The sequence below is a fragment of the Euleptes europaea genome, chromosome 14 (genome assembly GCF_029931775.1).
Source record: "Euleptes europaea isolate rEulEur1 chromosome 14, rEulEur1.hap1, whole genome shotgun sequence".
In the NCBI taxonomy this organism is placed as follows: Eukaryota; Metazoa; Chordata; class Lepidosauria; order Squamata; family Sphaerodactylidae; genus Euleptes; species Euleptes europaea.
This window is the reverse complement of record NC_079325.1, coordinates 58675634-58818896: the sequence shown is the minus strand read 5'-3', so window position 1 is coordinate 58818896 and position 143263 is coordinate 58675634. Positions and strand designations below refer to the sequence as shown.

Below are 143263 nucleotides of genomic sequence, written 5' to 3'. Positions count from 1 at the left end.
CCCAAATTGGCCAGTTCAGTTGGGAGTGTGCAGATTTCCTTGAAAAATAAGCACAGGGGTGAAGAAGACCGTCTGGTCCCCTTTGCAAAAGAGCCCCCCCCCATAGCCACGTCAGACGCATCCACTTGTACTATAAACATATGGTCAGGATCAGGATGCTTCAGCACAGGTTCTGAAGTGAATAGCTGCTTGAGATTTGTAAAGGTAGTCTGACACTGATTTGTTCAATGAATCTTAGCGGTGGGCAATGCGGCAGAGACCTACTTACCCTTGGTCTTTAGGAGGTCGGTGAGTGGCAGTGCCTCTTGAGCAAAGTTGGGAATGAAACCACGGTAAAAATTGGCAAACCCGAGAAACCGTTGCACTTGTTTGCGGGTGGAAGGAGGAGCCCAATCAACTACGGATTGTATCTTAGCAGGATCCATGATGAGCCCATGGTGTGAAATGATGCAGCCTAGGAAGGTCAATTGCTCCCGGTGGAATTCACATTTAGAGACTTTAGCATACAGTTGATTGTCTTTGAGACGCTGCAACACTTCTTTCGCAAGAGCAACATGCTCGTCCATAGAATTGGAGTAAATAAGGATGTCATCAAGATAAACCACCACGCCCCGATATAACAAATCATGGAGGACCTCATTTATAAGTTGCATGAAGACCCCCGGGGCCCCCTTTAATCCAAAAGGCATCACCAGAAACTCATACATTCTGAAGCAGCTAGAAAAGGCTGTGAGGGGTTCGTCCCCTTCACGGATCCGGACTCGGTAATAGGCTTCAACCAAGTCTAGTTTGGTAAAAATGCGCCCCTCCTTCAATTGTCCCAGGATGTCTGAGATCAAAGGGATGGGGTAGGCGCTGGTTTGAGTAACAGCGTTGAGTTTCCGAAAGTCAATGCACAAGCATAAGTCACCCGTCTTCTTATGGACAAAGAAAGCGGGGGCTGAGTTGGGCGCAGTGGATGGCCGAATAAACCCCCGAGCGAGATTTTTATACAAAAACTCCCGCAGTACGTTCCAAAACGCTCATTGGGTAGATCTTACTTTTAGACAGTTTGCAGTCTCCTACCACCTCCATAGCACAGTCTGTTCCGTGATGGGGGGGGTAATGCATTGCACTCCTTTACATCGAAAACATCAGCGAAATCCCGGTAGTCATTGGGTAACTGGGCTGGAGGGAGGGTACCGGAGGCTAAGGCTGAGACTGGTGGAAGGACCACCGCGAGGTCGTGGCGATGCTGTTCACAGACAGGGTCAGTGAAAGTAATAGTATCAGCCTTCCAGTCTATGGAGGGACTGTGCCCCTTGAGCCAGTTGATTCCCAGTATGATTTCATATCAGATGGGAGCTATGGTAAAGTCTATCTGCTCCCAATGTGAGCCAATACCCATCGCCACCCCCCGGGTGCGGCGGTCCACTGGTCCCCCTTTGAAATGGCTGCCATCCATCTGGGCAAATTGGATGGGAGCCGGTAGAAACTCAGATTTAACTTGGAGAGCTGCAAAAGTGGCTTCATTGATTAAAGAGCGCCCGCAGCCAGAATCAATGAGTGCTTTAACATGAAACTGGGGGCCCTTTCTATAATGTTGCAGCACCACGTCCACATACACAATATTTTCGACTTCACTCACCATGACTGGAGCCTTGGGTTTTGCAGGAGAAGCTGCAGGGGTCTGCGGGGACGCTCCGCTCACCGCAGACCGTGTCTGTTTTTTTTAAAAAAAAATATATTGCTTTTTATAATAAAACATACAGAAGAAAAAAAACGTAATAATAATAAAATCAAAATACAACAACAACAACAAAAACATAAAATACACAAAACCATATACAGAGCACTAATACACCACTAATACATTGTTCTTTTCTCTTTATAAAAAATCTATAGTGCCCTAAACCCAAAACCCCACCACCCTCCACCCACCACTGTGCCCTTCACCACCGTTTTTTGACAGGTCGAGAGGAGACTCCAGGTTCAGGGCTGGGGAATCCCAATGACGATCCTCGTCTGAGGAAGGAGAGCTGTCCTTCACTGGGGCATTTGTAATCCGAGACCCTGAGGGGTCCATAGGCGTAGGAAGGCTGAAGGGTTCTCCGATGTGGAGTGCAGAGGGTGTGGGTCGTCCCAGCGCTACGCTGCGGGCGGCCGCGGTGCCTCTGCGTTGAGGTCGTCCCCGAGCCCGAGGCTGCGCATCCGGTCAGGGCCACGTTGGTCTCCGCGGGGAGGAAATCGAAGGTTTGGGGGGAGGTTTCTGGCTGCTCTTCTTTGATCCAATGCCGGACCAGGGAAATGAATCTTCGGCGGCTCTCCACCTCCTCCGCCAGCAAAATCCAACCTTCCAGGGTGTCGGGGTCACCCCACATGTATGACCAATTCACAATGTCCAGATGCAAAGCCTCTCGAAAATAGTGGATAAAGGTAGCTTCAGGCCAGTCCACTATCTTACTAGCAAGTCGTTGGAATTTGTCCACGGAATTGTCTCCCGGACCAGAGAGGAGCCTTGCCTGAGTTGCAAAAGTTCAGCTTTGGCTCGTTCCCCCATAAAGGGATCCTCAAAATGCCTTCATAAGGCAAACATAAAGTTGTCGAGGGAGCGAATGGAGCGGGCCCGCGTATCGAACTGGATAATCATCCAGTCGGCCGCTTTTTCCGTTAGTAGGGAGGCAACGAAACGGACGCGGCTGTCCTCGGTAGGGAAGAATTGTCTCTGCTCCCTCATATAACTGTCCACATGGTGTAGAAACCGGGGCAGAGTCTCAACCGAACCGTCGTAAGAGATTTTCAGCTTGGGTTGCCGCCATGGAACTGGGGGCGCAGGTGGATGTCTAGGGCGCGGAGCCCCTGGTAATCCTGGTACGCCCGGAAGCAACGGCAGGGCAGGGACTCCTGGCACACCGGGCCCCCCGCCAGGAGGACCAACTGGCGCCGCTGGCTGCTGTGGCGGATGTTGTGGCTGCAGTTGCGGTGGTTGCTATGGCTGCGGCTGTGGTGGCTGTTGTGGCGGCTGCTGTGGCGTAGCTGGAGCCGGGGCAACGGGCGCAGTTTGGGCCCATTGTAACAGATCGTTATCGCGGAGTAATTGGGTCATCTGGTCTTGTAAGCGAGCCACCTGGTCCATAAGGTCCCGATTCTGGCTCCGTAACAGAAACACATCGTCGCCAGTACCGCCAGTGTGGTGGGACTGACTGACCCATAAGTTAGTAGCCCAGAGAGATTCCCCACCGTATAGGTCCTTCTCGTCGGAATCATCTGGTACATCGGATAAAGCTCCCACGAATCTACGGGCGCGTTGGACGCTACGAGACGGGACAAAAGTTGGGGAAAACGAGGGAAATCCATGGCTCCCGGTGTTTCGAGGGAGTATGCCAAATCACGCCCATTCGGCGGCCAAACGTTCCCTCTCCTCCTGTTCGGCCTGAGCCTTGGCTGCGGCACCCGCCGCTGCCTGCGCCTGATCCTCGGCCCTCTTCCGTTCAGCCAAGGCCTGATGGGCCTCAAGTTTAGCGGCGAGAGCTGTGGTAACTAGTGGGAGAGCTTCTAGTTCCAATGTCAGGAGTTCGGAGGGGTCGGTAAGATCCAGCATCGGCTGGATCTGCACCACCAAGGCCGCCGCATCAGCACCGAAGTCAGGGGTCAGATGCTTTGTGATTTCAGCCACATAAATCATGGCCAAGCTCTTGCCCTGAAAGAGCGCAGCCACCCGTGTTGCCACCGCTTTTGCCTCCGTTTGGGGATCCGGCGCGGCTGGAGCCCCATGTCAGGTGGAGCAGCAGGATGGATCGGGACCTCCGCCTGGTCCAACTGCGTGTCACTGGCGGTTGGTCCCGCCAACAAGCTAGTTAACAACTGTAAATCCTCCGCCAATCGAGCGTCCTCCACCAACCAGTCCAAGGTGTGGAGGTCTTGGCGCGCACTGGAATCCGTGACTTCGGACGTCCAAGGAACCGTCGCGGCCAGAGAACGCCACTGAGCTCAAACAAGTCCGGTCAGGCGGTTGACTTCCATGTCAGTATGATGTATCTCGGCTAAAACGTCCCATGCTAGGTCGGGGTCGTCGTCCGCCGTCCCCAACGGAAGGAACCAAGGATGGGAGCCTTCCAGGGCTCCAGGCAGGAACCCACCACCCGGGGAGCGATCCTGCTCCCACCCGGGTCCTGGGTGAACCGCACGGGGCTCCAGACACGGGCAGGTAACTTGAAGAGCACCGTCCCAGCTCCAATCCGAGCGCCAGGCGAACCCTCTGGGGCTCTAGTCTGGCAGGTGAAGAGACAAGGGTTCCTGCCTTAATGTAAGCACTTGTTTCCACTGAAAGCCCAATAGCCACATCAAGAGACAGATAGTCCAAAAGAGTTGGTTTATTGGCAACGGTTATGCAGAGCTACGGACAGTACAGTCATATCATGATAACATAGTTCAGACTACCAGGCTCCCACAAGGCTCCCACAGCCTGAGAAGTTATGCCAGCTGGAGGCTGTTCCTGATAAGCAACCTTGAAGCTGGAGGCAAACGGAGAATCCAAAAGTCAGCCTGACACTTCCTTTAATTGTCCCAAGAGATCCGAGATCAAACGAATGGGATAGGCATTGGACTGGGTGACTGCATTGAGTTTTCGAAAGTCAATGCATAAGCGCAAGTCACTCGTTTTCTTTCGCACAAAGAAAGCAGGGGCCGAAGAAGGGGCGGTAGACGGCCGGATGAAACCTCGAGCTAAATTCTTGTCCAAGAATTCACATAGCATGGTACGTTCTGAAGCACTCATGGGATAAATCTTACTTTTAGGCAGTTTTCCATTTCCCACTACTTCAATAGCACAGTCTGTTTGGTGGTGGTGGGGCAGTACATCACATTCCTGCACATCAAAAATGTCTGCAAAGTCCTGATATTCAACAGGTAGTGGAGAGGATGAGGCTGAGACTAAAGCCGAGGTTGACGGAGGTACAACAGCCACCTCGAGACGGTGTTGGTCACAATTAGGATCAGAGAACTTTATAGTCCCAGCCCCCCAGTCACTATAAGGGCTGTGCCCCTTGAGCCACTTAATCCCCAACACCACTTCGTATCTGATAGGGGCTATTGTGAAGTCAATTTGCTCCCAATGGTGTCCAATGCCCATCGCCACTCCGCGAGTGTGACGATCCACTGGCCCACCCTTGAAGTCACTGCCATCCATTTGGGCGAACTGGATGGGAGTTGGCAGGGTCTCTGACTTGACTTTGAGCACTTTGAAAGTGGCTTCGTTGATCAGGGAGCGGGCACACCCAGTCTATGAGTGCTTTAACTTGTAACTGAGGGCCCCCTTCATGGCGCTATAACACTATGTCCACATACACAGTATCTTCGATCTCACTCACCTTGACTGGAGCTTTGGGTTTTGCAGGAACAGCTGCGAGGGTCCGCGGTGTCGCTCCACTCACCGCAGACCCTGCCCGTTTTTTGACAGATCCAAAGGAGATTCAAGGTTCAAAACAGGGGGGTCCCAGCCCCTGTCTTCATCCGGAGACGGTGAGCTGTCCCCAAGTGGGGCACTTGTAATCTGGAACCCCGATGGGCTCGCTGGTGCAGGTTCGCGAGGCGCATCTCCATCGTGGGGAGCCGATGGTGTGGTCCGTCCTGGAGCAGAGCTACGGTAGGCCGTGGTGCCTCTGCGCTGAGGTCACCCCCGCTTCCGGGGCGGTCCATCCAGTTGAGAAGGAACCAACCGGTCGGGTCGAAGTGGGCAGGCTGCTGCAAAGTGGCCTATGGTTCCGCAAACGAGACAGGCTCCCCTTTGAAACTGAGACACGCGGTCTTGCGAGGGTAGAGCAGGTCTCTGCAGTGTAGGAGCTGCAGCCTTAGTCGGGGGTTTTTGGTTGCCCCCCTCCCTGGCTCGACGTCGGGCCAGCGAAATGAATTGGCGGCGGCTCTCCACCTCCTCAGCTAGTAGAATCCATTCCTCAAGAGTGTCTGGGTCTCGTTGCATGTAAGCCCAGTTCAATATCTCAGGATGTAAGGCTTCCCGGAAATAATGTATTTGGGTAGCCTCGGTCCAGTCCACTATTTTAATGGCGAGCCTTTGGAATTCGTCCACGAATTCCCGCACTGGTGTAGAGTCTTGTGGAAGATGCAGGAGGGCTGCCTTGGCCTTCTCTCCCAGATAAGGATCCTCAAAACGTCTCCGTAACGCTCGCATGAACTCATTGAGTGAGCGTATGGATCGGGCCTGAGTATCAAACTGGAGGACCATCCAGTCGGCGGCTTTTCCAGTCAATAGGGAGGCAGCGAACCGCACTCGGCTGTCTTCGGTTGGGAAGTGCTGCCCCTGTTCCCTCATATAACTGTCCACTTGGTGTAGGAAACAGGGCAGAGCCTCAACTGAGCCGTCGTAGGTCACCCTTAATCGTGGTTGTTTCCACTGTATGAGAGGGGGTGTTGGGGGTAGCACAGCCAGTTGCCCTGGGGGCAAAACTGGCTGCCCTGGGGTTGGCAGAACCGGTGCTCCTGGAACCAGCTGAGCCGGATGTCTTGGAGGCGGCTGGGCTGGTTGTCCCGGAGGGGGGAGAAGTGGTGCCCTCAGTGGCGGAAATTGTGGTCGTGGAGCCGGCAGAGTTGGCTGAGTTGGCACCGGTTGGACTGGGGGAGCTTGAGCTCGTTGTAAACGTTCATTTTCTCGAAGTAGTTGCTCCATTTGGTCCTGCAGATGGGCCAAACGATCAGTCAAGTCCCGGTTCTGGCCCAGCAAGAGACGCATTTTGTCCCCAGTTCCCCCCATGCGTCGGGACTGGCTGACCTAGAGATCAGTAGCCCAGTGGGGTTCCTCATCATACAGGTCCTCCTCATCCAAGTAGTCCGGCTCGATCAAGCGACCTGCAAGCCGACATGCGCGTTGCGTGTTGCGAGATGGGCAAAAAGTCGGGGGAAATGAGGGGATAAACCCAAATCCTGTGCTGTCTTTGGGACGCATGTCTGTGACCGTGCGGGCTCGAGCGGCAACCAAACGTTGCTCCTCTTCTTTCTCGTCCTGTGCCCAAGCTGCCGCCGCATCCGCTACCCGTAACTGTTCCTCGGCTCGCTTTCGGGCAGCAAGCACTTGGTCGTCCTCGAGCTTGGCGGCAAGTGCCATGGTGACGATCGGGAGAGCTTCTTGCTCCAGAAGCAGGAGGAGTTCAGAGGAATCTTTTAGGTCCAATAACGGTTGAACCCGAACTGCCAGAGCAGCAGCATCTGCTCCAAACTCAGGGGTTAAACGCTTCGTGAGTTCAGCCACCGTGGCTATGGCCGAGGTCAGTCCTATAAACAGTAAGGCCGTCCGGGCCGCTACATCCCATGCTTCTCTCCAGCACAAGTTGGGATCAGGAGAAGTTGGGATCGGGGCCTCTTCCGCCCATGTTCCCACCATGGATCGGGGCGGAGCGGATTGGGGCCGCTACCGGCTCTTGTTGCTCCTCACGTACAGTTAACCCCACTAACAAACGGGTCAAGGCTGCTAAATCCTCCTGTGCCAGTCGAACTTCTTCCACCAGACTGTCCAGTATTCGGAGGTTGTGCTGGGCACTTTGATCTGCGTCAGGGTTCGTCCAGGGGGTCGTGTCAGCCAGGCGACGCCACTGAACTCGAATGAGTACAATCAGGCGATTGATCTCCGCATCCGTCTGCAGCGCCTCAGCAAGAATGTCATTCAGCAAAGAAGGGTCGTCGGGGTACTTGTCCGACGGTTCCAACGGAGGGCACCAAGGTTCAGGACCCTCCAGGATTTCAGCCAGAAACCCTCTACCCAGGGAGCACTGTCTCTACTCCCACCCGGGACCTAGGCGAACTGTCAGGTTCTCCAGCCAACCTGGGCAATTCCCAAAAAGCCACTCGCTCAGACAGCCAAGTCAGAAGCAGGTAAACTTTATTGAAGAAGCATCAGGTACAGCTAAACTAACTTGCAGAATTCAAAGCTGCTAATGAGCGAACCAGACTACAGAGCATAGCTTAAACGTGGTAGCAAGATTACATCACAGGTGCACTTTCTAACAAGACTGGGAAAGGGATTGATAACAATGTCTGGGGGGAAAGAGGGAGCATGAAGGGAGAGCGGGGAGACATAGCTTGTTAGCCACTCAAGGCTACAGCAACGGGTGGAGGGAAACCGAGGGTGAGAACAGTACAGCAAATATGCAAACATCCGCAACCAGGCCTGTGCTCATGTCAAGAGCCTAACCGCTTGTACGGGCTGGCCCCAGCATGGCAGAACAGAGCAACGCAAGGCACTAGCTAAGGAACGACTGACACCTCTGACATTCTGCCCCCCTTAAGGCCCCCCTCCCACACCAGTGGCAGGACATGGCTTCTGAGGGTAAGCACTGTGAAATTCACACACTAGGTGAGGGGCCGCAACATGGGGGGCAGCCACCCACTCATCTTGGGCAGGTCCCAAATGTTTCCAACGAACCAGATAAAATAACTTTCCCCTCCTCAGCTTAGAATCCAGAATCTTAGCGACCTCCAAATGCTCCTCCCCCCCCCCCCATGGTAGGCACTTCAGGACTGGGCACCGGGTGGAAGTGGGGAGCCGCTGTGTAAGGTTTGAGAAGGCAGACATGAAACACTGGATGAACCCCCCTAAGAGCCTTGGGGAGTTCAAGCTCGACTGCCACTTCATTGATCACCCTGGTGACTGGGTATGGGCCGATATACTTCTCACTGAGTTTTTTACTGGGATGTAAGGACAGCAAATTCTTTGTGGACAAATACACCAGGTTCCCTACTTTAAACGCACAACCAGGAGAATGATGTTTATCTGCTTGTTCCTTATACTTGGATTTGGCTCATTCCAAATTCTTCTGGAGCCAGGGCCAGGTGGCCACATGCACCCAGTCCAGGATTTCTACAGCCCCCTCCCCCTCTGGGAGTAAGAAGTGTTCCCAAACTCCCTGCCATACACCACCCGAAAGGGACTGAACCCTGTGGACGAATGAGGAGCATTATTATAGGCATACTCAGCAAAAGGCAACAAATCGACACAATCATCCTGATGGTTATTCACATAACAGAGCAAATAGCATTCACTCACAGCATTGACCTGTTCGGTCTGACCGTTTGAGGATGGTAAGCCGAGGACAAACCTTGCTCCATCCCCATCAATTTCAGGAAGGCCCTCCAAAACTGCGCCACGAACTGGGACCCCCTGTCGGAGACCACCTTGCGTGGGATCCCGTGCAATTTCATCACATGTGTAACAAACATGCGTGCCAACTTTTGAGCAGAAGGCAACCCCGAACAGGGAACAAAATGCACTTGCTTGGAAAACAAGTCTGTCACCACCCACAAAACAGTTTCCCCCCGGCTGGGAGGCAGGTCCATAATGAAGTCCATGGCAACCACCTCCCAGGGGGCAGATGGAATCTCCAGAGGTTTGAGAAGTCCAGGGGGCTTCCCCATGAGTCTTTTAGAGGTTGCGCAGGTTGGGCAACTGCGCACAAAAAGATCCACATCAGCCTTCATTCCCGGCCACCAAAATTGACGACGCAACAAGTGCAAAGATTTGACAAACCCAAAATGTCCGGCCGTTTTTGCCCCATGTACCATCTCCAAAACGTCCTTCCGAACAGCTTCGGGCACATAAAGCTGTTCCCCATGCTACCATAAACCCCCTTGACGAGTGAGGGCTTGGGGGAGGATCTGCTTGGTTTCCTCCTGACACAAGGCTTTGCTTAGTTTTAACCGAAAAGTGTCCGGAAGCCCACTAAATGTGGTCGAACCCTTAGTCCCGCTTTGAGCTCGGGTAGTCACAGCCAACCCCGACATCTCCCCCCACTGGTCCAGGGTGAACAGAGAATCAACAGGACAGTCACTTTGTCCCGGGTACTGAGGGAGGCGAGACAACGCATCAGCTAAGGCATTGTCCTTTCCTGCAACATGTTTTAAAATGAAACGAAACAGCGAAGAATTGGGCCCAACGTACTTGCTTCGCGGACAGCTTTCTTGACCCTTTCAGGGCCTCTAGGTTCTTGTGGTCAGTCCAGACCTCAAAGGGCACCTCAACCCCTTCCAGAAAATGTCTCCAAATCGTCAAAGCATGTTTTAAGGCAGCCACTTCCTTTTCCCAAATAGCCCAGTTGAGCTCAGATTGTGAAAACTTTTTGGAAAAATAGGCACACTGCCTCAAATGTCCATTATTGTCTTTTTGCATCAGCCCCCCCCCCCATAGCAACATCAGAGGCGTCCACCTGCACAACAAAAGGCTTTTCGCAGTCCGGATGTTGCAGCACTGGTTCAGACGTGAACAACTGTTTGAGTGCATCGAATGCTTGTTGACACTCAGGGGTCCACTGAAGCCGAGCATATGGCAACGCAGCTTCAGGACCTTTCCCTTTAGTTTGCAACGAGGAGGTGAGGGGCAAAGCGACTTGAGCAAAATGAGGAATGAAATTCCGATAGAAATTAGCAAAACCGAGGAACTGTTGCAACTGCTTACGAGTAGTGGGAGGCTCCCACTCCACAACTGCCCGAATTTTCTCGGGATCCATTTCAAACCCTTGATGCGACACAATGTAACCCAGGAAAGTCAGAGACGACTGATGGAAGTCACACTTGGACACTTTGGCATACAACTTGTGAGCACGTAGTCGTGCTAAGACTTCCTTGACCAGAGTTACATGCTCCTCCATCGTTTTGGTGTAAATTAAAATGTCATCTAAATAAACAATGACCCCTCTGAACAACAAGTCATATAGGACTTCATTAATCATTTGCATGAACACACTAGGAGCCCCCGTCAATCCGAAAGGCATGACCAAATATTCAAACATTCCAAAGCAACAAGAGAAAGCAGTTTTACATTCATCCCCTTCCCTAATCCTGATGCGATGGTAAGCTTCCACTAAGTCCAGTTTAGTGAAAATCCAGCCTTCCTTTAACTGGGCGAGCAGGTCTGGAATGAGAGGAAGGGGGTAGGCATTAGACTGCGTGACTGCATTCAACCTGCGGAAGTCTATACAGAGTCTTAAATCACCAGTTTTCTTCTTCACAAAGAAGGCGAGTGCCGAATACGGGGCTTTGGACGGCCGTATGAAACCCCGTGCCAAATTGGTATCTAGATAGTCTCTTAACACCGCCTTTTCCTTGGGGTTCATAGGATAAATCTTTCCTTTTGAGAGTTTTCCGTCCCCCACCACTTCTATAGCGCAATCGGTATCCCGATGGGGGGGGGGGGCAACTCATTGCATTCATGAACATCAAACACATCAGCAAACTGTGCATACTCTTTAGGAAGTTGGGGCGGCCTCCCGGGCGGTTGCTCCACTGCCGCAGCCGCCGACGCCTTGGGGAGAACCCAGTCCCGCTTATGCCAGTCACATCGAGCTTGTGAGAACATTAATGTGCATTCTTTCCAGTCAATAATGGGACTGTGACCTAGCAGCCAGTTCATGCCCAACACAATGGGGGCTTGTATGGGAGGTATGGTGAAATGGATTTGTTCCCAATGTTCTCCCACTCCCAAGGCAACCCTCGTAGTCCTATGAGTGACAGGACCCCCCTTGAAATCGCTTCCATCCATCTGGGAGAATTTAACAGGCTCAGGAAGCTCGACCCATTTCACTTTTAATGCCTGGGCAGTCTCTTCGTTTATTAAAGTCCGAGCACAGCCCAAATCCACCAGCGCAGTCACCCGCAGAGCTGGTCCCCCTTTGAGCAACATGAGGGTCACCTCAACATACACATTGTCCTCTTGATCGCTTACCATCGTTGGAGCCCCCTGCTCATGGTCTGGTACTGTCTGCCAAGGAGCTCCCTTTACAGCAGACCAACGGCATTTTTTGCCGGCAGTCCTCCCTCCTCCCCATCGCTCGAGGAGAAGGAATCTGAATTTGTAATCCGTGACTCCGCTGAGTCAGAAGGCAGGTTTGTAATCCGCGGCCCCGATGGGCCGGTTGCTTTCGGCTGGTCCCGGTCGAGATGAGCTTGCATGGCCGAGGGTGTACCCCGCCTTCCCGGTAGGCCGCTACGGCAACGGGACGGGGCTTCGGCGCGTGCTCTCTCGGAGTCTCCTACCGCCGGCTGGGAAGGTCCCGGTCTCTCGGCTCGGGACGGACAATGGGCGGCGAAATGCCCCAAACCTCCGCAAACGAGACAAGCCCCAGACTCGAAGGATTTGCGGCATTCAGCCACAGACTGCTCCCCTCCCTGGCCGGGACGAAAGTCCTTAGCAGAACCTGGCTTGTCTCCATGGGGTTTGGTGTCCCGCGCTGTACGTTGTTTGGAGATCTGCAGAAGCTGTCTGCAGTTCTCAATGTCGGCTGCGTGCCGCACCCACCCCTCCACATCCGGAGGGTTTCCTTGCATGAAGGCCCAGTGCTGTAAGGGATTCGGGCCAAAATGTGAGCACTTGTCCCCGTGGTAATCCCATAAACAACTTTCACAGACGAGGAGTCCAAAAGAGAGTTGATTTATTAGAAAACCTACAGGTATACAGAGCTAACAGGTAAATTGGCACGAATGGGAACTGGTAGCACAGTACAGGGCCTATATGGGAAAGCATTAGTCATAACGAAAGCATTAGTCTTCACCCGCACAGTCACGCCGCTGGAATGAAGGGCAGGGATGTGAGGTCTAGGGTTGCCAGGTCCCTCTTCGCCACCGGCGGGAGGTTTTTGGGGCAGAGCCTGAGGGGGGCGGGGTTTGGGAAGGGGAGGGACTTCAATTCCATAGAATCCAATTGCCAAAGCGGCCCTTTCCTCCAGGTGAACGGATCTCTATTGGCTGAAGATCAGTTGTAATAGCAGGAGATCTCCAGCTAGTACCTGGAGGTTGGCCTCCTAACCCCCCTCCTAACAAGGAGCCGTTCCCACGGGAGATAGCGCTGGAACAGGAATTCAACAGTTAGCAGGCTCGGCCTTGAAACGCATCTGGTGGAACCGAAACCAAACATTACTCAGTCTGACAGGCTGCTGAGAGCAGTGGAAAGCAGGCCTGACACCACCATCGTCGGCGGTCTCGCTTGTGGAGTCCCCGCCGACGTCATCACACAACATCGCGGTACCCTGATGTCAATAAAGACACCAGTCGACCAAGGCAAGCACTGTCTCCTTCTGTAACAAGGGACATTGATCCTTCTGAATACGATGAATCCTACTCCTGATGAGGACGACGAGTCCCGTGCGTCAGCCCTCTCGCCTGAGGACACTGTAGGAGACTCTAAAGCAGTTTTCCCCACGGGGGACACTTGCTTATATGCGGAGCAACTAATCCGCATGGCGAAAGCCCTTAAAATTGAATGTAGACCTGAGGACTCGGGTCCCTTTGATGATATAATAGACATTCTCCACAATCCGGACCTGGGTCCCGTAGCCTTCCCCATTGTTGGAAGTATATTGGAAGTGCTTCATGCTAACTGGGCCAAGCCTGCCTCAGTTTCCTCCTCCTCCAAAAAGGTGGAGAACATGTATAAGATACGTAAGGAAGGAGGGGAATTCCTTTTTCAACACCCTCCTCCGAATTCAGTCATTGTAGAGGCCCTGCTGGGGAAATATAGGTCGGGTATACACTCCTCCCCTCAAGATAAGGAAGGGCACAAATTAGACATCCTGGCCAGGAAGATATATTCCACCAGTGCAGTCAATGTCTGCGTATCTAACTTCCTCGCCATCATGGCGAGATACCAATACTGTCTTTGGGGCCCTATGTCCCTCTCAATCCTCATGATACCCGAGGATCAACGTCCCTCGGCATTGGCCATACATACTGAGGGCATGTCCTTAGCAAAGCAGCAGTGACGGCAGCACGCCATGTAGCTGATGCTACCAGTAAAGTAATTGCTTCCTCTATAGTTCTTCGTAGACATGCGTGGCTGTGTCAGTCTGCACTCCCTCATGATACCAAGGTGCGCATTGAAGACCTTTCATTTGAAGGGACTTCTCTCTTTAGCGACCAGACAGACATGTTTCTGGATCGTCTAAAAAAGAATAAGACCAATGCTAAGTCCCTGGGAATAGCCCCTCAGGCACCCAACTTCAAAAGACGGTATTTTGGCCGACAATCGGGCCAAACCCCCCGCCCATACCGCTTTCAAGGGTCAGTTTCACAACCTTCTTTCCATCCTTTATTTTCCCGTCCTTAGAATGAGAGGAAATTTCAGGGCAGACCCAGGGTCCGGAAAGGCCCTAGGGGGTCCGCGGGCCAATTCTCAAAAAACAGGCATGACTAGACGTGCATGTTGATTTCCGTGATCGGTTGTTACTCTTTTTCCATGCTTGGTTTTCAATTACCTCTGATGCCTGGGTATTAAAAATAATAAACATTGGCTACTTTATAGAGTTTCTCAACTTACCTGCTTATAGACCTTTGGGTTACTCTCGATCACCGGCTCCTACCCCCCTCCTACAGGAAGTTGATAGCCTCCTCTCCAAAGGGGCTATTTCAGAGGTTCCACTTGCCAACCATAAGAGAGGGTTTTATTCCAGGTTTTTTCTTGTGGATAAGAAGGGAGGTGGCAAACGCCCCATCTTAGACCTTCAGGACCTTAATAAATACATTAAGACCAGGAAGTTTCGAATGTTGTCGCTCCCAGAGGTGCTTCCCCTCTTGAATAGGCACACTTGGTTCGCGGTGCTAGATCTCCATGACGCATATTTCCACATTGCCATCCATGAAGAGTGTCACCAGTACTTGAGGTTTGAATGCGAGGGTAGATACTACCAGTACAATGTGTTGCCCTTCGGGTTGTCCACGGCCCCCAGAACCTTCACAAAGTGCCTTGCCGATATCAGAAGAGCCCTCCTCTTTTACATCAAGAGGTCTCAAGTTTTTCGCAAGGATGACAACTTGTTCGTTTGCTATGGAGGTCGTAGGGTAGGTCGTCGTGCCTCCCCTCAAACTCTCTCAAGGTGGATCACGTCTACCATCAGACTGTCCTATGAGCTTGCTCATCAAGAGTGTAGTCCTATGATTAAAGCACACTCTACTAGGGCGTATGCAGCATCCGCAGCCTTCTCCTCAAAAAAAGATCTCCGGGACATCTGCAGAGCTGCCACCTGGTCCACTCCCTCGACGTTCATGAAACACTACGCTGTGGATGTGGATTCAGCGAGAGATGAAGCTGTGGGTCGTGCCATGCTGCAGCCCTTATTCCGGTGACTGTCCCACACCCACCGTCCTGGTAAGCGAGCTCACTACTCTCCCAATGTGGGACTGCATAGAAGCCATTCAGATGAAAAACAGAGTTTCACTTACCTGTAACTGTTGTTCATCTGATGGAACTTCTATGCAGTAACACATTCCCTCCCTCCTTCCCCGCTGTGGGACCATTCCGCTAGTCTAGGTGGTTGGTTCCGTGGCGGCAGGATGGAGAACTGGAGGGAAGACTGCTCCCTCCCCCTTGGGGCATGTGACCGAGGGGCGGGGGAGCACTCTCTTTAGAATTTGCTAGAAGCTAACAAATCTTATCTGTGGCTGGCCTGCGCAGTCCCAATGTATTACTGCATAGAAGTTCCATCAGATGAACAACAGTTACAGGTAAGTGAAACTCTGTTTTTATGCTGCATGTAAAAAAAAACACAATTTGTATTTCAGAACTTTTTCTTGCTGCTAGGGTTATTGAGAATGGTGCACTTCCAACTGACAGATTCGCAGCTGTCAGAGGCCCCAGTTGTAAAGAACGGGAAACTGGTTAATGCCACAATCGCTTGGATCAATACAAACTGCCATGATTATGCTACAGTTAGGAAATAGCAGAGCCCAGGAAGGCAACTTGCCTTCTCTGCTGGATGTCTAGATACAGAAAACAAATTCAGAATGAGAGGAACTTCCTGCAGCTAAAATTATAAAACTGAGTGTTGGGCAGTCCCCAGTAAAATTCAAAGGTGCAGATCACCTGAGATGCTTCTCAAATCTGCAAGATTTCTCAGGTATTGCTAAGCATCCTGCAGCTGCTCTCAGATGGTGCACTGCACGTCCTAAATGCACTTCACAAGCATTACTTCTACTTTATTTAGAAAATGTATATTCCGTCTCACCAGAGACCTGCTTGAAGAGGCTTACAAAGTAAGAACAAATGCAGTAAAGCACAAAAATAACCTGAGATAACATCATCCATATGAAGGTCCTCATCAAGGGCCCAGCATAGGAACCACCAGGCAAACACTATTGTGTATGAGCTGCTTGTGGAAAGGTGACTCGGAGGGCAACTGCCACTCCTGGCTGGTGGACCACAGGACCAATTGAGACAGAATAACATTGTCATCCAGCCGATGTAACTTTATCTTGAGCAGATCTGGCATTGTACTACATCAAGGGCAGCCCCACTATGGTCCAGGCCGAGGGCTGGCTGATGGGCTAACCTGACCCGAAGAAGCTGGCACGTTAGAGGGCAAACTGTTGGCAGCAGATCTGTGGCCATGGCTGGGTTCTGGCCTGCTGAACAGTGGCCAGCTGACTGGCACCTTCCAGCCCCTGCAGCAGCAAAGTGGCGCACCATCGTGTGAGCAAGACTGCAAGAGGCAGCATAAGAACATAAGAAAGGCCCTGCTGGCTCAGACCCAGGCCCATACAGTCCAGCTGTCTGTTCACACAGTGGCCAGCCAGGTGCGTCTAGGAAGCCCACAAGCGAGACGGCTGCAGCAGCATTATCCTGCCTGCAGGAGTGCAGAGGCTGCCTTGGGGGCATGGCGACAGGCCCGAAGGCAGGCCCTGAGAGGGCCACGGGGGAGGGGCTGGGCTGCAGAGAGGAGGCCAGGAATAAAAGGGGAGGGCAGGGGAGCACAGAAAGGTCCAGCAGCCACCAGCAAGAGGTCCGGGACAGAGGTGAAGGCTGAGGCCCATGGAGGAGGGGGAAGCAAGAGGGGGAGAGGTACAGAAAAGGGAGAGGGGAAATCACCACCCTGGTATACTCTATACTTCCGTAGAGTAGGGGATTGCTTGCTGAGGGGCTGAAGCAACCCACAAGTCAATGTGCTGTTCCTACCACCGGGCTGGGGACTGCATTGTACAGTGATGGAAGAGTGTTAGATGGGCCCCCCCTCGGGGACATGGCAACAGGGTTTAAGGGAGTCCTCCCACCACATTCCTGAGGCTGGGCAGGAGATTAGTGGGTGGTAGTGGAAAGTGTCATCAAGTCACAGCTGATTTAAGGCGACCCCGTAGGCAACAGGCGTTCTGAGTTGGTTTGCCACTGCCTGCCTCTGCATGAGCTGAGAGAGTTTGGAGAGAACTGTGATTAAGTGACCAAGGTCATCCAACAGGCTGCATATGGAGGAATGGGGGAATCAAACCCGGTTCTCTAGATCAGAGTCTGCCGCTCTTAGCCACTACACCATGCTGGCTCCCAGATTAAGAGAACAGCAAACATAATCATATTTTTAAAAGGTGGAATCCCCTCAGTTAAAAATATGGGTGAAAAGAAACTTTTGACCTGGTGCCTAAAGGAGAGCCAGGCACACTTCAAGGTGGAGATAAAGGCAAGGCACGACCACTGAAAGAGCTCCATCTCTGGTGGCCACATCCCCCTCAACTTTGAAACAAGGCACTGAGAGTGGGGTTTGTGAAGAGCACTATTAACTGGTAGGTTGGACAATATGAGAGGAGGAGGTCTTTCATGTACTCTGGCCAAACACAGATAGGATGTTATTGGCAAGAACTAGAACTTTTAATTGAGCCCCAAAACAGATGGGCAGCCAGCGCACATCTATTTTTCAACATAGGGGTGATAGATCCCTTTATCCAGCTTTCAACAATAATTTAACCACCAAATTTTGGACCAATCAAAGTGACAGCCCGTTCCTGAGGCTGTAGGCAGGCTGCAGAGGCAAGGGCGAGGCGCAGCAATGGAGCAGCTGGGAGGCCTCCTAAGGGGCTTCCCGGCGGCGCGCGGAGCCAAGAAAAAGGGAAAAGTTTAAAAAGAAGCGAGAGGCCGAGGAGTGTCGGAAGCACGCCCTTCACGGATACTCGCCACCCTCCAAGTTGCACCCAAGCAGCACTCTCTACCTTGATATGAGCTCCAGGGTGGGCCGGGGGCAGGCAGCCACACCCCCTCTGAATGCAAGGAGGGTTTGGGAGCCTAATGGCAGCCGTGCCATCTGGGGGCTCGGCCCCGTCAGCGGCTGCAGGAGGAGGGGGGGGACCTGTAGGAAGGGGGCCACCACAACTTGGCCACGTGCTCTGTCTTTACACCATGTAAAAGGTTGTCCCCCTGAAGAGGGGGGGGAAGGGGAAAGGGTCGTTGGGGGGGGGGAAACACAGCTATTCAGCTGGACTAGCTTAATCCAGTCACTGGGGCGAGACACGGGAATGGCGCAAATTCACAGACAGCAGTTCCTTTGCCTTTTAAGCCGGCGCAAGGCCCCTCAGGCCTCTTAAGCACTTTCACCACCCAAGCTCAGGAATGGGCTGTTAGTGTTCAAAGGCAGTCCTATATAAAACACATTACAGTAATCTAACCTAGATGTGATCAGATCACACCTTTCAAGGCATGGCCATTGATGGCTTATTACTCAAAGATGACACTATCTGCCATGGAGAAGTCCTGACATGAGCCTTCAGCAATTGGCCAGGACCCATAATCTACAACCCTGTTTTTCAGAGGGAAAACAAACCCCACCAAGACCGACTGACACCCCAACAAAGCTTTGTTTGACCAACAGCACCCCAGTCTTAAAATAATAGAATAACAGAAACATAGATTTGTCAGGGCCATCTAGTCCAACCCCCTGCACAATGCAGGAAATTCACAACTACCACCACCACCCTTCTCACACACACCCAGTGACCCCAACTCCATGCCCAGAAGATGGCAAAAACCCTCCAGGATCCCTGGCCAATCTGCCTGGAGGAAAATTGCTTCCTGACCCCAAAGTGGCAATCGGCATTACCTTGGGCATGTAAGAGAGAACCATGAGAGCCAAGCACTGACACAACCCTTCCTGCCCTCCTCCTCATGATCTGCCTAAATTCACAGAATCAGTATTGCTGACAGATGGCCATCTAGCCTCTGCTTAAAATCCTCCAAAGAAGGAGAGCCCACCACTTCCCGAGGAAGCCTGTTCCACTGAGGAACCGCTCTGTCAGGAAGTTTTCCCTAATGTTTAACCGAAGATCCTTGATTTAATTTCAACCCGTTGGTTCTGGTCCGACTTTCTGGTGCAACAGAAAACAACTCTGCACCATCTGCTCTATGACAGCCCTTCAGGTACTTGGAGATGGTTATCATATCACCTCTCAGTCAGCACCTCTCAGTCTCCAGGCTAAACATACCATGCTTCTTCAACCTTTCCTCATAGGACTTGGTCTCCAAACCCCTCACCATTTTTGTCTTCTGTGGCTTCAGTTCATTGGCCCTCATCCATCATATTACCTTCTCTAAGTACTCTCACATATCCACCTGACTCTCCTGTTGTTGTTGTTGCGGTCAAGTTGCAGCCAACCTCTGGCTATCCCATCGGGTTTTCAAGTCAAGAGATGAACAGGGGTAGTTTTGCCATTGCCTGCCTCTGTGTTGCAACTCTGAATATCCTTGGTGGTCTCCCATCTGTAGTGCCAATTTGAAAGAACCCCCAAGGAGGATTAGAGAATGGTGTTGTCAGGTGACCTTAGTCTAGCTTCGAACATATTGGCAATAGGGTCCATAACCAAAGTTGCTGCAGGATTACTTCCTCCTACTCATTCAGCCTTGCTCAAGAGAGTTCCAGGTGTGTACATTAACCCCAAGTTGGCAAGACTGACAGGTGTTGTTGGTACTGGGTGGCTGCAACTAATAGACTGAAAAGTATAAAACAGGAAGAAATAGTGAGTGGGCTTCACTGAAGATGTGGAGCTGCTAGGAACAGCTGTTGCTATAGGAAGCCCGCAGTGATCAAGGGGAATCTGTCCTTGTGTGTGTGTGTTAAGTGCTGTCAAGTCGTTTCCGACTCATGGCGACCCTATGAATCAATGTCCCCCAAAATGTCCTATCTTTGACAGCCTTGCTCAGATCTTTCAAATTGAGGGTTGTGACTTCCTTTATTGAGTCAATCCATCTCTTGTAGGGTCTTCCTCTTTTCCTGCTGCCCTCAACTTTTCCTAGAATGACTGTCTTCTCCAGTGACTCTTGCCTTCTCATAATGTGACCAAAATACGATAGCCTCAGTTTAGTCATTTTAGCTTCTAGGGTCAGTTCAGGCTTGATTTGATCTAAAACCCACTTTGCTTTTTTGGCAGTCCATGGTATCTGTAACATTCTCCTCCAACATCACATTTCAAAGGAAACTACTTTCTTCCTGTCAGCTTTCCTCATTGTCCAGCTTTCACACCCATACATAGTAATAGGGAATACCATGGCATGAATTAACCTAATCTTGGTGGCCAGTGACACATCCTTACACTTCAGAATCTTTTCTAGCTCCTTCATGGCTGCCCTTCCCAGTCTCAATTTCCTTCTGATTTCTTGGCTGCAGTCTCCCTTTTGGTTGATGATGGAGCCAAGAAATAGGAAGTCTTCAACAATTTCAATTTCCTCATTGTCAACCTTAAAGTTGTGTAATTCTCCTGTAGTCATTACTTTTGTCTTCTTGATGTTCAGCTGTAGTCCTGCTTTGGCACTTTCTCTGTCCTTATGTGTGTGTGTGTGTGTGTGTGTGTGTGTGTGTGTGTGTGTGTGTGTGTGTGTATATATATATATATATATATATATATATATATATATATATATATATATTAAATATTTTTTATTTTTCAAACATTAACCAACAGAAACGTAAGCCCTACAAGCACAATACAGACTAATATATATACCAGTAATCATAATACACTCTCTGATTTCTAATCATAACTCAAATTAAAATTCTTAACACCTATGAAAACAATATATTTGCATTAATTAGTTAAATTGAAATTCTTAACATATATTCATAATCTACTGAACGTGTATTTATATAAAAAAATTAAATTTTAACATGTCCTGTAACATTTCATTGCCATTATTATATTGTCAACTATAAATAAAATTATTTTTTTCTATGCTTTGTATATTATATATTTTAACTTATTTTACTTGATCAGAAACTTTCTTAAACAATGTATTTGCAATGATGAATCGGGTTCTCAATGCAAATATTAATAATTAACAATTTTGACATGTTCTATAATTTTTTTTAATCTAAATAGACATTTAAGCATTGATAAGTCAAACTGAAATTTTGGGCCCCTATGGTTGTAATGTGATTTCTGCTTTTTTCTGACACTATTCCATAATCTAAATACAAGTATAAAAGTATAAGCAATACATCAATCAATCAATCATCATTTATTGCGGTCAAAAGACCAATTCAGAAAGCAATACATCAAGTTAAAATTCTTAACACCTATATGTAATCATAATACAATCACTGCTTCACACACACACACACACACACACATTATTAATACACACAATGTATTATATATTTCTTAACTCACTTTGCATGTTCAATAACATTTCTAAAACAATAAATTTGCATTAATAAATCATATTAAAATACTTAACATATATTGTCATAATTTGCAATTTTAACATGTCTCTCTTCCATTACTCTTAGTAAATCAAAATAAGATTCATAATTCATCAACAGGATTTATACACTTAACAATCCCTGTGTGAGAGATCCCCCTCTCTGAGTTTGCTTCTCCAAATCAGTTGCTCAGACGTTGATACAGAAACAATAGATTTATTGAAGCCTTCAGGAGATGAGACAGGCACAGGTAGAAAGTTGCAAGTGAGGGGCTATACGGGTTTACAGAATATATTGACTCCAGGGCACTGGGGCACTGGGGTTCACACTTATTGTTATGGAAGTTACAAGCTTGGCATAATACAAAACATCAGACGGATCCCAGGAAGTCTGGTGCGGCTATCACACTTCCAAGGCCGCACCGGCCTGAGGGAGTACTGGCAGGAAGAACAGCGGGGGGGGGAAGATACATGGGCCATCAGGCCTGGCGCCTGAGACCAGAAGGTGTGAACTGCTTTTACGAGTTCACTGATAACACCGCAGGTGATGGAAAGCAGAGACACAAAGACAGAGACCCTCACATTCTGCCCCCCTTAAGGCCCCCCTCCGAGAGGACGAGGCTTATCGGGATAAGCGAGGTGGAATTCTCGGACCAAGCGAGGAGCTGCCATGTGGGGTGCGGCCACCCATTCGTCATGAGCGGAGCCAAGGTTTTTCCAGCGAACAAAGTAAAACAGTTTCCCTTTCTTCCATTTGGAATCTAAAACCTTGGATATTTCCAAATGGGTATCCCCTCCTACTACGGTAGGAATCTCATGAGCGGGAGGGGGGTGGAACTGGGGAGCTGCTACATAAGGTTTGAGGAGGCTTATATGGAAGACTGGATGAACTCCCTTGAGAGTCTTAGGGAGACTCAGTTCCACGGTAACCTCGTTGATTACTCTGGTAATGGGGAAAGGTCCTACATAACGGTCGCTCAGTTTTTTGCAGGGGCGAAGAGAGCGGAGGTTTTTGGTGGACAGATAGACTTGCTCCCCCACCTTGAGTTCCCATCCCGGAGACCGGTGTTTGTCTGCTTGTTCCTTGTACTTGCTTTTTGCCCTTTCCAGATTTTTGAGCAACCATGGCCAGGTGGATTTAACCACCTGAATCCACTCCTGAAGATCAGGGGTAGACTGGAGCTCTGGCGAGACGGGGGCAGAACCGAAAGGGCCAAAATCCGTCCCGTATATAACTTGGAAGGGACTAAAGCCGGTAGAGGAATGAGGCGCATTGTTGTACGCATATTCGGCAAATGGCAGCAGGTCGACCCAGTCGTCCTGGTGGAAATTTACATAGCAACGCAAATAACATTCTACCACCGCATTTACTCGTTCCGTTTGACCATCCGTTTGGGGGTGATAGGCGGAAGAAAGGCCCTGTTCCTCCACTCCCATTAACTTTAGGAAAGCCCGCCAGAATTTGGCAACAAACTGGACCCCCCGGTCGGAGAGGACCTTCCTCGGGATCGAGTGTAGTCTGAGGACGTGCGTGACGAACAGTTTAGCTAAGCCCTGGGCTGAAGGAAGACCTGCACATGGAACGAAATGAACCTGTTTGGAAAAGAGGTCTGTGATAACCCAGAGAACCGTTTTCCCCCGACTCGGAGGTAGGTCGGTGATAAAATCCATGGCGACGACTTCCCAGGGACGGGCGGGGTTCTCAAGCGGTTTGAGAAGCCCCGGGGGTTTTCCCATCCGTTTCTTGGCTGTGGCGCAGGTGGGGCAGCTGCGCACATACAACTCTACATCAGATCTCATACCGGGCCACCAGAATTGCCTTCGAACCAGGTGAAGCGTTTTTACGAAACCAAAATGACCCGCTAGCCTGGCCCCATGTACAAGTCCCAATACTTCTTTGCGAAGGGAAGATGGGACATATAGTTTCCCCCCTTGCACCCACCAAGTGTTGGTTCGTTCCAAGCCAGTGGGGAGGAGATGGTGCTCCTCCTCCTGTAAGGAGGCGTCCCGGAGTCGCTGTTGGAATGCTTCCGGGATACCTTTGAGCGTAGGGGGGGTCTCCGGTTGGCGGGCTTGGGATCGGGTGGTGACGGCCAAGCCAGGGACTTCCCCTCGCTGTTCGGGAGTGAACAGGGAGTCGACGGGGCGATCGAAATCGTTGCGATACTGGGGAAGTCGTGACAAAGCATCAGCTAGGGCATTTTCTTTGCCAGGGACATGTTTGAGGGTGAACCGGAACTTTGCAAAAAATTGGGCCCACCGAATTTGTTTGGCATTGAGTTTTCTAGCTCCCTTGAGAGCCTCAAGATTCTTGTGATCTGTGCACACTTCGAACGGCAGCTCGGCCCCCTCCAAGAAGTGTCTCCATATGGTAAGGGCATGTTTGACCGCTGCTGCCTCCTTCTCCCAAATGGCCCAGTTGATTTCGGACTGGGAAAACTTCTTGGAGAAGTAGGCGCATGGCCTCAACCGTCCCCCCTCATCCCTCTGCAATAGGGCCCCGCCCATGGCTACATCCGAGGCATCCACCTGCACCACGAAGGGCTTGGTGCAATCCGGGTGAGCCAAAACGGGTTCGGATGAAAAAAGTAGCTTTAAACGTTCAAAAGCTTGCTGGCACTGGGGAGACCATTGCAGACGGGCTGAGGGGAGTGCGGCGCTAGCCCCCCTGTCCTTGGTACGCAATAGGGCAGTGAGGGGAAGCGCAACTTGGGCAAAGTTGGGAATGAAATTCCGGTAAAAGTTGGCAAACCCCAAAAACTGTTGAAGTTGGCGGCGGGTAGTGGGGGTTTCCCAGTCCCGCACCGCCTGGACCTTGGCGGGGTCCATTTCCAACCCTTGGTGGGAAATCACATACCCCAGAAATGTAATAGAAGGTTGGTGGAATTCACACTTGGACACCTTAGCATACAGTTTGTGCTCCCGCAGCCGCTGGAGCACCTCTCGCACTAGGCGCACATGTTCTTCCATGGTCTCAGAGTAAATAAGAATGTCATCGAGAAATACCACCACCCCCCGAAACAGTAAATCATGCAAAACTTCATTAATTAATTGCATAAAGACACTCGGAGCCCCCGAAAGTCCGAACGGCATGACCAGGTACTCAAACATCCCAAAACAACTGGAAAAGGCCGTTTTGGGTTCGTCTCCTTCTTTGATGCGAATGCGGTGGTAGGCTTCTACCAAGTCCAGTTTGGTGAAGATTCGGCCCTCCTTTAATTGTGCTAGAAGGTCAGGAATAAGAGGGAGGGGGTAAGCATTAGACTGGGTGACTGCGTTCAGTCTGCGAAAGTCAATACACAGTCTTAAATCTCCCGTCTTTTTCTTTACAAAGAAAGCTGGGGCTGAATAAGGAGCCTTGGAGGGGCGTATGAAACCCCTCGCCAGATTGATATCCAGATAGTCTCGCAATACAGTCTTTTCACTAGGGCTCATGGGGTAAACCTTTCCCTTAGACAGTTTGCCTTCCCCTACAATCTCGATGGCACAGTCCGTTTCTCTGTGGGGAGGCAGTTCGTCGCACTCTCTAACATCGAAAACATCAGTAAACTGCGAGTACTCAGAGGGTAATTGAGGAGAGACTGGGGCGGGGGACCCTACCAGTGCGGCGGCTGGAGTTCTGAGTACCCGTTCCTTGTCATGCAACCCACAGGGGTTTTCGGGGAAGGAAAGCACCCGTTTAACCCAATCAATGGAGGGATTGTGTCCCCTTAACCAGTTCATCCCTAACACCACAGGGGTTACAATAGGGGCGATGGTGAAATACAACCGTTCCCAATGTTCCCCCACGGACATAATCACGGCTGCAGTTCTGTGGGTCACAGGGCCCCGTTTAAAGTCACTCCCGTCCATTTGGGAAAAACGGAGGGGTCCCGGAAGCCGCTTGCGCCGGACACCCAACTTCTTGGCAGTTTCCTCATTTATCATGGTGCGGGCACACCCCGAGTCGACCAACGCGGGGACCTCTAACGGGGGACCCCCTTTGGGTAGGGACAGATGAACACGCACAAATACATTGTCCTCTTGGGCGCTTACCATCGGTGGAGCTCCTTGCACAACGATAGGGACGGTCTGCTGCGGAGCCCCCTCTACAGCAGACCGACGGCGTTTTTTGCCGGCTGTTCCCACTCTTCCTCCTCGCTGGAAGAGGGGGACGGAGTGGTGGCTTCCGGGGAGCCGTCCGAATCAAAGACGGTATTTGTAATCCGGGACCCCGATGGGACCGTAGAGTCGGATGCCCCATCCTGGGGGCGCGCGTGGAGAGCGGAGGGTGCGCCGGAGCGCCGGCTCAGTGGTCCACTTCTGCGGCGAGGCTGGCTGTCGGCGGCCGGTTTCGTCGGCTCGGCCTGGGTTTGGCGGGGGGGGGGTCGGACGGCCTGAGCGAGAGGGGCATTGCGATGCAAAGTGACCCTTTCCCCCGCAGATCAGGCAGACGCCGGCCTCGAACCGCTTGCGGCGTTCCGCGGCCGAGAGACCCCCACCACCCCCTTGCCGGAGTTCCCGGCCACGGTCACCTCGGGGCCTGGGGTCTCGCCCAAGCCGTTGCTTGGACAAGTTCAGGAGTTGTTTGCGATTCTCGATGTCAGCAGCATGGCGAACCCAACCTTCCACATCCGGGGGGTTCCCTTGCATGAAGGCCCAATGTTGGAGGTCTGGGTTGAGACCCTCCCTGAAACATTGTACCAAGGTAGCTTCACTCCAGTCCAGAATTCGGCTAGCCAGTGACTGGAACTCACTTGCATACTGCGCCACCGACTTAGTCCCTTGGCGCAGTTGCATCAGGGAGGCTTTAGCGCGCTCACCCAGAGTCGGGTCCTCAAAACGGTTTCGGAGTGCTACCATGAACTCGTCCAGGGTTCGCAGCACCGGCGAGCGGAGTTCATACTGCAACACCATCCAGGCAGCCGCCTCCCCTTGCAGTAAGGAAGCCACGTACTGCACCCGGGACTCCTCAGAAACGAAGGTTCGGCCTTGTTCCCGCATAAAAATGTCTACTTGGACCATAAAAAAGGTCAACTGGTCTCCCGACCCGTCATACGTGACTTTCAGGTCCCGACGGGCCGGGGGGGCAGGGGTTGCGGGCGGAACTACCGGCGCCCCGTCTGGGGGAGCACCGGCTGGAGGTTGCAACTTCAGCGCATCTAGGGCCGTGGCCATCTCACCCATTACGCGTTGCATGGTCTCCATCTGCTCCTGCATAGCCCGGCGGTCTTCCTGCCACTGCTTTCGTTCTTCCTCCATGAGGGCCTCTTTGCGGGCCGGGTCCCCTTCGAGTCCCGTGCTGGGGAAGGCCAACCGGCGATCCTTCGCCGCAGTCCGCGAGAGCGACCAGCCCTTGGGAGAGTCCAGCCAATAAGTAAGCCCCCGGGGACGTTCGTCCCGATCTTGGTCGGGGGCGCGACCCTTCGGTTTCTTTGGCTTGGCTCCCTCCTCCTTCGGGTCCGGCTTCTCCGGCTCGTCCGGTTCCTTGGGGGCATCGGGGTTAGGAGTGGTGTCCTCGTCGGCTGACATTCTGTCCAAAGCGGTACAGCTGCAGTCCGAGAGGCAAGGACTTGCAACTTAATGTGAGAGATCCCCCTCTCTGAGTTTGCTTCTCCAAATCAGTTGCTCAGACGTTGATACAGAAACAATAGATTTATTGAAGCCTTCAGGAGATGAGACAGGCACAGGTAGAAAGTTGCAAGTGAGGGGCTATACGGGTTTACAGAATATATTGACTCCAGGGCACTGGGGCACTGGGGTTCACACTTATTGTTATGGGAAGTTACAAGCTTGGCATAATACAAAACATCAGACGGATCCCAGGAAGTCTGGTGCGGCTATCACACTTCCAAGGCCGCACCGGCCTGAGGGAGTACTGGCAGGAAGAACAGCGGGGGGGGGAAGATACATGGGCCATCAGGCCTGGCGCCTGAGACCAGAAGGTGTGAACTGCTTTTACGAGTTCACTGATAACACCGCAGGTGATGGAAAGCAGAGACACAAAGACAGAGACCCTCACACCCTGGATGTATCCTTTAATAAATTCTTCTTATTCCTATCATCCTTCCTTTTCCCCCCTCGATCTCTTTTCTTTTGTCAACAAATCTGCTGTAGAGGGAATCCAATATCAATGTCTCATTTCTCTCTTCCAGAGAATCTGACGAAGAATTGAAGCTTTGTGTTTGTTTGCCTTTATAGAGCAGTGGTCTTTTACTTTTCACATCTTGTATTGGTTTTCTGAAGCTTCCCTCCAGGTTGTTTTTCTCATAATCTTCCTCAGGACAGCAAAATCTCCAGACCAAATCCCTGTTCTGTATTCCCACTCTCTCCATTCTCTGTTGTGCAGGTTCTTTCCAGCTAATCATGCTTTTGAACTTGTTTCAGCGCCACGTATGGTTCAGCCTTTTTATCATCTGTATCTTCAGCAATTAGAAAGTTCGTATCTGGTATCATTTCTCTGATCTCTGGTTTGAAAGCCTTAAATTCAGATCACATCATTTCTTTCAGCCCCATCACCTGGCCTGCTATAACTTGAATCTGAAGTGCCAGTGAGGCTCCTGCTGTATTTGCCATGGTTCTTCTCAACTGAATTGGCACAAGGGAAAAAATAGCAAAATATTGTCCTGCCTGCTGTCAAGAGCCAGATAATTATAGGGGTAATCTGTTTATAACCCTTTTAACATAGCATGGATCTTTGAAGCTTCAAAAGTCCTGGGAGAGAACAATAAACTGCACCCACCAAGTTAGTAGCTGGGCTTCCCCCACAAACTGCACACTGAGCACTGGATGTTTTCTGAGGCCAGGTCCGTCTTAGCAACATTCGGGAACCATGGAGTTCATCCATAATGTGGAAGATATAGAAACACTGAAAATCACTAGCTATTCATGTGGTTTATGTAATGTTCTACTGCCTTATTGAATTAATATTCAATCACAATAAAACAGTTGGAAGCTGAAGAATCAAAGCAGGTTATTTTATTGGCCAATATAACAAAATGCTGGTGAAAATTGCCTAAAGCGCAGAGCAATTTCCACACACATCAAAGGATTGCAAGCATGGATATAGACTTTGATAATGGGTGGTTACAGAAACGTAATACACACGTAACACTGACCTGTCCAATATTGCTTTTGGACGTATAAGCAATTATTTGCATATCCAATAGAAAATGCTCTTCAAGGCGTTGCCTAATGGTTAATGAGGAGGCACAGCTTCACATTCCAAGATGACATGTCTTGTCTTAAATCAAAGCTCCAGGCTTAATTAAGAAACCTGCCTGTACCAAGAGGGAATGACCTCACCTAGTCAGCTGCCTGCAAACTGCTTGCTGGGTCACTCTGACCCAGGCTCCTCAGCAATGAATGTAGCTTGACCAAAGTACATGTTACCCATAATGCAAAGTGATTCTAGACTTGTACATAAGAATCTATATATGTGTGTGTGTGTTATGCTATGTGAATATGCATATATGTGACAGCATATATGTTTTCTCTATAAACTAAGTTAATTAGGGCACTACATTTATCATGAGGTTTCTGTGAACTGCTGAATTTCTCATGCAGGAACTTGAACATGGGAAATCACATCATTCAATGCCAGGGGAGGGCAGGTTAGATGTTTCTGGAAGCTACATATTTCCCCCCCCCCCAAACACACACAACACTGGGAGCAACCAGTCACAAAATGGTGGTTCAGTGTGTGCAGTCGCAAAATGGCGGCTTGTACCAAAATTACAGTGTTTCAGATCAGGTTTTCAGGTTTCCTCAACTGTTTTCTCAAAGCAAACCACCATCCTAAATTGTAACTAGCCCTGCAGTAAAAATATATAGTTACCTCTGCGTTCCCAGGATGGGGCAAATTGTAACCTTGATGCAGGAGGAAAGAATCAACACCAGACTGTTTTCCCATCCAGGGCAAGGATGCAGGTATGTGCACCTGAAAGAGGAGAGGTGGATGGGAAAGGGAGCTGTTCTATCCAGAGAAAAGATGCACAAGACAGCCCCCTCCTTTGGTTTTATTTGCAAAATTTGTATCCTGCCCTTCTGCCCTTACAAGGGCCATCGAGGCAGCTAACAATTTAAAACATACATGATTTTAGAGGAGGCTGAAGTTGGTTCCTTATTCCCAGTTAGTTCCCTATTCCCACTTTCTTATTCACATTTCATAGTTCCTGAATGATTTTGAGGACATTTCAAAAGCTCTGCACCCCAAGATATGGATTGGACCACCACATATCATACACCCCCACATTCAGGGGACTGTGCCCTTCGAGATGGCACATGCTGGGTCCTGGTCCAAACTTCGGTTCTTGTTCCAGCGGCTCCCAAGTGAGGTGCCACCAGGACCAAGGCACATGGGGCTCAGCTGCACCCCAAAATAATTTTTGGACCACCCCAAATGACACATCCCCACACTGCAGACACTGTCTCCTCCAAGAGGACATACAGTGGTGCCTGGTCCAAACACCGGTTCTGGTGCCATTGGCTTCTTTTTGGGTCCCCCCCCTCCAGATTCCTGTATTTCAAAGCAGTTTTGAATAAGGAACTGGAGCTCTGCACCCCGAAATATGGATTGGACCACCACATATCATACACCCCCACATTCAGGGGAATGTGCCCTTCGAGATGGCGCATGCTGGGTCCTGGTCCAAACTCCGGTTCTTATCCCAGCGGCTCCCAAGTGAGGTGCCCCAAGGACCAAGGCAGATGCAGACACTGGGGCTCAGCTGCTGGGATAATCTTTAGACCACCCCAAATGACACATCCCCACACTCCAGACACTGTCTCCTCCAAGACGACATACAGTGGTGCCTGGTCCAAACACCGATTCTGGTGCCATTGGCTTCTTTTTGGGTCCCCCCCCTCCAGATTCCTGTATTTCAAAGCAGTTTTGAATAAGGAACTGGAGCTCTGCACCCCAAAATATGGATTGGACCACCACATATCATACACCCCCACATTCAGGGGAATGTGCCCTTCGAGATGGCGCATGCTGGGTCCTGGTCCAAACTCCGGTTCTTATCCCAGCGGCTCCCAAGTGAGGTGCCCCAAGGACCAAGGCAGATGCAGACACTGGGGCTCAGCTGCTGGGATAATCTTTAGACCACCCCAAATGACACATCCCCACACTCCAGACACTGTCTCCTCCAAGAAGACATACAGCGGTGCCTGGTGCCATTGGCTTCTTTTTGGGTCACCCCCAAAAGCTTTATTGCACAACCCCCCCCCCCCGGAACCTGTGTTGCAAAGACGTTTTGAATAGGGAACTACTGTCCCCTGCAAAAGGACATACAGCGGTGCTCGGTCCACACACTGGTTCTGGTATCACCTGATTCTATTTGTGGTGGCGTCTGAAAATCCTGTATTGTGAAGAAATGTTTGGGACATTTGTGAGCCTTCTGCACTCCAAAATTAAGTTTTGAGCACCACATATACACCACATATCATACATTCAGGGTACTGTGCTCTTCAAGGGGGTACGTGCTGGGTCCTGGTTCAAAGGCCAATTCTTCTGCCAGCTGCTCCTAAGTGTGGTGGCTCCAGGACAAATGAAAAGTTATCAGCTCCCTTAGCATTTGTGTTAAAGGTCCACTTGCAGGTCACTTAGTAACTGACAGCAGTTACCTAAGTAATTAAAATTCTATTCAGGGATCTTGGAATCATTCCTTCTTCCTGGGAAAACTCTCCCCAAAACCATTTCACTCATCCGGAAATGTATAGCGAATACTTAAAAGTACCTTTTCTGAATAATCTGGATATTGTGCCTCTCTATATTGTCGAAGGCTTTCACGGTCAGAGTTCATTGGTTCTTGTAGGTTATCTGGGCTGTGTAACCGTGGTCTTGGAATTTTCTTTCCTGACGTTTCGCCAGCAACTGTGGCAGGCATCTTCAGAGTAGTAACACTGAAGGACAGTGTCTCTCAGTGTCAAGGGTGTAGGAAGAGTAATATATAGTCAGAAAGGGGTTGGGTTTGAGCTGAGTATTGTCCTGCAAAAGTAATGTGCTAATCATTGTCCTGTAAGTATCAAGATAATGTGCTAATGAGGGTGTGGTATGTTAATATGGAACCATTGTATCCTGAAGTGATCTGTTAATGTGTGTAATCCAAAGCTAATCTGCATGGCTATTGTTGAATGTTGTCTTTGTTAGTCTGGAGGTTTTTTAGAACAGGAAGCCAAGCCTTATTCATTCTTAAACTCTCCTCTTTTCTGTTAAAGTTGTGCTGATGTTTATGAATTTCAATGGCTTCTCTGTGCAATCTGACAAAATAGTTGGTAGAATTGTCCAGTCTTTCAGTGTCTTGGAATAAGACCCTGTGTCCTGTTTGTGTCAGTCCATGTTCAGCCACTGCTGATTTCTCAGGTTGGCCAAGTCTGCAGTATCTTTCATGATTAGTTTCTTCCTTGAGAAACTGTGGTTCACTGTGGATCTGTGAACCACAGTTTCTCAAGGAAGAAACTAATCATCTAAATCACGCACTGCTAGCAAACGGCTACTCCAAGAATGAAATCAGAAGTGCCATTAAACCAAACAAAAATCAGAAAACTCAGGAAAAACAGTCTCCCATAGGAAAGGTATTCTTGCCATTTATTAAAGGAGTCACTGATAGGATGGAGAAACTTTTGAAAAAACATAACCTACAAACAGTGTTTAAACCCACCAAGAAAATACAACAAATGCTACGATCAGCAAAAGACAAAAGAGACCCCTTCACCTCTGCAGGAGTATATCGTATACCTTGCAGCTGTGGAGAAGTTTACATCGGGACCACAAAACGCAGCATACAAACAAGGATAAAAGAACATGAAAGATACTGCAGACTTGGCCAACCTGAGAAATCAGCAGTGGCTGAACATGTGCCTCTCTGTTTCTATCACCTGTCCTTTCTAACTAAATGTACCAAGGTAATATAAAAGCAATCAGTTCATTGTCCCTGGCAATGTTTCGTTGCCACCAGTGAAGGTTGTGTTAGAACAGTTGCAGTGTCTAGTGTGCCAAGCTCTGTCTCCCAGCTTTCCTATCCTCAAATATAGTTCTCTCAGTAAAGGCAACTTTATCTTTAATCAGTGTCTGTATGGGCATCTGTTTTGGGTCACCCCACTTGGGAGCCGCTGGCACAAGAACTGGACTTTGGACCAGGACCCAGCATGTGCCATCTCGAAGGGCACAGTCCCCCGAATGTGGGGGTGTATGATATGTAGTGGTCCAATCCATATTTTGGGGTACAGAGCTCCAGTTCCTTATTCAAAACTTGTTTGCAATAAAGCTTTTGGGGGGTGACCCAAAAAGAAGCCAATGGCACCAGAACCGGTGTTTGGACCAGGCACCGCTGTATGTCTTCTTGGAGGAGACTGTGTCTGGAGTGTGGGGGTGTTTCATTTGGGGTGGTCTAAAGATTCTTTTGGGGTGCAGCTGAGCCCCAGTGTCTGCATGTGCCTTGGTCCTGGGGGCACCTCACTTGGGAACCGCTGGCACAAGAACCGGACTTTGGACCAGGACCCAGCATGTGCCATCTTGAAGAGCACGGTCCCCTGAATGTGGGGGTGTATGATATGTGGTTGTCCAATCCATATTTTGGGGTGCAGAGCTCCAGTTCCTTATTCAAAACTTGTTTTCAATAAAGCTTTTGGGGGGTGACCCAAAAAGAAGCCAATGGCACCAGAACCGGTGTTTGGACCGGGCACCGCTGTATGTCTTCTTGGAGGAGACTGTGTCTGGAGTGTGGGGGTGTTTCATTTGGGGTGGTCTAAAGATTCTTTTGGGGTGCAGCTGAGCCCCAGTGTCTGCATGTGCCTTGGTCCTGGGGGCACCTCACTTGGGAGCCGCTGGCACAAGAACCGGACTTTGGACCAGGACCCAGCATGCGCCATCTTGAAGAGCACGGTCCCCTGAATGTGGGGGTGTATGATATGTGGTGGTCCAATCCATATTTTGGGGTGCAGAGCTCCAGTTCCTTATTCAAAACCTCTTTGCAATACAGGTTTCTGGTGTCAGGCTGACTTTTGTATTCTCCGTTTGCCTCCAGCTTCAATGTTGCTTATCAGGGACAGCTTCCAGCTGGCATAGCTTCTCAGGCTATGAGAGCCTGTGGGAGCCTCGTAACCTGAACCGTGTTATCATAATATGACTGTACTGTCTGTTTTTCCCCATATAACCAAGTGCACACCCTGCCCCCTCCGTTCCTGCCTTTTGATTCCTAAGCTCTGCATACCTGTACCAATAAACCAACTCTTCTGGACTATCTATCTCTTGGTGTGGCTATTGACTTTCAGGACAAACAAGTGCTTACATCTGGGGGGGACCAAAAAAGAAGCCAATGGCACCAGAACCGGTGTTTGGAACGGGCACCACTGTATGTCTTCTTGGAGGGGACAGTGTCTGGAGTTTGGGGATGTGTCATTTGGGGTGGTCCAAAAATTATTTTGGGGTGCAGTGTCTGTATGGGCATCTGTCCCGGGTCACTCACTTGGGAGCCGCTGGCACAAGAACCGGACTTTGGACCAGGACCCAGCATGCGCCATCTCGAAGGGCACAGTCCCCTGAATGTGGGGGTGTATGATATGTGGTGGTCCAATCCATATTTTAGGAGCCCCGTGGCGAAGAGTGGTAAAAAGCTGCAGTACTGCAGTTGAAGCTCTGCTCACAACCTGAGTTCGATCCCAGCGGAAGTTGGTTTCAGGTAGCCGGCTCAAGGTTGACTCAGCCTTCCATCCTTCCGAGGTCAGCAAAATGAGTACCCAGCTCGCTGGGGGTAAAGGGAAGATGACTGGGGAAGGCACTGGCAAACCACCCCACAAAACAAAGTCTGCCTAGAAAAAGTCGGGATGTGACGTCGCCCCATGGGTCAGGAATGACCCGGTGCTTGCACAGGGGACCTTTACCTTTTACCTTTAATCCATATTTTGGGCTGCAGAGCTCCAGTTCCTTATTCAAAACTTGTTTGCAATAAAGCTTTTTGGGGGGGGGACCCAAAAAGAAGCCAATGGTAACAGAACCGGTGTTTGGACCGGGCACCGCTGTATGTCTTCTTGGAGGGGACAATCTCTGGAGTGTGGGGATGTGTCATTTGGGGTGGTCTAAAGATTATTTTGGGGTGCAGCTGAGCCCATGTCTGCATGTGCCTTGGTCCTGGGGGCACCTCACTTGGGAGCCGCTGGGACAAGAACTGGACTTTGGACCAGGATCCAGCATGCGCCATCTCGAAGGGTACAGTCCCCTGAATGTGGGGGTGTATGATATGTGGTGGTCCAATCCATACTTTTGGGTGCAGAGCTCCAGTTCCTTCTTCAAAACCTTTTTGCAATACAGGTTTTTTTGGGGGAGACCCAAAAAGAAGCCAATGGCACCAGAACCGGTGTTTGGACCGGGCACCACTGTATGTCTTCTTGGAGGGGACAGTGTCTGGAGTGTGGGGATGTGTCATTTGGGGTGGTCCAACGATTATTTTGGGGTGCAGTGTGTGTATGGGCATCTGTCCCGGGTCACTCACTTGGGAGCCGCTGGCACAAGAATCGGACTTTGGACCAGGACTCAGCATGCGCCATCTCGAAGAACATGGTCCCCTGAATGTGGGGGTGTATGATATGTGGTGGTCCAATCCATATTTTGGGCAGCAGAGCTCCAGTTCCTTATTCAAAACTTGTTTGCAATACAGTTTTTGGGGGGGGGGCCCAAAAACAAGTCAATGGCACCAGAACCGGTGTTTGGACCGGGCACCGCTGTATGTCTTCTTGGAGGGGACAGTCTCTGGAGTGTGGGGATGTGTCATTTGAGGTGGTCCAGAGATTATTTTGGGGTGCAGCTGAGCCCCAGGGTCTGCATGTGCCTTTGTCCTGGGGTCTCCTCACTTGGGAGCCGCTGGCACAAGAACCGGACTTTGGACCAGGACTTAGCATGCGCCATCTCGAAGAGCACGGTCCCCTGAATGTGGGGGTGTATGATATGTGGTGGTCCAATCCATATTTCGGGGTGCAGAGCTCCAGTTCCTTATTCAAAACGTCTTTGCAATACAGGTTCCTAGGGGGGGACCCAAAAAGAAGCCAATGGCACCAGAACCGGTGTTTGGACCGGGCACAGCTGTATGTCTTCTTTGAGGGGACAGTCTCTGGAGTGTGGGGATGTGTCATTTGGGGTGGTCCTGAGATTATTTTGGGGTGCAGCTAAGCCCCAGTGTCTGCATCTGCCTTTGTCCTGGGGTCACCTCACTTGGGAGCCGCTGGCACAAGAACCGGACTTTGGACCAGGACTCAGCATGCGCCATCTCGAAGAGCACAGTCCCTTGAATGTGGGGGTGTATGATATGTGGTGGTTCAATCCATATTTTGGGGTGCAGAGCTCCAGTTCCTTATTCAAAACCTCTTTGCAATACAGGTTTCTGGGAGGGGGGACCCAAAAAGAAGCCAATGGCACCAGATCCGGTGTTTGGACCGGGCACCGCTGTATGTCTTCTTGGAGGGGACAGTCTCTGGAGTGTGGGATGTGTCATTTGGGGTGGTCCAGAGATTATTTTGGGGTGCAGCTGAGCCCCAGTGTCTGCATCTGCCTTTGTCCTGGGGTCACCTCACTTGGGAGCCACTGGCACAAGAACCGGACTTTGGACCAGGACTCAGCATGCACCATCTCGAAGAGCACAGTCCCTTGAATGTGGGTGTATGATATGTGGTGGTCCAATCCATATTTCGGGGTGCAGAGCTCCAGTTCCTTATTCAAAACCTCTTTGCAATACAGGTTCCTGGGGGGGGGGAACCCAAAAAGAAGCCAAAGGTACCAGAACCGGTGTTTGGACCGGGCACCGCTGTATGTCTTCTTGGAGGGGACAGTGTCTGCAGTGTGGGGATGTGTCATTTGGGGTGGTCCAGAGATTAGTTTGGGGTGCAGTGTGTATATGGGCATCTGTCCTGGGTCACCCCACTTGGGAGCTGCTGGCACAAGAACCGGACTTTGGACCAGGACCCAGCATGTGCCACCTCGAAGGGCACAGTCCCCTGAATGTGGGGGTGTATGATATGTGGTGGTCCAATCCATATCTTGGGGTGCAGAGCTTTTGAAATGTCCTCAAAATCATTCAGGAACTAGGAAATGTGAATAAGGAAGTGGGAATAGGGAACGAACTGGGAATAAGGAACCAACTTCAGCCTCCTCTGATAAAGTCACATTTTAAAACCAACCACTCTCTCAAACACACATCATTAAAACCATTGAAAACAGAGCTAAAGTACATACAAAACATAAAAACTTTAGTTAGGAAGAAGGATCATTGAGGGAATGCCAAACAAAGAGTCTGCTGGTAGAAGATGGCAACAGAAGAGGGCAGACAAATCTTCATGGGGAAAAGGTTCGAGTTTTGGTGCCATGACTGAGAAGGCCCTCTCCTGGGATGCCACTAGGGTTGCCAGGTCCCTCTTCGCCACCAGCAGGAGAGTTTTGGGGTGGATCCTGAGGAGGGCGGGGTTTGGGGAGGGACTTTAATGCTATACTGCCCAATTGCCAAAGTGGCCATTTTCTCCAGGTGATCTGATCTCTATCGGCTGGAGATCAGTTGTAATATTTATTTATTTTTATTTTATTTGTTCAATTTATAACTTGCCCTCCCCAGCCAAGACCAAGCTCAGGGCGGGGAACATCAAACATATCACTATTAACAATAAAAGTAATAATTCTAAAATTAAACAGTAAAACTCCATTAAAAACCCTTAAAAACTCCAGATGGCGCTTAATTTGGCCCATAGTGCCCAGAATAAGCAGTAGGTTCCCCCCCCCAATAATGAGAGTAACAGAACAAAGGGGGGGATAGGGAGGCCAGCAGAGGATGATACCCAGAGGATGATACCCAGCTGTCCTCAACTGTAGGCCTGGCGGAAAAGCTCTGTCTTGCAGGCCCTGCGGAACTCTTTAAGGTCCCGCAGGGCCCTGATGTCACCAGACAGCAGCATTCCACCAGGCCGGGGCCAGGGCCGAAAAGGCCCTGGCTCTTGTTCAGGACAGCTGCACACTCTTAGGGCCAGGGACCACCAGTAGGTAAGTTGTTATCTGATGATCGTAAAGATCTTCGGGGGGTATACCAGGAGAGGTGGTCCCGCAGATACAAAGGTCCCAGGCCGTGTAAGGCTTTAAAGGTCATAAACAGCACCTTGAACCTGATCCGATACTCCAGCTGGAGCCAGTGCAGATGACGGAGCACTGCTAATAGTAGGAGATCTCCAGCTAGTACCTGGAGGTTGGCAACCCTACATGCCACCCACCCAATCTCAGAAGACAGGGGCACCTCCGCTGCACTGGAGGCAGCTGGATCTGAACGGGTGCTCCCTGGCTTCTTTTAGCAGCCCAGTTTAGTAGAGGAAAGCTAGTCTTGGCTTTTTGCTTTTGGTGCGGGGGGGGGGGGGCGGAGAGATGATTTTGTTAAACAAGCAAAGGGACCCCAGGAAACCCAGTGGCAGGTGCCAGGGTGCTTACGAGTATCACGTGGAGGATAACTGACCTAGGTTTTTGAATGTGCTACCCTTTTTAAAAAACGCTCCTTGACAGCATTTCCTTCGGAAACATCATCTTTGACAGCAATTTTCTGGGGGGAAACGTATGGTGCATCCACACATTGGTGGAGGTTGCACTATCCTTGTGCTATAACAATAGTTTGCAATCTATTTTCCACTGGCTAATGCGTGCTACAGCCCGACACACAACAACGGTTGGGTTTTTGTTTAAATTCAGCACACCCTCGCCATTGATTGTCACTAATTTCCCTCAAATGCCAGCTTCCATCGGCGACAAACCCCTCCGGTGGCCGCCTTCATGCCGCCCCGGTAGAGAGGTCAGAAACCGCAGGACTCGCGCGCGCTTCTCGTATCCAAGCAACGCCTCCGTGGGGGGGGGGAGGGGGGAGCACATGAGCCGCTCAAGGGTTCCTCTCTTGCCGTCTCCCTGTCGTGTCGAGTCCACTCGGGAGCCGGAAATGTCGGCGCCTTTTTCTCTCGGGCGAAAAAAAGACGACGGAAAGCGGAAAGCGAAAGTCGTGCGTGGCGCGTGTTGGCGTAATCGCGCACGGGGCGTCCGTGACACGTCGTCGCAGATTGAGCCGGATGTTTCAAGATGGCGGCTCTTACACTGACGGAGGACTCCGCCGCCGCCGCCCGTGGGCGCCGCCGCTGAGGGGTCCGCGCGGGGCCGACAGGTGACCTCCGGGCGCGGCGGGGGGGGGGGGGAGCGGCCTGGCCGAGGCTGCGCGGGGGAGCCACTCTCCGGGTCCGGCCGCTCCCCTCCCTCCCTCCCTCCCTCCCGCAGGCGGAGCGGGCCTGGCCGGGCCGGGCGCTCGGGTTGGCAGGCTTAGGCCCCGTTCCCTGGCGCCTCGGGCCTTCGCTCCGCCGCCGTGCCTGGGAAAGGCTTCCGCACGGCGGGCCGCTGCCGGAGGGCCGGGGTGGAGGCAGCGCCGGGGCAGGCGCAGAGCAGCCTTGCCGGGGCCGCTTCGCCTCCGCTGCTGCGGGCGGGCGGGCGGGCGGGCGGCCTCCTCCGCCCGGCATCCCCTGAGCCCTCGACGCTGGTCGCGGAGGCGGCGGGGCTCTCTGGGCTGGCGGGGCGGAGTTGGGGGCCTGAGGGGCTTGCGAAGTGTGGGGCTTTGCTGGTGAATGTCGGGGGCTGCTGAGACCTCGTCGCTCTGGCCCTCGTAGGCGGTGGCAGGCTGGGCAGCTGGATCCTCTTCAGTTGGTGTTGATGCTGCTGTAAGAACCTAGCCAGATTGTTTCAACAAAAATGCTGGGCATACACACAGACGCATGCCGGAAAAGAAACGCCCTGTCCCTTTAATAGAGGTTTATATGTGGACCTGAATTCTTGAAGCTTTTAATGCCATCAAAGTAAGTGCAATCCTCTATTAAAGGGACACAACATTTTTCTCCAGGTAGTTGACAACCCTGAACAGGATCTATCTCGTCCAAGTCTGATGTACTAAGCACTACTATACCACCTGTTCCCCCCATTTAACACATACAGGTATTTCTGGGCTTTAAATGGTTGTACAGCAGGTAGGAATTCAACAGACAAAGCCAATAACAGGTTAAGTTTTCTTTGTGCTGCTATTTTATGATAAGCAAAACCATTGAGTTCTTGAAGCCAAGCAGTTGGACAAAGGTGTGCTCACTTTATCAAGCTGCAGAGAGGAAAGAAAAAGTGCAGGCCACAGTGGCTGCAGGATTAGAAAATTCTGGATTGTCTGGTTCAAAACTGGACACTTGGCAACGCTGAATGTAAGAGCAGCCCTGCTAGTTCAGGCCAGAGAGACGTCTCGTTCAGCATCCTGCTGAACACGGGGGCCAGGAAGGCTTACAGGCAGAGCACAGCAGCTAACCCCCCCCCCCCGTCATTCAGGGGGCTCCTGCTCTGAACAGCAAAAGCTGCCCACAAACTCTAATTAGGGCCAAGCAAAGCTTTTGAAGTCTCTCGGGGGAGGGGGAGAAAAACGTCTTCCGGGAACATGGCGGTTCCAGCAAATCATCTTGTTATATGAAGTAGGACTTCTTTTTGTCGGTCCTGAATGTTTCTGCCCATTAACTTGGTTGGGTGTCTTTAAGTTCTGGTATTATATGAGAAAGAGAAAAGGTCCCCCCCCCTCCAATGCTTGGTTTTCTAAATCTTCATCACCTTAGTCATCAGTTCTCCAAACTTAAAGGCACTGCACTGCATATTTTAGGCTTTCATTTGAAAGAAGGTGCTCTGGTCCTATGATTTGTTTAGTTGTTCCTATCTGTACTTTTTCCAAAGGAAAATTGGGAGCGGGCCACCCATGAGCAGGGGGCATCCATTTTCCTGGTATTTCTGAGCCTTCACATATCCAGTAACAGCCTGTGCTGAGTGGTTTCTTTCAGGCTGTTCTGACCCTGGGATCAAGTGGAAGGGATTAGGCCAGGGGTGTCAAACTAATTTGTTATGAGGGCCAGATATGACATAAATGTCACTTGGTTGGGCCAGGTCATGTCCCTCAAGCCCCAATTGAGATTGAGGGTGGGTGGCTGGCTTGTGGATCGGATAAGAGCACTCAAGGGGCCAGATGTGGCCCTTGGGCCTTATGTTTGACACCCCTAGACTAGGCCTTTTCCTTGTAAGCTTTGCTCTGTGACCTTCATGGAGGGTCTGGATTTGGCTGCCATCAAACATGGAATGCTGGGCTGTATGGGACCCATGTTGTAAGCCAATAATAATAGTTTTCATTTGTGTGTCTTGTTGAAGCAACATGATAGAAAGAGTTAACTTTTCTCTCAGAGACTAAAAAACCTTTGTTGGTTAGCCAAGTGTGGCTGTTAATGCTCTCAGTGCCTGTTTAGGAAAAGATAAACATTTTTTTCATTAATTGTGCGGATTGGTTCTTGTGGGTTATCCGGGCTGTGTAACCGTGGTCTTGGTATTTTCTTTCCTGACGTTTCGCCAGCAGCTGTGGCAGGCATCTTCAGAGGAGTAACACTGAAGGCTATTGCAGATTAGCTTTGGATTTCACATATTAACAGATCAGTTCATGATACAATGGTTCCATATTAACATACCACACCCTCATTAGCACATTATCTTGATACTTACAGGACAATGATTAGCACATTACCTTTGATACTTTTTGCAGGACAATGATTCAGCTCAACCCCAACCTCTTTCTGACTATATATTACTCTTCCTACACACTTGACACTGAGAGACACTGTCCTTCAGTGTTACTCCTCTGAAGATGCCTGCCACAGCTGCTGGTGAAACGTCAAGAAAGAAAATAACCCACAAGAACCAATGAACTCTGACCGTGAAAGCCTTCGACAATTGTGCAGATGTCTAGCTTGCCCTTCTTGTGAATGGCAGGTATGTTACTCTGTGTTTTTTTTTCTTTTGCAGTGTGTGGGAAGGCAAGGCAGTGCCAACAACCACTGGTATTTGACTTGGCTGCCAGTTGGTCATGCAGCGTCCACCACAGGCAATGCCCACAGGGGCAGTTTGCCCACCACCTCTGGCAGCACCACGAAACATGTATTGGCGAAATGGCCCATTTGGCAGACGGGCGAATGCACAGGGCTCTGTGGCAGCTGGTCCAGTGCAGCCTGTGACGGACCCCTTTGCTTTTGGCAGGCAAGCATCAAAAGGCTCTCTGTTGAGTGATGTACCGAGAGGCAATCCATCAGCTCCGCAAGGTTTTTCTCCAGTGACATTTCCTCCGCCAGCTGCTGTCTATCCTTCCTGCCTGCGTGCTGGGGACAGGTCTCATGAACAGCAGCCTTCATTACCAGCACCCGTCTCTCAGTCTGAAGCAAACAGCACATTTTCGGGTGTTGTGGCCCCTATGTCCTCAGTACCTGCGCACATTACAAATAATAACACTGAAATGCATCTAAATCTAGAACATAATGAATGCAACCCTTCAGGACAGTCTCATCGAATGGGAATCACCTGTGAAAGTTCTGTTGGTGGGCACCAGGATTTGGCCTCTGTGCCAGATAGGCCTCTAAATGAGCAAGATATGAGCAGAAACCCCACCAACCCATCCTTGCCATTCTTCACTTCTGCTCAACAAACTGGAACTCAGTGGAAGCCTGTCCAAGGTAGTTTGCAGCCCCAAGGCCAGACTTGTTCTCCCTACCCAGAGCCACCATCCCAAAATGCATTTTATCCTGTTACTCAGTCTACTTCTAGTGTTTCCCAACCAAGTCCACAGACTGTTCCCCAGCAGAGTCCTTCACAGCATCCTGTTGTCCAAAATGCTGTGCAGGGACCATTGATGTTTGATGCATCTGGCATGATGTGCACTCAGAGCAACATGCAAAACACCACCTGGCAGAGTATGGGAGCAGCCAATCCTTGGCCGGGACAGTTTCCTCAAGAACACTTTTATTTGCAACCACTTGAATCAAGTTGTGGTGCTGGTCGACCCACCATTCAGGAAAACAACCCCTCAGTCCAATCCCAAGATGTTTATGAAACAGGAAGTGGGCAGTGTGCAGCTGATGCAGATTCAGGGATGATTTCCATGTTTTTCAAAGGAGATGAGGCTGAAAATGAGGAGATACTTTCATCAGAAAAAAACAGTGAGGCTGGCAAAGTTGACTTTGAGGCTGTTCAGCAGACTGTAGGACATACATATTACCAACCACTGCACTCGCAGCAGATCTTGGCAACTGCTTTCCCTCAAACTCAAACACGTGGTAATATTTCAGCTGAGACTGTACATAAAGAGAAGGATGTCCAGCATTCATCCAGAGCTGCACGTCAGCCACGTGACATCCAGGGCAATAAAAACATGGCCTACGTCAGTGAAGTCAAAGCTGGCCTTCCCAAAGTTCATGGCCATAGTGGACCACAGTATGAAAATGTTGAAAATCTGGAGTGTATTCAGAATCAAGAAGTTTTGCCAAGCGAGGCACAGACCCAGAACTGCTCATCGCCAGGTGCATCTTCTGATTCATGTAAATATGCCTCACTGGGGCCACTGCTTTCAAAGAACATCATTGCTAGCCACACAGAAGGGGGACCAAACCTAGAAGCACCCGATTCATTGCCACGACCTGTCCGCCCTGAGAGCAGCTCTTCCAACTACAGCAATCTGAGTCATAGGAGTCTGTCTACTTCCACACGGCCGCGAGAGCTGGGCACCTTCATTCAGCAAGAAAGCGGGAAGCCTGCTGAGGATTCTGCAGCTGGTTTCTTTAAGCAGATTGATTCCTCTCCTTTGGAGGGAGATGCAAGCGAACAGAACCAGAGTAAAAATTTGCACAGCAGTCTTCCTCAGGTGCCAACACCAAGTCCCCCCAAACCAATGGGAGTGTTTCAGACAAGTGCAAACAGTTCATTTGAGCCAGTCAGGTCTTACGGGTTTGGAGTAAAACCCCTAGAGGTGGACCAGGCCAAGATGGTGGTTGAGTTGAGGGAGAATTGCCCAAACCAAAGGATTACCAAGAAGAGTCCCGCCATTCCTGTTGTTTCCCCGAGCAACCTTGAACAGCCTCCTGACAACTTGGAAACCATTTTCATGCCCCCTCAGGCCCATCCTTTGCCTCTGACAGTTGCTGGTGATGCGGGAAATGGGCTGCAGCCCCTTGTTGGGTCTGAGGTGGAAAATATACAGTCAGTACCTGAGAAGAAACCATCGACCAGAGCTCAGGGGATCACTAAAAAGTGTGAGAGCCCAGCCACAACACTGTGGGCACCCAATGAATTGCCCAACTTTGGGGGCAATGTGCTTCTTGCCCCAGCTGCCCCTGCAGTGTATGTGCCAGCCAAGCAGACAGTTCAGGTGGTTCAACCACCTGATGAAGGGTTACCTGGTCAGCAGCCTAGTAAACCAGGGCTGGTTCTCCCATCATCGCAGGCTGGAAATACGTCTTCTGAAAACCTGGAAAATCCTCCTAAAATGGGGGATGATGAGACCCTCCACTCTCAGGCAAGCTCAGGCTATGCCAGCCTCCTTTCTTCCCCACCTACTGAGGCTCTGCAGAACCAGCCTATTTTAATTGCCCAGCCAAATCAAAGCTACAGCTTGGCACAGCCAGTTAACTTTTCTCTTGCGAATCAGCTGAACAAGAATGAAAAGAATAATTTAGCAAAAGATCCTGGAATTAGTAATAAGCCTTTGGTTGGTGTACACAGCAGCAGCAACCCTTCTGGAGACAACACACCACTATTTATCTTGCAGTCCAGTCCTGTTTCTGCTTTAAACAATCCTAATTTATTAAAAGACCCTCCCAGTTCCTCTGAAATGACTTTAAATAAATCTGCAAACTTTCTGGGGCAGTCTGCCTTTCAAGTCCCACTCAGCTTGGCTTCAGAAGGTCAACAGGCAGCCAGTTTAGAAAGATTGCCTCCTGAATTCACCAGCAAGCCTGGCATGAGCTCTTCTGGTTCCAGCGGCAATACAAGCATGATGTCAGCTTCTGCAGCAGGCACCATGGTGCCTCCTAATGGCAATCCCACAAGATCTCAGAATGCTTCCAGTGGTCAGGAGCTCCCCAGGGCACTTGATTTTACGGTAGCAAAGACCATTGAGCAGGGCAACATAGGCAGCTGTACCCAAGTGCCAACACAGCTCCTTTCTAGTGGCCTAGGAAAACCTCAGCCAGCCTGTCTTGCTAGGCAAATGGAGCCTGGGGTAGATGGCCAGCAGCATTTCTATCCACAGGTAATGCAAGGCACGCAGTCTCCAGCACCCTTGGATAGAGCCACGCCCTCGCAGCAGCAAATACAGACTGCTTCAGCATTGCACTTGTTGCCCTCTAGACATTCTTCAGTTCCTCCAGGATGTAGCCCTGCCCAGGCAGCTACCAACAGGGCTTGCCTGGCGGGTCCCCTAGAAGAGAGTTCAGTACATCTACCCACAAGCCATAGTCAGGTTTTTGCTAATAACAAACAGGCCACATTGGCCCAGCCTTTGAGTGCTGCAGCTACGACCAGCCTGCCCTCTGCCTTGACATCCATTGGCAGCAGCCAGCCAACTGGGGCCCCCTCTGAGCAAGACCAGCAGCACCCGCTGCCTTCTCAGACCGCGTCTGGCCCACCAGCAAACCCTTACTACTACTACAGACATCCGTACGATGCCTATCCACCCCAGTATCAACCACCTTATCCGCCCGTCGATCCTAGGACAGCTCATCTGTACTACCAGGTAGAGTTGAGTTTGCTCTCCATTTTTCTTTGTGGCATGAGCACTTTCCTTGACTGCAAATGAGAGGATGGGTAGGGTGGGGTTGTTGGCAGAGAAAATTCTGATTCTGTGAAGTTTTGTTTCATATTTGGGGTGAAGTTGCCATATTTGGTGTTTTAGGAGGGATTTCCTCCCCTAGATCGCATTGACAAGCGGGGAGAGGTGTTTCTTCCAGTGTAATGTTGATTTGCCTCAAAACGCCTCTCCTCGGATGCAGCACTCATACAGGGTCTTTTCCCCCTGTTGTTGTTCTCTTTGGTAGAGAATCTGCTCTGCTTGCAGAAGGTCACAAGTTCAGCATCTCCAGTTAAAATGCTCAGGTGATAGGAAAAACCTCTGACAACTGGGAGAGTGGCTGCCAGTCAGAGCAGACAATACTAACCCTGGTAGAACAGAAGTCTAACTCAATGTAAGGCAGCTTTATATGTTCATGAACCTCTTGGAGGCACCCGCTTGACCTCTGCACCAGCCGGCCACTGGACTAGGTGGATGCATGGTGTGATCCAGCAGGGTTCTTCTGATGGATGTACTTTAGCTGCCCTTTTATGAGTCCCTCTGGTATGATGTACTTCACCCTTGCTCTCTCTGCTTCTGACATCCCATAATTTGGGTTATGTGATAACATCTTTAGGAAGATTTTGGAAGTATTTGATCTTGCCTTGGTGCTATTTGAATTCAGTTTAGCACTTTGACTCTGTAATTAATAAATTACATCTGTCCACCAATTAAAGAAGTTAACAAATTGATTACTAGATTTGAGTTTAAGTTTGCATATTTTCATAATCCCAATATTGGTGCCTTTCAAAGAATTTACAATTCAACAAACTAATTCTGTCACCTATTTTCCAGAGGAAAGGCTATGTGCATGCATGTATATTTTAATTCCCTGCTAATGTACCAGAATCAAAATGGCTCTGTTCCCCCCCCCCCCACATGTCCTTAATTTTCACACCTTTACTGTTAAGTTTCTCATCTGAATTTATTGGGTTAATCTACAGTTACACTTTTTTTCTTTTTAAAAACTAATAAAAGAGATTTTTGTTTTTAGACTTCAGACGTCACTTTAATAAGTGTATTTATACTATATTAAACCTTTGGATTAATTTTTGATACACGTAAAAAGAATGTGTCAGCTGTAGCCACTTTCCAAGGCTGCAGCTTCCAGGTTAAAGTTCCAGAGAGGACACCTTGCTGAGGTTAAGCTGCAGGTGACTTCACATTTAATTCTGCTGGTTTGCCAGAGGCTTCCCATTCTCACAGTTAAGGAATTGACAGTGCAAAGATTAAATGGGGAGGTAGTTCCTTGCCCCAAGTTTGCTTTAACTTTGGATTCACTTGTGCATTTAGAAGGAAACTCAGGATTTACAGAGGGTCTCTTAAGTTTTGATTCTGGACAGGCACATGCATAATGAGGTGCAGAGGGTGTGTAGTGGGCCCCTGGTTATGAAGAGTATAGAGTTCCTGGTGGGGACTGTTGCAGTCGCTTTGGATGAGCGTTAGTTCTAGTCCTAATGCATCCAACTATGGGGGAAATGTTGGCACTTGAGGCTGATGCTTAGGCATGCCAAATCCATTTCTCCTAGGAGGATGCCTATGGCCGCTATGATCGGGCTTTTTGGCAATATGACAGCACAGCCTACAGGGATCCTGGAAGCTATCGATATGTGGAACCTGAACGGCCCAGTTCCAGAGCCAGCCACACCTCGGACAGGCCGTCTTCCAGGTGTGCAGTTCAAAATTCTTCTGCGGGGCAGTTGGTCGAATTGCAACTGGATGTTCCATTTGAAGGGCACAGAGGGACCAGCTCCCACCTCCATTGACTTTTTAAATGAATGACTGAGGTGCAAGAAGCTGTATCTAAAGTACAGATAAATGTCCACACATGGGATTGGATCTAATGGAGCAGAATTCTGGTTTGGAGCAGAAAGGGGAGGCAAGAAAGTCATTCTCCGTGGGCAGGGGTCCTTTCATCCATCCATGGATCCAAACCTATTTGTCTTCACTGCATGTTGCTTGCAGTGGTTAAGGTTCCCTTCTCATGAAAGTAAAGCAATAATGTTCACAATGTGTTGGGTTTTCTATTGAGGGAACTGTGGCCAGAACAGAGAGGGGTGGGGGTGGGGGTAGGTCAAGGAAGGAGTAATAATTGGGGTCTGTGAAGGAGGGGCAGGTGGTTCTGTTGGGCAGAAGTATGGGAACCTTCAGCAGCTCGTTGTTTCAAGTGCTTGAGAAAAAGTCCTGCACTTTTAGTAACAGTAGCAAAATAATAATCTGTAATGTTTTCCAAGAAACAACCAGTTCACAGCCTCAAGTGAATTTAACCTCCCACTGTGTTTTCCAGTGGTGTACACCTCTGAGTTTTCTCTCAGTAAAAAAATAAATTCCTTTCTTTCTCTTATAGACAGGGGTATCCGGATGACTATTATAACCCCAAAGGTGGATGGAGCAATTACTATGCTGAATATTATGCAAATCCATATGATTATGAAGGTAGGAGATATCAGTGGTATTTTCCCCTCCATCAGAAGACATTCAAATAAAAAGATGAAGTAATAAGTAATGAGTTCCTTGACTATGTGCCTGCTTAATTCCAACCATCTCTTTCTGGATTAATTTCTGACTAACAGGTGGAGATCTGGGTAACCATGTTACTTCTTGACCTAGGTTACGACCATAGAAACTGCAAGGTTTGCCAGCAGGCATTAGAATGGCAGTTCCCAATGCCTGGAAAAACCAGTCCAGCACTCTTAATGATATGGGATGATATTTCAGTTATAAAGTGATCTAATTTTATAAGAAAGAATACATGTTGTGTGAAAATAGAGCACGCCATGAATGTTCTAGAATGATAAAAGAATGCCTTGTTGAAAAAGTTAAACTTGTAATTTTTGGGGCTGAAATGGGGAGGTTGTGTTAACGCTCTGAGGCTGCCGTCTGAGGCCTGCTCTCCCCATTGGCTGGTCACTGTAAAGGCCTTGGCTGCAAAGAGCTTCAGCCTTCCTGGCTCTTCAGATGCTCCTGGGTTGAAAAAACCCGAGTCTTCTGTGCAGAGGCCCTGAGTGCAACTGCAGTTGCCTCAAGGCCACACAGCTGGTGCACCCACCACGTTCTGAAGGTGAGTTTGACCCTGGGGTTGTGTATATATGGGGTATTAGTGGAGACTTCGCTCACTGCAGTGGTGACTGCTGTTGGTTAAATGGCCACCCAAAGCTGCTTCTCCCCCTTTCAAGATCCAGGCCGCTGGAGCCGTTACCAATCTGCTTATGATGCCAGGCTCAGAGACTCCAGGGGCTACGACCAGAGACTCTGGTATGACTTGGAACAGAATCCCTATCAAAAGAGAGAGGCATATACATATGAAAACAGGTTTGTAAGCATTTGGGACTTGTTCTAGCATGGTGACACTAGTTATTTCTTGAAACAACATTTTTGCAAGACTACAGGATACAACTTCCTAGCATAGCCTTTTTGGCAGTGACCCCTAAACTGAGGAAGTTTCTCTCCCTAGAAGCCAGATTTGCCCATCTCTTTCCTTTTGGAGAGTTGTGACAGGTTGTTGTGTCTTTTTTGGTTCTTTTTACCTGACAGTTTTGGGGGTTGACATAGTGCCATAGTTTATCTGCTGCTTCATTTGTTTCTGTAATTTCTGATTATGGTTTTAAATTGCTGTTTCAATCATATTTTAATTGTTTTGCTGTTGTGAATTGCTTAGAGAACTGCTATGTTTGAAAAACAGTATACACATATAACTAACTTGGGCTGTTGGCTTTTACTGAAGCTGGCGGGCTTATATACCTGCAGCAGAGTGTGTTTGTTTTCATGCTTCTACGTCCTAAAAAGTTTCTGCTGCCATAAGAGATAACAGTACTTAGAAGGGGGTGACATGCCTGTTTGTCTTTTGCACACTTGGAAATCTGCCTGCAATAGTGTGAAATCCAGTTTCCTAATAGAAATCAAGTTATGAATAGAGGGGATGCTTATTAAATTTGCAGATGATACTAAATTGGGAGGGGTAGCAAATACGGTCGAAGACCGGATACAGGATGATCTTGACAGGCTGGAGAATTGGGCTAAAACTAATAAAATGCATTTCAACAGAGATAAATGTAAAGTTCTGCATTTAGGTAGGAAAAATCAAATGCATAATTATTGGAAGGGGGAGACTTGTCTGAGCAGTAATGGGTGCGAAAAGGATCTTAGGGTCTTAGTAGGCCAAACACTGAACATGAGTCAGCAGTGTGATGTGAAAGCTAAAAAGGCAAATGGGATCTTGGGCTGTATCAACAGAAGTATAGTGCCCAGATCACGCGAAGTGATATCGCTTTACTCTGCTCTGATTAGACCTCACCTAGAGTATTATGTTCAGTTTTGGGCACCGCAATTTAAGAAGGATGTAGACAAGGTGGAACATGTCCAGAAGAGGGCAACGAAGATGGTGAGGGGTCTGGAGACCTATGAGGAAAGATTGAAGGAGCGGGGTATGTTTAGCTTGAAGAGGAGATAGAGGATGGTGCAGAGTTGTTTTCTGTTGCCCCAGAAGGTAGGACCAGAACCAACGGGTTGAAATTAAATCAAAAGAGTTTCTGTCTAGACATTAGGAAGAATTTTCTGTTAGAGTGGTTCCTCAGTGGAACAGGCTTCCTTGGGAGGTGGTAAGCGCTCCTTCCCTGGAGATTTTTAAGAAGAGGTTAGATGGCCATCTGTCAGCAATGCTCATTCTATGACCTTAAGCAGATGATGAGAGGGAGGGTATCTTGGCCATCTTCTGGGCATGGAGTAGGGGTCACTGTGTGTGTGAGTGGGGAGGTAGTTGTGAATTTCCTTCATTGTGCAGGGGGTTGGATTAGATGACCCTGGTGGTCCCTTCCAACTTTATGATTCTATGATTTTAGATTCACATGCTTTGGAAACATAATCATGACCACCTGCTTTGCAGCTTGTTACCTGCAGCTTACTAAAAGTTGTAAACTGCCTCGCCATTTGTTGCACTCTTCTCTCCACCCATATTTTTCTACTCAAACAGCAAACAAAACATTATTTTTTTCCCTAGCTATTAAGCTGAGTTGAGAAGAAGAAAGTTTGGGGGTGGGTCAGATGGCAAATGTGTCTCCTCCTGCTGTGTTTGTTAGCCTGTTGGGTGCAGCAGCTCAGCCAAGCAGGTGTTGACTTGGGGTTTGTTTATCCTTCCTATTTGTGTCCCCTTGGATAGTGCCTTCCATTTACAAGCCTCTGCTTGCTGTCTGGTGTGCACTGATTGAGTCAAGCTCCTGGGTGTTTGGTTTCTTTAATTTTTTTCCCAAACGCAAACACTGTAGAATACAAAAGCCCAAACTTGTGAGTTGGCTTAAAGGGACCTTCACAAGTTCTGCCCAGGACTGGTACAATGAAGTGGTTGAATGGAAATAGATGCTGAAGTTGGAGCCCTTCCAAGGTCCTCACTGGCCTTATGGCTCTCTGTGTTCTCCCTGCCGCTAGTCATGAAGACCACTGGCGCTATGACCCTCGTTTTGCTGGCAGCTTTGAGGATGACCTGGAGCCCCGCAGGGACCCCTATGGGGATGAGTTAGACCGGCACAGCATCCACAGTGAGCATTCAGGCCACAGCCTCCGCAGTTCTCGCAGCGCTCACAGTCGCCAGAGCAGTTTCAGCTCTCGCTCTCAACAAGTAAGAGGAGATGGGGCTTTCTTTTTTTCCCTAGGGAGTGGGGGGATGAATGACCCCTGTCACATTAATGCTTCTTAGGCTGCATTTTCCGGTAAGAATGTGAAAGGTAGGTAAGACCCACATATCCTCCGGCACAGCATTTTGTCTCATGCAGTTGCTCACCAAACGCCTCCAGAAGGCCTAGATGCAAGGTATGGAGACCAAAACTTTCCCCTGTTGTCCCCGCCCTACCCCCCACCCCCCGACAATTTCTGTTAAGAGCTAGACTGCCTCTGAACACAGATGTTCTGTTTTGCCATTGTGACTAATAACCTCTGATGGAAATTTCCCCCCATAAATTTGGCTAATCCCATTTTTGAGCCAGGTAAACGAGGCCACATCCTGTGACTTGAAACCTTGGCATTTTTTAAAACGCTCCTGTCTTGAAAATATTGATCTGGGGAAATAAGTAGAACAAAAAACCTTGCTAAACAGCTGCCTGTGTGTATGCTTATTTATGTCATGCAGTGGGGCCAGTTCAGTAGATAATGGTTGGATCCAGCAGGCAGCTTTTGTGCTTAGTCTCACCCAATCCCTTCCCCCTTATGACAGGCCCTGGCCCACATGACTTTTGTGCATGCAGTTCCCATGATCTTCCACACAGCATTCTTGATGGTCCCATGGGACTCTATCTCCTCTTTGGGTCCGGCCCAAGCCTTGCAGGCCTGAGCAGAGATGCTGGGATGTGGGAGCCCCTGTGCCACGCCGTCTCCTCCCTTTGCTGCAGTTCTCTGTGTTAACACAAGCACTCGTGTTTCTTCTCTAGAGCCAGCTTTATCGAAGCAATCATGACCTGACCTCCAGTGCCTATGAAGCTGCTCACCAGCCAGCCTCACTCCATGCAGAGTATCCCTATAGGGGGTATACCAGCTTGGATAGCCAGGCGCCTTTTGCAGATTATGGTTACCCAGCCGCTGAACAAGGTACTGCTTAAAATATTTTAGTGGTAGATTTTGAGATCAATAATTCCACCCTTTGACCTTCTGATCCTGAAGGTTGTTTCATTTCTCATAGGTTGTATTATACTTTTGTCCCACTCCTTTAAGGGGCTCCATTTGCTGAGGTGTAGTTTTCAGGCTGTCTCCCATTCAGGCAGCTTATAGATCTGTACCTGCTGGGTTCAGCAGTTCAGCTGCATCATGTGCCTCTGAGCAGACCCAGGAAAGTGGCTGACTCTCCTTCTCCAGATGATTTGAGGAGGATCTGTGGAAGCATAATTGACTTAAAGAGCTGAAGTCTAGAAAAGTGTTAGTTGAAGTGTGAGGTTGCACTTGTGAATTTGTTTCTTCAGCACAGTCAGACGAGGATAATGCAGAACAGGTAAAAATGTGGGGAGAGGCCATTTTGCAGCCTTTTCATGTGGGAGAAAGAAAGACATTCTAAGCAAAGCCATTAGTGGCCTTGTGCCTCTGGTTTGTCCATGGCAAACAGATGTTGCACGATGGTTGGACTTGAATCTGGCTTTCTGTTGTGTTTCTCCTTGTAGTTCCTTCAAGACCTCTGACACCTGAGAAGTTTTCTGTGCCTCACATATGTGCAAGGTTTGGCCCTGGAGGCTACCTATTGAAGGTATTACCAAACCTGCCCGCAGAGGGACAGCCTGCTTTAGTTGAGATTAGCAGCATGGAGGTAAGTGAGAAATAGGAAGGAGTTACCTGAACATGCAATTTCGAGGTGCAAAGAGTGTGTCCTGCTGTTGCCAGCTGCAGATACTCAGATTTCCCCTTCTCCTCCCCCCCAAAGCTTCCAAACATGTAAAGTGGGCACGTTAGAAATGGAAATCATACCAAGGCACACAGAGAGCCTTGATACTAGACTTGGAGAGCGGCGATGGAGGGGGCATGGCTGCCCACTTCCAAAACAGTCTTATCTGGGGGCTGCACTGACGTGTGCCACCACTTGGAATTGCTTGCCAGAGAAGATGAGAAGGCGGCAGTCTGAGTTGATGTGACTTAGGTGGCCTTCCTGTTTCAGAAGACTCCCAGAAACAAGTTTGAACTGAATATGATGGTCTTATTGGTCAGAAGGGTCATGTGGCCTTCCAGTTTTACTGTGTTGTTTTGATTGTATGAGTGGTTAGCTGCTGCCTTAAGCCCTTGGAGAAAGGCAAGATAGAAAAGCTTCAGTCATATTTCTCCCATCTGTAGTGTGACAATGTTAGAGATCTGCCTTGCAGTTTTGGAGGCAAATGAGGGGGGGGGGGAACAGGAGACCTCTTTGCTTGAGGGCTCTTGGGGGTTTCCTTTAGCCACCATCATCCCACCTAATTTTGGACGACCTGGCAGCATCTTCTGGCCTTGCATGGGAAAGGTTCCCCCCGTCTACTTTTTCTCAACTCCTTTCCCAGATTGTACGTTGAATCCAGTAGTCTAAATTAGTTCTGTGGTATATCATGTAACTGAGACCTGAGTAGGCATGTATGACCTTCATGAGTGGGGTGGGGCAAAGAGAAAAATGGACTTTGGAAGGGCTTCGTTATTTGTTGTGTGAAAGTAAGGAAACCATAGCATGAGTAAGTAAAGTGATGGGATGCACAATGTGTTTTCAAGCAGAATCAGCTCACTTTCATGCCTAACTCTGCTTCATTCATTGACAACTCCTGAAAAGTAGAGCCAGCATAATGGCAAGTATACTTCCCATTAAATCCCGTTGGGTTTTGTGTGGCTGACATCAAAAGTATTGAGACAGACGGTTCCTACTTTCATGTTTGGTGGACTTGTCCGAAGTTGCAAGTGTAATGGAAGAAGATTCAAGGTGAAATACAAAATATGCTTAAACAAAAAATAAACCTAGACCCAAAATATTTTCTGTTAAGCATAACACCATCTAATTTACCTGCGAGATTTAAAGATCTGTTCAAATATTCCACAACAGCAGCGAGAGTTGTTGTGGCAAGAACATGGAAACAAACAACTATACCTGATGTAGAAGAATGGAAAGACAAGATGTCTGAATATACAAATTTGGTCAAAATGACCTTTATGATGAACTTAACAGACAATGAGTCTGTGGAACAATTTAATGAGAAATGGCAGCCGTTTCCTATATATCAGCCAACATATAGATAAACATAATGTAAGAAATTAGTCAACATAATTAGCTATATGAAAATGTAAAATGTTTTTTAATATACTAATGACCAATAAGAATGCTCGTCTATTGCAGATGGATTGCTTCTATCCTTCCCCTTTTTCCTTTCCTGTACCCTATATTGGGGCATGTGAATGATTTTTTACCTTGTTCTCCAGGTGACCCTGCAGCATTCTTCAGAACAAGAGGAGATGAGAGCATTTCCTGGCCCTCTAACCAAGTATGTTCTGCGTAGCTTGCTTTTCATGTCATTGGGATCACTCTGGGTTCCCGTGCGCATGTCTGATGTGGGAGGTGCCATGGGTTGGGGACAGTGTGGCATGTGCACGGCACGCGGAGAGTTCCAGGTTCAATCCCTGCTACCTCAACCTTTGGGAAAAGTGTGAAAAAACCTACTCAAATTGTATTTGGGTAGTATTTCCCCCCGCCCCCCGCCGTCCATCTTCAAATTCCAGTTGTCACCAAGCAGATCCTCTTTTGAGGCAGCAGAAATTAATTGTTCACAAATACCCAAACTTAAAACCCAAGGCATTAGAAAACTAACAGAAACAATGTTGTTGGCATTTTGTAGTTATTTTTCTGCCTGGAGGGTATGTCTCTTTGTGGTGAGGTAAATGTTCACCAGTTTGTGTTCAGCCTAAACATAACTATAATGCTTCACTGTTGTGCCTCCTTGCATCAGGTTTCGTTTGAACAAAATTAATGGGACATCTTTCATCTCAATATGTTACACTGGCTAGGCCAGAAAAGCATGCCATCACCCCAGTCGGTTGATTTTTGAGGACTATTTTTATGTCCCTGAAAATCGTAAGTGGTGAGTGGTTGTACTTGGGGGATGGTAACAACATTGTTCAGCCTCTCTCTTATGTTCTATCAAAAATGCAACTGGGGTGGCTTTTGTGCAAGAGATCTTGCTTGAGGGCTGCTGCTGCCTTTGTCAGAAGCCCTGGAGAGCCCGTACCAGTCAGAGAAGACAGCATTGCACTGGAGGCACCAGTGGGCCGTTCCATGATCATAGAACCGTAGAGTTGGAAGGGCCATAGAGGCCATCTAGTCCAACCCCCTGCTCAATGCAGGATCAGCCTAGAGCATCCCTGACAAGTGCTTGTCCAGCCTCTGCTTAAAGACCGCCAGAGAGGGAGAGCTCACCACCTCCCTAGGTAGCCAATTCTGCTGTTGAACAACTCTTACTGTAAAAAAATTTCTCCAACTATCCAGCTGGTTCCTTTCCACCTGCAATTTAAACCCATTATTGCGAGTTCTATCCTCTGCTGCTAACAGGAACAGCTCCCTGCCCTCCTGTAAGCGACAGCCCTTCAAATACTTAGAGAGCAATTATGTCCCCCATCAACTTCCTCTTCTGCAGACTAAACATTCCTAAGTCCCTCAGCCTTTCCTCGTAGGGTTGGGTCTCCAGGCCCTTGATCATCCTCGTTGCTCTCCTATTTAACCCGTACCCCGAGATCAGAGTGGGTGCGGCACTTTGAAATTTGCAGTGCTGAAAGACTGAAGTTTCGTGCATCAGTTGCTACCATTGTCAGTGGTGAACAAAGCTGTTCATGCCCTTTCATTCGTTCTGTCTTGACTGTTCTGTAATTTTGATTTTATTACCAAAATTACAGTTAACACCATTCCAGTATCATCTGTAACAGTGCAAATATTGTGAAAGATTAACCAGCGGAAAATTGAAGCGGAAAATGGGGGAGAAACAGACAACCCCCCTCCTGTATCACAGGGATCAGGCCACCTCTTTCTGCCACGTGGATCAGGAGGTTGCAACCAGTATAAGGCAAACAACGGCACCTGAGCCAACAGAGAATCAAGAAATTGTAAAGGGCGAGAGTGCTGGTGCCTTTGGCTGAGTTGACTCTGTAGCTGCCTTTGCCTTTTATGGTGTGGTGGTGTGTGTGGGGAGGCAGCTGTCCTCGTTGAATGCGAACATAGCTGTGGTGGTTGGTATATCTGCATTCTAGTTCTTGGTCTCACTGCTGCCTTCTCATTCTCTTTCAGAGATGACACCCACAAAGTAGATGTTATTAATTTTGCCCAAAACAAAGCTATGCAGTGCTGCCAGAATGAAACACTGATTGACAGGGAGTCTGCGCAGCTGCTCTGGGACTTCATTGTTCTTCTGTGCAGACAGAATGGGGTATGAGTAAACCTTGTGAAATCCCTCCTCAACGCCTACAGATCAGTCCTCCAGCGCTGTCTCTTTCAGTTTTTCAGTAGCATGATGTTGATTAGAATATATGCAAGATGCATCATGTAAGAGCCAGGACAACCCGGTGGTCTCTGGTCAGCCTTGGGCTTGCTGGTTAGTCTTGTGGAGTTGTTGTAAGAATTAAGTTCAGCAAGGAGATACCTCACACCTTGAGCCTTCCATAACATCTAAATACAAGAGTATAGGTGGATACTATTCTGTCTAGGCTTCCCAGCAGGTGCCATCCAGCAATTAAAAGACCGGTAAACTCCATAAAGTGGCAAGCTGAAATAGGGCTGCTTTCATTGTCCTTGTTAATCAAGTGGTCCACCCCGGTTTCCTGAAGGCCTCTGCAAGGGCTTTTTTTCTCCTGGGGCAGCAGGAGGACTCATTCCATTGTAGTGTAGAGTGCTGGTCTGAGATCTGGGTTCAGGGCCCCCTCTGTCACGAAGCTCACAGGGTGACCCTGGGTCATTTGTGCTCTTCATCTTGCTCTGTCTTGCAGGCTGGTTATGGGGATAAAGTGTAAGTGTGTGTGGAGGGGGGAAATCGACAGTGCTCTGAACTCTTTGGAGGAAGGGTGAGATAAAATGCACAGAATCAGGTTTTTTTTTTAAAGTGAAGTTGAGTTGTTGGGAAACCCTGCCGTGTCTCAGATGTACTGTAATGCTGATCTTATACTTATTATGTATTCGTGAAAGTAGTCATATACAACTCCCCCCCTTCACAAAAACATTCACTTCCAATGTATTTTGCATACAATTATGGATAACATAGTGGCAGGCAGATTGATTTGTAGAGAACCTTCTATTTATTTACTTAATTTATATCCCATCTTTCTCCCCAGTGGAGACCCAAAGCTGCTTACATCATTGTCTCCTTTCTTTTATCCTCATGACACTCCTGTGAGGTAGGTTAGGCTGAGTGGGTGACTGGCGCATTCACCCAGCAAGCTTCTGTGGCAGAATGGGGATTCGAACCTGAATCTCCTCGATCTTAGTCCGATACTCTAGCCACTACACTACACTGGTTGTCTTTACTGGGAAGTTCTCCTGCATTGTTTATTTATATCCTGCCTTTCCACAATGCCCAGGATGGATGAAAAAATGTAGACGTAAGCAGACAGAATTAAAACATGTACATTAAAATACATCAGATTAAAATATTGGCACTGTCAGCTGCCACAGACATTCATTAGTTACTTCCACTAAAGGCACATCAAATTAATTCCACTTTACACCTTTTACAGAAGGAAGAGTATGTAGGAGCATCCATACCATGTCTGGCATTGCCCTTTTTTAGTGGTTTTGCCGGGCCGAATGCTAAAGTTTCCTTTTTTAGACCGGCTGTGCCCCTGCCCTCTTCAGTTCAGTGGACTCATTGGTACACATCTTTTTGCACTGTCCTTGTGTATAGCAACTTAGGCTAAAATGGATTATACCATGTTTTAACAAATGGTCCATATCTTCTCAAGCAACTTTGGAGCAAAAGGTTCAGTTCCTCTTAGAGGACTCTGACCCTCAGCATACTTATTTTGTGGCTCATTTTGTGGCTCATTTTTTGGAGGCTGCAGAGAAAAGACAAAGGGAGGTTTTGTTTTTTAAAATAATTTTTTATTGAAATTTCAAAAACAAAACCACACATGACAAACTCAATCGTTCCCATACATACAGGATCCACCTTCCAGGGGTATCCTTTTAAATCTTTACAAGCTTACAAAAATCGTAATAATGATTTACAAAAAAGGGTAATGGAGAAAAACAATGGCTTTTCAACTATGTTACAATACACTGCTTAATCTTGAACTATGCCAATAGTATTAATCATTCTTATCTATTCGCTTAATCTTCAGTAGCTAATGATCTCTATTTACCTTTCCTTAAAAACTATATCATATATCTTTTAAGTATATCATCTGATATTGCTACTCCAGTTATTATTATTATTTCCCCCCATTATTTCCCCCCCCCCAAATAAACGCCAGTGTACCACAATCCCACTTTACTTAATTATAGTTTTAAGTTTTGCGTAATCAAAGTAAGATGCCAAGTTCTTCTGGAACTCTTCCATTGATCTTCCTTTCACCAAATTAGATAGTTTTGCCATCACTGCATATTCTGCCATTTTATCTTGCAACTTTCCCACTTCTGGAATCTCCTCTTGCTTCCAGGTTGATGCCAAAACTGTTCTTGCCGCTGTAATCATATAACTGAACAATACACTTTGACTTTTGTCCAACTTTTCCGGAGTTATTCCCAGCAACATTGATTCCTGCTCTAAAGGGAAATTAGTTTTTAAGACCTTCTGGATTTCTAGCTAAACTTGTATCCAAAACTTCTTCACCTTTTTGCATGACCACCACAGGTGAAAATAAGTTCCATCTATTTCTCTACATTTCCAACAACGGCTATCATATGCTTAATCTTTTTTATGTCCAGAGGAGTAATATACCATCTAAAAATTGCTTATAACAGTTTTCTCTCAAATTATTACAGACAGTGAGCTTCATTATAGTAGTCCAAAGTCTTTCCCATTGCTGCATCGTGATCTCTTTCTTAAAATTCTGCATCCACTTAATCATACAACCTTTAACTTGTTCTTGTTCGGTCTCATACTTAAGCAAAAGTTTATACAATTTGCCCAGAATATGCTCTGATTCCTTATAAACCAAAGTATCAAATTCTTCTTTCAGTTTGCCCTGTTGAAAACAGTCTTGTCTGCATTTTGACATCATTTGATTAAATGTTAGCCACACTATTTTCTGGTTCTCTTTTTTTATTTCCTCCCATGACTTTATGTTAGCTTGCTTTGTGATCATGTCTCTATATCTTATGCAATCTGTTTGCTTTTACTTTGCCTCAGATAGGCATCAGTGGGGGACATCATAAGAGCTGGCGTTGGACTCAATCTACGTTTAATATTGGTCCAGATCTTCATCAGTCCTAAGATTACATGTCTGTGTTGAAATATTTCTTTTTTGCCTTTCAAATAATAATGTGCTTCCACTCTCCTTTTTCCAGTTTTAAGGTTTCCTGATCAGGATCTTTAATCCAATCCGCTATCCAGAGTAACCCTGCTGCTTGATAGTAAAGCTTCAAATTTGGTAGAGCTAATCCACCTCTTCTTTTCTTATCCTGCATTACCTTGAAATTGATTCTAGATTTCTTGCTGCCTCACACAAACTTATTAATTTGCCTTTGCCAACCGGCTAGTATCTTGCTTTCTTTATGAATTGGCAACATCTGGAACAAGAAAGTCATTCTTGGTAAAACATTTATTTTGATAGCAGCTGTTCTTCCCAACCATGACAACTTTAATTTTGACCATCTTTCCAAGTCCTTCTGAATAACTGCCCAGACTTTATGGTAATTATCTCTAAACAGAGTCTTTATTTTGGCCAGTGATCTTTATCCCCAAATATCTTACCAGCTCATCTGTTATTTTGCAATCAGTTTTATTCTGAATTTCAGTTCTTTCTGAATTCTCAGTATTCTCTAAAATTATTTTGGTCTTGATCTTGTTGATTTTATATCCAGAAAATTGATCATACTGATCTATTAAGTCCATAAGATGTTCAATGGAATAATTTGGGTTCTCCAAAGTCAATACTACATCATCTAGCACTTAATCTTGAATTCCTCCCTTTGAATTTGTAGGCCTTTAATTTTATCATCATTCCTTATTCTTCCCGCTAAAACTTCCAGCGCCAAATCAAACAGTAATGGGAAAAGCGGGCAGCCCTGTCTTGTACCTTTGTTGATTACGAATTTGTTCGTCAGCTTGCCATTGATCAAAAGTCTCTATGAACTGAATGTATTGCTACTAAATAGCCATGTATATTTCAGTGACTGTTTGCAAAATAAAAAAATCTGGTTACTTGGGTAATGCAGTTGTCATGTAACATGCAAAGCATTTCAGCTTTTGCCTCCTTAGAAACCATCTTGCCCACTCTAATTTAAAAGCTACCTGTTTTATGACTATAACCTGTCATAGGTACCTGTCAGAGGCTCAGAATAACCCCAGAAAAACTTCACCCCAAGTACCCTAACCACCTTGTTGGGACTAGCTCCCTCTGCCTGTAACTGCATTTGTCTTGACCAGGGTGGAGACTGAGGAATAAATGTCACTTTAATTTACTTTAACACCCAGTCGTTTACACAAGGGGACCTAAATTAATGTTCTCACAGTATTCCCCAGTGGTACCAAAAACGTTGCCCCATGTCCCCTTCTGATATCACTTGACTTTTTGTGTTTATGCCACACAAGCTTTTTGTGATTATGCCATATCTATATTCCTTGCCTCTCAGGGTGGCTTGTGTCTGTTTGCCATGCATAGCACCCCCATTACATCTGGGGACTTTCAGGTTCTTGTTCCCATTCAGGAGTCTTTCTTTAAACCCCATGATTATCAAGTGTTCTAGGGTTCTTCAGACATTCTATACAATTCAATGACAGAAGTTGCTAATTTGGGGCAGGCCACACTGTGCAGCTCTCCAAAAGCTGCTCTGGGTATCTTGTTCTGAGACATCCTTTCATTCAGTTGTATCATATATGCTCAGAACAACATTTCCTCCCTCCGTCAAGGTTCCACTGAAGTCCAAATCTCTTGTGTTTCAAGAAACATGCTGGCAAGCCACTTAAATGCTTTACTGTCTCAGTCCACAAAGAGCTAGCATGGTTGTAGTGGTTAGAGTGTCAGATGAGAATCTGAAAGACCCAGGCCATGAAAGCTTGCTGTGTGATCTTGGGCTTACAGTCTGTCAGCCTAACCTACTTCACAGGGTTATTGTGAGGATAAAAAGGAGAACAATGGATTTCCATTGGGGAGAAAGGTGGAATAGAAGCATCCTCAAATACTTTATCTTCCCTTTATTTAGTGTAAATAAATTGTATCCTGCTTCTCTGTCTGAAAGGCTGAGGAGTTGCTGCTTCGGGACAGATTCAGGCTTATTCTTGATCTTATAACTGCCCTTGACCAAACGCCTCTCTTGATTCTACTTCTAGACAGTGGTAGGCACCGATATCGCAGAGCTACTTCTGCAAGATCATAAAACCGTGTGGCTCCCCGGGAAATCACCCCATGAGGCGAATTTGATTGACTTTACCAATGAGGCTCTGGAGCAGGTCGAAGAGGAGTCGGGGGAGGCTCAGTTGTCTTTCCTCACAGACAGCCTCATTGCCACGATCGACAGCCTTGAGAAGGAGACCGAGAGATTCAGGGAGCTTCTGCTTTACGGCCGCAAGAAGGTGACCTGCAACACTGGACATATTCTTAGCATATTCTGGTTTCTTGTTTTCACATTGATGTGAAGTCATCCAGCAAGATCCTGATTCTAAGTTCTCGATATTTTGGCACCACAGTCTGTCACAGTCTAGTGTGAGTGACCAAGAAATGGAAATCATGATGGCCAGAGATGGTGGGGAATTCTCAATGTTTGGGGGTCACACGGGGCAAGGAGTAGGTTTGTCCTCAATCCTAGCACTGTTTTCCAGGGATGGCTCCCAGTTCAGTGAATGTCTCCCATTCATTCTGTAGGGGAAAACGTAAATGTGTCGTTCTTGTGGGCATATTTCATGGGGTGGCCTGGCCCTGACTGACAAGAAGATGATCCCATGGAGAAGGGACACAGCACACCAGCACGCTGCATTGCCACATAAGACCTTTGCCATCTGCAAGCCCCCTTCTCTGTATGTCTTCCACTTCCACCAGTATGGGCTGTTTGCTAGTAAAATGTGAACATCATTTGCCTTGTCCTTGGCATGCGTAGCCTCAATATTGTTCTCCAAAATCATTCCCACTCTGGCTCTGGGAGTGAGGGGGAGGTGGCCCCGTGTTCTGGTCTGTGCATGATGGGGTAGAGGCAAGGTCCAGCAGCAGAACACAGGCTTTACAAAGGCCAAGTTCATTCCTTGGTCCTCTGTTGCAGAGTCTGTTTCTCTGGGTTAAGCCATTTCCGCACGTGCAAGTCCAGTATCTTGCATGATCAGAAAGCGGCTTGCACCAGCAGTGTACTTTGCAAGTGGAAGGAAAGTGCAGGATCTCAGGTTGCAGGCTGGGAACCGCCCCTGCCTGAGATCTTGAAAAGCCTCTTTGGCGTTAGAGAACTCTTTCTTCCTTGGAAGCATGCATGTCTTTGGGGGATCTGTAATCACTGTTCCTCCTGCCCCCTTCTCCCACCAGAGCTTTCCTCTTGTCTGGGAGATGAGACAACCTCTGCCTTCCCAGCCCAGATTTGCTGGTTGGGTCCCTTGCTTTCTATATCTGTCTTGGCACTAGCTGGGCAGTTGTAGTTCCACGTAGCCCGTTGGCCCCTCCCTTATAAGAATCAGGTCCTTGGACAGGGGAGGCTAAGCCATTGTGGTGGTGAGAAGTCATCTGAGGTGATCAGTAGTCCTTTGTGTATTGCATTGCACTGTCTTTTGCCCTGCCATTCATACCTGGCTTGACTGGCATGTGCCTTTCTTTATTAAAAGGATGCTCTGGAATCCGCCATGAAGCATGGGCTGTGGGGTCATGCTTTGTTACTTGCCAGTAAAATGGACAGTAGAACTCACGCAAGAGTGATGACCAGGTAAGAAATGTCTTTGCTCACCTTATTTCAACCAGCTGGTGTAACTACTCAATACCTCTGATGAGAGGAACTCCTGCCAATGCCACAATAAATGTGCTGATCTTGAAGGTGTTATGTGTGGTCTCTGCTGAAGGGTACTTGATTCGGCTTCCTGTTTGGAACTTAGGACTGTCCTGTGTGTTCTCGTTTTGACAGATTTGCCAACAGCCTTCCTGCTAATGATCCCCTTCAGACTGTTTACCAGCTCATGTCTGGGAGAATGCCTGCTGCTTCCACGGTGAGTTCAAACAGCGAACAGCTGCTGAGGCTCATCTGCACGGTATTGGTCAGGCTGAGGAGCAATTCAAATTAAATCAAGAGCTGTGTGCCTTGACTGGAATGCAAAATTGGTGGTCCTGTTCCTTGTGAATTTATTTGTAATTAAACCCAGTTTGGATTGCAGTTATCCCAAAACATTCACTTTATGTCTGGATGCAGATTTCTGATGGTACTGCATTCAGTCTTTAGAAATGAGGACCACCAAGTCATCTATCCTGCCTTCATTTTTTTAAATTGCAAAAATGCTGTTACTGCTCAGTTTATACCAGTTCTTTCAAACCACTCAGCCTTCTGTGGGACCAGCTGTTTTTTCCAGTATTGTGTGAAGACCAGTCTTGTCTTGCTCAAAAACAATTGAGCCAGCCTTTGTGAATTCCTTTGACTTGTCCTCCAGCAGCTGACATTATAAGCCTCTCTCCTCTTTCTAGTGTTGCGGAGATGAGAAGTGGGGGGACTGGAGACCCCACCTGGCGATGGTCCTGTCCAACTTGACTAATAATATGGATGTGGAATTGAGGACGATCACCACCATGGGTGACACGCTTGGTAAGGGTGGTTGGTGTCAATCTCTGGGAACAGAGGGGCTCGTGAATGCCAGCGGGCACTCAGATGTTCTTAAAGTACAAACATCACAATTTGCTGTAAACATATAGGTACCTTCCATATTGGTTTATCGAGACTTCCTTTCTCAAAATTCAAGGTGGCAAACCCACAAAATAGAATTTAAGCATAATCAAAAGCAAATCACAGCATAGATTTTAAAATGCCGTTGCTTGTGAGTTCTGTCAGGAGCTGCTCCTCTGCTTAGGGCACTGCCTGTGTTAAGGGTTTGGGCTTTTAAAAACGTGTTTTCTGCCCCATTTGTTTATCACAGAGGCTCCATCCAACCAGCAGTTGTGGGGTTTTGCCCTGCTTGAGATGTGCTTGCGTTTGCCTGCAGTCTTCAGAGTAGGGAGGCATTGTGAGCAGCAGCATTCAGCTGAGGCTTGTGCTGACTTGCTTGTGGGAATCTTGACCGTGGGCTTGGCAGTATGAACATTCAAGGCCCTTACCTGGCAGAATGGGCCGCTAGGCAGCTGAGTGAAGGTAGACGCAGGGGTGAAGTGGGCATGGGGCAGGAGGCAGGGTTCAGCAGCTGGCAGCTTGCTCCACCTGCTTGCCCTGGGTCCAGGTGGGACACTTCACTGACACGCCCTCTACTTTTTCTTCCACTGCTTCCACTCTGAACTTTAAACTACACATCTGGATATGCAAATTCACTTTTATTTAGCGTAAAGTCGCAGTTTAGGGTCGGATCAGTTCCTCCGTTTATCCCTGGTAACTGGGTAAGAGGCATGAGCACGATAACATGATATTCTTAACCAGATTCTTTTAAAAAGAAACTATTTTTTAAAAAATAAACACTAATTTAAAATATTAAGATCTGTTTTAGCAACTTGAGCAAGTCGATAGATTCAGAAGTCAACCTACACATTTCTATGTACCCTTCTTAAAATCACTGTAGCAAATCTTGATGCTCTTAACACACCCAAACTGTTAACGATAACTTTTTCTGCCCTGCACTGCCTTTTAATGATGGTAAACCTTTCACTGTCTTATTTATTTCTTTGTTTGTTTATTTTGCGACTTATAGCCCTCCCTCCCTGGCCAAGGCCAGGCTCAGAGTGGGTAACATCATTTAAAATACATCGTTAATTTTATTGCTTATCATTATCAATCCTTTTTAATTTAAAACAATAAAATCCCAAATAAAATAATCCTCAACTCACAAACTCAAGATGGCGCCTAAACCAATATTCATGTTTGCCCAAAACAAGTGACAGGTTGCCCCCTCATGATAACGTACCACAAAAAGGGGGGAGTGGGGCGGCTGCCCTCAACTGTAGGCCTGGTGGAATAACTCTGTCTTGCAGGCCCTGTGGAACTCTTTAAGGTCCTGCAGGGCCCTGATGTCACCAGATAGAGCATTCCACCAGGCCGGTGCCAGGGCCAAGAAGGCCCTGGCTCTCGTCGAGGAACCACCAGTAGATTATGATCAGATAACTGTAAAGGTCTGTCAATTATGTTATGACCGTCTGCTCTTCCGCCCAACCAGCACGTTTTTCTGATTGTCACTTCCCCAAGTGCCAGTGCCTTCATCCTCTATCTCTTCTTCTCCTTCCCCAAGATTCTCCAAGGTTGCAGGGCTGCCCATTTTTCCTAATGAATCAACTTCTTTGTTACCATTTAAAGTAACAGAATGTGGTATTCATTCTTAATAAATGTGTGAAGAAGTCGTTCTGGGATGATGTTCCATCAAATTACACAGGTCTTTTTATAAAGGTGCCTCTTCTAGCTGTCCAGGGCGTCTCTGAGTTGTGACTGTAGCAGGTCTCAGACCCTGAAGGACTAGACCAACAATACTGACTCAGTTGCTCAGGAGCCCCGTGTGGCTCTTTGACGTGTCTCCAGTCACTCTTTTGAGCACCATTCCCCAATACAGCACTCACCCCATCTTTTCAAAAAGTGGCCATGGTAGGGCTTGTTGCTGACACCTTCAGACACTGCAGTGATTGGAGGGCAGGTAAGCCACGTGCCCCTCTGAGCCAGAGCCCAGTTTCTCCAGCAACCTTGCACCCCTCTTCATAGCCTCCATACTCTCATCCTGGTTCCAGGACAGCCGCCAGGAGGAGAGCAAGACGGAGTAAAATCGCCACCCTGACAGTCACCCAGGACGAGGGCAAGCTGGCCACAGTGGGGTGAGGTGGGAGTGATCTACTTCCCTTTCTCCTCCTGTAAGCCCCCTGGCAGAGTCTCTCTCTTGTCTGAGCTTCTGTCTCTGAGAGACAGAAGTGTTCTGAGAGAGGGACACTAGCTAAGGGCTGGCTATGGTCCAGCACTAGTGGGGAGAGACAATCTTTGGAGGTACTCTCACAATTTAAAAGTCTGCAGTTATAAGATAGGACTTAATATCAGTGTATATATGTTTGGTGGGGTGGCGGAGAAGAGTGTGTAGAGAGCATCCTGTGGTCATGTGGCTCTTTTGGTTCACTGATGGCACATGTGACTGTGGCTCTTTGTGAGCCTCAAAGTGAATAGGTGGACCAGGCGCTCACTGATCCTACCTTTCAGGTGGAGTTTCTTGAAGGTACTTTTTGTTGCAGCTTCGAAAGGCCTCTTAGATGCTGCTCACTTTTGTTACCTGATGGCTCAGGTTGGATTTGGAATATATACGAAGAAAACAGCAAAGCTGGTACTGATTGGCTCAAATCACAGGTGAGAGGAAATGGATTCCCACTGGGCTGTCACTTGTCCATTTAGGCGCGCTCTCTCTGTGTGTCTCTCTGTGTCTTTCCTGTCCCAGTCATACACGTTGGTGGCACCAAGGGTTTTTCTTGTTGGATTTGAGCCTCCCTTCTCATGGGCTCCTGCCTCTCAGCATTCTGGGCTGCTTTGAGAGTTTGAGGCGGCCATTCTGGGCAAACTGGCGGCGGTGGCCTGCTGTTTCCATTACTGCGTTGCAGTTATTAGTGCTGTCAATATAAATGGTGGTGCTGGCTGGCTTTTGTACCATCTATGTTAACTGGCCTGAATGGCCCCAGGCTAGCCTAATCTCGTCAGATCTCAGAAGCTAAGCAGGTCGGCCCTGGCTAATATTTGGATGGGAGACCTCCAAGGAATACCAGGGTTGTGACACAGAGGCAGGCAATAGCAAACCACCTCTGAACGTCACTTGCCTTGAAAACGCTATGGGGTTGCCATAATTCAGCTGTGACTTGACGGCAACAAAAAAAGTTAACTGTAATGTATATGGTAGATTAACATCAGACCTACTCTGCCATAGAAGCTTGCTGGGTAACCTTGGGCCAGTCACACAGTCTCAGCCTAACCTACCTCACAGGGTTGTTGTGGGGATAAAATGGAGGATAGGAGAATTATGTAAGCTGCTTTGGGTCCCCAGTTGAGAGAAAAGTGAGAATAAGTGCAGTAAATAACGAGTTACTGCTTGGGAACCAGCATGAGATTTGCCAGGCTGTTACATGTGAATAGTCATCCGTCCAGCTGTAAAGGAGGGGGGTCAGCAACTGGTGGCCCCTGGGCCAATTCAGCACCACTGAGGGGTGTTGCTTTGCCCCAGTTGTCAACCCTGAGGTGTAAGATGAGCCATGACCAGAGGACTTGCAGTTTGAATACTTTGATGGGGTGTAGGTTGGGCCTCCCTCCCCCCACAAGCATTCCAGCAAAACTTGTTGCCAACTGGGGCTGTTAGTGCAAGAAGGCACCTGTCTCTGATGCAAAAGATGTGCTTTTTCTCTGTTGTTTTCTTAGCTTACCTCTTTTAAAGTTTGCCACCAATGAAGCCATTCAAAGGACCGAAACCTATGAATACGCCCAGTCCCTGGGGACTCAGCAGTGCTGCTTGCCCAATTTCCAGGTTTGGGTCTCCTTTTCCTCATTTCATCTGCATGGTGGTTGCTCCTTGGGCCTGCTAAACCTTGCGGCACTGATGTTGGTTGCAGATGCTCAGTAGGACTCCAGTCTGCCTCTGTCCCACTGCAAGCTTTCACCTTAGCTCAGAGCGGGAGTGGCTGGCTCTGTTCCAGGGTTCATGCACACATTGGTGGCCGTTGCTGCATGACTCCTATCAGTGGAACACAATGTGCTGGATGCAGTGATTCTTTTTTGCCACGTGGCCTTTCAGTGCAGGAAGAGTGCTTCCCACAGAGACTGTCTTCTGAGGGAGAATGTCTGTATCCATAAAGCAGTCTTTCTCCGATGGATGAAGACTTGGTGCAAGGGGGAGTCATGGGGTCCAGCCCCACTACTGAGAAGCAGTTGAGGAAGTTCCACTATGGTTTGTGGGCTGGGGCAGGGAGGGGCTTGCCTTTGCCCCCACCCCCGCTTCTGGCTGTGCATTGGCAACAGCTGAGACTAAATCTGCCCTTGCAGAGTGATGTGGGGGGAGGAGTTGGGGTTGGCCAGTAATGTACCCTGGAGTGGTGGCTACATCTGGAGGGCCACTGGTGCTGAGGGGTGCGGCACTGCCCAGGGCCTGTGAAGTCTGGCTGTGTGGTGTGTAGCCAGGCGACCACTTTCAGCCTCTTGAATCCTGCAGATTTTCAAGTTCATCTACGCTTGCCGACTGGCCGAGGTGGGCCTTGCTGCACAAGCATTCCATTACTGCGAAGTGATTTCCAAAGCCGTCCTTCAAAGCCCTTGTGACTATTCCCCTGTCCTTATCAGTCAGCTGATCCAGGTACAGTAACGGCCGCCGTGGCGGGAGAACTCTTTCTTTGTCGGATGAGAAGTTGGCTGTGTGGCTGGAGGGCTCATCAGGTTGTGAGTGGTCCCTTTCTGCTCCCTTGGGCTGTCCGATGAAGGTGGCTCTGACTCCCAAGGATGGGAGGGGGGCTGAGCTTGAAACCACCATGCTGCCAGCCCCTTCTTCAGTCAGTGGAGAGACCCTAGAAACTTCCACTTATGCCACTTCCATGGCACACCCGCCTCATTTTCATTGCTCCGTTTTCAGATATCCTCACAGTTACGGCTCTTTGACCCTCAGATGAAGGAGAAACCAGAGCAGGAATTATTTGTTGAGCCGGGTTGGTTAGTGCAACTTCGAAACTTAGATGAACGAATAAAGGTGAGTGTATCCTCCTTCCTGAATTCCCTCTTCCCCCCTCCCCACATATCAAGTTATTCTCTTCTCCCAGATACATGGTTCCTCAAATTGTGTTTTGCTTAGTATAAAGAGTAGGGATATTTGCTACCACTGGTGGTCTCCACCCAGTCAGATTTCCCTCCCTGGGTTCCCATAAGCCTAGTGATAAAGGTAGTGGGCCTTCTGAGTCAAAAGGGAGCCTGCAAAAGACCCATAAACACAGACAGAAATGGAATTGGCGTGAATTGGAAGGATCTCGGCTGTGCTCACAAATGGAGGGGAGGGGTCAGATGATACTAAATTGGGAGGGGTAGCAAATACATTAGAAGACAGAGCCAGGATACAGGATCATCTTGTCAGGCTGGAAAACTGGGCTAAAACTAATAAAATGCATTTCAATTAAGATAAATGTAAAGTTCTGCATTTAGGTAGGAAAAATCAAATGCATAATTATAGGAAGGGGGAGACTTGTCTTGGCAGTAGTATGTGCAAAAAGGATCTAGGGGTCTTAGTAGACCATACACTGAACATGAGTCAGCAGTGAGATGCAGTAGCAAAAAAGGTAAATGCAATTCTGGGCTGTATCATCAAAAGTATAGTGTCCAGATCACTTTGCTCCCAGATCGCTTTACTCTGCTCTGGTTAGACCTCACCAAGAGCAGTGGTCGGCAAACTGCGGCTTGCAAGCCGCATGTGGCTCTCTGGCCCCTTGAATGCGGCTCTGGAAACCCAAACATTTCTGAGGAGGAGGAAGAGGCGTGCACCCCCCCACCACCAAAAGTCGACCACGAAACCTCTCCTCACTGTCCCATTTCGGGTTTATCCCCCCCCATGAGAGGGTCGGTGTGTGAGGTAAATCGCCTCCTCCTCCTCCTCCCCCTCCTTTCCCTCCCCTCACAGTGCGGCCGGGTTTTGCACGCGGCGCTCGAGGCCTGGTGGCGCCAAGGCGGGCGGCAGCAGCCAATCAGCGGGCGGAATTTTTCGTGCTGGTTTTGGCTGGCGGAGGAAGCCGAGGCACTGAGGAGGGGCGGACGGCAGGCTGGCTGGGGAGGGAAGGAAGGAAGGAGCCCAGGCGGCAGCGAGGAGGAGGTCGGGGCCCAGGGAGGGGGAAGCCATGTTTGATTCATGCACATTTTCCCCATCCAGATTCTCAAAACTCTGCATGGGGGGTTATTGGCCATTTATGAATGGGAGGTTTTACCTTGGATTTGCCACTCAGATGCACATTTTCTCCATCCAGATTCTCAAAACTCTGCATGGGGGGTTATTGGCCATTTATGAATGGGAGGTTTTGCCTTGGATTTGCCACTCAGATGCACATTTTCCCCATCCAGATTCTCAAAACTCAACAATAAGCCCCTCTGCAGAGTTTTGAGAATTCAGATGGGGAAAATGTACAGTGTTTGTCAGTCATTGTCATGATTTAATTTTATGGATACCTTACTTACAATTTAATTTTTATCAATAAATAAGATCACTATTAAGTATATCAAGTTTTATTCAGTGTACCTATAGTTTAATTAAGACATAAAACTTTAATTAAAGTTTATTAAGTTAATAAACAGTGTACCTACCTATATAGTTTAAGTTTAAGAAATTTGACTCTCAAAAGAAATCTCAATTGTTGTACTGTTTATATTTGGCTCTGTTGACTAAAGAGTTTGCCGACCACTTACCTAGAGTATTGAGTTCAGTTTTGGGCACCACAGTTTAAGAAGGATGTAGACAAGTTTGAATGTGTCCAGAGGAGGGCAACAAAGTTGATGAGAAGTGTGGGGACAAAGTCCTATGTGGGAAGGCTGAAGGAGCTGGGTATGTTTAGCATGAAGAGGAGATGACTGAGAGGTGATATGACCATCTTCCGGGGCCATAACTGGGGGCGGGGGTCAGCTGCTGCCCCTGTGACACCTACAGGAGAGGCTGTTCTTCTGCCCTCTCTGCATGGCACAGGGGTGGCGGCTGCCCTGCCATCTTCAAGTACTTGAAGGGCTGTCATAGACGATGGTGTGGAGTTGTTTTCTGTTGCCCCAGGTCAGACCAGAACCAAGGGGTTGGAATTAAATCAAAAGAGTTTTGGGCTAAACATTAGGAAGAACTTTGTAATGGTTAGAGCGGTTCCTCAGTGGAACAGTCTTCCTTGGGAGGTGGTGGGCTCTCCTTTGGAGGTTTTTAAGCAGAGGATAGATGCCATCTGCCAGCAGTGCTGATTTTGTGAAAGGCAGATCATGAGAGGGAGGGCAGGAAGGGTTGCACCAGTGTTTGTCTCTTGTGGCCCTTTCTTACATGGCCAGGGAAATGTGATTGCCACTTTGGGGGCAGGAAGCAATTTTCCTCCAGGCCCGATTGGCCAGGGATCCTGGATGTGTTTTGTTTTTTTATTTGCCATCTTCTGGGCATGGAGTAGAGGTCACTGGTGTGTGTGTGGGGGAAGGTAATTGTGTTTTTCCTGCGTTGTGCAGGAGGTTGTACTAGATGACACTGGTGGTCCCTTCCAACTCTATGATTCTGTGAGGGTATGAGAAGCCAAGCAGCAGGTTAAGTTAATTTGAGCCCTAGAAAGCTTTTGGAGTGGAGCACTCGGGCTGAGTAACTAGTACCATGGAGATGTTTTCTGGGTTTCTCTCTGTATTGCTTTCACTACAGGAGGGTACTGTAGCTTACAGCATAGACCGATCCACACCCCAGCAATATGTCTGCAATACATCAAGCTCTGAACTAGACCATGTTGGCCAAAACGAGGGAATGGGAGCTGGCCAGGAAATGAACTTGGGTCCTGGGAACACATTGTTGGCCTCCTTGTTGCCTACGGTGGCGCACCCCGTGCAGAGCATCCAGCTGATGCCTTCAGGTTAGTATTTCCCATCTCTTCAGGTGTAGAAAACTGGATGAGGGCAGGGGCCAGAAGTCCAGCAGGCCTCTGGGCTGATGAGAATACTTACTAAGTTACAGGCTGCTGTTTTTCTCAGGGATTTTGTGTGCTCAGAGATTAAGGCATCATCAACATGCTGGGGTTTTGGAAGGATCCCTGTTGCCCCCGTGTGCGTGGTGAAATTCCTGTCTGAGCAAAAGAGGACAGGTCAAAGTGAGGCTTGCCTTTGGCAGCTCTCTGAGTGTGACCTCGCTAGTTCTGCTGGATCTCTCAGCAGTCTTTGAGACGATCCACTGTGGTATCCTACTGGGCCACACCTCAGCATTGGCACTAAGGGGCACCGTGTCACAATGATTCAAGTCCTGTCTGGGAGGTTGGTCCCAGAAGGTTGTTTTGGGGGATTCCTGCTGTGCCCCATCCATTGCCCTGTGGGGTTCTGCAGGACTCAATCTTATGCCCCATGCTATTCAATATCTCCCTGAAGCCACTGGGAGAGGTCATCAGGGCGTTTGGGCTGCGGTTTCATCAATATGCGGGTGATGCCCAGCTCTGCCTTTTTCATCTAATTCCAAGGATGCTGTTGATGTTCTGAACCAGTGCTTGGAGTCAGTAATGGGCTGGATGAGGGTGAACACCCTGAGCCCGGCTTGATTGGGAATGAAGGCGGGCTATAAATTTGGAAAATAAATAAATAAACAAACTTAATCCAGAAAAGACAGAGGTTCTCTGGGTTACAAGAAAGCAAAACCAGGGACTTGAAATCTCCCCTGTTTTGGATGTGGTTACACCCCCCTGGAAAGTCAGGTTCATAGCTTGGGAGTGCTACTTGACACAGCAGTTCCCTTAGAGAATCAGGCGGCTGCTGTAATGTGTAGTGGTTTTGCCCAGCTTAGGCTGGTGCATGAGCTGCACCCATTCCTGGCTCAATTTGATCTGTCTTAATTATGTCCATTTATACCTACTATTGAAATGTGCTCTACTTGGGGCTACCCTTGGAGAGTGTTTGGAAGGCTGCAGCTAGTACAGAATGCTTCAGCTAGACTGCTGGTTGTGGCCAGTTACCAGGATCATGTAACCCCAATATTACAACAATTACACTGGCTTCTGATCACTTCTGAGCCCAATTGAAAGTGTTGGTTTTGACCTTTAAAGCCCTATATGACTTGGGACCAGAGTATCTAAAGGACCGTCTTGTCTCAGTTCCTGCCTGGGAACTGAGATCACAGGGAGAGGCCCTCTTGACTGTCCTGTTGACTAAAGAAGCTAGGCTGGTGGGTACATGAGAGAGGGCCTTTTCAGTGCCAGCCTCCTGATTATGGAACAGGGAGGTGCGTTTGGCCCCCTCACTCTCAACCTTTAGGAAGCTGCTGAAGGCAATTTTATTTAGGATGACATTGACAGTTTTAAATTATTTATTGTAATTTCGGGAGGGGGTTGTGTTTTTAAGCTATTTGATTGTGTTTGTGTTGTAAGCTGCCTTGAGTTCCTATAAGGCAGAAAGGCCGGTAATAAAAGTTTTAAATAAGTTGCTGCTTGGCCTTGCTGCACAGTGCAAGTCGTGGGATAGTGAGTCCTCTGGTGATGGCTGCCAGGCCTGGCCCCAATGAGACCTCCGTCTGAAGCACTGGGGAGCAGGGATGGACTTGGGACATCAAGATCAGCTCTGGAAAAGACCCTGTCCCGTCCCCACTTCCTCTGAACGTTTGAAGGCTGGCAATATTGTTGTGGTTGCCTAGCAAACCCTCATAATGGCCACTGAGATCTCAGAGGCCATCAGTTAAAACTACAGGCGCTGCTTCTGTCATTTGGGGGCTTATTTTATTCTTGATAATCTTTATGTTGTTTTTAAGGATACAAAATTTGAGTCTGGTAGCTCCTTAGAGACTAACAAATGTTTTTTCCAGGACATCAGCTTTCATGAGTCAAAGCTCACTTTGTCAGATACTGCTGATTTTCTGATAAAGTAATTTTTGACTTTAAGGAGCTACTGGACTCAAATTTTGTTTTACTCCTTCAGACTTAACACAGCTACTCACCTAAAACTTTTAAAATAATACTTTATTATACTGTTTCTACTTTGTGAGCTGCCTGGAGGAGCAGCATATATGTTTCCAAATAATACATTTTAAAAAATCCTCTCCAGCTCCTGCAAACATTCTTGAAGGCTCAGCTGCCCTGGTGCCTCCTCCCCAGTCAGAGGCTGTCGGTGCTGGTCCATCCTCGGTGGGGTTGGGGCCTTCCTTTTCAAATGCGCGTGGAGATGAGCAGGCTGCGCCTGGCCAGGGCACAGCAATGCCACCAGTACTGCCAGTGTCGATCAACCAGGAAACAGGTTTGTCTGGGGCGGGGTTAGGGGGTCTCTGTGGCTGTCTTTAAGGGTGGAAGCCTTGACCAAGATCCTGCGTCTTGCAGGGATCCTTTCTGATTATTGCACGGTGTCCTCTAGCCGGTAACAGAATAGCCATCCAGCATGAGGTTTTCTGGGTGACTGCTCCCCTCTTAGGAGATTCCCTTGGAATCTTCCAGAAATGTTGTATTTGGGATTTCTGTCCATTGCAGGAATGAAAGTAATTGTGGTGTAACTTCACTATTTTAAAAATTCTAGTGGGGGTGAGGGAATACTTTCTCTAAATAAAGCCCTCTTTGACTGTACACCTGTGTGTTCCATCCACTGGCTGACGTGTTCAGGATCACAAAGTCTAAAGCCCCAGTTCTCCAGCTTAGTGTGGCCCTGATCCTTACTAGGAGGTCTTCCTCTCTCCAGCTGATGTGTGGCTCGGCTGTTTCTAGACGCTGGCCGGCTGTGCCTCCAGTCTGCCTGGTCTTGCCGCTGAACCAAGGGCTGTGCTCAGCTTTGGGCATGCTACCACTGTTTTGCTCCCATCTCTTCTCAGAGGCAAGGCTTTCCAAAAGACCAGCTCATGTATCTGCGCTACAGGTTAGGCTCCTTCTTGGTCAGTCCCGGCGGCAGTGCCAGGCCACATCGCGCTCCTGCCTGTGGCTGTACCCGACTCTCATTCCTTGCGCTGGGCTCTCGTGGCAGTGTTGTTCCTGCTCCTTGTGCTATGGATGGGGGTGGGATAAGAGAATGATGAAGTCTGCATCTGTACTGAGGGGTGGGGGGCTTCTGTGGATGCAGAAGAGGCAAAAGAATCAGAATGGATGGGAGGGGACTGGAAAATAGTTGCCTCTGTCATTATTTCTAGGCTAAGAAATGTCAGTTCCCTCTTGCTTTGTACTTTTTACTTCCTTCAGTGAGGGTCTTGCAAACTCTTTGTCAAAATGGGCTTTACCTGTCATGTAAATGAAAGCAGAGAATGTTTTGATTGTTCTTGGTTTTTTGTAAGCAGAGACCTGCTCTATCAGTTCTCATAAACCAGCAGTGCCGCTGTCAGGGAGCAGAGTGTCGCTGCCTTATCCTGTTGCATCTCTTAGCTATACAGGGCACCCCTCACGAGTCTCCTGTCTGGAAGGCTGGACCAGAGCCCAGGGACGATGACTTCTATGGGAAGATGGAAAGCATGGTATCCATTTATTACTCTTTCCTAGGCTTATTGGCCCTTATGTTGCCCAAGGCTCTTGTGAAAACTTCCCACCCCTCCCTGCCAATCCTTGGTTTAACAGGCGCTTGGGTGGGGTGCCAATTTGGAATGTTTTGCTCATGCGTGGTGACAATCAGAAGTGTGAATGGTCTGGTGGGCACATGGCATTCTGAAGATAGCTGTGTTGTGTGCTCACAGAACAGTCTCAGATGTTGGACTCGCCCATGAATACACCTGTGTGTGGAGGAGGGTGGGGTCTGGCTGGGCAGGTGTATCACTGGCTGAGCACCTTGCAGCTAACAAAAAACAGGTGGGCTTGGCAAGGCCCTCTTTGCTGTTCAAATGGTAGGGGCTGGATTTGTATAGCCCAGGGGGCAGTCAGAGCCTCCTCACCCATTGGCTTCTTGCAGCAGAGGAAGGTGAGTGCAGGACTCACCGGATCCGAAACCTGTGCATCATTGGTCTTTCTGCTTAATGAACCCAACCTGTGGCTGAAGGCCCAGGCCCAACTCTGCTCCTTTGTCAGGAAGCTGGCTGAGCTGCTTGTTCACTTGCGGGCTTTGTATCCAACCAGGGCTCGGGCCGACAATCCAGATCTGCCTCCCAGTCTTCAGTCCACATGGTATGTTACAAAAAGATTTACTCCCACTAAACCACTTCAACATTTCACTCTTTGAATGACTTTGCATCTCAATTTATTGGTTATTTTTCCTGTCTCTTCCCCTCCCGCTCTCCCACTCACAAGCTGCTGGAATCATTTAGAAGTGTCATCTTTCACAGCCTAACATGATTTTGTTGCTTGCAATCACAGAGCTTTGGGCGGCGATCTCGGACTACCTCGGAATCCTCCGTGCATTCTATAGGACAAGAGAGACCGAATTCCTTGGCACAGCAGCCCTCTCTGCCCCGTCTGCCTATCCCTGAAGAGAAGGAAACCAAAAAAGAGCCAGCACCCCAAAAGGTAGATCAGGCTTGCCTCTACTGCATTTTCTGTCTTCTGAGGTATCCAGTGACCTTGGAGGGCTGGCCGGTGCCTCCACTTCCCCCCCTCCCCCAGCTTGCTTGTCTGCATGGTGCGGGTTTTGCAATAAAGCCTGCAGAGTGCGCAGGTATTGTGACAAGGAGCCTTCCTACACCACTTCTTTGTATAGCATCCCTCTGCAATGTCCCAGCAGCCCTCACAGGAGAATTCCCAGATAGCTTTTCTGCCAGTGAGCCTCACCATATCCGTCATGGCAACTAGCTTCTCCTCTCCATTTCCAGACAGCTGCCATGCATGGATCACTGCAAGTCCATGCTTGTCCAGAAGGCTTTCAAGGCAGCTTTTGACACCCATTTGAAACTGTATCAAGCATTTAAACTTGTGCTTCCAAATTAGAATGCTCTTGGTGCATTCCTGTGTCTGGCACAGTTGGCCTCTTTGCTCTGCTCCCTTGAAACAGAATTCTTGTACATGCGCAAAGCGTAAAAAAGTCATTTCTCCCTCCCAGTTGATGCCAGTGCAAACTTCCTGTCATGTTCCCACCCCCCAATCAGCAAGGTAACAGAAATGCACCTCTTCACTCTGCCATGACCTTGACTTGCCTGCTGACCAAGGCCTGCAGGGGCCCCTTGCTGTTACTCCTGTCCCATTCTTGGGGGGCTAGTTTTGTTTCCTCGATCACTGACCGAGCTCTGTGTGGCCTCAGGGTGCCTGGCTTCTGGGAAATGCTGGCTTAAATCCCCTGCGGCTTTTCAGAGCCTTGGATTGTAAACCTTGCACCTAGTTCTTACTGACGTAGCAGATTCCAGTCCAGAATAAATTTGAGTCATTTAAAGGGTGTCTTTGTATTTAGAGAGGTGGAACATGGTTTGACTGGCTAATGCGGAAAGGCAAGAATGAAGCTCACCTCCCTGACGATAAGAACAAATCCGTAAGTAGCCTGAACTATCATCCCTGACACCTGAATCTGGGGTGTGCAACAAGGCTGGCAATAGAGGAGGAAGTATGCATCTGTTACTTGTGCTCACAGTCTGGGCAATGTGTATGTACTTGCCTAGCAATTAGCATGTGGGGTTTTAAAGAATCAAAATGTTCAGCTAGGTCAGTGATACTCAGTGGCTCAGGAGCCGCATGTGGCTCTTTGACATGCCACCTGTGGCTCTTCTGACCACTTTCCTCAGTGTGGCATTTAGCCCAATTTTCAGGAAAGTGGGCAAGGCCCTGGCCCAGTGGGGCTTGTGATTGGCAGGTGGTTTCCACCTTGAAATAGCTTCCAGCAGAGAAATGGGTAAACCAGCAAGTTTCCCTGCCTCATGCCTGGGATGGAAGTAAATGTGGCTCTTTTGCATGATGGGAATTGTGAATGGGGCTCTCTGTGAGTGGTGGGGTGAGCCCTGCAGAGCTAGATGTCGAGTCTGCATCTAGGGCCTTTTCCAAGCAGTCTGGCTCTTGCACCACCTCTTCCGTGCTCCTTGTAAAAACAGAAATGTTGTTTTCTTCACATAGATTGTTTGGGATGAAAAGAAGCAGCGGTGGGTCAACTTGGATGAACCAGAAGAAGAGGTAAATGGTCTGCCAGACTCAAGCTTGAATTGGTGCCAGTCACGCTGTTGTGTAGTAAACTGTTATTATTTATTTGCGCCATTAATAGTCGTGCCTTGAGTCCAAATGAGAAAGGCACATTACAACACAGTGAGTCAATACAATCGACAGGACGGGACATTCAGTGAGCATTGCAATAGGAATTAGGGTTGTAGAACCAACCAGAAGTCTAAAAACAAATACTTATGAAGCAAAGCAATACTTATGAAGTATTAACCTGCCACGTTAGTATTAAGCATAAGTATTAACTTGCCACATTAAATGATGCAAGATTATATAGTAGGATCCAGCTTACAGCAAGCTACACACAGCAGTATAGACCACAGTCCCTAATAATTTATCCAAGTTACTTTGTGAAACATTTAGTACAGTGTGACTGTTTTGCCTGCATAGAAAAGCCCTCCTTAATAATTCAGTTTTGCATAGTTTGTGGGAAGCCATGCAAGTGGGAGCCTTCCTGACCTCCTCAGGCAGGCTGTTCCATAATGTGGGCGCCGAAACAGAGAAGGTACATGTATGGGAAGTTGTTGATTTTGCCCATTTGCAGTTTGGCACCTGCAGAAGGCCCTGCTCTGATGAGCAAAGCTGTCGTAATAGAGCATTGGGGGAGAGGCAGTCTCGCAGATATGAGGGTCCAGGATCATGAAGGGCTTTTTATGTGATAGCTAATATCTTAAATTGAGCATGGTAACTGATGGGCAGGCAGTGAAATGCCTGCAGTAAGTGTTAGATTAGAGGTTACTTTTTTAGCCAAGCCCTCCTCCACCCAATGCTTTGAAATATTGAGGCCTCCGCCTGTTGCTGGGGATGCCAGCAGTGCCAATGAACTGCCAAGCACCAGTCCTCCACTTTCCAGCACTGCTCCCTGCTACTGTCCTCCTTCTATGGAGCTTTTTGTACCAGGGCGATCCCATGTTCCTGAGTTCAGAAAATCCTCTTTGGCTAATGCCTGTTAAAAGCTGCTTTTGCTAGACCTAGTCACAGCCAAAGGAAGAGTGACAAGTACGGTAACTCTGCCTTTGAGAGATCCACTTCTGCCTCAGTTGACTGGGTTTCAGTTAGGTAGAATTTCCTGGGTGAAAGGGCAGGGAGCCTTCTTTTCTTCTAACACAGGAGCAGATCCATGGAAGTCCCCTTCTGATTTATGCCCAATATATCCAGAAGTCCAACTTGTCTTGGGTCAAGCGAGCAGGTGTGTTAGCAAAGGCACAGGACAGAAGCCCCCATTCACAAAGATGTTCCTTCAGGGGCTAACCGTGTTTTCTTGCAGAGCAAGCCACCACCACCGCCTCCTACAGGGTTCCCTAAAGCTCCTCAGGCGTCTTCCTTTGGACAAGGAGGTCCTCCCAGTGGCCCTGTCAACATGTTCTCCAGGAGAGCAGGTAGCTCCCACCATCCCCCTGGCTGCAAATTTGTGAGCTTTATTCTGAACTGTAGAGCCCAAGTTGACTTGATGTTCTGGTTTTCCTGGTTCTGGTTGCACTCTGTGGTTAATGGTGGTCTCTGTTCATGCTTTATATGTTGAGATGGCAAATTGAAATATGTGAAACCTCAACTTATTTTACTGCTTTTACAACATACAGTGGTTTAGCTGTCTACCACACAAATGGTGTTCCCAGTATGGCAGAGGGAGAACAGTAAACTGCTGCACTCTGGCACCTAAGCATATATATCTTGGGTTTTGCTGCTTGAGAGAGGTGGGGTGGGAAGGTTTAAAACACAGTTTTTGTAGTAAAGAAAAGAATCTCTGCTGTTAAAACGTCTTGTACTTGTCCATGAGTGGGACAAAACTAGTCCCATTTAAACAATGAAGACATCTCTGAAAATATGTAGTATATGTCCACAGTATACATAGGAATTTTCATTCTTTAATGTTGTAGATAGTTACATTAAAATCTTCTTACTGTGTATGTTGTCCGGGGTAGAAAGGGTGAGTCTCTGTGTTCTACATTTCTCTAGGATTTTCCCACCTGAGCTGCCATATCATTGTGTGAGCTGGCCTGTTAGATTTTTGTCTCCCAGTGAGGAAGAGAGGTGGGATTTGGACAGAAGACCTAAATCTGTAGCCTTGGGCAAGTGTTTATCCAGCTTAATTTTCAAGGAAAGAACCTCCTGTGCCCAGACGTGGATGGCCCAGGCTAGCCCAATCTCATCAGATCTGAAGCTAAATAGGGTTGACCCTATTTAGTACTTGGATGGGAGGCCACTAGGGTTGTAACACAGAAGCAGGCAATGGCAAACCTCCTCTGAATGTCTCTTGCCTTGAGAACCCCACAAAGGGTTGGCTGGGCACAGAATTCCTCCCCTTTCTGTTTGGGCTAGAATACTGTTTGGTAGGAAATGTATTTGAAAGAGGTGTTATGTCAGTTTCACTTCCCCAGTGCCAAATTGTGTACAAACTGGACCCAGTAATAGGCGGGTGAATGTTCATTGCTTTGCTTGAGTTGCCAGTGCATCTGCTGTGTGTGCCACCCACACCTGCCAAGTGCTTTTATCCCCAGGCACCAGAGCAACCAGCAGGGCTCACTGCTTCTTGGCTGCTTCCTCCCCCTCTTCCAGGCCTGAGCCTCTTGCTGTCTGAATGAGGCCTTGGTTACCACTTGTCTGTCTCCTTTGCTTTGCAGCAGGAAACAGAGGACGCTACGTTGACATTTTAAACCCGAGTGGAGCCAAGCCACCTGGTGCTGTCCCTGCTCCATCCGACCTTTTTGCCCCATTGGCCCCCATGCCTATTCCATCAAACGTGTTTGTACCAAACTCTGGTGAGTAGTGCCCAAGGAAGGAGGTCAGGATCAAGAGGCGGGCCTACATATTGCCCCCTCTTAGTAGGCTTTCGCTGACTTGTACTTGGACTCTGTTTTCGCGTCCCCACCCAACGGCTTCCCTTCTAAAAGTGTTTGAGTTGTGTTCTCTGTGCTTGCTGGAGGAAGGGCGGGCTACATACTTGGTGTTTAGGTAAAGGGCTATTTGGTGTGGTGTTCTGCGGTGGTGGTGTTATCAGTATTTGTTTTGTTTAGATGATTTGTTAAAAGGCGCATGGTCTCTAATTTTGACACTTTGATCAAGCAATGTAAATATCTTTTTTTCCTACAAAATTGTGTGTTAAAGCATGCTGAAAGACTGCAACTTGCTAGCAAGTCACAGACTCTTCTAAAGACAGAGAGGATTTCTCTTTGTGCCGGGATCCAACCAGGATCCTGTCCAGCTCACCGCACACTGCTTGATCTCAGGCTGTTTTCCATCTGCTGACCTTGGCCTGAAGAATGCAAGGCTGGTTTTGTTTGCTAAACACGTGGTCTCTTCTTGCAGCTCTGGAGGAGCAGCAGCCTTTAGAAGGCCAGGGGGCAGAAGAGCAGATGGCATCAGGGAACCAAACCGCACCAGAAATGAGTGACGAACGTCCTGTAAGTTGGGGGTGGCAGATGCTCCGCATAAATAGAGGTGGAAGACCTTGCTGGGTGGCAGCGCTGAGAGAATTCTTTAAGTCCCCGAGAAAGATATGAGTGGTCCTGGACTTGTGCCCCAACAGAACTTCTCTGTAGCAAAAACAATTGTATTGTCACATTAGCTAAAGACCTTTAGTCCGCTGCTTTGCACCTTTGTTTATGACCTGTGGTTTCTTTCCCCATATGACTAACAGGTCAACCCTTTCTTTCCCGTAGTACTTAAATTCTGCTGTCCTGCCACCTGGCTCTGAGCTCCCTTCATCCAATCTAGATGGCTCCCAGTGCGGAGAGGTAGGTCTGACTTGCTAAGTGGGTATTTGGGACAGCTGGTGGCATATCTCAAACCTTCCATTACTTCTGCTTAATCCCTGTGGCCCAGAACAGCGGCTGGAAAGAGCATAGGAAGGAAAATGTAACATTGTCTTCAAATTGAGAACTAGCAGTGCCAGGCTTAGTCTAATTGTAGCTGGGAGCCTTCTTGAGTAGAGCTTTCTGCGATTTATGAAAGTGCCCCTTTCAAAGAAGCAACCCCAGTAGCTTGCTGTTTCTTTCAGATAAGGTGCTTTTCTTTTCCTTTGTGCATGTCGTTGATTTGTTTCATGTTAAATGCCAGAAACATGCTAAATTGTACCATGCTGCAGTCACCAGGGTTACGTAGGCATTCTCTCTAGTGGCATTGTCCGTGTGTGTTCTATAATGTGGAGTGTCCTTTTTTGATGTAAGCTAACTTGCATTTTGTAGAGTGGATGATTTTCACTGTTGGTGCTGGGAGATTTACTCTTTGTTTTCTAAAAACTAGGAAAAATGAAAGCTTGAGGCAATGGCCTGCATGGTGACTTTTGGATTCCCTTTTTTGTATGTCATCTTTTTTGCTGTTTTGTAGCTTTCGCGCTCTAGTTCAATGAGTTCATTGTCACGTGAAGTAAGCCAGCATTTTAATCAGGTACCTTCGGCTGGCCATTTGCACTGGCTGTCCTTTGTGTTCTGTTCTCTTCCTTACCCACCACTCTTTTTGTTTTACATCTTCTCCGTACTTGCACTAACGCCTCAACGCCCCTTCTCCCATGAATGGCTTCTTCTGAGAATGACATCGGTGAAACCCCCATTTGCTCCGGGAGCTGCTGCTTTGTCTTGTTTCATCACCCTCTCAGAAGCAACGTTGAGAGCCCGTTCCTGAGTGGGGTGGGGATGGTTCCATGGCAGCTGGAGTCACACTGCCTCCAGAGCGGCTTGTTGCCAGCGCATTAAGCGGAAAAATAAATTTTAAAAGTTCATTTCAAAAACCCCATGGAACTCTCAGTAGAGTTCCACAGGGCTGCGCCACGATTTTGCAGGCATATCTTGCCTCTTGCAAAATGGTGCTTTTGGGGGCTGAAGGGGTTAGGAAGCTGCCTAAAGGCAGCTCCTTCCCCAGGAATGCCTCAAAAATGCCTCCCAGGGCACCAGCACGAACATTCGTGCTAGACATATGCTGCCGGGGAGGCAGCCCATGTGTTGGTTTGCGCTTCTAGGTGGCACTCGGGGCTGGTGTAAGTTGCCCAGCGTTAGTGTCTGTGCCAGTTTGCACAGTGCAAGTGGCACGGACATCGGCATAGGGGTCACGCTGGTTCCTATGCGGCTCCCCCCCCCCCCCGTTTAGGAATGGGCTGTTAGAATCTGAATGTATTGGGCATGTCCCTTCAGTGGGGAGACATGGGGCCTTTCTTGCCCAAAGAAATAGTGTTGGGGGGGTGCAGTTTCATTTAGCCTTCCTAGAACCAGAGGAGAGACAAAAAGGGCCGGTGGTCCACTACCAAGAGAAGGGGTGCTACAGAACACTATGGTTCCACGTGCTGGGAGCTCAGTTTCTCTGTCTGAGGGGAAATTTATTCTAGTCCCCAGAACAGGGGGATGACTATATTTATTTCACCCAAAATATTTATATATTGTAATATAGGTGATGTTTTGATTAAAATCCTCGAGGCTTTTAATTAAAAACTGCTCTTGGGATTCAATCCATTGGACCTTCAGGGTCCACAGACTCTTCCCAGAGGAAATGCTCTTTTACTCATTGCAGTGAAGTTTCGAGGGCTAGTCTGTGTTTCATTTTGGTATCTGATGCTGCTTTTGCTTTCCACTTCATGCTGGGGGTCGCTGAGGAGAGCCAGACTACCAAGAAGCTTACCCATGGAAGCTCTTCCAACTGCCTCCGTGGGGCTGCTGGAGCATTTAAAGCCACCCTTTGTACCTCAAAGCAAGAGGAGATGCTTTAGCAGGCTAGTGTTGAGGGCATACCCAGGATGTCTTCCCCTCCCCCTTTTCCAAATGCACTGATGCAGTTTTTGCATGGGCCTTTCTTTCACCAGAACCTGTGGTGTTGATCACATAAAAGCTTCTCAGATGTTGGGAATATGAGAATTTTTCTTTATGTCGTATCCATGTGAAATATGTGCCACTCTGTACCTAGTTGGGGTACCAGCATTGTTGTGCACTCTTTTCTTTTGGTCAGCTGACAGAATAAACTTTGCTTAACTCTCTGCATCTCACTAATGGGAAGTTCTCTCCTAGCCACCTTTGGAAGGATCCTCAACAGGAACGGTCCAGTTCTACAACCCTGCTCAGTTTGCACAGGTAATGATCCTGACGGCATTCATCCTCACAGCAATTCTGTGAAGGTACCAGGCATCCACTGAGCTGAGGCTGGCGCAGGAGGGATATGAAAAGCGAAACCAGGATTTGCTCCAAAATCAATGTCCTCTTTGGGGGCTGGAGAGGCCTCACGGGGCATATTGGAAATGTTCTTGCACAAAGTAGTCCTTGCTAGCTTGGAGGGAATGTAACACAGAGTGTGAGACTTGTGTCTGTATTCAAAGGAAAGTGTTTGTTTTTTTCCCTGCTGAGTTGGTAAAAATTAGATTCAGCCAAGGTGTTTGAATTTAACAGGAGTGTTTTGCCTTTTCAGTCTGCTGCGGTTCCAGGAAGCTCAAGACTGGGTGGCAGAACGGGACAAAGAAAATACCCCGTTTTAAAATAGCATACAGCAAATTACTACTTCATGCATGGATTTCTGAACAATTACTCAAGATCCCATGGCACATAGAATCTATTCTCAGTAGTGAGAAGATTATCAGTTTGTATGGGCTGTCTACTTAGATCAATTACCAAATATACCTGTTGTCCTGAAGCCAGTTAAAATGCTCTCGGGGACTAGAGAGGGACAAACCAACAGGAATGTAAGGACCACACTCTGTTTCTTACAAGAATGGAAGGCACAGGGATGTTCCCCTCGCTTCAGCTTCTGTGACTGGAATTTGGAGACTGCTCTTCAGTGGTTCTTTAAGTAATTTTTGAAAGTCTTTCCCAATGTGTAGGGAATACGTACCCCCTTTTAACACTGCAGTTTGTGGCCTTACGGGGACTGGGGCACAATTTTTATGCATATAAACCACCAGCTGGGTTTATTACTTACCTGAAGCATTAAGATATTTGGCTGAGATTTTTTTCCTCACATTGACCCCTTTTCTTCCTCTTTTCCCTTTGGAGGGAAGCATAGCTCATCCAAATAAACAGAGACATATAATGAATGAAAACAACAAAACTGTGATTTGTAATCTAAGAGTTAATTGGAAGTGGATTTTCCTCGCGTACGTCTGTAGTTTGTGTTTTGGCGCCTTGTTAAGCCAACTGTCTAGTCTGAAACAGCAGCTCTTTGTACAGTAGGCATTGCTGTCCTTTCGGATGAGTCCTCTTGAAGTGCAATATGGCTCCTTCTCCCTCTGTTGAATTCCAGAAAATTCAGCAAGAAGCAGTAACAGCTAGAGAGCTTTCTTTTTAAACTGTAGCATGGGAGTCTGGTTTTCTGCTTATCTGTTTCAAACTTCTTCCATTATCAGTGACTGAGATCTTAATTAGCTAACAGGTACACTTTTAAGTGGCTTTAGATTCAGTGAGACTCTCCAGTGATTGACCTGAAAGCCCTTTCAGCTTGGGGCAGGAAATCCCCAAAACCTTCACATCTGTATAAAAAAACTTGAACAGTCCAACAAGAGGAGACCAAGGTTTGCTCTGGAAGCCACTTCACTCAAACATCAATAATTCTGATGGATAAAATGTTAATGGGGGTTTATTTATGGTGACCCTTCGTGAGTCAGTCCCATGTATTTGGGATCTAGAAAGCCTTAAGTACAGTATGAAGGGATTGTGTTTAGAAGGAATGAGTAACAACCTACCAGTCCTGCCAGTGTGGCAGCAGTTTGTCCCCAAGACCTTCTCAGATGCACATTTTCCCTTCTCTTCGTTTTCTGATTTCTGTCTGGGTAGACAGCCAAACATCTTTCAGTTTGAGAAACTTCTTTGGAGCAAAGAGCCACTGTCTTTCCTAAATGTTAGATTTGACAATGTACATTCTTAAATAAAATATTTTGCGCTCTGGAGCACTTTTCACATTTTACTTGACTTGTGATTATTGGGGTTGCCACTGCTGGAGGGTTCTGGGTGGTCAGAGAAATGTGAAACAAGATGGGTAATGAGGCTTATCATGAGTCCACTCATGCATCTTGTTACAATGATCGAGCTGAGGCTATTCTACTTTGGTCACATTGTGAGAAGACTCACTGGAAAAGACAATAATGCTAGGAAAAGTAGAAGACAGCAGGGAAAGAGGAAAGCCCAACATGAGATGAACTGACTCCCATCAAGGCAGCCATGACCCTCAGGAAAAGCTCTTAACATTTATATGTGTAATGCATGTGCCAGACTCAGGCGTCTATCCCTTGCATCCCAAAAAGGACTCACACCCAGGCGGGTGATCCTAAGCAATGCTACTTTATTAGGAGCAAAAAGACAGATTAAATAAGCTGACTGCCTCACACGCAGGTGAGGCTGCTAATGACTCTAGGTATGCAAGTTACAGGTTAAAAGCATTCTAGGCAGAAAAAGAAAAACAGTGAAGTAACTTCGAGATAGTGGTTCCCAGGGAGGGAAGCCATAACACCACACATCTGAGATAACCATGAGAAATGAAACTACACAGGATTTGCAAGCTTGGGAACCCGACCTTGAGAAGCAGCCAGACTCTGGCCTTGACTGGAAGCCAGCCCCTGGCCTGCATATGTCTGAGCCTGTACTCCAGTAGGCAAGTAGGCTGCACAGACCTGCTTGGGTTTGATTCCCCACTCCTCCACATGAGTGACAGACTCTAATATGGTGAACCAGGTTGGTTTCCGCACATGAAGCCTGCTGGGTGACCATGGGCTAGTCACAGTTCTCTTCGAGCTCTCTCTGCCTCACCTACCTCATAAGGTGTTTGTTGTGGGGAGGGAAAGAGAAGATGATTGTAAGCTGGTTTGATTCTTCCTTAAGTAGTAAAGTTGGCATATAAAAACCTCTTCTCCTTCTCTAAAGGTGGAAATAAACACTAAGTCAGGATCCCTGATGTCTTACTCGGCCTCTGTAGAGATGATACCAATGACTCCTCAGAATTTGTAAATAATCCCTAAATATCTAGACAATATCCAACCTCTTCATGACATCACTTCTAGCTTTTATATACATGCTTTATATTTCTGCATGTATAAAGTTTACCTGTTTATTAAAGTAATACAAGACTGTGCAAGAATTTGTCATACATTCAGTTAATGAATTCTACGTATGTTAAGGCAAATCTCTTTCTAAATAAGTGACTCATACTTAAAAATTAGTTTGTAAATCTTTCTTTTTCAAGGTGGCCACCTGAACACACTCTAAATCGCTCAAAACACTCTAACATGAGTGAGTTTAGTCTGGTGCATTAATGCAGTAAAGCAGTTAATAACAGGAGGAAAAATAATTTCTGAAGAGTTAAAATTGTAAGAAGTTTTCCGCATTTCCAATGATACTGGAAGTCCAGCACTTTAAAAGTCCTGTTTTATTAAGCTAAAAAAAACAACGAAGAGAAAATTGTAACAACTGAACTACTTTTAAGTTTATGAGTCTAAAATAAGCAAGTTCTATTTTTAATGGAACTTTCATTTAAGTGTGTAAGATTGCATACTATTAATTCTATTGCAATTTCCTATGCAATGAAAAATCACACCTTTTAAATAAAGGGTAAGGAACAAAATCTGAAAAGCAGATCTATAATGAGGTTAGGAAAGTTAGTCTGTTTTTATGTTTATTCAGTAAAATTAGCTAATCGAATAAAAATGCCAAAGCAACATGTATTGTCCTCTTCGATGAACATTAATTTCCAATGACATATGAAAACCTGAGAGCTGCTCACTGGAACAATGACCCAGTTGTCAAAAGGGATTCCAGTGTGTGCCAAAGTTCCCGTAGGCAGCCACACACAAGGAGCTTTCAAGGGAAGAAGCGGGCACCTTCTGGAGAATTGACCCCGAGGAGGGTCAAGGGTGCCCCAGCACTTTCCTACGGGGGTGCTCGCCTTGACAAAGTCCTCCTTGCTTGGCACCTGGCTGTAGTGAATGGAGGTGCCCCGGGGAGGCCACCAGGCCAGCCCCGAGAGAGTTGATGCTTGTAAAAAGCCACCTGTGTGTATGGAAGAAACAAGTGAGGGCTGCCCACCCACACAGAGACACCCCACGTACCTGTGAACACTGTTCATGTGTGCTTCGTGCATGCCGCTCCTCCTCCTCTCCCTCCATGGGAAAGGAGTACCCGGGATTCCTCCAGCACAAAATGATCAATCCCATGGAGCCCTCCTCTCCAAACCTGCTCTCCTCCACAGCGCCAAAGAGCCCCAGAAAGGAGTCGGAAGGGGAGCAGAAACAATCGGGCTCTGAAGTTCAGCAGTGTGGCCCTTCAGGGGCTGCTCCCGGCTGCCGGAACGTGCCATCTAGAAAGTGCAGCCCGCAACAAAATTAGCTATGAAATTCCCAGCCTCATCAGATCTTCCACCAGCTGCACTAAACAGATAGGAAGAGGGGGAAGCATTTCCAGTCCTACCTGTCCACTCCAGTCCTCTTTGGAGGAGGCCCTATTTTGGATGCCCCTGCTATCTCATGTGCTGAAATGTTTAATGTTTGACTGGAATGACTGCTTTCTATTGTCCTTTGAAAGAGGGACAAAAGGAAATAGGACCCTCCCAAATGAAAATTGACAGCAATGGGCAGGGAAGAGAAAGAAAGGAGGAACCAGAGAGGATGAGCTGCTGCCCCTCGTAATGCAAAGCCAATTACAAAGAAAAGGAATGCAAAAGATGAAGAGATTCGAATTCAGGCAATTCAAAGTCGAAAGCGGTGTGCGAGAGTGAGTGAGGAGGGATGACAATACGGATGAAATGTAATGAAGCAGCAGGCTTTTAGAAAACCAACAGGCCTCTAACAATAGAAATAAATAAATAAGAAAGCATTACTAAACTCCAAACTCAGAGGGCCTCTGGAGAAGTATGTTTAGAAGTTAGAAATAGACAAGAATTAGATAACTATACAATACTATTTGTTCTTCCAAGGTTGAAAGCAGACAAGATGTCTGGGAACTATTAGGGAGGAAAAGATTAATTGTAACTAGATAGAAATGCCAGGTGGTAAAACAATGACTGTATACACAGCTTTCGATTCACCAATCAAATGTCTGTATAATTAAAAACCAATGAAAGTTATTCTAATTTGTACGGATCATCTCTTAGACCTCTGAAACCAATGAAAAGCTATGATGTAATGTGTATAGTTAAAATATTATAATGAGCTAATGAAAAAGTTATATAAGTCTGAACTCAGTTTTATCTGGACTCCAGCTCCATCTTGAAAAGCCTCTGAAAGGCAGAGTCTGGAGACTCAAATAGCTATTTGAAATAATAAATCTGATTTTTCCAAAGTTGGTTTTGAGTCTTTGTGTTTGAAAATCGAACTCCTAAAGTCTGCTATAACAGTAATGAGGAAAGTGAGTTGGGAGGAAAGCATCTTAAACACACAAAAAAGTCAGGTTGAGGATGCCGAAGAAAAAATATAGGAAAATGAGAAGCTGACCTGGGGGCGGAGGGGGGGGGCAAAAGAAAGCTGCAAGTGGGGGAAGGAATTAAAGCCTCGAGTTCGAAGAAAAGCCTCCCGCCCCTTTTCATTAAAAAAAAAGAGGGGGGGAGACAAGGGGTTGGGGAAGCCCAGTGAAAGAAGGGAGGGGGGGGATCGAACAGGGAGGCCGCTGCAGGGAGGCCCGCCCTGGCCCTGGCTGCAGGCCTCCGCGTCGCCCTGGCAACCGGCCGGAGCCCGCTCCGTCCCGCGGCACCCGGCGCAGGCCAGGCCAGGCCAGGCCGGGCCGGGGGGAGCCGTCCTGCGCCCGGCCGGCTGCTCTGTGGCCCTGCAGGGCGGGCCCGCGAAGGCCTCCCCGGCGACAGAACCAGGCCGCCGCCCTCCGGTGGCCACAAGGGCCGCGGGGCTCCACCGCCGCGCATTCACACGCTCTTCCGCGCGTGTGCCGGGACACGTGAGCGGAGCAGAGGCCGGGCCCTCAGGCCAGCAGGCCGGCCGGGCCAGGGAGCGCTGGAGGCGGCCGGCCCGGAGCAGAGTAGGCCGCCTCCTCCCGACACGGCCGGCCGGGCTGCCGCGATCCCCGCCGGGCTGAGGAGGACGGAGGCGACGTGGAGGCCGCCCGCCTGCCCCCTCCTCCTCCTCCTCCTCCTCCTCCGCGCGGCCCTTTGGCCACGCCCGACGTGGCTTCCTAGGGCACGTGGAGAGCGCCAGCCCTCACAAGAGGCCTGCGAGGTAGGCCCCCGCCCGCCCCCCCCCTCCTCGGCCACGGGCAGGCGCGCAACACGCCGAGGCGGCCCTGCTCCGTTCCCCCCCCCGCCCCCCAGCATTGGCTCTCTTTGTTGCAGGCGTGCCGGGGGAGGCGATGGAGGCTGCAGGCGTGGAGGCGGGCCAGGCAGCGTGTGGATGGACTCCCGGGGCACGGTTGGGTTGGCCTGCTGAACGCAACAGGTACGGGGGCAGAAATACGGGCACGGCACAAATGCGCACGTGCCCCCATCGCGCCCTCGGAAGCAGCAGCCTGGGCGGGATCGCAGGAGGCCTCCGAGGTGGCCGCTTCGCTCGCGGCTGGTTTTTGCACGGGCTCTGCTCGTGAAACCCCGCGCGCTTTTCCTACTTAAGCCGTTTCGAATTTGGATTTCAAGAAGTTTACTCAGCCATCTTTGTGGTGTTGCTTGTTTTGAAACTGCGGCCCATTGATGTGCAGATGATGCCTTGGGGCGACCTGTGTCCTCAGGGTGGAGAAGCTCTGGAAGAGCGCTGATTCGAGACCAGGCCCGTCTTCACCCACCGCGCAGTCCGTTCGTGGTGTTAGAAACCCCTTCTGTGCAAGGGGGTTTGTGTCTGGCTGAGTTAATTTGTTTGCTGGTCACTATGGATCTTCATGGTTTCTCTTACTGCGAAACAGATAAGCGTGGCGGAGGCTTGGTTAGGGTGGCCACACCTGTCGGTGTTGGAGGAATAGTTGTTATCAGCCATGTTCCCTGCTTTCAGATGCAAGCACAGGTTTCAGTTGCTGTAAAACAAAAAGCCCCCCCCCCTTCACCATAGTGTAGATGCCAGAGCAGTTGGATATCAGTTGGCACCTTCCATTTTAGGTTATCGGCTAGGGAAGGCAGTGATCCACAGCTAGCTCAGTGGTATTTTTTTTTGCATTGTCCGACCTGTTTGTTTATTATGTCATTTGTTCCCCACTTTTCTATAAAATATGCCCAAAGCAGTTTGCAGTGAAAACACTAGGTTAGTATTAGTGGTGCTGATAAATCATTTGTTTATTTTTTGCCGTCAAGTCACAGCTGACTTATGGAGGCCCCTCCCAGGGTTTTCAAGGCAAGAGATCGGAGGTGGTTTGCCATTGCATGTCTGTGTCACAGCCCTGGTATTCCTTGGAAGTCTCCCATCCAAATACTTGCCAGGGTCAGGGCTGAGAGTACGAGACTGGCCCGAGGTCACCCAGCAAGCTTTCACCTGGCATACAAAATTTAGGAGAATAGATGCCAGATGTGGTGAAAGTGGTCTCTGTTTGCCCCACACTTTTCTTCAGAAGCGGCCTTGATCAGCATCAAGGGGCTTGCATCCTCATCTGTGCTCCAAGGAAACCCTTGGGTGACTTACTTGCCGCAAGCCGTGTGCCTGGGGAACAAAGCTTAGTCTTTTTTTTTAAATAAAAATTTTATTATTATTTTTTACTTTAACACATATATAAAACATCAGTTGTTTAAAATCAAACAAGATAATAAAATGTAAATGATTATAATAATTAAAATATAAAACGACTCCCCCCTCACCCTCTTCCATCCTGAGTTGATTTTTATATACTTTTGCTAACAACTCTAATCCCTATCCTATTATCTCTTTATAATTAACAGACATATCTCATCTAATTATTAATAGAATATCTTAATATTGATAAATTCATAATCCAAAGTTATCAAAGAGATTCAATCAAAGAGTATCCTTTAAGCGGTCCCATTAAAAATTGCTTCTCACAGTAAAGTCTCCACGCCTCCCATTTCCCCATAAATTGTACATTATCCATCTGATTTATCAACGCCGTAGGTTTTGCCATTTCTGTCAATTCCAGCATCTTATTTATCCAGTCTTTTTGTCGGTATCTCGTCAGTCTTCCATTTAGCTGCAAATATCAAAAGTGCAGCTGTAGTGGCATATATCAAAAAAGTTCGACAAGTAAAGATTGTATCCGGTATCATGCTTAGAAGCATCATTTCAGATGTTTTAGAAATATTTTGTTGTAAAATCCCTCTTAGTTCTTGATATATCATCTCCCAAAATTTCTTGGCTTTTTCACAAGTCCACCAAACATGATGAAAGGATCCTACTTCTTTATTACATTTCCAACAGTTTGGTGACATAGAAGGAAAGGGTTTTGCTAATTTCTTTGATGTTAAATACCATTTATGCATCATTTTGTATACATTCTCTCTTAATAATTGCGAGGAAAAAGTTTCAAATCCTTCGTCCATAACCTTTCCCATTTCTGCAACGGTATATCATGACCCAACATTTGTGCCCAACTGATCATGGTAGGTTTTATTCGTTCTTGTTCAGTATACAATTCTAATAACAGCTTATACATCTTGGATATAAGATGATCATTTGTTTCCAGTAAGAGTTTCTGTAAAGTTGATTTAGTTTTAGAAAATCCAGTTTTCAAATCTTGTAGATAAACTGAGTTTATTTGGTAATATTGGAACCACGATAGTACATCTTTAACTTTTTCATACTCTTTAAGTGAACATTTCGAACCTTCCCATCTCAGAAGATCTTGGTAAGTTACAAATTGAGCAGGTCTTAATGGACGTAAAGTTAACATTTCCATTGATGAAACCCGTAATGGAGTTCTTACTTCTAGTAGATGTTTATATGTAGTCCATATTCTATAAAGGGACGATTTGACCAAATGTTGCTGAAATGATTCATGAGATTTCACTTTATTATATACCACAGATAGCCATGCCAACCACTTCTATTATCAAAACCCTCTAAATCTAGTAGTCATGTATTTTTTAAGTCCATCCAGTCTTTCAACCATAATAAAGCAGCCGCTTCAGCATACAATTTAAAATTAAGAAGTGCAAGTCCACCTCTCTCTTTTGAATCAGTCAAGTATTTGTAAGCTATCCTTGGTTTCTTACCTTGCCAAATGAAATTCATCAAATCTTTTTTCCTTGGTTTCTTACCTTGCCAAATGAAATTCATCAAATCTTTTTTCCAGGAGTCAAAGTATTTTACTTGGGATACAATAGGAAGATTTTGAAATAGAAATAACATTCTTGGCAATATATTCATTTGCACCGTAGAGATACGACCCAATAAGGATAAGTTCTTATTTGTCCAGATCATCATATCCCTCTTTATTTCTTCCCACAGTTTAACATAATTATTTGTAATCAGTTCCACATTTTTCATTGAAATCCAAATTCCCAAGTACTTCACTTTACTCTCTTTTTGCCAACCTGTTACATCAATAAATTGTTGTTGCTCTAAACCAGGAACATTCTTGAACATCATTCGAGTTTTTTCTTGATTGATTTTGAAACCCGAAACTTTACCATAAAAATCTAATATCTCTTTCAGTTCAGTGGCAGATTGATTTGGATCATCCAAAATCAATAACAAGTCATCAGCAAATGCCCTCATTTTGAACTCTTGTTTACTTATTTTTAAACCTTTTATCTCCTTAGTTTCCCGAATCTTACAACACAGGGACTCCAACACCAAAATAAAAAGTAAAGGAGAAAGGGGACATCCTTGTCCCTTTTTGAATACTACATTCTCCTGACATTGATTCATTTACCAATATTTTCGCTTGCTGTTTAGTATATATAGCATCTATAGCTCTTCTAAATTTTTCTCCAAAATTAATTACCTCCAATGTTTTTTTCATATAATCCCAAGACACCATATCAAATGCCTTTTCTGCATCTAGGAAGACAAAAGCTGCTGGGAACACAGTTTAGTCTTGATGCAGACCGGCTGGCTTGCTGAGTAGATCTGGTTGTAGCTGGCATTGCTGTAAGGTAGACTGAGGGTGTCAGTTCAGCCTTGCATAAAAATGTCCTCAACCAGTATGGTGATGCTGGGAGTAGTCTCTCCCCCTGACAAACCATGAAGTAGCATAGTAACCCACGCTATATGATAATTTATGCAGGTGTTAATGTGTACTTACTTCACATACTTGTTTTGTTCTGGTTTTTAAAGGTCTGGAGGAAGGGAATGTATAGAGAGGAAGGATGTGTGAGCTGTGGGAGGGGGGCAGTGCTTCATTATGGGGTTAAATGCTCACTCCTGGAAGTCTAGTCTCATAATCAAATGCAATTTTCCCCATATTTTTGTAAATTTATTTATTATTTTGGATGTCTATCCTGCCCTCCCCAGCCAAAGCCAGGCTCAGGGCGGGTCTATAAACACATTTTGCTTTTCACCTTTTGCAAAAAAAGAAAGAAATACAACAACCCCCCTCCCGCTGCTGCCCTGGGTTTGGTTGTTAAGCGCTTAAGGGGCTAACACTAGTTTCATATTCTGCAGATGTAGTCTATGTAGTTTCCCTTCAACACACTTACCTAGAGGTTCGTCCAGTTGAACTTGATGTATCCTGATCCCAGGATCACTACTTGTAAATCTCAGTTTTCAGCAGGGTGGATAAAAATAAATGATTAAAAAAAAAAAAAACCAAAATGGGATTTTTAAATTTAAATCAGATTTTTTAATAAAATTCTTTTTGAGGAGAAATATATCTAAAGATAGTTTTCTATTTAAGATACATTATAGTCCAAAGGTTATTCATCATGAAATAAGGATTAGTTTTGAATGATGTAGCATCATGCAATGTTTTTAAAAAAAATGGTAAATGAATTCCATTATCCATTCACAATGTCATGCCCTTCCAGAGGTTTCTGTAAGATTATTTTGGGCAATTTTTCTATCTAGAAGATATTATCACAGATGCTTGATTTTGCAAGTTCTCAAAACTGTAAATTTTCATCTGCAGAGATAACATGCCTCTTATTCACAGCAAAAATGCTATAAAATAAACATACAGAGTTGAGAAAAAGACCTTAATCCCATTGTTCCTTTGCATATGTACACAAAATCAACCCCTTAAGTGCTAAGTTTCAAGAAGTTCAATGAATAGAAGATTGCTTGGAGTGGAATAGATCTGCACAAGAAGCTAACTTTAAGAAGGGAGGGGCAGGCAGTAAAAATGAAAGTGAAACTTTTTCAGTCGAACACTCAACGAGTCTTGGGATCTTTGTATATATAGCTTGAGGTTTATCATATTATTCTCTCCCTGGAGGAGAAAACCTATAATGGAAGCAGGCCATAAAAGAATGTAGAAAACCATTATTTAAATCTAGTCTTACTGACTAGTGATAAAAATCATTATCCACCCTGGTTTTCAGTCTGCAACTGGGAATGCACACTGACCTGGCTAATACAGGGAATATTTTTAGGGAGCCTCGACTGGAAAGCATTACTGTGACTGTAAAAGGAAGTGGTTGGGCAGCTTTTTAGAATGTCTTCCCTTCTTTTGTGTTCCCCTCCCAAATGTGAAAAGCATGTCCTTGTCCACCTTAAACTAAGGGAGGATGATTGTCTGATTTCCTTGTAGCTGGTACCCTGACATGAACCCTCCCTATGGATTCTGCCAGTGAACAGTGCAGCCCCTTACTGCGAGTGCTGCGGGCAGGATGCCGCAAAACCCACCCCCAAAGGGAACCAGTCGCACTGCAAGAAAGGAAGCTGGGGACGGTGGGACTCTTCCTTCCAAAGACCAGCAAGACAACAAATCCTCCTTTCTCAACGATACCCTAAGATGCCCACCAGAAGGATTCCAAGCCAGTATGAAGTTTAGCCTATCCTTTACTCCAAAGCCTCCTCGGAAACCAAGGCTTGAGCGAACCTGCTCTCTTGATGAACTGATTGGGCGGAGGAGGCGACTCTTCAGAATGAGCCAAGACAGCTTGACCGATGTGGCAGAGGTGGGCTCCTCTACCAGATCCCTGCAGGGGGGGAGTTCTCCGGGAGGGCTCCAGCGTGCCTCCTGCAGCAATCAGGACCAGGAGTCTCTGCACAGCTTGCATGAAGCCTCCGAAACTCCCCACATCAGGAAAGGCGAGGTCAGCCTTTCCGACTCATGTGAGAAGCTTTCTTCATGTAAAAAGCCTCCGTTGCCCCAGGTAACGCCCACCCATCCTCCTCCTCCTCTGGAACTCGGTGGCTCCTTCCCTGCTTTGAGGACAGCTAATAGGATTGACCCGGACTGTGCAGATTACAGGCCTTTTTCCCGGAGCTTGTGCGCAAGGGCAGGCAGCAGCTGGAGCGACACCAAGCTGCACAGCCAAGGGATGGTCTGCGACAACTGCTCCACGGCCTCCATGAAGTCCACCTTCAGCCTTCTGACACCCCTCCGTGTCCGAGATGTGCGTAGCAGGTATGTTTGTGTAGCAGTGGGTAGAAGAGTGAAGGCCCAAGGGAAAGTCTGGGAAAATTCAGGAAAAAAACAACAGCTTTTAATCAAAGATTCCCTCCCCCATGTTTCTGATAGAAAGCTGAGAAAATAGGGGGAGCACTAACAAAAACCTCCTGAGATGCATTTCTCTTTTTGAGTGAGAAAGATTTTGTCTTAAAAGGCATTTAATTCATTCCAGGCATATAGCATGAAAAGTCTGAAAACTTTGTTTTTTCAAAAATGCAAAAATGTTTTTTCAAAAATGCAAAAAAAACATTATCCTGATATGTTATTGCGGTTCATTACAGATAATGTCCATTTTCCAGTAAATCTATTGCACTGTGAACTTGAGTCCAACCTTCCATAATACGTTAGCTTTAGATGTTAAAGTGCTCAATCCTTTTTTTTTCTAGTCTGCTAAAGTTGGAGGATTAAATTTTTTTTCTTAGTGTGAGGCAATACAGAATCAAAACTAAAGCAAGTTCTGAATCTTCTTCTAAGATAGTATTTGGAGGTATCACAGCAAAACTACTCTATGATCAGTTTCAGATAACAGGCCAGCTGTGGCCGTTTCTCAAAAAGAGTGACCTGGACACAGTGATCCATTCTCTGATCACACCCAGGCTAGATGGTTATATGTTGGGTTGCCTTTGAGAACAGTTGGAAACTTCAGCTGGACCAAAATATGGCAGCCGGGCTACTGTCAGGGCTGATCATGTCACCCCTGTGCTGAAAGACCTGCACTGGCTGCCCATCTGTTGTCAGGTACAGTTCAAAGTTCTGGTTCTTACCAATAATGTCCAAGTGGCTTGGGGCTAGGGTGCCTGAAGGCAGTGATGTGGATTTTCCAGGAAAAAAAATTCTGATTTAAATCAATTATTTTAATGTTTAAATAACGTTAGCAAAGGAAGGCAAATAAGCAATGGGGTTTGTCCCTGTTTTATATATCTCACATTTAGTGTACCTGACATGATTGATTTGCAGCACAATAGTCCTGACGACTATAGATGAACAGACTATATTAGCACTGCCTGCAGAGGTGAGACCAGTGCTGACCCGGGAAAGCCAGGGCTATTTAAGTGGTGGCACCTCACCACTGCAATACCCTCTCCCTTGATGCTCACCTGGCACCTGCCCGGCTGTCTCTTAGATGCTAGGCCAAATCATTTATTTTTACCAATAGGTTAATCTTTTAAAATTGTTGTTATGGTCAACTCTATCTTGAGGGCTGTTTTTTACATTTATAGCCTATTCCTGAGGTTGGGGGCTGAATGTGTTTAGGAGGCGCGCAGGGCCCTACACCGATGCAAGTGGCACTTGTGCCATCCAGAGAGGGCTGGATGCCAGTAGCGGAGAAGTGAGGCTAGCAGTGGCAGGCGGCGGAGGGGGAAGGTGCAGGGGCAGCAGCGCAAGGGCCACACCAGCAGCCAAGAAGTGCAGAAGTGGCCAATGGTGGCCAAGTGGCCATTCCCAGGGGGCATATGTCAGGCTAGGAAGATTCCTAAACCCTTTTGGCTGAGGAATGCCCACTTTTGGTGGTGGAAAGTTACGCCAGGTATTAACCTGGCACAGCCCATACAGCCCCATGCACTCTCACCCTCCTGTCGACTGCTCTGTCCAAAAGCCCCGCCCATCTCTTCCCGGCGGCTGTGGAATCCGACTAGGAGGCTGACCAATAGGGCGTGGCAGGAAGTTGCAGCACCCTCATGGGGGCGGGGCGTTGAAGGCGGGAAATGACCTCATAAGCGGCACTTCGAAGCCAGTACTCATTTGACAGGTAAGCCTTGCACGGGCTGGCATGCTGCTGGAGAGCTCGGTGGGATGGGGACTTTGCGATTTTTCCCGCTCTCTCCAGACTGTTGGGGCACTCTGCCTGGCCCACCCCTGGTCACCGGGGATGGGGCGACTCTGGCTCGAGTCTCCCTGGCAGACTTGGCACATGGGTGGGCAAGCTCTGTCTGCTGACTGGAGCCCTGGCCGTGGCGACCGTGCTTACTGAAACAGTAGACGCACAGGCTTGCCCTTGCAATAGCGACAGGCAATACCAAGCACATCTGGGAGTTCACCTCTGATCATTCTCGGTTTTTTCTGCTGATGCCGAGGTCTGGCTGCCAAGGAGAGGGGGTTGCCACTTGGGTACAGATGTGTGGCTCGACCGTCCCTCCAGCCGCCTTCAGGAGATTCCACCCCACTTAACCCCCAGTGCCTCAGATTGCACTGCCAACGTACACTCAGTTGCCACGGTGGCCACTGTCAGGCCTCCAGAGCCTCCATGGTCAGCCTGATGCTGAGCCTGTCGGGGTTAGAGATGAGGCTGGGGCCGGGACCATGCTGCAGCCACCAGCCCTGGGTAGCCCAGATGCGTTCCTGTGTCGGAAGGCCCCGCCTGACAGTGGCAGTCCCAACCAAGCGAGGGTCACCCCATGAGGTGAACAATCTGGATGCGAACCGACACTCTGCAGGTAAGAAGCCGTGAGGCAGCAGGCCCCAATGGCTGGCCCCGACGGCTGCCAATCTCTGCGCCTGAGTGAGTGGAGGGCCCACCATCAGCCAGGGGGCTGCACATCACAGCCATTCTCTCCCCCTCACCCAGACACCGAGTGGACTGGCATCCCCTGTACTTTCCTCCCGGCCCATCCAGAAGACCTCCCCTTGGGCATGGAAGAATCTAATAAATACTCGCTGCACACCATTCGCCTGTTCATTCTTTCGGGAAGGGGGGGGGTCTGTGTGGAGCAACTTCTCCCAGGGTCTGCAGGGGGCTGGGTTACCGGGAACCCCCTCAGGGGCGCCCATGCGCCTTCTGTGGACTCGGGCCTTGTCTCTCAGGGGTCGCAGCCGAGGGCAGAGTCTGGGCTGGCTGGCCACGGCTCAGCTGGGGGAAGTGGTAGTGATAGAGCCCCTGGCGCCGTGGCCACACATCCCACACAGGTGAGCCACCAGGAGCCACCCCTTAATTTGCATATGAACCCAGCCGACACTCAGGACAGCCCCCCGACCCAATGGGCGGCCGGCTGAACAGCATTTGAGGCTCATGGGCGAGGTCCCTGACACACACTGCTGGCAGGGTGTCTCCCCGGGCCACCCTACTTTGACTGGTTCTCCCTTCTAGACCGGTTGGCCGCTGGTCGCCAGGTGCAGGAATTCAGCTGCGGCTTTAGCCTGGCTGCTCCTTCCTTGTCTACCGCTGCCCTGCTTGGACATTGCACAGTAGCGGGTGTGAAGACCCATCTGATCAGCTTGGCTATGCCCCTGGCACGGGCTTACGGGGCCGGGGTTGCTAATTTCCAAGCGCAGGCGTAGAGCTATATATCCGTCCATTAAGTGGATCACAGGCTTCTTTGTATATGCCCCTCCACTCTTTCTACACCGGCAGTTTAACTGTATAATAATACTAGCTGATGTTCAGCATCCCACTCATCATCTTTTAAAGAATACTTTAGCAGAATCTCTGAGGCCTTTGTTGTCCCAAATAAACATAGAAATTAATTTTGGCAGAAAGTCTTGTTTTGAGTTATGAATTACCGAAGGTCAATAGAAATAAGATTTTTGGTAATATACTCATTTTAATGGTACATTTCTGCCCTCCCAGCATATTTTTAAGAACTAGGTTAAAATTTTCTCAAGTTCCTTAGCATAGTTATTTATAGTACATCATTGTGGCCTCTGTGCAGTCCCACATGGGATCTGCGCATGCCAGCCACAGAGAATTTCTGTGTAGAAAACTTGTAGAAAGGGCAACTCCCCCTCTCGCCCAGCAACAGCTCTTCCCACCAAAACGGTCACATGACGAGGGGGTGTACTGAACTTCTGCTTACTTCTCTTCAGTAGTTTACTGTGAGTTGTTTTTGCTTACCATTATGGCCCTTTTTAAGAATTGGTTTTCTTGTGGGGCTAAGATGTCCCAAAATGATGACCACACTGATTGTGTTCTCTGTCTCGGCGAAGGGCATAAGACTGGTTCTTGTAAGGGATGTTGCCGCTTCAGTACTCGTTCGAAACAGGGCCGTGACGCGAAACTTAAAGCCTTCCTTTATGAAAATTCTTTGAAGCCCTCCGATTCCCTTCAGGCCACTACCTCTAAGGCTGGGAGGAAGGCGGCGTCCACCTCTTCTTTGAGAACGTCAAAAAAGAAGACTGGTTCTGCGCCCACCGGTACCGAGCCAAGGGTTCCAGGAGTAGGTCCCCTTGGCGCTGTACACCGTTGATTCGAGAACCCATCACCACTCTTCTCCACTGAAGGAGGGCCCCTCTTCAGAAGTCGTGGCTCCCCAGGCTGACAAACGGCGTTCGCCCGGGCTACATGCCCCTTCGTGTGAATGGTCTCTAACATCTAGCCTCCTCGCAATGTGAAGGCCACCACTCGACCTCCGTGTCACCGCGGGAACCGAGGCAGTACGACTCTTCTTGCGAGCTGTCTTCTCAGCGCTGAGCTCCCTCACACCGTGAGGACTCTCGCCTTCGGTCAAAATCCAGATCTCGGTTCCGTTCTGAACGCGGTTCCAGGACTGTGGTTGCTTCGCCTGTCGGTACCGGCGCTCATCGCTCCCCAGTGGTGGAAGAAGCCATCACGATCGACTTTCCCTCTGGTTCTGATTCGGTGGTCTCTGTCTTAACCGTCAACCTTGGAGGCCTGCTAGCCACTGGGACTTGGACTTGAACCCCCGTTCCCATTGGCGTGGCGCCTCTCGATCCCCTTTGTGGCATCAGGACAGGTCCCTGTCTCCTCAGTATCGGGATGCTTCAGCACCGGGTTGAAGCCGTGAACAGCATTCCGTGCGCCTTCGCCCAGATGGGAGGCTCGGCACCGGTGAGTCAGCCGGATCGTCGCTCGCCGTCACCTGATCGGTATCACGCTCGGTACCGAGATGATCAATGTGGTTGCACCGCTCGGGATCATCTGAGCAAGTCTCCATTTGTCTCCACTGGGAATCGGTCCCGTGACTCTCTACACCGTGATCGGGCTGGTTCCACGTCTCACGACCGACGCCTGCATCAAGGCTCTCCCTCTGCCAGGGATCTTCGTAACACACCTAGTTCCAGGCAGGTGTCAGATCCGGACTGGGACTATGAGTCCATCGGTGGTCCCTCACACCCCTCCAGAATTAGCCCTGGAGGTTGCCAATCTGTTAGCTAAGGGTGCAATATCCAAGGTTGACCATCAAATGGAAAAGGGTGGGTTCTTTTCACGGTACCTCCTCATGGACAAAAAGGTTGGTGGGAAGCACCCCATCCTTGATTTACGCAGACTAAATAAGTTTCTGCATGTCAGTCCCTTCTGTATGGTTTCTGTCCCGGAGATAGCTGACCTCCTTAAACCGGGAATGTTTTTTGCAGTCCTGGATCTCAAGGATGCCTATTTTCATATTTCTATTCACCCGGCTTGCAGGAAGTACCTCAGGTTCACTTGTGAGGGAGTCGATTACTAATACAGTGTCCTCCCTTTTGGTCTATCTACGGCCCCTCAGGTTTTTTCAAAATGTGTTGGCGTGGCCGTAGGGCACTTGGCTTCTCAAGGGATTCAGATATTCCCTTACCTGGACGACTGGCTCCTTGTAGTCTTCTGAATGGGCTCTCTCCAGGAATGTCTGAACCACCATTGCCTTATTGGAAAAGTTGGGTTTGGTAGTCAACTTTGAAAAATCAAAACTCCTTCCTGTCCAGCGGATTGAGTTTATTGGTACCGTCCTTGATTCTACAGTGGGCATGCTCTTTCCCCCACTGCAGAAAGTTAGGGCGATACAGGGTCTCATAGAGGCCTTCCTAAGGTTAAGGTTTCAGAGAGCAGATAGAATCCAAAAGCTATTGGGCCTCATGGCATCAACAACAGCCATGGTCCCCTATGCCAGGCTGAGGATGCAACCCTTACAGCTATGGTTCTTATCTGTTTTCACAATTAATGTGGATCACCAAGGCAAACTCCTCTCTATCCCTTGCTCCACTCTCCAGTCCCTGTCATGGTGGTTACACAATGGTAATCTATTGAAAGGTGTCCCCTTTGGTGTCCCCACCCATGATTGCCAAATTTTCACTGACGCTTCATTGGGGGGTTGGGGAGCCCAGTGCAAAGGCTTTTCGGCTAAGGGTGGGTGGTCCCCAACTGAATCCACCTACCACATCAATTTCCTTGAACTAAGGGCTATAAGGTACTCTCTTGTATCTTTTACAGGTTTTCTTCGGAACAGACACATACTTATAGCCACAGACAATACCGTGGCGAAATACTACGTCACCAAGCAAGGAGGCACAGGTTCAAGAAAGCTGTGCGACGAAGCGCTCCTTCTCTGGCAGTGGGCCATCAATCACGGCATGTCCCTTTCTGCCATCCACAATAGCGGGAGTAGTCAACACCATAGCAGACTCCCTCAGCAGAGACCTCACACAACACGAGTGGTCGATTGGCTGGCGATACCTGCAGCCCATATTTGCCCAGTGGGGAGTTCCAGCTATAGACCTATTTGCCACTCGGGTCAACACCAAGTGTGTGCATTTTTGCTCAAGGGCGGCAGCCTACCCCCTCTCTGTTGGTGATGCCTTCCAGATAGATTGTGCGGATCAATTCCTGTACGCGTTCCCTCCCATCCCCCTGCTGTTGAGGACAATAGGGAAAATCCTCACCAACCGAGCCACTATAATACTCATGGCGCCCATGTGGCCCAAGAGGCCGTGGTTCTCCACCCTTTGGAACCTATCACGGGGGAAGTACGTTCTGTTCCCAGTGGTCCACGATCTACTATCGGTAGTAGATCAGGCACCACAACATAGAGTCACTGCATCTCACAGCGTGGCTTATCTGCCAGTAACGAGTTTCTCTGACAAGGTGGCTAATGTGTTGGTTTCAGCACGCAAGGTGTCTACCAGAAAGGCCTACCTGCTAAAATGGAACAGATTTGTTCACTGGTGCCAGGGGAAGGTTGCAGACCCTTACACTTGTCCCTTGGGAGAGCTATTCGAATACTTGTTATCCCTTAAGGAGTCTGGCTTAGCTAATTCTTCTGTTAAAACACATTTTGTGGCCTTCTTGGCCTTCCATCACTGTTTTGGGTTTTCTTCGCTCTTTTCGCACCCTCTAGTTAAGAGGTTTTTTAAGTGTTTAAATAACCTGTTTCCCCCAGTGAAACCTCCTGTGCCCCAATGGAGTTTGTCTTTAGTTCTCAACACCTTGTTGGGTAAGCCGTTTGAGCCATTAGCCACCTGCGATGTCTCCAAATTGTCCTATAAGGTGGCTTTTCTTGTCGCCATCACGTCAGCGACCTACATGCTTTGAGGCATGATCCACCTTTTCTCAGGATACATCCTGACAAGGTGGCTCTCAGGACCAGTCTGCGTCACTTACCTAAAGTGGTATCTAAATTTCATACCTCCCAGGAGGTTAATTTACCCACCTTCTTTCCTAACCCAGGGTCAGATACAGACAGGAGTCTTCACTCACTTGATGTTAGATGTGCTTTATTATTCTATTTGGATAGAACCCTTCCTTTTAGGAAGGATGACAACCTGTTTATTTGTTTTACGGGCCCTAATAAAGGTAGGGCAGATTCCTCGCAGACCATCTCACACTGGATTGTGAAGGCCATTAGACTGGCTTATGAAACATCCAAGCGTGAGTGCCCGTCAACTGTCCGGGCACACTCTACCAGGGCATTTGTGTCCTTGGTCGCTTTTGCTTCTGTCGTAGATATCCAAGACGTTTGCAAGGCTGCTACCTGACCCTTAGCCGCCTCACCGAAACGACTGAGCGGACCGGAGTGACACGTGCTTACATGAGAAGCGTGGAATAGTTTGAGTGTTTCCCCAAGTTTAAGATCCCATATGGGGGGGGGGGTGGAGCCACGAGAGCCACGCAGAGTCCGAGCTGCTGGTTTTCGTTTCAAAGGCGCTATTGGCGCTGAAGGCACGTACAGTGCGATGGAAGGGTTACTCCAGTGTAAGGCCAATTCACAGTGGGTAGCTGTGTTAGTCTGTCTGCAGTAGTAGAAAAGGGCAAGAATCCAGTAGCATCTTAAAGACTAACAAAAATATTTTCTGGTAGGGTATGAGCTTTCATGAGCCGCAGTAGTAGAAAAGGGCAGCAGTCCAGTAGCACCTTAAAGACGTAACAAAAATATTTTCTGGCAGGGTATGAGCTTTTGTGAGCCACGAAAGCTCATACCCTGCCAGAAAATATTTTTGTTACGTCTTTAAGGTGCTACTGGACTCTTGCCCTTTTCTACTACTCCAGTATAAGGCCGTTCATTTCAATGGTCTTAGACCGGAGTAACTCTCCTTATGAATGCACTACTAGGGAACGTTCTCTCTTTGGAGGTAGATCACAATGCTTAGCCGTGTTAGTCTGTCTGCAGCAGCAGGAAGAGCAAGAGTCCAGTAGCACCTTAAAGACTAACCCAATTTCTGGCAGGCCATGAGCTTTCCTGAGTCACAGCTCACTTCTCAGTCTTTAAGGTGCTACTGCGCTCTCGCTGTGTTCTATATTTGGTGTCTCTGCAGTGAGGAATGTGAGGGGTGGGGACTCAAACTAGGAATTAAAACGGCATCCAGTTCCACTTAACACTGGGAGTGCTAGTGTGGGCTGCAGATAGACTTCTACTAGGCACAAACAAGCCCTTTGCTATCTCTGTGGCTTGACTGTGTACACCTTGGATAGTAATTTCTCTTGCGTATACTTCATGGTCATGTCATGAGACGACAAGAGTCAAGGGGGAAAAAAATTCACAGTGGGTAGCCGTGTTCGTCTGTCTGCAGTAGTAGAAAAGGGCAAGAGTCCGTTAGCTTTTATTAAGCATTATGCCATTGATATGGATGCTCGTGCAGACGCATCTGTAGGGAATGCAGTGTTACAGTATGTTTTTAAATAAATATAGGTCGAATCAATATTGTCTGTGCAGTCTCACTCCCACCATCTGAGTGTTAGCTTGCTAAATTCCCATGTGGGACTGCACAGAGGCCACGACGATGTAAAACAAGTTGCACTTACCTGTGACTGTTGTTCATCGAGTGGTCCTCTGTGCAGGCACACATCCCTCTCTCCTATCCCCTCTGTGGACTGCTTCGGCTTGTTCTGGGGCCTCCCCACAGCGGCGATGGGAGAACTGAGGGATAGCCGACTCCCCCCCCGGTCACGTGACCGTTTCAGCGGGAAGAGCTGTTGCTGGGTGAAAACGGGCTGAGAGGGAGGGGGAGTCGCCCTTTCTAGAAGCTTTCTACACAGAAATTCTCCGCGGCTGGCCTGTGCGTGCTCAGAGCCCATGTGTGCCTGGACAGAGGACCACTCGATGAACAACAGTCACAGGTAAGTGCAACTTGTTTTTCATGTTTCCTTTGGAATACTTCTAAAGAGCTGCCGGTGTGACCTCATCTGTGGTATTAAATCAAAAGAATTCCTCAAGCAGTTTTGTTACTTCAGTTGTATGTGTGTAAGTGCCGTCAAGTCGCTTCTGATTCATGGCGACCCTATGAATCAGTGTCCTCCAAAATGTCCTCTCGTTAACATCCTTGCTCAGGTCTTTCAAATGGAGGGCCGTGGCTTTCTTTCTAGAGTCAATCCATCTCTTGTTGGGTCTTCTTCTTTTCCTGCTGCCTTCAACATTTCCTAGCATTATTGTCTTTCCAGTGGCTTGCCATTATGTGACCAAAGTACGATAGCGTCAGTTTAGTCATTTTAGCTTCTAGGATCAGTTCAGGCTTGATTTGATCTAGAACTCACTGATTTGTCTTTTTGGTCATCCACGGTATCCGTAAAACACTTTTCCAACACTACATTTCAAAGGAATCTACTTTCTTCCTGTCAGCTTTCTTCATTGTCCAACTTTCACACCCATAGATAGTAATAGGGAAAATTATCTTGATCTTGGTTGTCAGTGACACATCCTTATACTTAAGTTTAGTTACTTCAGGTACCAAGGTTTCATTATGCAGTAAAAACATGTTCATTTTCACTGAGAGCCATGTGACTAGTCAGTTTAATTGGGTGATTAGTGTCTGGCATAGGGTTAATCTTGAATACTTTGAGTTAAGAGTGTTAGGGGTATCAAAAACATATCAATCCATGCATATGAATTCTGCAGATAAGAGTATCATCTAGTAAACCAAGTTTAAGAACCGCTAGAGGTCCAATAAACAGAATTCTTTAGTTTTTAAGGTAACAATTGAATGGAATTGGCAGCAATTTCTCTATAGTTTTTTATTTCACAAAAATAATATTCAATGAGGAAAACGCACACACACACAAAAGCCATGGAGGATTTTTTAAGCGGCTCAAGCCCCAAACTTTCTGGGGTTTTTTAAGGTGAGCAATAATTTTCACATTAGTCCCCTGTTTGCATTGTGGGAGTATTGAACAACCTTATTGTGTTGTAACAATTTCTGAGAATAATGGTTCTGGAGAAAGTAGTTTTTATAATAGTACTTGGCATTCTTTTAAAGCAATTGTTATACAAAACAAATTAAAAAATATCTTGTTTATAGATGTAACCAGCTATACATTTCAAGTGTCATCTGTTCATAAGTATTTACCTAAGTAACACATTTAACAATACATCCTTATAATATCAGCAAGATGCCCCATCTTATTTATATGACATGCTGGAAACGATCTGTTTCCTCACTAGCCACACAAAAATTCTTATAAATCAGACCGATTAGCCTTTTACCGACAACTAACTATTCAAAGTTCTAAAATAGGAAGCTATTTTATCTCCCAATTTCAATCATTTCAAAGAAATTTAATCACCTTTTAAAATATGTATTTCCTGAGTAAATATAAAATGTGTTTCGCCCCTTTTTATTAATTTGGCACCATCTTACCATTTATTAGGGGAATATACTCCCCTTTACATTTAGTGATTTCTCATCTGGGTTAGATTTATAATTTGTTTGTAATTATGTCCAATAATTGCTGAGCCTCTGAAATATTATTTACTGCCACCTATTCCTCATCAAACAGAGCTGTTAGTTTAAAACAGTGGTTCCCAGATTTTTCGGGCCACCACCCCCTTGGTTCCACAAACTCAACCCCAGCGCCCCCTACCCTATCCTGTAGGTTACCAGCTCTTTAAAGTCTGGAAAAAATTGAGTAGATGAATCTATCAGACTATGTTTTTGTGCCTTTATCAGTAGAGTTGAAAAAGAGTTAATTACTACATAAGAGATAATCACAAAAGTGATAATTCATTCCATCAGATCAATTATCTAGCAATTCTTAAAAATTGAAAAATAAAGTTCACAAGATCTCTGATGACTCCAGACCTCCAAACGGAAAGGGTATTTCCTGAAGTATACAGAAGAAATCAGCCCAAAGTTCAAAATTCAGCATCAAAGCTTTAATTTATAAACATGATGATTTACAAAATCTGTGTCTTAGTTAATCAATAGACAAGTCAAGCTGAACAGAGGTCCAGGTAGAGTGAAGCTCTAGTCCAAGAAGTCCACTAACATACTTCAAGCAGAGGCTCACCAACCGTTGTCTTCACCTTTTAGATGTTCATATAAATTATTTGAATGAAGGAATAGAGGGGATGCTTATTAAATTTGCAGATGATACTAAATTGGGAGGGGGTAGCAAATACGGTAGAAGACAGAGCCAGGATACAGGATGATCTTGACAGGCAGGAGAATTGGGCTAAAACTAATAAAATGCATTTCAGATAAATGTAAAGTTCTGCATTTGGGTAGGAAAAATCAAATGCATAATTATAGGCTGGGGGAGACTTGTCTCAGCAGTAGTGTGTGTGGAAAGGATCTTTGGGTCTTAGTTGACCAAACACTGAACATGAGTCAGCAGTGTGATGTGTAGCTAAAAAGGCAAATGGGATCTTGGGCTGTATCAATAGAAGTATAGTGTTCAGGTTGCGCAAAGTGATGCTTTACTCTGCTCTGGTTAGACCTCACCTAGAGTACTGTGTTCAGTTTTGGGCACTGCAATTTAAGAAGGATGTCGATAAGCTGGAACAATTCCAGAGGAGGGCAACAAAGATGGTGAGGAATCTGGAGACCAAGTCCTATGAGGAAAGGGTGAAGGAGCTGGGAGAAGACTAAGAGGGGATATGATCACCATCTTCAAGTACGTGAAGGGCTGTCATATAGAGGAGGGTGCCGAGTTGTTTTCTGTTGCCCCAGAAGGTCGGGCCAGAACCAATGGGTTGAAATTAAATCAAAAGAGTTTCCGTCTAGACATTAGGAAGAATTTTTTAATGGTTAGAGTGATACCTCAGTGGAACAGGCTTTCTCGGGGGGTGGTAAGCTCTCCTTCCCTGGAGGTTTTTAAGAAGAGGTTAGAAGGCCATCTGTCAGCAATGCTGATTCTATTACCTTAGGCCAGTTTTGGCAAACCTATGGCACGCGTGCTGGAGTGGGCACTCAGAGCCCTCTCTGTGGGCACGCACGCCTTCTCCCCAGCACAGAGTTTGCCTGAGTTCGTTACTAGAAAGCCAGAGGGACGCAGGGTCGGGCTGCTCCCCTCCCCCTCTCCACGCGCACCTGAGGGCATTTCTCACATCACCCGCCCCTCTGCCCAGCAGCCCAATGGGAGCACTTCCTCCCCTGTCTGGGGTAAGGCTTGTCAAGGAAATGGAAAAAAACCCCCCCCCCCAATTCCTTGTTGCTGAAAAATCTTTGGTCCAGGCCTTTGGCCTGGCTAGAGAAATCAAACTGCAAGACATTCCAGGATGCGGGTCGATTAACATTGATAAAAAATGCAATTGTTTCCCCCATCCCCCCCCCGGACCACTTGTTGTCATAGTAACAAATGGTCCTGCAATTAACTCTTATCCTGCCTCAGGGAACCCCAGGTGATCTGCTCTGTAAGCATTTGTCACCAATCTTCGGTCAGTTGGCATCTCCAGAATCTCAATGAGGTTTGAACCCCCCCTGGAGGAACACACACAACAGTGCGTGTGGTGGTCTAGACATGCAGACAGCATGTCGGATACCATCAATCCATCTGATTCCTGGGGCAGGGATATGCCAAACGGAACTCTTGGAACATTTATTGAATGCTGAATTGATGTGCATCATTGCTTTTGGAACGGGTAACGTTTTTTAACTTTTGCCAAACTCTTGAACCTAAGAATCCTACTGTGTAGCCAAGAAAAGACACTGCTGGGGTGCGGAGGACCAGTTACTCTCCCTCTGCTCAATAAAAGAGGAACACCCACTTACCCAGCATGTAATTAACCTGTGGAACTCTTTGCCACAGGATGTGGTGATGGCATCTAGCCTAGATGCCTTTAAGAGGGGATTGGACTAATTTCTGGAGGAAAAGTCCATCACGGGTTACTAGCCCTGATGGGTATGTTCTAACCTCCTTATTACAGATATGGGCCACTGTGAGATACAGGAGCTGGACTAGATTGTTCAAAAGCATGCTAAATGCAAACTTTTACCTTTCCATAAAAAGTTGTTTGTATTACTGAAAGCTCTGTTATTGTGTTTTTCTTTTAAGACAAAAGATGTTAATGTATGAGTTGTTTTTTCAAAAGTAAAACCTCAGTAATCAGGTTAAATTGTCGTGTTGGCACTTGGCAATAAATAAGTGGGTTTTGGGTTGCAGTTTGGGCACTCGGTCTCTAAAAGGTTCGCCATCACTGCTTAGGCAGATGATGAGAGGGAGGGCATCTTGGCCATCTTCTGGGCATGGAGTAGGGGTCACTGGGGGTGTGGGGGGGAGGTAGTTGTGAATTTCCTGCATTGTGCAGGGGTTGGACTAGATGGCCCTGGTGGTCCCTTCTAACTGATCATCTGAGCGGCCGTTTCCTCTTGGGACGAGGGCTCTGCTGCCCCTGCAGGGGTTTGGTATGGGGGGGGGGCTTGTGTGGCTGAGCATGTAGCACTCCTGTCCTGCTCCTCCCCCCAGCCCCTAGTACTTTGCATTTCTATTGCCCTGCTCAGACATCCCAGCCACTCTGTGGCTTTATGCCTCACAACAGTTTTATGAGGTTGGTCAATGTTGTTATCCCATGTTGCAGAGTGGGAATCATTGTAGGGGCGGGGGCTTACCTAAGGCTGACAGACACCAGATTCAGGGTCTCATCAGGCGAAACTCTGAGAATTCTGTAGCAGGAGCTTCCAGCATTTTTTAAAAAGTCAATTACAAGGGAATAGGTGACTTTAAAGCTCAAAAGTTTTCCCAGTAGGGAAAATAGTAGCCCCCAGGGCCATTTTACTTTGGGGAAAATGGCACTGGTGTGGTAACAGCTTAATCCGTCTCCCCCCCCCCCTTGCACCAATGTCCCAATCTGGGTTGCCCCCCCCCCCCGGTCCACCTAATAAGAATCTTAAAATATACTGGGAGTTCCTGATGGAAACAGGTCTTGGTGGTCCCTGAGCCACACCAGCTCCATAGGCCTAGTAATCTGTGAGGTCCCAGCCAAGACAACCAAAAAGAACTAAGCTGCATGCCGCGAGGGAAAGCAGGCTTCAGGCCTGCCAGTTGACTGGTTGGGACCTTGCAATTTCCTTGAAAGATCATAACATGCTAATTAAGTAACATAATTAAGCTGTGTATCTCCTTGTAGGGAGGGAAGGCAGCATGCTAATAGCCCAGCCTCCTCAGTTCTCAGTGTTTGGAAGGGGACCATCAAGGAAGGCTCTGCAGAGGAAGGCAACAGCAAATTACCTCTGATTTTCTCATGATGCACTTTAAACACACAAATCTCCTTGCAGCTGGACATTGTGATTGTTGCTAATGTCAGTAATGTTGCCTTTCCTTTCTCCCTTAGAAGCTCCTTGATCCATTGATCTCAAGCAGCATAGTTTAGTAATGTTACCAGTTTTTGTCTGTCAATGGTGCTGATGTGCAACAGCCAGAAATGCAGCCTCCACATTCTGAAATATTTTTGGCGACTAGATGCTGTGGATAGACTGTAGACAAAGGGTTTCTCCATCTTCTGGTGACTGTAGAATAAACAGCTAGGTGGACCATTTCTAATGTTTCTTGATGGTGAAATGTGTAAGCAGGTATTCTGTAATTGTATGTTCTGCTACTTAGAAACTAGGAGGAAATTATAAAACATAAAGTGGGCTCTCTTTCTTTGGAGGCTAGATGGCCATCTGTCAGCAATGCTGATTTTATGACCTTAGGCAGATCATGAGAGGGAGGGCAGGAAGGTTTGCATCAGTGTTTGGCTCTCGGGGCCCTTTCTTGCATGCCCAGGGAAGTGCCGTTCTCGTTCTGGTTGGAGGTCATCTTGAAACTCGCGGGTATTACCATCACGTGCCCAGGGTAGGCAGGACCAAAAAATCTTTATTCTACTTCCTGCCGCCTGGGCGGGAACTCCAGTTTCCGTCCTGCCTTGATCAGGGTAGCAGCTTCGTTCTTGAACTCCGACTCGTTTTTAAAGACTTTTCCTTCATGTGTACTCCATTCGTTTTAACCTTTGTCTAGTTTTCAGTGAGTCTGTTTTCCTTCCCTCACCCCCTTTACCGTTCGTCGGCTTTAGCCGCAAACATCCCTTCCCCCCGCTACTTTCGATTTCCCCCCTCCTCCCGCTCCCCACTTCGCCCCGTTGGGCAAGATGGCGGGCGCCAAGAGAGACTCTGACCTCCTGTCTGAGGAGGACCATGACTCAGCCCTCGTCGCTTCAACAGGGCGATGTCACAGAGAGCATTCTAACAGCCGCGGCGGCTACTCCGTGAAAGGCGCGGAAGGGCCGACCGCCCCCAAAGAGGCGCGCTCTGTTGAGCCGCCTCAAAATGGTGCGAACCACAGCGAGAGGAGAGAGACTGCAGTGACAGCCACTCCAGCTAGGAGCGCCTTAGAAGAAAGCTCTCAACTCATTCCGAAGTCTCCACCAGGGGGTAATGTAATGCGTACCGAGGCAGAGATCTCTAACTTGGCGGGAAAATGTGGATTTGTTTAACGGGGTGTTTGGATATGCAGGCTCAAATGATGATGGCCCTCAAGGAATCCCTTCCCCCTCTCATGCAGGGCACTGATTCAGATTCTGCTCTAATCACCTCACAATGCTCCCATCAGGGACAGGGAGACCAATCTTACCCGCAGTGGCGCACTAAAACGGCACTCAAGGCCCCTTCCCCCACTCTCAATCTCTTCAAGCCCTGGAGGATACCTCTTCAGTGGCCCCACTTTTAGAAGGCAGAGAAAAAGGGGAATTGATGCCGATGAGGACACTCTCATTCTCCTTAAAGAACAACATCCCCGTCTATTTTCAGCGGAGGATTTTCAGCGGAGGGACTCTTAAGGCTCTGGTAGCCCTAGACCTCAATGAGGATCCAAACCCTGTAGCTGACTCCATTCCTAAACCCAGGAAAAAGGGAGCCAAGGAGTTTTTCCCAAGTACCAAACCTCGCATCTGGGAGATCCCATTCCCAGAATTTTTGGAAACCCAGGTACAAGCTGAATTTGACAAACCCTTGGCCAATAGACAGTCCCCTACCAATACAAGAGATTGTTCACCGAGAAGAGGAACCCATTTGAATTTAGAATTGGATATATATAGAAATATGATTGAATGGAAAGAAGGTAAATGGGTTTTAAAAAGTAGGGAAGAACTTGATATAAAGGACTGGTTTTTATATTATAGGTTAAGAGATATATTTAATAAAGATAATCAGCTTGGATTTAATAAAAATAAATCTGAATTAGAGAAAATATTAATAAAAGGAAATAAAGGACTGATAGGTAGAATGTATAAACTACTAATGGTAACTAATTTAGAACAAGAAAGAATTAAACCAGTTATGATTAAATGGATGTAGGAGTTAGGATTTAATATCGACCTGGAAATATGGGAAAATTTATGGATGAGAGAATTTAAATTTACAATAACTAACGAGATCCGAGAAAATGTATATAAAATGTTTTATAGATGGCATATAACCCCAGTGATGATTTCTAAAATGAACAGCGGAGATACGGGATTATGTTGGAAATGTGGAAAGGAAAGAGGTACATATATGCATGTATGGTGGTTTTGTAAAAAAATAAAAAAAAACTGGATAAAAGTACTAAGGGAAACGAACAATTTGATCATGGGTAGAGTAAAAAGAAAACCAGTATTCTGTTTGTTGGGAATACCGCCAAAAAATATGAGTGACAATGACAGGGTCATCTGCCAATATAGTTTTGCTGCTGCAAGAATTGTGATAGCCAAAGTTTGGAAGCAAGCGAATAAACCTTCAATTAATATCTGGAGAGAGAAATTATGGATGTATATGAGAATGGCCAAATTAACAGAATTCCTACATGGAAAAGATATGGAAGAGTTTAAACAAATATGGTTTAAGGCCGCCTCACTGGGATAAATTGGCAAAAATTGATTTTATAGCTTTAATTAACAAGTTATAGAAATTATAGTAATTTTATATTTTTGTGTTATTAAAATAATAATAACTGTTAAGACACTTCTTCGGAAGTCGGGTGAAGGGTCACTTTTTTGGTGGGTGGAGGGGGAAGGGGTCTCTTTTTGAATTTTGGAATTTAGTAATCAAGATTGTATTAACTAAGGTATATAGATACCCTTCTGTATTTTGTATTTTGTACTTTATTTTCTTTTCTTTTTTGTATCTTCTTTTATGTTAATTTCATTGTATCTGTTTTTGTTTTTTGTTAAAAAAAATTATAAAAATTTATTTAAAAAAAGAAGAGAGAGATTGTACACCATGGTTTCCACAGGCCATGTCTCTTTCAACTTCCCCTGATTGACACCCCGGTAGCGGCAGTTCACTCACCTGATTTACCATCTGAAGATGGAATGGGGTCAGTTAGAGACCCACTAGATAGGAAAGCGGAGATTCTTTCCAAAAAGGTTCATGAGGCCTCCGCCCTGGCAATCCAAGCCTCAGCAGCAACCTCCGTTATGACCAGAGCCTCCATCGTGTGGCTCAGGTAAATTATTCAGCGCTATGCAGGAGAAAATTGTTAGATTGCGGAAGGCCTTAACAGACTTCTGAAGGCATCCGCATTCATGGCAGACGCATCTCTTGATGCCATGTCCCTAACAGCTCGAGCCACTTCTTCCAACATTGCTATCGGAGGAGCACTGTGGGTTCGTCCCTGGCAAATGAACTCAAAAACCAAAACACTGACCATGTCATACCCCTACACTGGGGGAAGACTCTTCGGGGGAAAACTAGATAAAATCCTTGTGGAGAACAAGGATAAGAAAAAGGTTCTTCCAATATCCTACAACAAGGAGGAAAGACATTCCTCTGCCTACTCCAGTTTCAGAACTTCCCACTCTCTGGCCCCCTTCAGGCCAGAACAATGCAGGGGTTCCTTAAATAATAATAATAAGGGCTCCTTTCGCAGAAGGGGAAACAAATTTTGTCGTTCCCCCAGGGACATCAATTCTCGGGCAACAAGGGAGACAAGTTCTCCAAAGCCCCTAAACAGTGACGCCAAGTCACAGCCGGGGGGGGGGGGAGACCCCTACGATTCCGCCACAAGTGGGAAATGTCTTACACAGATGCATGGGTTTCTCAGGTGTTATCAACAGGTTATCTCATAGAATTCACGTCTCTCCCAAGAGACAAATTTGTGAACTCCCCAAAATCTCTCTGCTGGGACAAAGCATCAGCGAACCCCGGACGCCATATCCCACCTACACCAAATTCAAGCCATAGAACCAGTCCCTCACCCCGAAATTGGCAACAGGGTATATTCCATCTTCTCTACAGTCCCCAAGAAAAATGGGGACTGGAGGGCTATCTTGGACCTGAATCATCTAAACAAAGGGTCAGATACAGGAAATTACATATGGAGACCCTCTGTTCCATTATGGAAGCCCTACAGGTGGGCCAGGTCCTAACCTCCTTGGACCTGAAGAAGGCATACCTTCACGTCTCTATTCACCCCTCCCACAGGAGGTTCTCAGATTTTGCTATGCCAAGAGACACTACCAATTCAGGGCACTTCCCTTCTGTCTGGCTTCTGCTCCCCACTTCTTCACCAAAATACTGGTGATGCTGGTGGCGTTACTCCGACAGGAGTGAATTACAGTATTCCCATATCTAGACGACCACGGGTCTCTTGTCAATCTAGAAAAGAACCAACTGAAGCCAACACAGAGATTAGAACACGGGTGTCGTCATAGACACTCACAGGAACCTGATATGTCTTCCACAGGACAAGATCATGAAAATCCATTCCATGACTCAGTCAGTAATCAGCTTCAGCCACGGCAGGATCATGTTCCTTGCCAAATTGCTGGGGAAGACGGTAGCCTGTCTCACCTCAGTCCCGTGGGCCAGGTTCCACTCGAGACCGCTCCAGGGAATCCTACAACCCTATCAGGATTTGATCACACACAGCGGGGACAAGTCCTTCCCCCTACCCCGGAATTGTACCAATCCCTCCTGTGGTGGTACCAAAGCAACAATCTCAACAGAGGGGTACATTTCGTCATAGGGGTCCAGATACAGGTATACACAGACACCAGTCTAGAGGGTTGGGGAGCTACCTGCCAGGGCCAAATGGCTCAGGGCCAGTGGTCTCTAAGAGAAAAGAAATTACACATAAGCATACTACAACTAAGAGCCACTCAACTGGCTCTACAGCACTTTAGGAGCCTCCTACGTCGCAGACACATTCTGATCCGCACGGACAATGTGTCCGCGAAAGCGTACCTTAACAAACAGGAGGGGTCAAAGTCTCCCAGGCTCCATGAGGAAGCCGAGATCATTCTCTCCTGGGCAGAAATGTATCTTCTGTCCCTTTCAACGGAACATGTCAGGGGAGTTATCAATCTCCAGGCCGACTGGCTGAGTCATCAGGTTCTGGACGAAGGAGAATAGTCTCTCAACTGGATAGTTTTCAATCAGATCGCGGAGAGATTCGGCCAGCCCAAGGTGTACCTGTTTGCCTCGGCAAGCATTCACCTTCTCCCGCAATTCTTTATGCGTTATTTCCACCAAGAGGCGGAGAACATGGATGCCCTCCTGTCCCCATGGCCGAAGGAACTACTGTTCGCCTTTCCTCCCATTCCCATTCTACCAAGGGTAATAAGAAAGATCAGGAAGGAGGGTGCAAACGTCATTCTCATTGCTCCTCGTTGGCCGAGAAGACCCAGGTTTCCCAGCCTGAAGGAGCCTTGGGAACTCCCAAACATCCCAGACCTGCTTCATCAGGGTCCCTTATTTCACCCAGAACCCCAATGGCTTCACTTAACCGCCTGGAAAATGAAAGGAAGTCCCTCTTAGAGGAGGGATACAGCAAGGTGGTGGTTGCTAACATGATAGAAGTGAGGAGACTTTACACTAGAAGGATTTTTAACACGTCCTGGAGAGCCTTTGTTCTGTGGTGTAGGTGCAAGCACATCGATCCACTGTTACCAGGGATTCCCACGATCCATTATGGAGTTGAACAGGGTCTCAAGGCTTCCACATTGCGCAGACAGGGGGCAGCCATATCCACCGTTCTTACAGTCTCCGAAGGTTTTCCCTCCTTCCAGGCATCCCCACATTCTGACACTTCTAAAGGGAGTGGTTCAAATGAAGCCTCCAGTAGTCAGTCGCTTCCCCACGTGGCGCCTCAATGTGGTTCTCACAGCATTGATGCGCACTCCCTTTGATCCCTTTGATCCCATTAAGGGTATTCCCTAAGGATGCTGAGGATGAAAACCACCTTCCTCATAGCAGTGTCTTCAGCCCGGCATGTCTCCGAGCTTAGGGCTCTCTCAGCACGTGAAGGACTCTCTTTCACAGTGACAAGGTGGTCCTCAGACCGGACCCCACCTTCATGCCAAAGGTGAATTCCATCTTTCACCGTTCGCAGAGGATTCTTTTGCCATCATTCTGCCCCCAATCCGGTTCATCCCAGGAAAAAAGAGTGGCATCATTTAGACTTGATTGTATTTTATTGTCCTTTGCTCATAGAAGCTACCTGGAAGGCAGCCTGCTGGCCAGCGGTGCTTTGCTGGGAGCCGAAGAGTTGAACCGGTATTTCCCTGATCGGAGTATTGGGATCTTTGTGGCCACCTGGAACATGCAGGGCCAAAAGGTGAGGGAAGAAAGTCTGGCGTGGGATTTTTGGATACTGACCCTTTGTCCATGGTAGCCTTGCTAAATTGGGGAGAAATTGGGAAGGGGAGAAGAGAAAAGAAAAATGCACAATCCCACAATGCTGGAGTTATGCAAACACATGCTCAGGGAACACCATGTCTGCAAACCTTGTGAACCAGGAGAAGGCAAACAGGGTGGCGCAGATGTTTCCAGTTTGGTTGCTGAAGGAAAGCCGCTGATCAGCTCTGATTTCTGGTGAAACTTTTGGCCACAAGCCTGATCCATACATTTGTTCTGTCAAGGCCTTTTTGCTTCCATTTTTATTTCAGCAACAGGACTGATTTAAAGAAGGGTAAACCTTCCTGTACAATATACAAACTAAATGTGGAATTGTATTTGAGAGCAGGTCTGGGAATAAGAGCTGAAGCAGTCCCCCACTGGTTAAAGTATCCCTCTTTGGGTTAGGAGACTATGCCAGAACTAAAGGGTGAGTCTAAAGGAAATAAGGCACAGGAGCAGTGGGTTGCAAGGGAAGAAGGAAGCACAAATATCCTCAAAATGTTTGATTCCAGAACCATGGAACTCAAAGCCATCTGCTTTGAGTGTGTGAACCTTTCCCATGTAACTGAACCTGTATTTTCCTTGTAGCAGGTCTCATGCTCTGCTTTGCTGGCTGTGTGCAGGTCAGGGGGAACAGGCCAATCCTATAATCCCACAAATAGATTACAACTGCTAATCTCCAGGCAGCCATGAATCTAGGAGCTGTTCAAATCCTACATGGAGGAAATCCACTCTTGTCCTGGGCTCCAAATGGCCCAGTTGCAATAATTGTAGCTTGATGGGGTTTGTTCTTCCCTCCCGCTAAATGCTCACCTGAAGTTTTGGAAATGTCTTGTTTTTCTTATAGGAGCTCCCTGAACTGCTGGATGATTTGCTGCTGCCGTCAGACCCTGACTATGCCCAGGACATGTATGTGATAGGGATCCAAGAAGGCTGTCCAGATAGGTATGGAAAGAGAGGACAGCGATTGCCAAACTGGAGGCTGCTTTTCACCCACCCCTTTCTGGCACACATCCCTGTCTGCCTTTGGCCTTGCAGTCCCCACACACCGTGTCAAGGTTGATTCTGCTAGGAGGCAGCTAAATTTTTAACAGACTCCTTCTGCGTTTGGTAAAATGGTGTTGTGTGGAGTAGGGTTTCCTAGTTCAATTTTACATTTTGAAATCACGCTGCTACTGTAGGTCTTATTCTGAGGCATTCTCCTGAAGGCTGTGACTCCCTGCTGTTTGCCATCATTCCATTTTCCTATTTGTTAATCTCAGAGTATTAATTCCCCAAGTCAGAGGCTGAAAGCCTGGCGTTCCCCTGTAATGAGAGGCTTTGGACTTGGCTTCTGTTTCCAGTGGCTGGAATTCCCTGCCGGCAGAGACTTTTGTGTGAACCAAGTCAGGTAGCCTGCCTGGGTAAATAAGGCACACTGAACCAATGACCTTGAACCCAATTTCAGTTGTCCCATCTTGTGCAAACAAGCCTGACCTGTCATGAGTTTTCCTTGGATCTGGTAGAGTGTGGTTTACTAAGGAGGAATGAGGAACAGCGTGGCTTGGCTTCTCTTCACTAGGCGAGAATGGGAGATCCGCCTGCAGGAGACACTCGGCCCCCACTATGTCATGCTGCACGCAGCTGCCCATGGAGTGCTGTACATGTCGGTCTTCTTGCGCAGGGATCTCATCTGGTTCTGTTCAGGTGTGTTTCACCCATTAGATGTTCAGCTTTTAACTAGTTCACATATCACTAATTTGAAATTGCCTTTTGGAGGACAGCAGAGTGATTTGTTTGTTACTTCATGTATGGTCTGATTTTTTTCATTGAAACTATTGAGAGCCAGCGTGGTGTAGTGGTTAAGAGCAGTGGTTTGGAGTGGTGGACTCTAATCTGGAGAACCAGGTTTGATTCCCCACTCCTCCCCATGAGTGGTGGAGGCTAATCTGGAGAACAGGGTTGGATTCCCCACTCCTCCACACAAAGCCTGCTGGGTGACCTTGGGCAAGTCACAGCTCTCTCCGAGCTCTCTCAGCCCCATCTACCTCACAAGGTGTCTGTTGTGGGGAGGGGAAGGAAAGGTGATTGTAAGCTGGTTTGATTCTTCCTTAAGTGGTAGAGAAAGTCGGCATATAAAAACCAACTTTTACTCTTCTAAAGGCAAATGGTAGCGAAGTAAAATATTAGTTGCTTAAACATTAGACAATAAGGATTTGTTTACCGTTTACGTGTTGCTGTAAATATTTTCCAAGGCTTTGAACACTGGCAGAGGGCTTACCTGTGTAGTGTTCCAGGGTGGTGTGTTTCCTTTACGGTTAATCATCTGTACACAAGACTGACAATAGAGCACGTTAACGTGTTAATGGTTCTTGACAAACATCAGTTGCAGAGCTAATAATATGTATGGGGGATAGACAAATTGTGAGCTTGTTAACATTTTAACATTTAAATGAGGAAATTGTTCACAGTTTATACAGTTGCTTTACACAGCAGAATTATTTTTCTGAAGTGTGAGAACACCTATGTTTTAATAAGCAAACGCTGTCACTTTTATGAGAATGATCAGCCAAACCCACAATAGTCAGCAAGGCCATTGTTTGCTGTAGAGGTTAGAGGGTTAGAGACAACCGTTGGCCAAGAGCTGGGCTCTGGTGCTCTCTTGGCCAGATTTGCTTGAAGTGCCCTTTGACAGGCCTTGTCTTTCACCAGAGGTGGAGTATGCCACAGTGACAACTCGCATCGTGTCCCAGATCAAAACCAAGGGTGCCCTGGGAGTCTGCTTTACTTTCTTCGGCACATCCTTCCTTTTCATCACATCCCATTTCACATGTAAGTAGTTCACAGATTTCCCACCAGCATTGGCCCTGGGCAGGGTAGAGGGCTTTGTTCCAGAACTGCTGACTTGAACATCATCGTCAGATGCTCTACTACTATCTGGTTTAAAGATTGGGCAGATCGTCTTTTCCGGAGACCATAGTGCTGGGTTGGTTGGGGAGGGGCTGCATGCACATGTGTGTCTCCTTTAAAGAAAAAGCCAGTTGGCAAGAAACGTTCCTCTGAGAGATCAATTGACTGTCCTTGTTATGGAGAAGGGGTGCCTTCCATGTAAACAGCACAGTGGGTGCTCTTCCAGGGCATCTGGCATCCGTAGCACTTCAACTTCCCTGCTCTTCTCTTGCCACCAAGCAAGTCTGAATCCTTGCAGCAGAGCTTCATGTTGTATATGCAGGGCTTGCTGACATTTCAGGATAGGACTTGCCAGTGCTGGCATCTCCTTATCCCTCACTTGGGACCACTATCTCCTAGCATTTTTATCCCTCTCATCAATCTTTATATTATTCCCACTTTTCCACTGCTGGAAAAAGATAGAATCGTAGAGTTGGAAGGGGCCATCTAGTCCAACCCCCTGCTTAATGCAGGATCAGCCTAGAGCATCCCTGACAAGTGTTTTTCCAGACTCTGCTTAAAGACTGCCAGTGAGGGGGACCTCACCACTTCCCTAAGTAGCTGATTCCACTGTCGAACAACTCTTACCGTGCATTCCTGAGGCTGGGGGACGATTCCCCTTAGGAGGCGGCGTGACCTCGCTGCCAGCGTAAGTGCGTCTAATCACGCCACAAGACGCACTTACACTGGTGGTGAGGGCAGTTCCATCGGCACCTGAGCGCCGCGGAGCTGCATGCCGCTCCTCCACTGGCACAGTCTTCCTGCCACATAAATGATACCTGTGCCAGAGCCGGGAAGTGGCATCCATTTCCTCCCCTTGGCTTAGAAATTGTTTCAACGCAACCCATGTGGAAGCTGCTGACATGTCTCTCTGGCCCCAGTCTTGCTTCCCTGATGCCTTGCTCAGATCTCATCTTTTTCAGCTGGAGATGGCAAAGTCTACGAGAGGGTGCTGGACTACAACAAGACCATCCAGGCTCTTGCGCTACCCAAAACCATTCCAGATACCAACCCCTATCGCTCCAGTCCATGTGAGTGGCTTGGCCGTCAGATGTACCCTGTTTTTATATAAAAATTTTGTACTGTAAATTTAGCTGTCCTTTCCAAGTCAGCGTTCCCACTATGATGTGCAACAGTGAAACGTTCCTTTTTGCAGTAAAATTGTGGTTTGGGACTGACTCTGGGCTGTGGGGTGGATAAACCAAAGTTGAGATGGGCCACGGATTATTGTGGGTCATGGGCATAATTCTAGCATTGGGCATCCTTAGTCAAATGCTAATGAATATTGTCACTCACTGTTCCAGCTATCAGATAATACATGTTTATTTATGTATGTCATGCTGCCTCATAGAGTTCTGAGCACCCTAGATGGAGTTGTGCTGTTCTGTTCTCACAGTTACCCTATGTGACTGACCATCTAGTAATATATGCAGGCAAAAATAGGCAGTGGATGGGGACCAACAACCAAACCAAACCAAACACCCAAAAAAGGTTCAGGAACAGATACAAAAACATAGTAGAATAATTGTCCTTTGATGAGAAAGCATTCAAATTAAAAAGCATACCAACATAAGGAAACATTCATCCATGGTCTCTAAAACATAAATGTTGTGTATCTAAAATAAGTAAAATGTCAAGAATATAAACACTATATAAATATCATAATAAGCTGTTGGACTAAGCCCCTTCCATAATTCTTTACATTCTTGTTTTTTTTGTCTTGAAACATCTTTAATTTATTTAATAAATTTAAAACAACAAAATGTTCTATAGAAAACTGTTATAAATATTGTTGTAGAAATATATTTATAAGGTATATTCAAGCTAAAAAATACCCACTTTAAGATGTCATCTATTGATAGGTGTGAAGCATGTTGGCAAAAATTAATCATAAGAGTCTAAAATGTAATTAAAAAACAAATAGCATTACTGTGCTATAATTGATGTAGTTACAGCTATATACACTACTAAAGTTGTTTGCTAAATAAGGAAATCGGGTAACTTAAAATTTAAAACAAAGCAGTGACTTCATATTAGAAAATTTGCCTCGTAGGCACTGAAGGTGGAATCCTATCTGTGGCAGCCTCCTTGCACCCAACTTCCTCACTGTCTGGGTTGCTGCCCATCTGTTTTCTGATCTTCCACTCAAGGGCAGCCTGTGCCCAGGATTCTCCTCTCGTTGCTCACGTCCTTGCTTGGCTTTACAGCAGACGTCACAACACGTTTTGATGACGTCTTCTGGTTCGGAGACTTCAATTTCCGCCTGAATGAGGATCGGGAGGTGGTGGAGCAGATCCTTAACCAAGGCCTGGAAACAGACATTTCGAAGTTGCTACAGCGTGACCAGCTACTTAAGGAAATGGATAATGGTAAGGACAGCTTTCTCCACCATTCCCATTTTCTCACCAAAGCACTTGCAACTTCTGCATCTAACAGCCAATGTGTGACTTATTTTCATAATCATTTTGATACAGAATCCTTGTTGAATTGTGGGGTGTCTTTATATCATTATAACCTCACTACCTTCGTTGCCCTCCTCCGAACACGTTCCAGCTTGTCTACATTCTTCTTAAATTGCGGTGCCCAAAACTGAACACAATACTCTAGGTGAGGTCTAACCAGAGAGCGTAAAGTGATACCATCACTTTGCGTGATCTGGACACCATACTTATGTTTATTCAGCCCAAAATCATATTTGCCTTTTTAGCTATCACATCACACTGCTAACTCATGTTCAGTGTTTGGTCTACTAAGACCCCAAGATCCTTTTCACACACACTACTGCCAAGACAAGTCTCCCCTATCATATAATTATGCATTTGATTTTTCCTACCTAAATGCAAATTTAATGAGCCTCTCCTCTTCATTAAAATCATTTATAAAGATATTGAACAGCATAGGGCCCAGGACAGATCCCTGAGGCACTCCACTTGTCACTTCTCTCCAATTGGAATCTCTTATGGAGCCTATAACCTCCCAGCTTAAGAAAATAAAGGAAGGTTTAAAGCAATGGAGATGGCACTCACTCAACAGACAGAGAACCAGTGCCTGCAATGTAATGAGGAATTGTTGAAAACAAAAATCCCAAGACTTTGAGGACAGAGCATGCGAGGATAATCTGCGTTTTCACAGATTTGTTAAAAAAGTGGAAGTCACAGACGCATCTCTATTTATCTCTACCCGACTAGCTGGAAGAAGGAATCTCTCCGGTAATTAAAAGAGTCCATCGAATCGGCCCTTTACAAGACAGGCATTCAAAATTTCCTCAAGATATCATAGCTTGCTTCCTGCATCATATATCAGAGAAGAAAATTCTACATGTGGCATTTTCAAGAAACCCAAGTCTTTCAGGATATATCAGCAGAGACTTTGGGAAGGCCTCAGCAGCTTAAACCAGTCACAGAAACTTTGTGTAAACACATCAGTTATAAATGGGACTACCCATTTAAACTGATAGTGAGACATAAAGGTTCCTTTCTCACAGCCACTAATGAATCTCAGGGCGTGAAATTACTGGAAACCCTCAACATCAATCCCCCCCTCCCGAAACAGTGAAAAAAGAGCAGCAACGAAAATATTCAAACCTGGATGTCAGTGGAAGATGGTTAAGACCCTCTAAAAAATAAATTTACTACTTGAAATATAGTCTGGGTCTATAGCCACCCATACTGGTTTGCCAATTATACTTTTTATCTTCATACTACAGTGTGGCTCTAGGTTCGGTTTGATACACCTATATGATATGAGTCAGGCGTGTCTGTCACTTTAAAGCCACACTCTAAGCATGCAGGCAAAGTCTGGATTGTAGAGGTTTCCTTAATCGTTAAGAGATTGTGCCTTAAGTATTTCAGTCTTTTGGTTATAGCAAGTTGATAAGCCTCTGAGAGGGTCAAAAAGGAGTTGATGATGTTTTCTTCAATAGAATTATCAAGTTGGGGCCCCTCATGGCGGCATGCAGGGACTTTAGGTACATCGCTCCAGCTAATAAGATCCTGCTGAGATGAAGTAAGTGTTGTAATCGGGGGAGCGTCCATCAGACTTGCCCTATTTGAAATAGGTGTGTCCTGTTGGAGAGGGACAGCTGATGTAATCGGAGAGGAGTCCAACTTATTTGTTGAGGCATAGGAGCGATGTATTTTTGGCAGCAAAGGGGTTAATATGGTATTGACAAAGGCTCTTTCCTGGAAAATTCCTCTGCAGCTCAGAAAGTGTTTCCGCCGCATCAGTAATGAGGGTAGATTCGAGCTAACAAATGTGAGTAAAATCCTCTGCACTTGATTGGAGTTGTTTAAAACTTCCACTGAATCTAAGTCAATTGGGATGTGAATCGCTGGCAGGAGGGTTCTCAAGTGAGCAGTGACCTGTGTTTTTGAAGTCCAGATGGGCAAATGACCTTTGTGTCTGCATATTGTTAAGCAGACCTTGCGTGGCTGCAGGATGAGGTTGCAAGAATCTCTGCATTCCTTCTCCTTTTCCCTTACTCGGCCATGGATCTTCTCCTTCAGTGGAGCAGCTGCACTGCAAGAAGACTGCACCCGGTGAGACAAATCATTGCCCTTTAAGCCCTCTACTGTCCGAGAAAGTTTCTCAAGCTCAACCTTAATTTGCTGCAGTATTACAAAGATAAGGTCCACCGTTTTTGCTGTTAGCAAAGATAACTCTTTTAGGACACTATCACCTCCCTCTGTGCTTTTTGTTGCATATTGTAAATTATCCGTATGCTCAACAGGGTTATCCTATGCGTTAGGTATTTCGACCAGAGGACCCAGTGAGCAATCAGCTAGGGGAGTGAACCGATTAGAGGTAGGAACATTGTATAATAACTCTTTCCCTGACACAAAATAATCTTCCATTTTCTTCTGCTTACGAGCAGGGGGAGCACAGAAGTCTTCAGAGTCATGTGCCCGCTTGTTAGCACCCATTATCTGGTCTAACAGTCTTCCCAGTAATTAGGCAAGGTCACTTCATCTGTTTATAGTAAGCTGAAGACGGCTTGTAAAGGGCGGCGTGACTGAGTTAAGGTTTCAGCAAAATAGTGCTAAAGGAGTCAGCAGCTTAATAATTAAAGTTAAGGCTTAAGGTTTATCAGCTGGTGAATGGAGGTCTTTACTGATGTAATACCACAGAAATAACCAAAAAGGTCTACTCCCTTGGTCTGTGGTGATAACAAACTCCCTTAGTCTAGATTTAGAGCTGCTTCTCAGCACAGAGAGTAAGCCAGATAAAAAAAACAGTTGAAGGCAAAATAAACTTATCTTGCGGAGAGCTGCAGCCGGCACGTCTTAACTCAGCGCCATATTTGCCAGCACCTATATAATATGGGAAATGGAAACTTCTGATAAGTATAGTAGCTGTTAAATATGCACGTTTTTAAGTTAAGCTATATATAAAGCGGTGGGGAGGGGGGTTATGTTGGTAATTCTTTTTCCTCCATTAAATACACCACTCCAGATGGGCCATTTGTAGCCTCTTGGGAAATAAATTATTTCCACATCTGGTGTTCCTTACCTCTAAGGAGGTGGGTTATCGCTTTCCCCCTATAAGTTGTGTGTTAAAACAAGTTAATCTTTTTCAGGTTATTCTTGGTACATATCTTGTTTATAGAAAAAGATGCAATGACATATGTATGTTCCCCAGATGGAGATTACCACTGCAGCCTTACTGGGAGTAATCACTACAAATGGAGCAAATACATGCCCTTAAAATCAAATGGCTAATACCAGGAAGTTTCTTACCCTTAATTGCAAAGGGCTTAACAATCCTATAAACAGAAGAAGAATTACAGATGTGTTGGTCAAAGAAAAACATAATGTCTTGTTTTTACAAGAAACACACCAAAACCAAAACTTCTATCCTGTTCTGAAATCATCCTGGTCCCCCTTCCAATATGCTGCTGCTGGTGGCTCAAAATCAAGGGGGGGGGTGCAATCTTGATCTCCAGAAATTTCAATTTTCAAGTTCAGGATGTTCTAATAGATAAACAGGGTAGATAATTTTTTGTGAAAGATAAGCAAAATTACCACAATCTAACATTATGCTCCCTTTACTCTCCCACTCAAAACAGATAGATTTTATTACCATCACACTATCTAAACTTGACTCCTTTAAAAATGGGGAGGTAATTGTGGGTGATGATGTTAATTATTTTTCCAGTGTAAGCTTGTCACAGCTGACTTATGGCGACCCCTTTTGGGGTTTTCATGGCAAGAGGTGGTTTGCCAGTGCTGCCTTCTGCACAGCAACCCTGGACTTCCTTGGTGGTCTCCCATCCAAATACTAACCAGGGCTGACCCTGCTTAGCTTCTGAGATCCTACGAAATCAGGCTAGCCTTGGACCGGTCTAAATCTAAGCTGAGAGGTACTCAAGGAGGAGATCATGAAACTGCTCTATCCAAGATCTTAAGAGACTTTGGTATTTTTTGATGTTTGGAGAAAACTCCACGGCATGCCAGTTGATTTGCCCTCTGGGCCATCTGCCATTCAGCACTCTTCCCCAGGATTCCTCGGATTCTGTGCCTTCAGAGCAGGGGCTCTTTTTCTTCTGATTCCAATAATCCCAGCCACAATTTGGAATCTTCACCTTCCAGTATGGTTTCCAGTCTCCAGGCTTTTTGTCCTATGGAGAATGTTAGATTATATTCAGAACATCTTATCTGTATGGCAACTGTACTTGGGTTAAAGATCACTTGGAGGAAGACCCAGTGTTGAGGACTGTACTACCTCCTGAGTCTCACTCTCTTGTTTCTTTGCTCATGCGTCCATCCTTTCTTAAGCTCACAAAAGATGCCTGGTTCAAACCAGCTTCACTTCCACCTACGTTGAAGAGGACTGAAAAATGTTACAGGGTCCACCCAGAGGACTGCAGATTCTTTTTCCATTGTTCTACACCTAACTCCATTGCAGTAGACGACCTTTATCCCCCACAAGGATATCCTCTTTCACCAACGAAGAATGAAGGATTAGTCTTGCCTTGAAGGTTTCTTCTTATCAATAGATTGGCAGATATCACTGAGATTACACCGCCTGCCTGCTCACTCCACACTCAGGGCCTCTGCCAATTTTCTATGCGAGACTTCCACTTTAAATTGTAGATGGATCCCCTGTTCATGGTTTGCTAAGCTTCCAAGTCAAAGTAGTTGCCAAGAAAAGGCATCAGTCCCATTCCTTGGGATGTTTAGAATGCGGGCAGAAGGTTGGCAGAAGGGTCTCCTGATTCCTGCAGAAGGCAGAATTCAGTTTTGGGATGAAGGAGGGATTGGTCTTGAGAACTATGGAATTATTCCAAAAGCAACAGAGCTCCTGTCTGATTGAGAGAGCAGAAAGTTCAGAAACCCTTCTGACCTATGTGATGGCTACTGGGAAAGTCTCTTTGAAGGGTAGGATCAGTGGGAGGAATTCAGTGGGAGCCCTGTGTGGTGGTCTGAGGTCCTGTAAAGGTCCCGTGAAGAAAAATGGTATTGTGTGGGAGGGCTCTGGGGATTCTGCCACTCCCTTTCAGAATCATTTGATGCAACTATAGCAGAATGGGGCTGACCTGCCACCAAGTTGAGGGCGGAGGACAGAGCAGCTGTTTAGTGTCTGAGAGCGTTGAGGTGAAGACCTTGTACCAAAATGTCTTGGTGAAAAACCACAACACCTGGAGTTGCCACAGATTGGATATTAACCTTTCTACAACACAATCTAGTAAAAAAAATTCAGGGTAGTCTCATAATTTGTTGGTGGAGGATCTTCTGGAGACCAACATCATATCAATGATCTTGGCTGGGTAACCATGTCTTTTTAAAGACCTTCTTTCAGTCTCCAAAAGGAGAGGCGGAGCCATCCCATGTTGGAAGAGAGGAGTGGACCCTGAAGCAGGATGTCATGAGCTGGTGGAATGATCCAGGACAGTTGCTCCACCATTGGTGGAAGAACGTGACTGTCTTGGCCAGGAGTGGGCAATGAGATGACCTCTGTGCTTCCTGGTTGATCCTTTTGAGGGTTCTGGATATGAGGAGTATCAGGGAAAGTAGAGAAGGTCTTCTCCCTGCTAGGAATCTTGCTGGCTGTAAACACAAAGAGGTCGAGGTAGAGGAGGCCTGGCCTCCAGGGTGCAGCTCTGAAAACTTGGGATTCAGGACCCATTCACCTGGGTCCACATTCTGTCATCTCAGTACATTGGTGTTCACACTGAACATGCCCTAGAGATACTGTGTTTGGGTGTGAGTGTTTCTGCCAAGAGAAGCATTTCGACCTCTGGAAAGGAGTATGATCTTTGGTCAGTTTATGTTGGTAAGAACAAGGATGTGAGGTCCTTCTGTAAGATGTTGGAATTTAGTTATGTTATTTACAGTCTGCCTTTCCCACTGGGACTCAAAGCGGATTACACAAGAGGAGGGCCAGACAGATGACTCTCAGTTCTAGCCTACTGATGTTGTGTTTGGCCCTGGAGTCACTCCATTTGCCTTGGGGTGCTTGATGGAGCCAGTGCCCCCCCCAGCCGTGGAGACTGTGGTTTATCTGCTCTTAGTGTTTGAGCATAATTAAGCTTAGTAGGGAGAGAACCATGGAAGCTCATCTAGTGGTGGAGTTGGCAGGGCATGGACTGGGGGGTCTGCATAAGCCCTGCTTGTGGAACAGGCAGGAGACACAGCCCATCGGAAGTACACCTTCCTGCACTGATGGTAAACAAAATGTTCTGCTTACCATGGGAGTTTCTTCTCGCTAATGGGTTTGTGGATCTCTTTACTTGCATTGAAGCAGCTTGCCAGAGAGTAATAGGGATTCAGCAGGGGGAGTACACATAATCTCCCAAGATGTGGTAGCAAGCAGCAGTCTTTGTTTATGCTTATCTTCCCCATCTTTCTCATTTTTTAATACCTGTCCTATAATCAGAACCTAGGCATATGTATCTCCCCAACATGATGAAATTTTGTGTTGAACGTTTGAGGAGAAAGATCTAACCCTTTGTGTTATCTGCTCCCTTAGGGTCTATTTTCAAGGGGTTCCAAGAGGCTCCCATCCATTTTCGTCCTTCCTACAAATTTGACATTGGCCGGGACACCTATGACACTACCTCCAAGCAGAGGACCCCTTCATACACGGTGAGGACTTACGGGTGGGACGAGAATCCCACAGTGGAACTGCCTGCTTTCGAGAGGAAGGAAGTGTCGTGGTGGGAAAGGAATGCTGGACTTCTTCATAAAGGTTCTTTCTGCTTGTGGAAAAGGAGGACATCCTTAGAGGGGTGACTCTTCTCGTCCACTTTGAAGAGGTAGAACTTCCCGAGGCTGCTGACCTCCGCTTAACCCATCCATGAAACTCCAAGGGACTGCCCATCAACAACAACTGGACCAGGGAGTAAGAATGCTGTGGAAACCTTTGAGGGGTGTTAAGAGAAGGGAGAGAATCTGGGCTCTTCGGGTGCTCTAGCGTAGACCTAGGGAGTGGTCTTGCATTGGAGCTCACCATGGGTGTTTCATAGAATCATAGAGTTGGAAGGGACCACCAGGGTCATCTAGTCTAAACCCCTGCACAATGCAGGAAATGCACAACTACCCCCTCCACACCCCCAGTGACCCATACTCCATGACCTGAAGATGGCCAAGATGACCTCCCTCTCATGATAAGGTCATAGAATCAGCATTGCTGACAGATGGCCATCTAGCCTCTTCTTAAAAAGCTCCAGGAAAGGAGAGCCCACCACCTCCTGAGGAAGCCTGTTCCACTGAGGAATCGCTCTGACTGTTAGAAAATTCTTCCTAATGTCTAGGCTGAAACTCTTTTGATTTAATTTCAACCCGTTGGTTCTGGTTCAACCTTTTGGGGCAACAGAAAACAACTCAGCACCATTCTCTATATGACAGCCCTTCAAGTACTTGAATATCGTTATCATATCCCCTCTCAGTCTTCTCCTCTTCAGGCTAAACATACCCAGCTCCTTCAACTTTTCCTCATAGGACTTGGTCTCCAGACTCCTCACCATCTTGTTTGCCCTCCTCTGGAAATGTTCCAGCTTATCTACATCCTTCTTAAATAGCGGTGCCCAAAACTGAACATAGTACTCTAGGTGAGGACTAACCAGAGCAGAGTAAAGCAATACCATCACTTCACGTGATCTGGACACTATACTTCTGTTGATACAGCCCAAGATTGCATTTTACTTTTTAGCTACCGCATCACAGTGCTGACTCATGTTCATTGTATGGTCTACCAAGACCCCAAGATCCTTTTCACACACACTACTGCTGAGACAAGTCTCCCCCATCCTATAATTATGCATTTGATTTTTCCTCCCTAAATGCAGAACTTTACATTTATTTTTGTTGAAGTGCATTTTATTACTTTCAGCCCAATTCTCCAGCCTGTCAAGATCATCCTGTATCCTGGCTCTGTCTTCTACCATATTTGCTACCCCTCCCAATTTAGTATCATCTGCAAATTTAATAAGCATCCATTCTATTCCTTCATCCAAATCATTTACAAAGATGTTGAACAACACAGGACCCAGGACAGATCCCTGAGGCACTCCACTAGTCATTCCTCTCCAAGTGGATGAGGAACCATTAACAAGCACTCTTTGGGTGCGATCTGTCAACCAGTTACAGATCCACCTAACAGTAATAGGATCTAAATCACATTTTTCCAATTTGTCAACAAGAATATTATGGGGAACCTTATCAAAAGCCTTACTGAAATCAAGATAAACTCTGTCTACTGCATTCCCCTGATCCAGCAAGGTAGTAACTTTCTCAAAAAAGGAGATAAGATTAGTCTGACATGACTTGTTCTTGAGAAACCTGTGCTAGCTCTTAGTAATCAGATCCATCCTTTCTAAATGCTCAAGGACTGACTGTTTGATGATTTGTTCAAAAACTTTTCCTTGTATAGACGTCAAACTGATGGGTTGGTGGTTACCCAAGTCCTCCTTTTTCTCCTTCTTGAAGATGGGGACATTTGCCCACCTCCAGTCTTCTGGCACCTCACCTGTTCTCCAAGAATTCTCAGAAATAATGGACAGAGGTTCAGAAATTCATCTGCAGGTTCTTTAAGTACCCTTGGATGCAGTTAATCTTCCAACAGATAGTGGGGTAATTAAAATCTCCCATGACCAGCCTGTCCCATCTCTTTGAGAATTTTGTAATCTGGTCTAGGAGTGTCTCATCCAAGTCTTCTGGTTTGGTGTTGGATAGCAGACCCCCACCATAATATCACTATTATTTCTTACTCCTTTTATTTTTACCCATAGACTCTCGACTGGACTTCCATGCTCAGATTCATGTATTTCTTCACAAGTATACACATCTTTGACATATAATACTACTACTCCCCCCCTTCCTTATCTGTCTGTCGCTTTTAAACAAGTTGTACCTGTCAGATAGGGCTTCTGACAGCTCCATTCCCAAACAAGATGGTTTCCCTGCGAACAAGATGGAGTTCTCCGTGCACTCCTTCCCCCCCCCCCCCGTTTTGCACACGAGCTCCGACCAGGGATTTACAATTGTATTGGGACCCACCCGTGTAAATCTCCGATCTGATATCGGGCCCCGCACACAAAGCCGAGAGCTCGGCCATCTCCTCCACTGATTGCTCATAATTGTTTCTGTTTCAGTTTTACTTAAGTCGTTACCAGCAGGAAACGACTACATTGTCTCTTTGTTCCTGTACCCTATTGTATCAGCCTTATATATGTATCCTCTCTCCCCCAGTCATGTATTTCAGCCTTGCTCGTCTCCTTACTGAAATCACTGACTTTCGGAATAAATCCTTGAATCGCTGCTCTGTCTGGATTTGAGTTCTATTGCCTGAAACGCCGTGCATTTGCTGAAGCCTGACAATAGGCTGGAATCATCATTTTTTATTTTATTTTCTTTATTTTCTACTAGTTTGTTCTTGAAAAAATGTTTTCTATGTCGTCCCGATCCGCCGAACTGATCCGGCGGTACGAGCGCATCTGCCAGTCGGAACGGCAGAGGGAGGCACGGCTCCGGGAGGAAGCAGCCCCGGAGGGAGCCGGCCCGCCCCGGGAGGAGGCAGCCCCGGCGGAGTACCCCGCAGAATTTGCCAAGGAGGCACCGCTCCACCGATCGACAATGACCCCAAGCTTCGTTCCCCTGTACCGAGGCCCGCTGGAAGACCGGTACTCCGGGAGGGAGGCACTGCTTCGAGACCAGGCGCCAGTCACCTCGACCCCTTGTCCCCGGGAGGAGGAACACCGGCTTCTACGAGAGCAGAACCACGACCTGACCCGGGAGAATCGGGACCTTCAGACCCAGCTGGGAGCCCTGCAGAGGGAGATGACGGCGCTAGCAGGAACGGTGCGAGGACTTCGATCGTCCATCAGCGCTGCAGCCACCCCCACCCCACCCCCCGTTCATCCTCCACGCACGGTCGCACGGGACCTGAATATTTCCTTTGATGGGACCTGCGCCCAGTTACCCCACTTTTTATTGCAACTTTCTGGTTTCATGAACGACCAGGGTGAGACTTTTCCTTCCGAAGAAGCCCGGGTGCGGTATGACATCGGGCTTCTGAAAAAGGAGACGGTTGAGTGGGCAGTGGCAACAACTGAAGTTAACCCTGGACTTTTGCACTCCTTTGATGATATCCTGGAAGCCCTGCACCGCCGGTTTGAAGACCCTCACCGGGCAGAGAGGGCCAAGATTGCCATGTGCAAATTGAGGCAGGGGTCCCAGTCAGTGCTAGAGTATGCCCAGGAGTTCCAGTCCCTGGCGTGCAAAGTGCAAGAGTGGAGCGAAGCCACTAAGGTCCAACACTTTCACGAGGGACTGCGCTGGGAAGTGTTGGACGGCTGCCTGACTCTTGGGGACCCTGACACTGTGGAGGGCTGGATCCGGCTGGCGGGGCAAGTAGAACACCGCAAGCTTACCCTACAGTTCGCCAAGGATCGCCCAGGGAAGGAACCTCCCCCCAGAGGCCCGACCAAGGGGAACGCTGCGACGGAGGTATACCGAGGCGAGGGGAATCGAGGCAAGTTCCTGGAGGAGAGAGCGCGCCGCTTCAGAGAGGGGTCCTGTCTGCGTTGCGGAAGAATGGGACACTTCGCGGCCAAGTGCACCAGCGGATCGCCCAGACAGACTACAGGCAGAAAGGCTCAGACCGGCTACCAAGTTCCAGACCTGAAAAGAACGGAGGGAACACCCACCCGGCGTGGAACGGTGGCTTTAAGCGCAGGTCTGGAGCCTGTTCCGTGCGAACATCGCTGCTGTTCCAGAGATGTCTCGCCACCAAAAAATGAAGGAAGTTTCCTGTGAATGAACCAGCACAGGAGGCTACTTCACAAGAAACTGAGCCGGTTCTGACCTGGGTGAGTGACCAGGGAGAGACTCTCCTGATACCCGTGGTGTTAAAGAATCCCCGGGGGGGGGGGGAATCCAGTTGCAGTAGTGGGCATATTGGACTCTGGTTGCTCCAGAACTTTAATAGACCAAGATGTGTTTGACCGATTACAGTTGGGGGCGGTGGAGTTGGACCAACCCTTGCGCTTCCATCAAATGGACGGGAGGGACCTTCAGGCGGGCCCCGTTCATCTGCGCTCTGACCCTGTGTTGCTAGGGTTGGGGGATCACTGGGAGCAAAACAGCCTCACCATAGCCCCTGGGATCGCTTACCCGTTGTTTCTGGGAAGCAATTGGCTGGCGGGTCACAATCCCAGCATCGACTGGGCACAGCGCCAAGTAGTATTTGCATCCTTCCAATGCAGGTGGCATTGCAGGGAGGACATGCCTGATGGGGGGAGGGTGACTGCCGTGACAGCAATTCCCGTGATGCTGCCCCCGGAATATCAGGACTTTGCGGATGTCTTTGAGGGGAAGGACTGTGACTTACTACCCCCTCACCGCACTACAGACTGTGCCATCACGTTAACGGCGGACATGAAGCCCTCCAAGGCTCGGGTTTACCCCATGAGCCCCCAGGAAAAAACTGTACTGTGGGAGTTTCTGGATAAGAATCTGGCTAGGGGATTCATCCGTCCGTCCAAGACTGCGTTTTCCTCACCCTGCTTCTTTGTGAAGAAGAAGGGGACTTCGGACCTTTGGTTGTGTGTGGACTATAGGGGGCTTAATGCAGTTACTGAAACTAACGCATATCCCATCCCCCTCATCCCTGACCTTCTCAGCCAGCTACAGGAAGGCAGGGTGTTTTCTAAACTGGACTTGGCGGAAGCCTACTATTGGGTTCGGATTAAGGAGGGGGATGAGGCTAAAACAGCCTTCTCGTGTTGCTATGGGCTTTTTGAATTTAGGGTAACTCCTTACGGGTTGTCTGGAGCTCCGTCCTGCTTCATGCAACTCATTAATGAGATTTTGCATGATCTGTTGTTCCAGGGGGTCATCGTGTACTTGGACGACATTTTAATTTATTCATGAGACCCGGAAGAGCACCGGAAATTGGTGCGGGTGGTGTTGCGCCGGCTGCAGGAACACCACCTGTACGCCAAACTGTCCAAGTGTGCCTTTAACCAGGACAAGCTTACTTTTCTTGGGTTTGTGGTGTCTCCCAAGGGGTTAATCATGGACCCCGAGAAGGTCCAGGCGGTCCGGGATTGGGAACCTCCCTGGACCCGCAAACAGGTTCAACAATTTCTGGGCTTCGCTAATTTCTACTGGGGTTTGATCCCAGATTTTGCCGAAATAGCCCTCCCGATCACGGAACTCCTTAAGACCAAGGGGAGGGGTCAGGCGGCCACTGCCGCTAACTTTCGGGTAGCATGGGACGACCGCTGCCAGGCGGCGTTTGACTTGCTTAAGCCGGTTTACTACCGGGCCCGTTTTGGCTCATCCCGACTGTTCTCAACCTTTTACCCTCCAAGTGGACACTTCCGATAGGGCGGTGAGGGGAGCACTCTTGCAGAAGGATGCTCAGGGGAGGCTCTGACCCTGCGCCTATTTTTCCAAAAGGTTCTCGGGAGCCGAACTCAACTGGCCAATAGGGGAGAAGGAAGCTATGGCAATTAAACACGCCCTCACGGTCTGGCGCCAGTTTTTGGAGGGGGCTGTGGTGCCGTTCGAGGTTTGGACGGAACCTCGAAGCCATCCTGGGGCAGAGGAAACTCTCGGCCAAACAGCTTCGTTGGGCGGATTTTTTTTCTAAATTCCGCTTCACTATTAAGCATGTCCCCGGGAAGGAGAATTGCCTGGCAGATGGTCTCTCTCGCATGCCGCAGTACGACTGCAGGGTCGAGCGGCCGATTGGGTCCGTTTTTACCCCAGAACACCTTGGCTTTGACCCAGAGGGGGCAAGCGCAGGAGTTCTAACCCGGGCCCAAGCCCGGGCAGCGCACCCCCCGCCTACCCCGGTTCTCCCACAAGGGGATGCCACCGAAGCCACCGGTCCCCGGGGAGTCCAGACCCGGGCAGCAGTTTCCCCGTCTCCCCTGCTTACCCCAGTTCTCCCACAAGGGGAAGCCACCGAAGCCACCCATCCCCAGGGAGTCCAGACCCGGGCAACAGTTTCCCCGTCTCCCCTTGACCTCCCGCAAGTGGAAGCGGCCGCACCCCCCGCTCGCAGGGACCCCCTAGCGACCTGCCCCCTACCACCCAGGCTAGGTGGGGGGAGGCCCTTTTGGAAGAACGAGGGGGGAAGTCTCTTGGGAGGGAAGAGACCGGGGCTCCGGAGGGAAAGACTTACGTCCCCCTGAAGCTGCGCCGGGAGGTGCTAGAATGGAGCCACAGCTCCAAGACAGGGGGGCACTTTGGTTTTGTTAAGACCCTGCACCTGGATAGGCGACACTTTTGGTGGTCCGGGATGCGACAGGACATCGATAGTTTTGTAAGGTCCTGCCCAACGTGCGCCACCAATAAATGCCTTATGGGGAAGCCTCCTGGTCTACTAAAACCCCTGAAGACTCCGGAGGCACCCTGGCGGGTGATCGGTATGGACTTTGTGACCAGTCTCCCTACCAGCCAGGGGAAGTCCATACTGTGGGTGATCACGGATCTGTTTTCAAAACAGATCCATCTTATTCCGTGCGAAGGACTGCCCTCAGCCCACAAGTTGGCCCGCCTTTTCGTGCAACAGGTTTTCCGTCTGCACGGATTTCCCCAAAAGATCGTGAGCGACAGAGGCTCAGTATTCCTTTCTAAATTCTGGCAGGCGTTTTTGGGGATCCTCGGGGTACAACAGGGTTTTTCTTCTGCCTACCACCCCCAGACTGATGGGCAGACGGAGAGGGTGAATGCCGTCGTTGAATGTTACTTGCGCTGCTTCACCAATTATCACCAAGATGATTGGGTCGACCTGCTGCCCCTGGCGGAATACGCCTATAACAACTCTGTTCATTCTGCTACTGGACAAAGTCCCTTTAAGACGTTCTATGGTATGGATTTTGACCCTTTAGGGGTGGTCCCTCTCCCGCCGGGAGGCGATCCTCCAGAGGTGTTGGCGTGGTCTAACACCGTTAGAAATACTTGGCTGGGGCTAGTAAAACAGTTGGACCAGGCTAAGGAACGATACAAGGTGCAGGCTGACAAGCACAGAACGCCCCAGTGGGATCTGGTGGACGGGGAGAAGGTGTACCTTTCCACCAAGAATTTAAAGTCTTTGCGTCCTTGTTGGAAATTGTGTCAAAAATATGTGGGTCCGTTTACTATATCTCGGGTGATCAATTAGGTTACTGCTGAACTGAACCTCTCCAAGACCTTGCAAGGGGTACACCCCGTGTTTCACATGAGCCTTCTGAAGCCCTTTTTTCCCGCTCCCGATTGGCACCCCGAACCCCCGGCGGCGACACCTATCATGGTGCAGGGGGAACAGCATTTTGAAATTTCCAGGGTCTTGGACTCCAGGCTGCGGAGAGGTCAGCTGGAGTACCTGGTGCTCTGGAAACACTTGAACTCAAGTCATGATGAGTGGGTCGCGGCAGAACACGTGAACGCTCCCTCTCTGATCACCGAGTTCCATCAGTGTTGTCCCGACAAACCTGGGAACCCGGGGAGGGGGTCTTTGGAGAGGCGGAATGTCAGGTAGGGCTTCTGACAGCTCCGTTCCCAAACAAGATGGTTTCCCTGCGAACAAGATGGAGTTCTCCGTGCACTCCTTCCCCCCCCCCCCCCGTTTTGCACACGAGCTCCGGCCAGGGATTTAGAATTGTATTGGGACCCGCCTGTGTAAATCTCCGATCTGATATCGGGTCCCGCACACAAAGCCGAGAGCTTGGCCATCTCCTCCACTGATTGCTCATAATTGTTTCTGTTTCAGTTTTACTTAAGTCGTTACCGGCAGGAAACGACTACATTGTCTTTTTGTTCCTGTACCCTATTGTATCAGCCCTATATATGTATCCTCTCTCCCCCAGTCATGTATTTCAGCCTTGCTCATCTCCTTACTGAAATCACTGACTTTCGGAATAAATCCTTGAATCGCTGCTCTGTCTGGATTTGAGTTCTATTGCCTGAAACGCCGTACATTTGCTGAAGCCTGACAGTACCCCTCAATGTTAATATTCCAATCATGAGTGACATCCCACCAAGTTTCAGTAATGCCTATTTAATTCAAAATCCCCTTCCTGTATTAGGGCTACGAGTTCTTCCTGCTTGTTTACCATACTCTGTGCATTAGTGTACAGACATTGGAATCCATGGTTTATGTGCCCCAAGGTTTTTATTTCTGTACTTACCCGTGAGTTTATGTTTCCTCGCATACATGGCACTCCCTGCAAATCTTTATTGTTCTCATCTCCAGTTATTGTCTTCTTGCTAGGCTTTAAGTTCTTATCTCACTCCCCCATAGGATTTAGTTTAAAGCCCTTATCAGGTTTTCGAGGCTCTCATCTCTCAACGCATTTTTCCTACCCTAGTGAGGTGCAAACCATCTCCCGATAGAAGAGCTTCTGCTCAAAAGCGTAAGTCATAGTCCAGAAATCCAAACCTTTCTTGACGACACCATCGACTCATCCAGTCATTAATTTCTAGTATTCTTCTTTCCCTTCCTTAGCCATGACCTTCAACAGGCAGAACTGACGAAAACACAACCTGCGCCCCCAAGTTCTTCACCTTCTTAACCAGAGCCATAGTCTCTTTTAACACGTTCTGAGCTGTGTTGGGCAATATCATTTGTTTCCCCCTCAAAATTCACCTGGGCCCTGAGATAACCTCCCACAGCCTGTCTGAAGGCTCAAGGCCTCATCCTGCAAAGCAGAGACTGATGTGGCCTGCAAGTCTCAGACAAGTTGGCAAGTGGGGCTGCAGTCGGCACTGGCCCTTGCAGTTCAGTCTGATGCTGCTGAAGGCCCACTGCCTTGTCTGGGGAGGCAGGATGCTTGTGGCTGCCTCTGCCCTGTGAATGTGCCATTGCTGGCTGGCTAAGAGTTTGCCCCACACAGCAGCTCCTTGGCCCACTTGGAGCTTGACATATCTCCTATTTAAAACAAACACACACGAGCTTAAGGAAAAGAGTGTACATGCCTTACGCCTACTTTCCTGGGCTCAGAGCAGGATAAGGAATTGCGGACAGCTTCTCTCCTCGGCGAATCCAGTCCTGCCTTCTCGATGTGGATGGGAGGAGTCAGCCCTCCTTGCACATTCTCCTCCCCGGAGCGAGAGAGGCCCTTCCTCTTCTGTTAGTTCTGCAGTGTCTGCTGGCCATTTCCTACCATTTCTCACCCATTCTTTACCCTTTTATCTCCTCAGGATCGAGTGATATTCCGATGCCGTAATAAGGGCGACATTCAAGCTGTGAAATATTGTTCCTGCCTTGGGATGAAAACATCAGACCACAGGCCTGTTTATGGGTTGTTCCGTGTCAAAGTGAGACCTGGAAGGGACAAGTTAGTACTAGATTTAAGGGTGCACCAGTAGCTGATGTCTGAAGTCTTAGAGCATGACATGCAGTACCTGGAGTCTGGTGAACAATCTAGGATTTCAGATAAGAGGAACCAAGAGGAAAGGTGGGATATACATGTTTTAACAAATAAATAAGGGTTGGAGATGGACCATTGCTTCAGCCAGCCTTGATACTTGCCACTTGGTGCTTCTGTTGCTGCCGCATGTGCAATGCTTGTAGCACGCAGTGGAGGCTTTGCTCATCAGTTCCTGGAGAGAAGCAGACCAACTCCTGCTCCTCAGGAGAATCTCAACAGCCTAGGTGAGAAGCGTCCCATCTGCATCATGAGCCAGCAGCCGTTCTCCTGAGAAGTGCTGCTGAGACAAGTCAAGCCTCAGCCCTTGAAACTGGTTCTGCTAATTCTCAGTTGGAAGAGGGTAAAGGCCAGGTGTGAAGTTTCTGGTGGGGGGCAGTCCTTGACAGGCACCACCCCAGAATGTGTCACCTTCCTGCCTTCCCCACTACACCAGGAAACCCAGAGGGAACAATATTTGGGGGGATAATATCCTGGCTTGGGTATATAACTCTCTCAAGCCTCTGGCTGGGAACTGAAGTATAAGGTGACAAAGGCAAGATGTTTTTCCTTTAAAAAGAGAAGGATAATGACTTTTATATGAAATAAAACAAGCTGGGGGGAAAACATAATAGTTAACATGGAGATATAGGAGATCAGTTTTAAAACCAGTCATGCTAAGGTAGGGTTACTATGTTACATTCTGGTTAAATCATTACAAGTAATCCACAGTAAGTAAGGTGAGATAGTCCCCTGTGCAAGCACCGGGTCATTGCTGACCCATGGGGTGACGTCATATCCCGACGTATACTAGGCAGACTATGTTTACGGGGTGGTTTGCCATTGCCTTCCCCAGTCATCCACACTTTACCCCCAGCAAGCTGAGTACTCATTTTACCGACCTCGGAAGGATGGAAGGCTGAGTCAGCCTTGAGCCGGCTACCTGAAACCGACTTCCGTCGGGATCGAGCTCAGGTCGTGAGCAGAACTTGGAGTACTCAGCTTACTACTCTGCACCACGAGGTTCTTCACAGTAATTCAGTACCACAGTCGGTGTCTCTGGGCAGTGTGAGGAGTCTAATTGAATAATAATGTGATCCCTACGCTGCCCTAAATCACTGTCCCATTGAGTAAAAAAGGAGTTCTGTTAATTAAAGCTTACTTCATGCATCTGATGAGTTTACATTGAAGGCTGTAAATGTTACATCACCTGTGACCTTTTCGGGAGAGTCTGGCAACGGAGCCTGGGACCTCCTCCAGAGAAGAAGTTTGCTCTCCCGCCAAGCTATGGCCTGTTCCCAAATGTGATTTCAGAACTTTGGAAGGAAGAATAGACAACTGGGAACTTTCTTGCCCTGATCTAGCAAAGAAGAGCTACATGCAGCAGTGGGCTTCTGTACACATATATGCACTGCCATATGCACTGCCATGCCTAGGTGCCCACTGCCTGGAGAGATGCATCTTTTGAGGTGGAGCAAACAGGGAGCTAAGTTGTGCATAATCAGAAACAGCTCCAAAAGTTTCTCTCCAAAGTGATAATTCACAGTGGGTAGCCGTGTTAGTCTGTTTGCAGTAGTCAAAAAGGGCAAGAGTCCAGTAGCACCTTAAAGACTAACAAAAATATTTCCTGGTAGGGTATGAGCTTTCGTGAGCCACAGCTCACTTCTTCAGATACAGCTAGAATGTGAATCCATCGGTCTTTAAGTAGAGGAACAGTATGTAAATGTGAATAGCAGGCTTGATGGGATTAGGTGTGATATGCAGAAGAGTCTGTGATGTCCAGGGGAGAGATGGGTGTGGAGAAATCAGCATTGGTAATGGGCCATGAATGCAAGGTCTTTAATCAGCCCTGTATAAAGACCTTGCATTCATGGCCCATTACCAATGCTGATTTCTCCACACCCATCTCTCCCCTGGACATCACAAACTCTTCTGCATATCACACCTAATCCCATCAAGCCTGCTATTCACATTTACATACTGTTCCTCTACTTAAAGACCGATGGATTCACATTCTAGCTGTATCTGAAGAAGTGAGCTGTGGCTCACGAAAGCTCATACCCTACCAGAAAATATTTTTGTTAGTCTTTAAGGTGCTACTGGACTCTTGCCCTTTTTGACTTCTCCAAAGTGAGTGAGGTTCATTCTAAGAGTATAAAGTGGTGCCCTCTGGGCCAGCTAGATTCATGCTCAGGAGCACCTTAGAGACCAAGAAGATTTGGGGGGTATGAACTTAGTTCCCTTCATCAGATACTCTGGGCCAAAAATCTCAACTGCATAATCACTGATGGGATTTGAAATTGGTTCTTGGCATCAAGGTGGATAAGTTAAATAAAAACAATTCCGTATATGGCAGGGGTTTTTTTGCTAGGCAAATGTCATGCTAATGATTATTTCAATATTTTATTTATAGTCTGTCTCAGTAAGATTCAAGGTGCATTAAATAACACAAGTTAGTGCAACCAATAGGAATGAGGAGACATCTAAATAAACAATGTAATAGGACCAGGATTGCAGAAACCTGAAATAATAAACATGGCATGTTACGCAATGCCAAAAATAGTATTACATAAGTAGAAATATAATGCAGTGAGAGCAAGATAAATCATACAGCAACAGTTAATGCATATTAATAGTATAGTCCACAGTCCTGTTCCCTTTATTAAAGCAATTTTCTTAAGCAATTTTATTCCAATTTTCTTCCTGTGGGGACCCAAAACAGCGTAAAACGTTGTTTCCCCTTCCATTTTATCCTCAGAGCAACAACCCTGTGAGGTAGGTTATGTTGAGAGACTGTCCGGCCCAAGGTCACCGTGGCACAGAGGTGGCTGTGGAGGCCCAGCAGCTACCGCTCCAGGACAAGGTGGGGCATTGCCCAGGATAGCAGCAGCAGCCTGGTGGCCCCAGCAGGAGTGTGGGGGGGGGGGGTGCAGCACCTTCGGGAAAGCCTCCCCCCCAACGCACAAATCAGCAGCTGAGCACAAGGAGTTTTGCCAAACGGAAGGTTTGGCTGGGAGCAAGGCTGGCAGCATAGGCTAGCCCTCTGCAAACCCCATTTGGAGTGGGGCAAGACAAAGAAGAGCTTAAAAGATGGGCGTGGCTCAGAGAAGGGAGGAGCAGAGCTGGCAGTGGGCATCAGAGCCCCATGGATAAAAGGGGAGATGTCCATGGAGAGCCTGGCAGAAAGAGGGAGGCAAACTGGTGGGGAAAGGCTGGGAAAGCACAGGGAAGGGAAGGAGGAGGACTGAAAGGCAGGGCTGTGGCCTTATCTGGCCACCAGATCTCGTCAGGCTTGTGGGAACCAACTCATGGCAGAGGCTCTGCTCAGCCCCCTAAGTGTTCCAAGGGGCGGAATGGGCAGGTGAGGGGAATTGTTTGGAGTTGGTTCATGGCAATGGAAAGAACCATTGACTGGGTGAGTCTGTTTACCATGGAAGACACAACATCCTGCTGCCCCCTAGTGGGGCTGCAATCACCCAGTGAGCTTCCTTGGCAGTGTGGGGGTTTGAACTGCTTTCCCTCCTCCGTGCTGTTTCCTCCAGTGAGGTGGGGAGAGCTGCTCATGGTCCAGTGTTGACTGGGAAAGCATGCGGGGGGGGGGGGGGAGGTAAGCCACCCCCTCCAGTAGGGCTCCAAGTACCTTCTGCAGTTTTTAAGGACAGAAGAGAGACAAGAGTTCCTCTTCCTGAATTCCAACACCCCATTGACAAGCTTTAAATTCTGGGCAGATAAGAGCACTTCTTCATATCCTGCATGATTAACATACAGAATTCACTGCTAGAGAGGGCAATGAGGGCTTTGAAAGGAGTGAATTCTGCCAACAGTTGCTAGCCATGATGGCAAAATGCAGCCTTCACATTCCAAAGCACGGCCTTAACGCCTCTCTTGAAGGTTTGATTGATGTGAGACCATCTAGTGTAACTGGAGTTTCTTTTTGTGCTTTGGCTGAGTGCCTAGTAACTTAATGGCATCCCTGTATTTTCCAGCATCCCCCTTGCTGCAGGGCTGTTTGACCGAGAGCTGTATTTGATTGGCATCAAGAGGCGCATCACGAGGGAACTGCAGGAAAAGCGGGCTCTGAAGGACCAGAAAGGCAGCACTGTCTGTTCTGTTTCCTGACCTCAAAGCACATTGGGAAGAGGACGTCTGAGGCACCCTGCCCACCAGCTCTGCGGTGAAGAGTCCTGGGAGCTGAGCTCTGGCGACTGGCCAGGGGCTTGTGCAGTTAGGTCTTCAAGCTCATTTGGGCACTGCTGCAGTGACGGGGAAAATACTTGGGTCAAATGCACCTGCCTGTTGGAATAGGTTTGATGTTCTAGCAGGGGGATGTCAAAGGATGGCATGTCTGCCCCCTGCGTGATATGCTGCTATGGCCCATTTTTACTGCTTTGTGAGCACCACACTGGGCCTGGGCAGCCTTTATGTTCAGAGCCCGATGCCCAGAACCTTCGACAGGTATCACTGGGGAATCATAGCCAGGTTTGTTCTTCCTCCCCTTCTCCTGCTTTTGCAGCCGTATAGTAAAATAAGCAGGGGAAAAGTGCCAGTTTAAGTTTCC

The 143263-nt window shown here is 47.8% G+C and overlaps 2 protein-coding genes across 2 annotated transcripts; both read left to right on the top strand.

The window, feature by feature from the left end:
* Positions 1 to 41310: 41310 nt before the first annotated feature.
* Positions 41311 to 84505, top strand: SEC16A (SEC16 homolog A, endoplasmic reticulum export factor). Its single transcript, XM_056860389.1, has 31 exons — positions 41311 to 45009; positions 46632 to 46771; positions 47450 to 47538; positions 48279 to 48414; positions 50524 to 50713; positions 51519 to 51675; positions 52239 to 52381; positions 54001 to 54062; positions 55853 to 55991; positions 61047 to 61289; positions 62517 to 62614; positions 62810 to 62891; positions 63361 to 63478; positions 66076 to 66187; positions 67241 to 67346; positions 68028 to 68168; positions 68442 to 68555; positions 71217 to 71421; positions 73586 to 73774; positions 74878 to 74966; positions 75559 to 75606; positions 75796 to 75945; positions 76820 to 76897; positions 77473 to 77529; positions 78839 to 78950; positions 80193 to 80330; positions 80878 to 80972; positions 81231 to 81305; positions 81898 to 81957; positions 83562 to 83624; positions 83956 to 84505. The coding sequence occupies exons 1-31, from the start codon at positions 41317 to 41319 to the stop codon at positions 84025 to 84027; spliced, it is 7194 nt and encodes a 2397-aa protein (XP_056716367.1). The 5' UTR covers positions 41311 to 41316; the 3' UTR covers positions 84028 to 84505.
* Positions 84506 to 95100: 10595 nt separating this feature from the next.
* INPP5E (inositol polyphosphate-5-phosphatase E) lies at positions 95101 to 142842 on the top strand. The gene is given in 10 exon segments (XM_056860370.1): positions 95101 to 95909; positions 116757 to 116880; positions 117790 to 117887; positions 118504 to 118628; positions 119634 to 119753; positions 120794 to 120901; positions 122078 to 122239; positions 128838 to 128953; positions 138500 to 138636; positions 142692 to 142842. Coding segments are annotated over 10 exon segments (1932 nt in total). The 3' UTR covers positions 142825 to 142842.
* Positions 142843 to 143263: the final 421 nt, after the last annotated feature.

What these genes read in the sequence shown, in the direction of transcription:
- SEC16A (XM_056860389.1), top strand. Translation starts at nt 41,317, where the DNA reads ATGCAGCGTCCACCACAGGCAATGCCCACAGGGGCAGTTTGCCCACCA. An exon ending in TTGAGATTAGCAGCATGGAG is followed by an intron (nt 52,382 to 54,000) that starts GTAAGTGAGAAA and finishes CTTGTTCTCCAG; the next exon opens with GTGACCCTGCAGCATTCTTC. An exon ending in ACCCTGCTCAGTTTGCACAG is followed by an intron (nt 83,625 to 83,955) that starts GTAATGATCCTG and finishes TTGCCTTTTCAG; the next exon opens with TCTGCTGCGGTTCCAGGAAG.